A 144,179-nucleotide genomic window follows, 5' to 3' on the forward strand; every position below is an offset into this window, starting at 1 on the left:
ATGTATTTATTTATTTATTTATTTAAGGCTTTTATATACCGACTTTCTTGATACAGATCAAATCAACTCGGTTTACATCGAACTAAGCAGAACTATAACCAACCATTCAACAAGTGACAATTTGAAGGAGCATAAAAGTTACATTATAACAAGGTTGCCTTAACTGGGAGGAGGAAAAAAAGAGGGGGAGGACGAAGATAATTACTATATACAATAAATTACTATATACAAAGGAATATGGGAGGGAGGCAGAGGGCCGAACCTCATGATGACTAGTGAGCAAGATTAGCGTTTGTTTATTTACATAAGCGAAATGATAATTCTAGATCAGGCTGTTGGGTTAGTTGCGGGGAAGGCTCGGCAGAATAGCCATGTCTTTAATATATCATTGCTTCCCCCTATTAACTTTAGTTGGAAACAAATGCATGGAGAAAATAAATTATTTTTTGTTTGAAATTAACCAAACAAATTTTGATGAGCTACAAAATGGACAAATGAGCCAAAATGAACATTTGGCCTCTCCACATTCCTTTAAACCTTTGATTCTTTAACAGACACAGTACAGCTCTTTCCTAATGCCTTTAGGACCAAAGTGACAGGGATGTCTTTGCTTGGATTAAAAAAAAGAACTGTCAGATTAGGATGTCTTTTGTCTACTGCAGACACTCTTGGATGGAGAAGAGATGGCTGAGGGGGGATATGATAGAGGTCTTTAAGATCATGAGAGGTCTTGAACGAGTAGATGTGACTCGGTTATTTACACTTTCGAATAATAGAAGGACTAGGGGGCATTCCATGAAGTCAGCAAGTAACACATTTAAGACTAATCGGAGAAAATTCATTTTCACTCAACGCACAATAAAGCTCTGGAATTTGTTGCCAGAGGAGGTGGTTAGTGCAGTTAGTGTAGCTGGGTTCAAAAAAGGTTTGGATAAGTTCTTGGAGGAGAAGTCCATTAATGGCTATTAATCAATTTTACTTAGGGAATAGCCACTGCTATTAATTGCATCAGTAGCATGGGTTCTTCTTAAGTGTTTGGGTAATTGCCAGGTTCTTGTAGCCTGGTTTTGGCCTCTGTTTGGAAACAGGATGCTGGGCTTGATGGACCCTTGGTCTGACCCAGCATGGCAATTTCTTATGTTCTTATGTTCTTATGGGAGTCATCTATGGATACATATCAGTTTCATTGGTGTTTATAGTGCAGATGTCAGCATCAGGACATCAACTCCCAGATCAGAAGTGTGTTACTCCATATCTGCTGTGAGCTTGATGGGTTTAGTCCTCTCTGTGTGTGGCAGTTTAGGAGATCTCTGTAAATCCATTGGATCTAGAAAATGATTTATAGAAAAGTAAATAATCTTGTTGGAGTGCATGCATCCCTTTAGTTTGAATCAGAAAAATGTGGCTCATATTCAGCAAGGCTACTACCCTCCAACTCCCCAGCCCTTGCCCACAGAGCTCCCATTTGGACATATATATATGTTATGCTCTCAAACTAGTCTAAAGCTCCTCCACCCACTCTTTTTATAATGTTCTACAACTTCTATAGACAAGTTGTCATCTATAAGATAGCCCCATGAAAAATGTTAGTGGAGTGGACTCTTGCTGTTTGTTCCTAATTCAAAGGGTTTTTCATGTTAGTAACTGACTAACTTGGCCCTGCTATGCTGTGAATTGGTAAGGCCAACAAAGACACATGGATCCAGTGTTTGGGCAAACTGTTGATCCAGCCATGTGAGACAAGCTAGGTAGTCATGATCACTTGATGTCTTCCTGTGAAAAACATTGATTTCTGTATACTTTTCAAAGGTAAATATTTTGATGTCTTGTTATCAGCTTTATACTTTTGATGCTCCATGTATAAATCCAAGTTTGTTGACTTCAGTGGTGATTTATTGCCAAATTATCTCTTTGGCTGCCTGGACATTTTTGGTACAGTTATTGGGGGTGCTATTAAACACTGAATACCAACAATCAACAAGAGACAAATCTTTATTTTTGTTGTCAGATATCTTAGGAGCAGTGCAGTTTACCAAGCAATATAGTGTAAATGTTCAGCTCAGAGTTCCTGAGCCATTACAGTCAAATAAATAAGTCACATCCCCCAAACCTACACACCTATGAGTTAGTTTGTTTGTTTGGTGTTATTATGTTTTCTCATATATGCTTATGGAACAGCATTCTTGCAAGTTATATGATTTCTAGTAGGTTGAGCCCAGAAGGCAGAAGTAAAACTTAATGCTGACCTTTCACATACTTTTGCATTCTAGTTAACTTTTAGCATACTTTTTGCATTTCAGCAGCCTTGGCTAGTTCTAAAAGTATGATTGATTCAATCTTATTATGTTGCTATTATCTTTATGCTTCTTTGCAATTACAAACTGGCCTGTCTCCATAGAAAACCCCCTGAAGCACCCATATATTTCACACATTTATTATATTTAGTATGACAATATTAAGTTTGAAGATCCAATACCATTGGTTTCCATGCCATATCTTAGGTTAGTCTGATGCAGATCCAGCCCATGGAGCAATGGGCTAGGCTAGAAATCTTACCCATTATAGGGGTGGAGGCTCTGGGCTAGTCTCATGTTAGCAGAGGCTGATCTATAACATCTGGAATTCTTTTATCTTCAGGGAGGATATAAAAAAAAGGATGACAGTCTCTTCTTTGAATGGAGATCAGAAAGTTCAGTATCAACAGGAAGTGGAATTTATACCATTGCAGAAACTATTAATAGATAGCAGACTAATAGCAGTGAAGGAGTAGCTTAGTGGTTAGAGCAGTAGGCTACAACTCAGGGAAACCAGCATTCAAATCCTGCTGTCACTCCTTGTAACCTTGGGCAAGTCAATTTACCTTCTATTGCCTCAGGTACAAAATTAGATTATAAGCATTGTGGGGATAGGGAAATACCTATAGTACCTGAATGTAATCCACTTTGAAGTGACTAAAAACAGAATATAAAAATGTAAATAAATAAATGTATCACACATCAATAGCTAGGGATAGGGATGTGCAGCAGGGACGGATTCATCCCATTCGGTATTCGTATTCGTCGGGACCCAAATCCGTTGCATCCATTCTTGGGGGACCCCGATCCGTTCATTAGTTACATATGTATTTGTTTCCCAAAAAAAACCCATCCCAACCCTTTAAATTTAATTTACTACAACCCCCCATCCTCCTTACCCCCCAAGACTTCCCAAAAGTCCCTGGTGGTCCAGCAAGGGTCCAGGAGCGATCTCCTGCACTCGGGCCATCGGCTACCAGTAATCAAAATGGCACCGATAGCCTTTGCCCCTACTATGTCACAGGGGCTAATGGTGCCATTGTTTGGCCCCTGTCACATGGTAGGAGCACAAGATGGCGCCGGCCATCCATTGCTCATACTATGTGACAGGGGCCGACCAATGTCACTCCTTCAGAGTCTCTTCAGAGCCACCTCCTGGCTATGATGCTTCCTGTGGGTCCCCACAGCATAACATCTACCGTCTCAGCCGGCCCAAGGTTCCACAACCCTAATAGTTTGCAAGGCCATGGACCCGGCGGATCTTGCAGGCTTGAAAGTCATCCTAGGTATTGCCCAGAGTTTGCAACAGCAGCAAACCTGCCTCGACTCCCTGATGGCGACAGTGCAGGGATTAGACGACCATATCGGTGGAGCCACTGTTTCCAGTTCCTCGGTCCCTGAAGCTGGGACCAATTCCGGATCAACAGCACCCATACAGATGCCAGTACCCTCGCGGTTTTCTGGAGACACAAAGCTTTGCCGGGGGTTCCTGAACCAGAGCTATATTCGATTCAACCTCCTTCCACTTCAGTTTCTGATGGACCTGGTCAAGACAAGCTTTATTATCTTCCTGCTGGATGGGAGACCCCTGGTGTGGGCCTCCAACCTCTTGGGGGCGTCAGGACTCCCGCCTGGACAACCTGGTACAGTTTGTCACCGCCTTTTGGCGGGTCTTCAATGAGGCCTCCCACAGACCTACTGCCACATCAGAACTGCTCCAGCTGCGTCAGGGTAACCGGCCTTTGGCGGAACACGCCGTGGACTTCCAGACTCTTGCCGCTGAATTGAACTGGGGAAGTGATAGCTTGCACGGTATCTTCTTGGAAAGTCTCTCCCCAAGACTTCAGGATGAATTGGCGGCCAGAGATCTCCCGGACGACTTGAACGATCTCATTGATCTAGGGGGCCACGTGGACCCTAGCATCCAACGCCAGTTCCGGGAGAGGAGGTTGGCTCATAGGCCTGGGACCTCTGGAGCCATTCCTTCCCGAAGCGGGCACTCCCCATCTACCTCTCCAGGGTTTCAAGATACTGAACCCATGCAGGTAGGACAGGGGCCTATCTCTCAACAGGAGAGGAGGAGATGTCGGTCCCTGGGCCTGTGCCTGTACTGCGCTGGCAAGGGCCACTTCCTTGCCCACTGTAGCGAGCGTCCGGGAAATGAAGGAGAGTTCGACACGCTTGCCCTGATCGACTCTGGAGCCGGGGGAAACTTCATCCTCAAAGACTTGGTTCAGCAAATCCAGATTGCGGTTCAACCCAAAAGACCCCCACTCTGGATATCCTCCATTTAGGGGAGACTTCTTCCAGGAACCATCGATACCCGTACCAGGCCCCTCACGTTACGCACTGGTATTTTGCATGTGGAGGAGATTTCATTCCTCGTCCTAGAGAGATCGATGCACCCGGTCATCCTGGGACTCCCTTGGCTATGGAAGCATGTTCCTGTAATCTCGTGGGATACCCTCCAGGTGGCGTCCTGGGGGCCATCATGCTTCAACTCCTGTTTAGCTGCCGTCCCAGACCTCTCCTAACGACTTCCTTGGCCCTGCCTTCGCATTACCAAGACTACTTCGATGTCTTTTCCAAAGAGAAGGCCGAAATCCTCCCGGAGCATCACTCTTCCAACTGTGCGATCAATTTGCTCCCAGGTACCATGCCGTCCTGGGGACGGGTATACCCATTGTCCCTTCCAGAGATGCAAGCCATGTCTGCCAATATCCGGGAGAACCTGTACCGAGGATTCATTTGACCCTCCAAGTCCCCTGCCCCTGGTTCTTCTTCGAGGCAAAGAAGGATGGATCCCTCTGATCCTGCATAGATTACCGGGGCCTGAACAGCATCACTCGGTGGGATCGGTATCTGTTACCCTTTATTCCTGAACTCCTTGACCGTCTGCAGGGAGCCAAGGTATTTACCAAGCTGGACCTCCGTGGGGCGTACAACCTAGTGCGCATCCGTCCTGGAGATGAATGGAAAACCGCTTTTAACACAAGGGATGGCCACTACGAATAGCTGGTCATGCCCTTCGGCCTCTGCAATGCCCTGACAGTATTTCAGAACCTCATGAATGAGGTCCTGAGGGAGATGTTACATACCTCGGTAATCGTTTACCTAGACGATGTGCTCATTTACTCCAAGGACATGGAGACACATCACTATGATGTCCGCCGTGTACTACAGAAACTCTGAGATACCCAACTCTACGCAAAGTTTGAGAAGTGTCTCTTCGAGCAAGAGGCGCTACCCTTCCTTGGGTACATTGTATCCTCCACAGGTTTCCTTATGGACCCGAAGAAGGTCACGGCGATCAAGGATTGGCCGCAACCACATGGAGTGAAGGCACTCCAACGGTTCCTGGGATTCGCTAACTTTTACCGGCAATTTATTCCCCACTATTCCCAGATGGTGGCCTCGTTGACGGCCCTTACCAGAAAGGGCGCTGATGCTAAGAACTGGCCGCCGGCGGCCCTACGAGCCTTTCAGGACTTGAAGAATGCGTTCCTCCAGGACTTCTGCCTCCGCCACCCTGACCCTCAACGCCAGTTCATCGTGGAGGTTGACGCCTCTGACATTGCTGTCGGGGCTGTTCTAAGCCAGTTGTCCAATGGAGGCAAACCCCTGCCGTGTTCTTACTACTCAGGCAAGTTCTCCCTCGCTGAGAGGAACTACGGCATAGGAGATAAGGAGCTACTGGCCATCAAACTTGCATTTGAGGAATGGCATTGATGATTGGAGAGGGCCCAATACCCAGTAATCGTTTACACAGACCATAAGAACTTGGAGTATTTGTGTCACGCGCAGTGCCTTAACCCATGGCAGGCGCACTGGTCACTCTTCTTCAGCCATTTTAAGTTCTCTCTCCGTTACCGACCGGCATCCAAAAACATTCGAGCGGATGCCCTCTCCCGCACAACGGAGACAGAGGATATTATCAACCGCCTCAGTACATCCTGGACCCGGCCCAAGTTCTTCTGGCAGCATCCGAGGTAGCCCCTGTGGAAAGACAATGGTGCCCTCTCATTCCCACAGGAAAGTGTTAGCCTGGGCCCATGACTCCTTGATCGCTGGACATCCAGGAACAGCCAGGACCCTGGAACTTCTGTCGGAGTTCTACTGGTGGCCGCAGCTCAAGAAGGATGTCCGACTCTATGTTCAGTTGTGTTCTACCTGTGCCCGGCAGAAGCCCTTGCACGGACGTCCCTGGGGGCTCCTTCAGCTGCTGCCCATTCCTACTGAGCCCTGGACCCATATTTCCACTGACTTTATTGTTGATTTGCCTGTTTCAGATGGGAAGACCGTGATCTGGGTCACGGTCGACCTTTTTTCGAAAATGGCTCACTTCGTGCCTCTTTTTAAACTGCCTTTGGTGCCAGAATTAGCTATCCTCTTTACGCAACACATCTTCCGTCTACATGGCCTCCCTTTGCACATAGCCTCTGACCGCGGCCCGCAGTTTACTGCAAAGTATTAGAAGGCTCTTTGCAGGAAGTTTGGTGTGCAATTCGACTTGATTACAGCCATCCATCCCCAGGGCAATGGGCAAGCTGAGCGCACTAATAGGACCCTAAAGGCGTTCCTCCGGTCCTTTGTGGGGGACCTCCAAGATGATTGGGTTACCGTACTACTATGGGCAGAGTTCTCCTATAACCGGCAAAAGCACTCTGGAACCAACCAGTCCCTGTTCCAGTTGGTCTACAGGAAGACCCGAGGCCTCCTCTGCCACTACCTTTGACGGTGCCTTCCCCAGAAGTTCAACTTATGGCACGACAGCTGCATAACCTCTGGAGAACCACCCAGGAGAAACTTCGTCTGACGGCAGCCAAGGCTAAAAGATATGCGGACAGATAATGGCGGCTTGCTCCAGCCTTCCTTCCAGGACAGAAAGTATGGTTGAGTACCAGGAACATCCATTTACGGACTCCCTCTATGCGTCTGGCCCCCAGGTACACTGGTCCATTCACGGTAATGGAGCGAGTTGGGGCAGTCTCCTACAGGTTACGGTTGCCATCTACCCTGAGGATCCATAACGTATTCCACTCGTCTCTACTCAAGCCGGTGGTTCTCTCAGCGTTTCATGCCAGGCCTCCTGAGCCCACCACCACCACTGCCAACCCAGATGTCACCTACACCATAAAAGATGCCCTGGACCTTCAGTTCCACCTTCGCCGGTGGGAGTACCTCCTCTCGTGAGAGGGTTACGGTCCAGAGGGAAATTCCTGGGAACCATCGTCCCATATCCTGGTCAAAGGTCTCCTCCACCAGTTTCATCTGGACCACCCGGCTAAACCCAGACCCCCAAGAAGGGGGCGTAAGGGGGGGGGTACTGTTGCGGTCCTGGGCCATGACCCGGTCCCTCCACCTACCTTGGGGATGGCCCAGGCCATTTTGAGGCCTCCTAGGGCCTGCAGGACTTCCAGCGTGTCTCTCTCTCCTCAGGAGAGACGTCAACGATCCGCCATGGCTAGCCCCTCCCCCTAGATGCGCACGCACGAGGAGGTGTCCCTCTTAAAGGAGCCAGTGCAGGAAACCTTAGCCCTGCCTTGGATGACATCAGATGCCATCAGGGTATTTAAATCCTGCATCTAGACTCCTTCAGGGCCTTGCAACGAGGTTTGCTCAGTTCCCCTGAGTCTCTAGTTGCTGCTTTGATCTCTGGATCGTCTCTGCTGTCTTCTGGATTCCGACCCGGCTTCGTCTTCTGACTACATCTTCTGCTTCCGCTCTTGGTTTTGGATTTGACTTCTGATCTCTGGCGTCCGACCCAGCTCCGTTCCACGACTCTGTCTTCAGCTTTCACCCCTGGCTTCGGTTTTGGACCTCTGACTCCTGGCATCTGACTCGGTTTCGTTCCTGGACTCCAACTTCGGCTCTTCCTCCACCTCAGGTATCTGGTACTCACTGTCCCAGAGGATTCTCCTAAGTCCCAGCGGCTCGGGCTCTCACGGATTCCTCCCGGGGGAGCCATGGGCTTCTGAGGGTGAAGTCTCTACAGCTTCCTGGGTCCACCCTTCCTCATCTTCCACCTCTTCGGCCGCTGCCCGGATCCTTGGTTGCATAGGGTTCCACCTAAGTCCAAGAGGCCCGGGTTCCTACAGGCTCCTCTTGGGGGGAACTCGGTCTTCCAATGGTGAAGCCTCCTTCAGAGTCTCTTCTGTGCCGCCTCCTGGCTATGATGCTTCCTGTGGGTCCCCACAGCATAACATTCACCGTCTCAGCTGGCCCAAGGGTCCACAAACCTAACAACTATCAATGACCGAATATTTGTATTGGGCTAAACCTGAAGCTGTAGGTTATGAGCTATTCGCCGGAGATATTCAAGTGATGCACGATTTCCATAATTCCAGATGATTTCTTGGATTGAGATAGCAGTTTCTTTGTACACCTTTTTGTTTCTTTGTGGTGATTGTCCTGCTACTAATTGTTCCAGTTTAAGTTTGTTTATGCTCTGCTCTTTCTTTCGCCAAATAGTCGGATGATGTGATCCTAGAAGTTGAGAGAATCCTCTATGCCACCCCTCCACTGCATTGTTTGTTTTTGGTAAGCATCCAAGGGTCTGCTCATATACATTCCATTGTTTCAGCAGAATTAGTGGTTCACTTCTACCACCACAACATGATGCACAGCCTGTCCTCATGTCTTCAAAGTAATTAACCAATTCTTGAAGATCTGTTGCGTTGTTCATGAAGAAATTGGTATTAATCAACTCCTCGAAGAAATGGATGACGTTGTTTTCTGGTACAAATATGAGTGCCACAAGTTGTCGTATGGAAAGAGCATAATCCAGGTCTGAAACGTAATGTGTAAGAACATCTGGAACCTGTTGAATACGATGCCATATGCCCTGACTGAAGTGAAATAATCACCCTTGATGTTCTTCATTTGGAAATGTGACATGGAATGCCAGTAAAATAGAGTTAAAGTCTGTCATTATTGTCTGTGGATTCAGGCTGAGATGAAGATTCTTCAGCTCAGAAGGAACTTGGACATAACTGCTCCTGCTTTGGTCAGTCATAAGAATGTAGACCAATGGAATGACTGTGTTGTACTTATCACATGTATGATATAGATTTGTTGAAACAATGGTGGAGCTGTTTTGAAGGTTCCATCACCAAACCAGTTTTCACACTCACTCAATAATTCCAGGTTCTTGAAAGTCAAGAAAATTAGAAGCTGATTCTGTCAAGGTCTACTGTCATGAATAAGGAATTGTTGTCCATTAAGAGTGGTAGAAAACTGAGGTGGAATTCTTAGCTCACTAACTAAGTAGGATTTGGCAAAGGTATTTGAGCATTACATCTATATACAACAAAAGGAGCACTGAACCTCGGTCCCATCTATCAAATGAACATCAACCAAGGGAACCAGCAACAAACAATCTTCACACTCTTCCATCAAAACAAAGGTATTTTTAAGGGTTATTTTAAATCAAAATTGCAATAAAAACAATGAATTTGAAAGATGCTGCATCAGCAAGCCTGACAACGTGTTCTAAAGTATGCACTAGAACCGTTCGGACTGATAATCATTTGCGGCTAGATGACAAATCGCAGCTAGATGACAATTTTTAAACAGCTTCTCGCTTAATGAATTTTATAAGTATTTATAAGCTGTGTCCCGTAAGATTAGTAGAGTCTAAACTTGCCCGACAATGGCCGGTGTTTTGCTACATTGCCGAGTAGCTTCTTCAGGGGTGAATTAAATAAATCAAGTCTCTGTAAATATTAAAGAAACCAAATGTCAAAGGTGGGACAATTGTCAAACAAAATTATTACTTAGCTTTTGTGTTGATGGAGAGCAGGACCTTCATAAAGTGGACGCCAAGTCTCAAACAAATGGGACAGAGACCGCTTGCAACCAGATGTCAAAATTAAGTAGCCCGAATCTGGATGACGTGATAATGTCATGTCGAATTGGGTGCCATAGCAAAAGCAGATAAACAACTGTAATTATGCTTTAAAGGAAAACATGTAGATCAAGAGATGTATTAAGTCCAGATGGATGTAACGTGTCCAATCTGTGAATCCACCACTGTTCTGCTTGCAACAGTTTGGTATTGAAATATCCGTTATGCCAGGAAGGAAATAATTGCTCAAGAATACATGCTTTCAAAGGGTCGAAAGAGTGGGATTTTTCAACACAATGCGCTACCAAGGGTGCAGAGAGACGGATCTTATTTAGGCAGGAATGATATTCCACAAGACGTGTTTTGAAAGAACGCAATGTTTTTCCTATATACCAAAGATTACAGGGGCATTGGATTAAATAAATAATACCAGTAGTTGAACAGTTAGTCTGATGTCTCAATACCCAAGTAAAATTAAGTCTTGTGGAAAAAATTGCAGATGTGTGAATCATTCTGTGACATACTGAGCATGATCCACATGCTTGATGAGAACCTAAAGTTTCAGTTGTGATACTTTTCTGTTGTGATGAATCCGAGTGAACCAACTGCTCCTGTAAGTTGGTAGCTCGGGTATATGTAAATCTGGGAGTGTCCTGAAATACTTGGTATAATTGTAAAATGTGCCAATTGTTGCAGATAATATTTCTAGTTTTTTGACTCATAGATGAAAATGGTAATACACAAGTCAACTTTTCAATGGTGGCAGCAGGACGTGGGAGGAATAAACATTCTTGATGAGAAAATTTGGCTCGAGTGTAAGCATGTTTGATACAATGTAATGGGTAATGGGTAATGGGTAACCTCGGACTTGAAATCGAAGCAGATTTACAAGACCTTCTAGTTAAACCTATCTTTGCTAACACCAGCACACCTTCAGACAATGACCAATGGTCCACCCTGAATAAATTGCTTCGATGATCCATACGCACCACACTGCATGCGGATACATTACTGGAATGTTGTAGACAGCAAAGAATTCCATGAGGACTTCGGATTTTAAAAGAGCCTCACCTCTACAAGGAAGACTCTGACTTTATACAGGACTGGAACGCAGTACTGAACAAATGCAGTTTAGATCTGATGATCCTTATAATCAAAACTGCCCAGAAGAAAGATGTAGAGATGTGCTTCGTTTATCACGACTTCGTCGGGGGTCGGGGGCCCCGAACCCCAAAACTGTTTTTCTCGTAGTTCGGGGAAAATCTTTTTCATCATAAACGAATGCACATCTCTAGTATTGGAGCCATTATCAGATGTGTCTATTTGTTGTTCCTGTGTAAAGAAACCATACAGAAGAGACAATTAAAAACAAAAAGAGCAGCCAGAGACAATGCTCAGACTCTGACACAGCTTGGTGTGACTATTTGACGTTTCTTTCCTAAAGTCATGGGGGAGGGGAGAAAAAGACCTGCAGTGTGGCAAGAAACCCTCCACCCACCACGAGGTTATGCATGAGCTGATGCATATTTATAAGTGGAGACGTATAAGACAGGGGGGCCAGGAGGCTGAAGGGAGGTCGAGTTCCAGGAAGAAAAGAGGCTTGGTTCCAGAAAAGAGGCCTGAAAGAAGAACCTCCTGGTGGAGTGACCAAGAAGTCTAAGAGGGAGCAGGCACGGAACCCCGGAGGAGCCCAAATCCTGAACGCAAACCGGGGAGAAAACCCTGAGAGAGAGAACCTGTGTTGAAGTGTCCCTGGAAGTGAAAGGAGGGTCTGAAGCTGGCCAGATCTCCCTGCCATCATGAAGAGTGAGAATTAGCTCTGTCAGAAGCACTGCCATTCAGTCCAGGAAGCGAGCCTCTCCCCTGCCCACGCTCTCCAGCACTCCCGCTAGAACCTGCTTCAGAGGTGAACAGAGAATCACCTGAACATTGGAATCAGGGGTAAGTAAGTTAGCCACAAGTATTAATATTCCTAAGCAGGCTAAGGTTTATGGCATCTTTTGTTACCACCCATGATACAGAATTTTCTTTAGGGAAAACTGGTGCTTAGTAGCCAGGATGTTAAAGACAGGAATTATTGTTATGCTATGTCCTGCCAAATCTGATAAATAAAAGTCTATTTCAGAGGAACATACACCTTGTCTTTTCCCTGCATTAGGATCACAAGGAAAGTGGGAGGGCAGCTGGCAGAGTCTGGGAGCAGACAGATCCCTGCACCCCCCAATATGCCTATATCCTCTTGCTCCTTCTTTGCTTCACTCATATTGCATTAGAGAACTCCTGCCAATCCTGTAATCCTGGTACCCCTTGGCGGATTTTATGCTACTTTTTATGCCACTTTTGATGCCATTTTGCCACACTCTAAATACCTTACAATTCTTTCCCCTTTCTGATGATTTCTTCACATAAGTTTCATTAGAATTGATTAAAAAAATCTCTATTCTGGAACCCATAAAAGACTATAATACTTCCATCTTAGGTTTTAATGGAAAACAAATGAAACTAATGACACAAATAAATGAAAAAAAAATCTGTATTGAAACTAATGAAATGAATATGGGTCCCAAAGAACCAATTTTTCTTTTTTGTTCTGCATCTCCCTATTGATAGCAAGGACATAAGACCACACGAAATTTAATGAGTCTGCAATAATAATAATAACATTTATGTGCATCAGTTTCTTTCCTAAACCTTGAAATTGGTTCGGGCATCAATACCAAGGAAGTCTCTATCCTATTTTTTTATCGAAAGCTGCAGCTTGTTGAAGGAGTAGAAACATTTGGAAAATCAATATACCAACTTTGCTTCAAATAGCAAATATTAAAAAACTCCATTGGGACTGAGACAGTGAGAGCAATTCCAAGCCTTGGGCCATCAGAATTAAAGTAATAGTCCTACTTCAGGTGGGACTAATAAGGAAGGTATCTTATTACCCTTGGCCCATCAGCATTTGAAACAGATTTGCAACAGAAAATATTGACATTAAAAATCATTTGTAGTTCTGAATGCCAGTAACCCTTCTCAGATGGTAGGGGCAAAGGGTGAGCAGCACCATTTTGACTAATGGCAGCCACTGGTCTGGGAGCAGTTGGTCATTCCTGGGCCCCCTGCAAGAGCACCAGGGATTATTGGTGAGTGCTGAGGTAATTGGGAGGATGGACTTGGGTAGGCTCGATATTTTCATAAATGGGAAGGGTATGGGTGTTTTTTTTTTTTCTTAAACCTGCTTTATTTGGCTCCTCCCTCCCAAAAAAGATTGGAAAAGCAACACAAAATTTTGTGTTTTTCCTATTATTTTTGGTGTTCCCAAAATGCAACAAAATAGGAATATTGAATTCCCACCCCTTGTATTTGATACTAGGGGTGAACAAAGATTATTGGCTAAAATATATTTATTTTTTACATATATTTTTGAACTAAGTAGTATATATTTATACTCAAGTTTTATTTTTATTACGTGAACAAGGCAATGAAATGATGCTAATTTATTGAACCACTTGCTTGAACAAATATATGGGTATAGTGTGAAGCATCTCTGTTGGATCTCACTTCTTCTAGTTCTCCTAAGTTTTATTGTAAGAATTATTTGTCTTTGACAATTCAATTTCAAATTCTATCAAGTTCCCCTGAGGTAGGCCTTGACTTCCAAAATATGTTAATGGCCATGTCGGGACTTGTTATTTAATATTGTTTGTGAACCGGTTCACACTTTCTGGTTATATCATATGTAGATTATATATTAATATTAATTAAGTTTTATACTGATATATTATATACATGGGCTTTTTTTTCATTTGTTCTATATTTACACTTTGCATTTTGGTGTCTTTTGGTTTAGAAAGTGATAAACGTTAGCAGACGTTTCTCTCTCCGATTCTTCACCACTCTCTCTCCCCTTCTTTACAGATGTTCTAGTACCTGGACTTGCTATTCAATAAGGGGTACATTTTAAAACATAGCGCGCGCACGTACTTTTGTTCGTGCACCAGGCGCGAACAAAAATCTGGGGTCGGCGCGTGCAAGAGGGTGCACATTTGTGCAACTTGTGCGTGCTGAGCCCTGCGCACGCTGCCCGTTCCCTCCGAGGCCGCTCCGAAATCGGAGCGGCCTCGGAGGGAACTTTCCTTCCGCCTCCATCCACCTTCCCCTCCCTTCCCCTACCTAACCCACCACCTGGCCTTATCTAACCCCCCCTACCTTTGTCGCAGAAGTTATGCCTGCTCGAAGCAGGCGTAACTTTGCGTGCGCCGGGCCGGCTGCCGCGCGCCATGTTCCAGTCTGGGGGCTGGTCCGGAGGCCGTGGCCATGCCACTGTAACGCCCCTGGGCCAAAACCATGCCCGCGGCACCGCCCCCGGATGACGCACCAACCGCGTCACGCCCCCAACACGCCCCCCGATGACGCGCCGACCGTGTCACGCCCCACCTGACATGCCCACCCCAAGAAAGCCCCGGGACTTACACGCATCCCGGGGCTTTGCGTGCACCAGAAGCCTATGCAATATAGGTTCGGCGCGCGCAGGGCCATTTTAGAAGGGTTACGCGTGTAACTTATGCGCATAACCCTTTTAAAATCCGGCCCTAAGAGTTAGACTGTACTAAGTACTGACTAGTTGGCAGGAGATAAAACTGTCTTTCTGTCCTATAAAGTCTGTGGAGCTATGTTGAGCTCCCTGAAAGGGTCAGTAATCAAGGACCCATTTTTTGAAGACTAGTTATAATTGAAAAAGAAGTACAGTATACTTGGTGCTAGCACATTGAAAGATGTGTTCATTTCTTACAACCCTAGCCATAGGACAGCCTAATATAGTAACATTTCTATAAAGATCACATAACATTATATGGATTACTTTTATGATTAGAATAAATCAAAATAAACCTAACATTTGTTGTAAAAGAAATATTACAGATTAATGATGTGTTTGTCGCATTAGAAACTGCTAATATCATCCATCTTCACATGACTCTTGTTTAGATAGAAATGACTTTTCAGCCTACAAGTAATAGATATATATTTTAGATAAGCAGTAATACAAATCACTTACCTTGTGATATTATGATTAATGACATACTGTATAAACCAATTAAGGAACTACTGTATATTTATTCTTAGCAATAAAAATGCCACCAATGGAAAATTATATACTTCTTTTCTGAATATTCTATAATATTATAAATAATAATATTCATGTATAAATCTAAACAAGTTTCCATTAATTAAGGGTTGCTCAACATGGTCCTTGGGGGCCTCCCTTCTATATAGCTGGGTTTTCAGGATATCCCTAATGAATATGCATGAGAAATATTTGCAAATATAGGAGGTAGTGCGGGCAAATACATCTCCTGTATATTCATTAGATATATCCTAAAAACCCAGTAGCAGGAGGGTGGGGGGAGCAAGGATTGATTTGAGCACCTCTGTGTTAAAGTATAATTGTAAAATTCAAACACATTAATATAGCACAAAGAAAATGTTATGATGAAAAATTGAATGTGCAAATGTTTTATATATATATCTATATAAATAAAAATGTTAAATAGTTTGTACAAAATTGCTAATCTCTGAAACCACTGCACCGATTGCTTTCAAATTTGGACACAACCTTCCTTTTGCATACAGGAAGGTTCTTCTGAACTTACATTACAAATATGTCACACCTGTGACAGGTAAAAAAGGTTCAACCATTTTTTTCCTGAAAACAGCGACATCTGCTGGATGTAAGCACCATATGTTACACCTTACACAAACACACGCTACACTAATCCTTTCGCCATTCCAGGTCCACGTTTCCCTTCCTTTTTCACACATTTGCCCACTTTTTTCACCACAACAGTGGGGGGAAAATGTATGGCCGTCTTATACAGCGAAGATAACAATTTCCTTTACAGCTAAGAAACTCCCACCACCCTCCTCACACCACCCACACACATGCCAAATTATTTTACTTCCCACACTCTCCAAACACACACAAAATCTGACAAAAGTCCTGGCTGCTCCAGCGGGGGGCCAGGAGCGGTCCGGGACACATCACCTGGACTATGGCCGTCGGCTGCCAGCAATCAAAATGGTGCCGACGGCCCTTTCCCTTACTAAGCCACTCGGGGACACCACTGGCAGCGGTAGCCCATGTGACATAGTAAGGGCGAAGGCCCGTCAGCGCCATTTTCAGGACTGGCAGCCAGCGGCCCTTTGCCCTTACTATGTCACAGGACCTACCGCTGCCATTGCTGGACCGTCGGAGCCATTTTCATTGCTGGCAGCTGACGGCACAATGCCAATACATCGCTCCTGGCCCGCTCCTGAATGCCCGCTCCACCGACAGAGATTTGTATCAGGTCTCGGGGGGTCTGGAGGGTGGGGGGTTGTACTGATTTAATTGCAAACATCTTGGGGAGGGGTCACGATGGGGGGGATGTTTCATTCATTCGGCAACTGTTGGGGATGGCAGGAGGGTGGGTAACTTTATTTCGCTGGGCTAGGGGGGGGGGCAGGAGGGTGTGGGGTGGTTATTTACAGAGAACGATTATTATGGGGGTTTTTTGGGGGGAGGGGGGGTTCACACACAAACAGAAAGACAAAAGTTGCATGATCTTGGGAAGGCTCTGAAATAGCCCTCCCCAGACCGTAAAACAACATGGAGAGTAAAAAATTGGTTAGCCACTCCCCTATTTTACTACATAACACGCACAGACGCCCAGACCAGATTTAGCACCAACTATTTTCATTTTTTTTCTTTTCACACTCTGCATCCTAGGTGCGTCTTATGGTCTGGGGCATCTTAACTAGGAAAAATTACATTACTTTCATTTGCATTTCACTCTTTCTTGGGACATTGCGGTCCCATTCACCTGGGTCATTTAACAGACCTTTCAGCCATCTGCTTTACTTCAGCCAAATAATGCCTCTCCGAAGATCAAACTTTATGAAGCAGTTAATTATCCCACAGAATTTTTGAATTCACTCGACCTCCCAGGCATGCCACCTCACATACTACAATTGAAAATTGGCGTACCAATTATCATGTTACAAAATATCAACCAGCCACCACTTTGCAACAGCACATGACTTGCTGTCAAAAATTTGATGAGCGACGTCATAGAAGCAGCAATCTTGACAGGAGCTTTCAAAGGTGAAGATGTCCTCATTCCTCGCATCCCTATCATTCCAACAGATCTGCCATTTCAATTTAAGAGATTGCAATTCCCAATTTGATTGGCGTTTGCAATAACCATCAACAAAGCTCAAGGACAATCTTTACAACTCTGCGGTTTAGATCTAGAAACTGATTGCTTCTCACATGGACAATTATATGTTGCGTGTTCAAGAGTCGGCAAACCTGACAATCTCTATATCTGCACAAACAATGGAACAACTAAAAATATTGTATACCCACAAGCATTGCGAAATTAAACATATTACAGCCATGCATTGTCTCTTTTCTTTCTTTTCCACTTAACCAGGCTCTGCCACAACAACGCGTTGCCGGGTACAGCTAGTATATAGGCACTTATGTGCATAAAACTGGATTTTTGAAAATAGTCCAGGTGAATATGTGCATAAAAGTATGCATGGAATATGTCCTGTGTACTTTTATGCATATACTAATTACTAATAAGAATTCTGGGAGCGGAGTTGGGATCTGATGCAGATATAGGTGTATACTTTCAAAAGTATGCATGTAAAAATCCACAGGAAGAAAGATATAGAATTCCTGCTCTTTATCAGGTATAATTTTGTGTGTGTACGCTATGCTTGGTTCTGTGTTAATCTGTGAATTTTCAAACTAGCTTTATGCGGTTAAATCTGCTTTGCAAATTCTGGCTAAGGTCCAAGGGTAAAAAGTACCCACAGACTTTAGCCTATGAGGACTGTTTCAAAATTAACCTCATAGTGTAAAATTAATATAGAAATTGAAATATACATTTAAATCAAGCCAATTTTCTACTAATTACTAGAGATGTGCTTCGTTTTTTTCTACCGGGTCGTTTTTCGGTTCGAATACTTCGTGGTATAATTCGGGTCTTCTCGTTTCGTTTTCGGTTCGTTTGCCTGAAAACGAAACGAGAAACCCGAAACCGGACCGAAAAACGAATCGGTAACGAAGCGAAAAAAAAAACCACCCCAAGCATTTAAAAACATTTTTAAGCATTTTCGTACATATATAACAACCCCCCCCCCATCCCAATCCCTCCCCAAGACTTACAAAGCTCCTGACCCCCCCAAGGCTTGCCAATAATCCCTGGGGGTCCAGCAAGGGTCCAAAAGCGATTTCGTTTTCGGCTGCCAGTAACCAAAATGGCGCCGATAGCCTTTGCCCATACTATGTCACAGAGGCTTTCGGCGCCATTGGTCAGCTCCTGTCACATGATAGGAGCACAAGATGGCGCCGATGGCCATGTGACAGGGGCTGACCAATAGCGCCGAAAGCCCCTGTGACATGGTCGTTCGGGCTATTCGGCACCATTTTGGCGCGCGGCTTGCACTGGCACGAACTAGGGCATGGAGGGCATGGCAAATGGAAGCCGGGACTCCGCTGGACCACCATGGATCTTCGTAAGTCTTGGGGAGGGATCGGGGGGGTGGTGTATTATAATTAATTTAAATTTGGGGTGGTTTGGGGTGGTTTTTAATAAAAAAAAAATAATTTTTGCCCCTCTCCCCAGGCAAACCCGAAAATGAATTTTCCCCCGAATTGCAAGGAAAATTTCGTTTCCGGTTTCGGGGGCTCCGAAATAACGGCGTTTATGTCGTGTTTCGGATACTCCGAAACAGAAACGAATTAGGAAATTTCGTTAAATTTCCTAAATAGGGCAAAAAACGAACCACATCTCTACTAATTACACATGTAGAATATAAGCTTGTAATGAATGAGAACATACTGTATGTGTCCAATTAATGAATTAACATAAACTATAAGGCAGAATCACTAAAGCTCACACTATCATATTTTTAGTGTGGAAGTGCTAAAATTTGTAATGTTCATTATAAAATCACATTTCACATGCTAATCACAAAGATAATGATGTGCATTTAAAGCTCACAATTCTTATAGCAATTCCAAAATTAGTTAAAATGCATTCTAAAAGTTTACTGCTAGCAGGAAATTAATGATTGAGAATTATGAGGGCAGATCTTGTACCAGTTTTCAACGTGAACTTTTGTGCACATATTCCTTTCAAAAATTATTTCACCAAAACTGCCTGCACACATTTATATCTTTTTGAGCATGAAGTCGCTCCAAGTCATCCACTGGCAACCTGAGGTCTGTACAAATCTCATGGACATCTTGCCCCATCCTTTGGATGGTGGCTTCCATAGTTGCAAGGGACTGGCCTCTAGGCAAGGTACAGTCGCTCCAGCCACAGAGTTAGCCTCTTTAGGCAGGGAGTGCTGGCCAGATTCAAGGGCAAGCAGTCTAGTGAGAGTTTTGCATTCCTCTCTCAGCAATGTCTGGTGACCATCGGAATTTGCATCCTGAGATCCCAGGGGAAAACAAGAAGGAGGCCCTGTAGGGGAGAGGTCAGGAAGGGGAGCCTGATGAGGTTGAGGCCTGGTACTGCCAGTTGGGAATAGGTCAAGTTGGCATGCCACTGCAGGTGGTAATGGCAGTGGTGGTGGTGACTAATAGCCAACTGCAGCTGGCACAGCAGCTGCATCAGCAGGAGAGGCCGGGTTTGGAGAGTCTTCTTCTTCTTCCTGCTTCTCGTCCTTGGAGCTGGTGGTTTCTGTGAATAGAGAAAGAAGTGCTCTGTGACAACTAATTCTTGACCCACTCTAACTGTGGCTCTTCACTTTACCTTGTGATGCCAATCTGTGATGTAATATTTCCACTGCTTTCACCAAGAAGCTTAGCATAGGAAATTACATTTTAATGTTAAGAGCTATAGCTTTGGCTGCTCTTTGCCCAGCACCACCAGCCCTAGAATTTTGTGGGTGCCTTAAGGGCATTGGTGCTATCCTCTGAAGCTCCTTATAGTGCTGTGCTGCTCCAACAGCTGTGGCTATGGTATTGCACACTGCTCCATTGTGTCTATGTGTGAGAAAACATGTCAACATATGCAGCCTTTTCCCTGGATTCTGTTCAAAATTGCATGCAGAGTTCAAGAACCTGCACCTAGTTCATGCAATTTTGCACATACACCCCAATTGTCCTTGCTTGGTCTTTTTATACCTAGTTCTATCAAGGTATTTACCTCTTGTGGGTAGGAGGCTCTACAATTAAACTGTCAGTGAAGGCTATGCCATGCCTGACTCATGGTCTGGGCAATGCGGTAGATTCCCCTAGTTGAAAACAGAAGCTGCTCATTGTGATCACCAGGGAGGCCAGTCTTGCCACATCCTGATGATGAAGTTTGGCTTCCCTGCTGGACAGGGTATTTTGTAATGCTTGCACACATGGAATTTTCATGTTGCTTTCAATTCTCTATAGTTTGGGGGTTCTCTTTACTTTGTAATAATTGTGATTATACGGACTCTATACCTTGGGAGTTGTTGCCTTTGTGCTGTTTGTAATCACATGTACTCTCTGCTATAGGAGGTTGGTCCCATTCTGTTATTTGCAATTACATGCACACTATACCTTGAGGATTTTGATGCTTTTGCGCTGCTTCAATTATATATCCTCTATGCCTTGGGAGCATTTCTTAATCCTTGATATAAGCATATGCTACTGGTAGAATCAACCATGTTTCCATGGTTCCACTGGGACAGGCACCACCCTACTTCTGCAAGTTGCCATGGACCAGATTATTTATTTATTTGTTTAAACATTTTCTGTTGTGCAACTTCCTAGTATCTGTTCAGTGTGATAGAGGATCCCCCTGTGGAAGGGAAGGATGTAGCACAGCAGAAAAAGAAAAGGGGGCCACCCCAGCCTACTCTGAGTTAGGGAGCAATGTGCCCCAATGCTATGAAGAGAGAGTAATCACAAAAGCTTGAGGAACATATACATATCAGGCACCAACTTTCTATTTATCCCAGATGCCAGGATGCCAGGAAAAGGGTTCAGTACCAGGTTCAATACTCAGATCCTTTGATAAGCTACTGAGCAAATCTGACTTGCTGTGCCAAAGATAGTTCCTAGTGGGGGCTCCCCACAAAATGCCATGAAATCCTCTGGAGGGTACCTGAAGGGGAAGCTGTTAAAGGCAAATTAGAGTGCTACCTTGTTTGCTCAAGCTGTAGTTGAGGTTCTTTTCAAATCCCCTTCTCTTACACTACTTGCTGATTTTTGGTCTTACCCTGGCCATTTGTTATTTTGAATGCTTCCTTTACCACTCTGCAGGCCCTTCATGCCATTCCTGGAACTGAACTTGCCTATGTGTTATTTTACTTATTTTATGTTGCGTCCGTCGATAGCAGATGGCTGCGACCGCTCTGCCTCACCTCTTTTTCTCCCCTCTCTCTCTCTTTGGGCAAGATGGCTATCTCCGGTGCTGGGTGCCGCAGGTCTCGGCATTCTCAGACCAGCATGGGCATCCCCATCCGCCATGCTTACTCCCTTGGCCTCCTAGGGCACAAGTGCGCACATCTCTGACGCTCAAATACACATCATGGCAGGAACCTCAGGGTCGGTCCCACTGCATGACGTCAGTACCTCCAGGTATAACTAGCCTCCGCTACCGCTACCAAATTGCGTTAGCAAAGACTTTGCTTCGCTACTCTGCCCACTCTAAGCTACCAGCTTAGACGCTTCCTTTCACTAAGGGCCTTGCTCTAGCAGAAGCTCTAGACACCCGCTCCTCGGGGCTCTCTCACTTCCAACTTCCCTTCTGGGTCCTCACTAACCTAGACAACCGCTCCTCGGGGGTCTTTTCTTTTATTCTTTCCAGGATATTGGAACATTGGGTACTTGCTCCTCGAGCGCCTATCACTTCATATCCTGCACCACGGACATTCGGGCCCACCATTCTACCATCAGGAAGACACCTTCACTCTGTGAGTACCTCTACGAACCGGCGCTCCAACTCCACCCACCAGCTGCAGCATTTACCCGCACTGCGAGTTCCTGCCTATTGTGAACATCTGGGTGAGACTGTACTTCTGAGCCTGTTGAGCGTTTTGGCACCTCGTGGATCAGTGCCTTACCTTCCTGCATTACCATCTAATTACAGCAGTACAATAAAGACTCTATCCATTCTGTGTCTGTTAACTGTGTCTGCTAACTTTGTCAGCCTATCGCAGTGGTTCCCCATGGACGGAGTCATCTCCATTGCAACCAAGGGTCCACAATGCCTCAAACACAACATTTTATTTCTATTTTTGGATTATTTTAATGTACATCGCCTCGGTTTTAATGTAAGAAAAGCAAGTCATCAAATAATTTAAACTAACTGACTAACTCCTCTTTTGATGTCATTCTTCTTCCTACCTCAGCCCTCGAGATATACCTTGGGGGGTTTTCAGCTACTCTTCTTGTTGAATGACTCTGCTTCTACTGTTTCAATTTTTTTTTTTTTTTAGTTTAAATTCTTTATTGAGTTTTTGTTTGGAAAATAGTGAACAGGCAAATAATATACAGATAATGCAGAATCCATGGAGACATATCAAAATAAACCGATACCTAATTTACAACACTGCAATATACAGAGACATATCTACGGTAGTTCGCAGTAGTAGTAGTATGAGTCTCCAATGGTGAAAGGTACTGGAACTCTATAAAGAAAAAAGAATTAGAAAAGGGCATCGGATAACTCCAAACTCTAAAAGAAGAAAGAAGAAGGGGGGAAAAGGAGTGCAAGATAAGAGAAAAAAAAAACAAAAAACCCAAGGCTGTCTAGCTCTATATGTTCATTAGAAGGGGACATCCACCATATTAGCAACCACATATTCATCTAGGGGTTTCCACACTTGAGCCCAGGAGGCTAACCTGTTGAATTTAATTGCCATTGCTCTTTCATATTTATAAAAAAGACATACAGAATTCCACCACCAAGGGTAGGAAAGCAAATCACTACGCTTCCAGTTTGAAAATATTGTGTGCAGGGCGATTGTGAACAGGAAATCCATCAGTTTCCTATGTGGGAGAGATAATTGTAATGAGGAATTGGCACCTCTAAGGAAAACCATGGAATATGTAAGGGGTTGGTTCAGAGAAAGAATTATGGATATAGTATGCCATATTTGGTTCCAAAAATTCCTGACATATGAGCAATAGAAAAGCATATGCTCCAATGTGGCCTTGGGCTCAGAGCAGGACCAACATTTATGGGAATCGAGTAGGCCAGCACGGTGAAGTCGCCATGGGGTCCACAAGGCTCTATGCATTAAAAAAAAAGAAGATTGCATCAAACTGGAAGATAAAGAAATGCGGTTAGTTATAGACCAAAGATGTTTCCATTCATTATTTGCAATAGTAACATTTGTCTCTCTCGACCAGATAGGATACAAACAAGAATGAAGCTTACCAGCTGAAGCAGAATTGATAATTTTATATAATTTGGAGGCTAGATGACTTCTGGGGCCATGTTCCTGGAAAACTTGTAGTAAGTAAGGAGAAGTGTTGAAGGAGGCGGACTTGTAGACAGAAGAAGAGAGAACACTCCTCAATTGGAGCCAGGCATAAAATTGAGAGGCCGGTAACCCAAACTCCTGTTGGAGTCTAGAGTAAGGCAAAAGTTTTGCATCCTCTAAAATGGAGGATAGAAACCAGATGCCTTTCGAGTGCCATTTCGGCCAGTTGAGGGGATGACCATTTATAGTCAGTAGTGTATTATTCCAAATAGGGGCCATGTTAGAATAATTCCAAGAAGGCATCTGTTCTGACCTAATGGAATCGAAAAACAAAAACGTTTTGTGCAAAGAATGCAATATAGGATTAGAAGCAATTGATGCTGTAATCCGAGTGCCAGGAAGATAGGAAAGTGGAAAGGGGCATAGAAGAGTGCGCTCTAAAGGTAACCATCTAGGTAGGTCCCACGGGTCAACGGTGTCAGTATAATGATGATAAGCTTGCTGCAAAATAAATGCTTGATGATAACCATAAAAATTAGGGAAATTAACTCCTCCTTCCATTTTGGTAAGTTTTAATTTGGACAAGGCAATTTTCGGTGACTTATTCTTCCATAAAAAAGAGGATAGAATCCGATCCACCTTCTTATAGAAATTGCTAGAAAAAAAAATGGGTAGCATAGATAGAGAATAAGTGATTTTGGGAGCTATAACCATTTTAATGGTATCTAGTCGACCCCACCAAGATAGGTGTAGGGGAGACCAAGTAATGGTCAAATCCTCTAGTGTTTGGAGTATGCGGGATTCAGCATTGGACAGTGTTAAGGAAGGGTCCGAATGAAAATATATGCCCAAATATTTAAGACTTTGGGACACCTTTTGTATAGCAGATTTTGTAAGATCAGTCATGGATCCCAGAGTGTTAAGAGGCAGGATTTCGGTCTTGTGCCAGTTAATTTTATAGCCCGATAAGGCCGAGTATGTCGTAATTTGCTGAAGAAGGTGGGTAAGTGAAGACTCAGGCTGAGACAAAAATAATAATACATCGTCTGCGTAAGCTGATAATTTATATTCCTCAGAACCAATGAGCACACCTTTAATCAAAGGATTCTGCCTTATAGCAATAAGAAGAGGTTCCAAAGCCAGGTTGAAAAGCAACGGTGAGAGGGGGCAACCTTGCCGCGTTCCTCTATATAAAGAAAAAAAAGGGGATCTACGATTATTAATATAGAGGAAAGCATTGGGAGAATGATATAAAAGCCGAATCCAGGATAAAAAGTTAGGGCCAAATCCGAATTTGTGGAGAGTAGAGAAAAGAAATGGCCATTCAACGCGATCAAAAGCTTTTTCCGCGTCTAAGGAAACTGCAATAACTGGTGAGGGGGCAGAAAAAACAGCTTCATGAATGTGGAGGAAAAGCCTGGTGTTATTAGCGATTAGCCTATGTTGTATAAATCCGGACTGATCTGGGTGAATAAGATGAGACATAAGTTTAGACAATCTAGTGGCCAGTATTTTAGTGAATATTTTATAATCTGTATTTAGTAAGGAGATGGGCCGGTAGTTGCCCACCTCAGTTGCATCTCTCCCTGGCTTCGGAAGAACCACAATACAAGCTGTTGAAAAGGACGCATATGATTGCGGTTGAACCGGGGCTGAAGAATAGTATTGCTGAAGATGGGGAATAAGTTCCGTACTAAAGGCTTTATAAAAATCCGTAGTGAAGCCATCAGGGCCAGGGGCTTTTCCAGTAGAGAGAGCTTTGATGGCGAGATCAATTTCCTGAGAAGTGATTGGGGAGTCCAGATCCCGTTGCTGTTGTTCAGATAGTGAGGGATGTGAGAGAGAGGAGAAGAAAGAATGGAAATCTTCCTCTGAAGCATGGGTTTCCGTTTGATATAGCTTGGCATAAAAGTCTCGGAAGGCTTGTAAAATGTCAACATCTTGAGTAATAAATTGATGAGAAGCAGTCTTAATTTTAACGATGCGCTTTTTGTCCTCTCTTTTCTTTAAATAAGACGCTAGCAAATGTCCACATTTGTTGTTTTCTGCGTAGTATGTAGCTTTATTATGAAAGGCATGAAGACGGACTGATGCACTGAGCAGTTGATTATATTGAAATTTTGCTTTCAATACATTTGTTAAAGAAGCACTAGTCGGATGTCGTATATGTTCCGCTTCTAAGGAAGCCACAGATCCTTGAAGGCGAGTTAGGTTAGCTTGATCAGCTTTTCGTTGATGCGCAGAGTAGCTGATAATGTCGCCTCTAATAGTGGCCTTGTAAGCGTCCCATAGTGTGGAGAGTGAGATCTCAGGAGTAGAGTTGAGGTGGAAATATTCAGTAGTTTTTTCACGTAGATGAATCAAGAAGTTCGGATCTGATAGGAGTTGAGAATTGAATCTCCATAGCTTGTCAGTGACAATGGGGTGTTGGAGTTCACATTGAAGGATGATTGCCGCATGGTCGGAAACTAAAATAGGAGCAATCGATGCATCGAGAATCTTCGGGATTAAGCTGTTGGAAGCTAGAAAGAAATCAATACGGGAGTAAGAGGAGTGGGGAGCTGAAAAAAAAGGTGTAGTCCTTCTCTGTAGGGTGTAAAAGGCGCCAAGCATCTGCAAGTCCGAGAGAAGACATTAAATGTTTGAGAGTCTTGCTAGACTTAGAAGTAGTGAGTCGTGCATTAGACTTCCTATCCATAAAGGGATCTAGGGTTTGATTAAAGTCGCCTCCGACAATAGTCGAGTTAGAATCGTTAGTCAGAAGTTGGGTGAAAGCATCATGGAAGAAAGAGGGGTCATCGATATTTGGAGCGTATAGGTTGAGAAAGGTATGTGGCTCCTTGTGGATTGAGGCTTGAATGAGATTCCATCTGCCGTCCAGATCAGCTGATTGATAGGTGATCACAGCATCTAGTCTTTTGTGGACAAGAATGGCCGTGCCTTGTTTTTTGTGGGCTGCAGGACTGAAGAAAACTTGGCCGACCCATAACTGTTTCAGTTTAAGAGACTCAGCAGATGTTAATCTAGTCTCTTGCAGGAGAGCAATGTCAGTGCGCAGAGATTGTAAATAGGTGAGGATCTTTTTCCTTTTGATGGGGTGCGACAGGCCTTGAACATTTAGGGAAACTACAGTGAAAGAAGCAGTTGTGGTAACCATATTGTAAAAATTCCAAGAAGGAGAAAAAAAAAAAGAAAAAATCCAAAAATATGTCTATGTAACAAGTAACCTTGCACTCCAGATGCTGCTGTAGGGATGGGAGAGGGTAGAGAGTGAGAAAAGGAAGAGAGAGTAGCAGAAAAGAAAAAACTAGACGGAGAGAAAGAAAGAAAAGATAGAGAGGAGAAGGGTAGGTAAAAGATGTATCTGAAAAGTTCCAAATAACAGAAGCACCACGTGTGCTAAACTTGCAAGTCCCCAAAGGGACAACAGAAATGGGCCTCTAGGCGGACCTCTGGCCAGTCCAAGCGAGCTGTGCCGCTCATTAGTATAATAAAATAAAACTGATTCCAACCGGAAAAAAGTAAACTGGTATAGTCAGCGTATGTCGCTTCCCCAAATTGCAAACGTAAAAAGGAAAATAGAGAAAAATAATGGCATGGCAGGAGCACTAACGACCTTCTTTTTCAGGTCACCATTTCGCTAGAGTTGCCAACTGATTGAAGAAAGACCTCTAATTCGCAAGGTTGTTGAAAGAGTTTTGTTTGGTTCAGATGCGTGACCCGCATCTGGGCCGGGTAAAGCAGTCCATATTTAGCCCCAATTTGTTGAAGTTTCGGGCGCAAGGCGAGGAAAGCTTTACGTCGATCCGCAGAGGCTTTAGCCAAATCGGGGACGAAGAGCACAGTGCGACCTTTGTATTGTACTGGCGCTTGTGTTCTGGCGGCCATCAGGATTTGTAAAACCTGTGGGTATCGCAGTAATTTAAATATAATTGGCCTCGGATACTTAGAGTTGCGGAGCGGCTTGGAAGGAATCCTGTGTGCCCGCTCGATCTCTAAAGGATATTGAAAATCGAGGCGGAGGCTGGTGGTAATTAGTGTAACAAGGAAACTATTAATATCGTTACCTTCGTCGCCTTCCGTGATACCGAGCACCCGGATATTATTCCGGCGATTCCTGTTTGATAAATCTTCCATGTTAGCCTGCAAATGTTTCAAGCCTGTAGCGATTTGAGGAACTGAAGCGGTAGTAATCAATAGGGAAGAGACCTGAGATTCTACATCATCTAGACGAGCACGATACGTTTCAAGTTTGTTTGAAATAGTTTGAATTTCCCCTCTAAGCGCATTAGTGGCATCAATGTTAACATTGATCAGATCCTTTAATTGCCGCAATTCGGTAAGTACGATATCCGCTGAGGCTATAACTTTTGATGGCGGGGCCTTGTCCGGCGACGGAGGGTCGGCCTTAGTTCTTTTGGTGCCCGCCGACGCTGCGAAGGCCGCTTCTATTTTCCCGACTTTGCTCGACGCCATCGGGAGCTACAGTGAGTGAAAAGCAAATTTGATAAAAAAAGAGCTATCTGGGGAAGCTGAAAATCCGGAATTTCCGTACTTGTTAATTAGACCAGAGCGGAGCTACAAGCTTAGGCGGCCATTTTGATCGCTGCGCGAGAGCGCCCTACTGTTTCAATTTTTAATTGCCAGTGCAATTGTTATTGCTGCTGCTCCAAGCCAGTCTTGGTACATTAAGGTTCTTTCTCCTCTGCTCTAGCTGTCTTTTAGGTTATTTTCAAATCTCCTTACCTCACAGTACTTGTTTGCTCTTGATCTTGCCCTGGCAATCTTTTGCTTTCCACAGGCCTCGCTCAGTTATCTCTAATAGTTTCATGCCTTCTTAGACTGTCTTCAGACTGCCTCCTTTTAGAGTTCTTATGACTACTGTTTTCCACAGCAAATGGAAGAGAACCTCACTCTTTCATTATTACTGCTTCTCAGATGCTGGAGATAGTATTTACAAAAACTGATTCAAAAGAATAATCATGCCCTGGATCTCCTGAATCATAGGATATTAAACAGCTACTGACTAAAAAGCATTTAGTGCCTCTAGTCAGTAATAACTTAGCCTTCATTAAAGACCAGATCCAAGCCTGAACAACCAGCTCCTTCAACTAATGACGCCATATAGAAATGACATCAGGCTACTTCCAGGGGTTTCCTCTGGCTTCTCCTGCCTAGAACTTTCTACTCATTTAGTTGGTGCACTTTGCCCTTCATTTGCAGCTTTGTGGTGTTCTTACCACTTTGGGTGTCTGTTTTACCCCGCTCATGGTGCTTTGGGGTCTTTATGACACTCTTGCAGTTGATTTCACCGTCTATAACTGTCTTGTGGGGTTTTCTTTTGGTGTTTTCTTCCCCCATCTTGGTGCCTTGAACATTTCATGCCACACCTTGTGCCCCTTTGCCCCTCTTGTACAGCCTGGGGGATCATACAACCATTATTGGTAACCTTTGCCCCACACATGCAAGAATGAATACCTGCGTACTAATCACCATGAGAACGTGCCAAATATTTTGTGTACTCAAAAGTATGTATGCATTTTAAAAGCTGCATATACTTCACACACGTTCTAAAATATTTATTAAATCAGCACAGCCCCATATACATGCATATATGGCGTTAGGCTGATATATTTGAAAGTTAGGCTGACAGTGAGTATTCATAGTGCTCTTTTTCTCTGAGTTCCTCTTCATCTGGCCAAAAACATTTAAAATAGTGGTTAAATAGTCTAGCCATCAATGCAGTAAATATAGATGGCAATTGGACTTAGGCCTGAAGGTTTATAATCAAGTGACAGATGAGGAGATTTTGCAAGAGTGTTGTTGTACAGTGTCTTGCAATTCTTGTTTCCTCTACTGATTACCTTTCTATCATTTGTACTTTGTGAGGGTATATGTATGTCTGTTGATATCTGTCTACCTCAAGTATTATCAGTTTCTGTGTTAGTGTTTTGCAAGGAGAGACTGTGAATGACAGTTTACAGAGCAGGGCATAGCAAGGGATGCACAACTGTATGAAATGCTAGGAGTTCACCTGTTGAATACATGGTTAGGCTGCTGAATGATGAAGTATTGGAGATGGGAGATAGCTAGGAAATTTGACAGGAGTTATCCAAGACCATCAGAGGGGCAGAGCAGCAACAAGAGTGTCCAGAACACACAAAAGCTCCAAAAGTGTGAACTGGAATGAGAGAACCAAGAGAGCAGGACAATGACTGGACTAGAAAAAACCAAGACAAGACTTACACTGAACAGAAAACACAAATGCCTGAAGGCAGCAAGGCAAGGAGGCAGGACACAAAGCCCGAAAACAGCAAGGCAGGGAGCCAGGACACAAAGCCCGAAGGCAGCAAGGCAAGGAGGCAGGTGTTGCGTTCGTGTCTCTTCTCGCCCCTTGCTCCACCCTCTCTATCTAGGATGCGACTCCCTTCAGCTCTGATGGACAGTGCAGCTGCGGCTTCTTGGTGACCTCTTGGTCCCGGTTCCCCCGGGCTGTCCTGATGCTACGGATCTGCCATGTTCCCAATGACATGCGCACACGCGCTCCAGACTTTGTACCAGCAAGGGCGCGAACCTTGGGGGCATCCACCCGTAGTGATGTCATCCATTTGCACTTTAAAAGGTCTTTGTTTGTTAACCTCTAACGAGTTAGCAAGGAATTCCAATGGGACTTGCTTTGGCAGTCCACGATACTTGCAACAATGATACGAGTCAGCTGGGGAACCTGTCCCCACTGCTCGGCCTTTTCAATCTTACCAGGAGTACCCGCTCCATGGGGGCTATGCTCTCTCTTCTTGATTTCAAATTGCTAGAACACTCGGAAGACTCCTCATTTCCTGGAAGCGATCGCTGACATGAACACAATGAGTTCTATTACATAGGAATCAGTATTCGCTCCACAAGGGCCTACATTCCTATTGCTCTGAAGACTCCCTTCCGTCCAAGACATTATCACAGGTTCAGAGATCAAGAATTACATTGGCAAGATTACAGATAGGAACTGGTACTCGCTCCATGAGGGCCCATGTTCCTAGAATCTTATACAGACTCTCTTCTACTCTAGAAGCCATTTCATATACAGCAATTGTGAGTTCTTATTACAAACTGTTTGTAGGAACCAGTGCTCGCCTATGGCTCCTGTTCCTGATTTGGTTTGATTAGGTACCAATATTTGATAATCAAGAGAGCAGTGAGTCACTCTGGCTGACTAACTGAAGTTAGACTGTTTGGATTTCCCAACCCTCCCACCTCTCGCCCACCCACCCCTAGCTCATACTTTAATTTATAGGCAGTTGCCACTTTCACAAAAAAAAACAAAAAACTTTATTGAGAGTTTGATCAGTCCCCTGTAGGCCACTACCAGACATATAGTGAATTCACTAATACATTTAAAGGACATTAATTAGACACATTCCTACTCCCATAGCAACCTAAAACTTAACTAGAAACTGAACAAAATTGAGATGAAGGCAGCAGCCCAGCAGCAAGAGGGGGACTTCCCAGTCTTTTGCATCGAGTGCCACGTGGATGATTTTTTTTACCCGCCGGTGAGAAGTTGTACATGTGCATGCGATGCAAAGACCTCCTGGCTCTCAGAGAACGAGTCTGATCTCTGGAGGCTAGAGTGGCAGACCTGGAGGAGCTGAGGCAGACAGAGAGGTATATAGATGAGACCTTCAGGGACATAGTAGCCAAGTCCCAACTTCAGACTGGCAGCCCTGGTGCTGCCTTGGAGGAAGAAGGTCTCATGATTGGAGGGCATCAACCAGGTGAAGCAGGAAAGTATCCTGTAGCAAGGACCTGCTCTCCAGGTGATGCATTGTCCTTTCGCACCGAGGAAATCTCCCCAAAGCCTACTGCCCAGGAGGGAAGGGTTAGGTCGGCCATCATAGTTGGTGATTCAATTATTAGGGATGTAGATAGCTGGGTGGCTGGTGGGCGTGAGGATCGCCTGGCAACATGCCTATCTGGTGCGAAGGTGGCAGACCTCACGCATCACCTAGATAGGATTTTAGACAGTGCTGGGGAGGAGCCGGCTGTTGTGGTATATGTGGGCACCAATGACATAGGAAAATGTGGGAGGGAGGTTCTGGAAGCCAAATTTAGGCTCTTAGGTAGAAAGCTTAAATCCAGAACCTCTAGGGTAGGCCAGCCATCATAGTTGGTGATTCAGTTATTATAAATGTAGATAGCAGGGTGGCTTGTGAATGTGAGGACCACCTGATAACTTGCCTGCCTTGTGCGAAGGTGGCAGACCTCACGTGTCACCTAGGTAGGATTATAGACAGTGCTGGGGAGGAGCCGGCTGTCATGGTACATGTGGGCACCAACAATATAGGAAAATGTGGGAGAGAGGTTCTGAAAGCCAAATTTAGGATTTTAGGTAGGAAGCTGAAATCCAGAACCTCCAGGGTGGCATTCTCTGAAATGCTTCCTGTTCCATGTGCAGGTCCCGAGAGGCACCTCGGGACCTGCACGTAGATGAGATGATGTTTCAGGGAAGAGGGATTCAACTTTGTAAGCAACTGGAGAAATGTTTGGGGAAAGAGGAGAGTTTTCCGAAAGGATGGGCTCCACCTTAACCAGAGTGGAACCAAGCTGCTGGCACTAACTTTCAAAAAGGCAACTTTTAAACTAGAACAAGGGGGAAAGCCGACAGTCACTCAGCAGTGCATGGTTCGGAGAAATGTATCCTTGAAGGATACTAAAGAAACAGGAGAGTTAGGACATCCCAACAAAGAGGTTCCATGAAAAGTAAACATAGTCCATATGCCTATATGTAAAAAATCACTGAAGCTAATGATTTCCGAATTATCCCTAACAACTGAAAAGCAGGTTGTTAATACAAACAAAAAACACACTTTGAAATGTCTGTATGCCAATGCCAGAAGTCTAAGAAGAAAGATGGGAGAGTTAGAGTGTATAGCAGCAAATGATGAGATTGACATAATTGGCATCACAGAGACTTGGTGGAAGGAGGATAACCAATGGGACAGTGCTATATCAGGGTACAAATTATTAGAGATGTGAATCGGAACCAGAATCAGTTTGGATTCCGGTTCCGATTCACATGAGGGTTTTTTTGTAACCGGCCCGATCACGGTTTTGTTTATCGGCTGCGCCCGAGCCGATAAACAAAACACCCACCCCGACCCTTTAAAACTAACCCCTTAGCTTCTTCCACCCTCCCGACCCCCCCCCCCAAAAAAAAAAACTTTTTACAGGTACCTGGTGGTCCAGTGGGGGTCCCGGGAGCGATCTCCCGCTCCGGGCCATCCTCCCGCTCCCGGCAGCCGAAGGTCCGAGTGCAGGAGGTCGCTCCCGGACCCCTGCTGGACTTTTGGCAAGTCTTGTGGGAGTCAGGAGGGTCCCCCAAGATGTGCCAAAAGCCCCTGGTGGTCCAGTGGGGGTCCAGGAGTGAGCTCCTGCACTCGGGCCATCGGCTGCCAGTAATCAAAATGCCGCCGATAGCCTTTGCCCTTACTATGTCACAGGGGCTACTGGTGCCATTGGTCAGCCCCTGTCACATGGTAGGAGCACAAGATGGCGCCAGCCATCCAGTGCTCCTACCATGTGACAGGGTCCGGCCAATGGCACTGATACCCTGTCACATGGTAAGAGCAAAGGGCCATCGGCGCCATTTTGATTAGTGGCTGCCGATGGCCCGGGAGCCGGAGGACAGCCCGGAGTGGTTGATCGCTCCCGGGACCCCCACTGGACCACCAGGTACCTGTAAAATGTTTGGGGGGGGGGGTCGGGAGGGTGGGGGAAGGTAAGGGGAAAGTTTTCAAGATTCGGGGTGGGTTTAGGGGTTATTTTTGTGTGCCATTTTTTCCGCCCTCCCCCAAAACAATAAGGGAACCCTCACAATATCGTGGGGTTTTCCTATCGTTTTGTGGGAGCCCCCGATTTCTGATGATTTTGAAAATATTGATGATATTTTCAATCGTCCGAAGCCCGATTCACATCCCTACAAATTATATCGCAATGATAGGGAGGATTAACTTGGTGGGGGTGTGGCACTTTATGTCCGGGAGTGTATAGAGTCCAACAGGATGAAGATCATACAAGAGACCAAATGCTCAGTAGAATCTATATGGGTAGAAATCCCATGTATGTTGGGTAAGAGTATAGTGATAGGAGTATACTACCGTCCACCTGGACAAAATGGTCAGACAGATGATGAAATGCTAAGAGAAATCAGGGAAGCTTACCGATTTGGCAGTGCAATAATAATGGGATATTTCAATTACCAGAAATTGGTGACATGGTATCATACACTATTAGTTTAGTAATGCTATAATAATTTTTACTCAATGTAGGAATGTCAAGTCTTGGGGGACCCTCCTGACCCCCACAAGACTTGCCAAAAGTCCAGCGGGGGTCCAGGAGTGACCTCCTGCACTCGGACCATCGGCTGCCAGTAATCAAAATGGCGCCGATAGCCCTTGCCCATACTATGTCACAGGGGCAACTGGTGCCATTGGTCATCCCCTGTCACATGGTAAGAGCACAAGATGGCACCGATGCCATGTGACAGAGGCTGACCAATGGCACCGGTAGCCCCTGTGACATAGTAGGTCAAAGGCTATTGGCGCCATTTTGATCGAGGCAGGCCAGACAGCCTGACAGCATGGTAGGAGAAATCCCTCGCGGGACCCCGCTGGACCACCAGGGATGTTAGTAAGTCTTGGGGAGGGATCAGGGTGGTGGTGGTGGTGGGGGGGGGGGGGTTGTATTTAATGTGTTATAGTAACTTTTAATGATTGGGGTGGGGTTTTTTGAGCTTTGTTTTCCCACGTCGTTTTTTGAGCCATTTTCGTTTTTCCAAAAAACTAACCAAGGAAAAATGAACTTTACCCTGAAGTGTCCGACTCAAAAAACGACCCGGTAGAAAAAAACGAAGCTCATCTCTGATAATGTTTCTAGGACAAAAAAGCGGTAACATAAAATTTCCTTGCTTCTTGTGCCTTTGGGATTGCCGAGCAAAGGCAGATCATTATACAAGGAAAGAATGGTCTGCTAGAAAGAAATTTAAGATCGGTGAAAAGAATATTAAGAATGAACCACTTGTTAATCCTCAGAAAGTGTTGCTCCCCCAATTGCATATAAAATTGGGACTCATGAAACAGTTCATTAGGGCTTTGGATCAAGATGGTGAGTGCTTCAAATACTTGTGTACCAAATTTCCTGCTCTTTCACATGAGAAGTTGAAAGCTGGCATATTTGAAGGCCCGCTAACATGAAAACCAGAGAAAAGGATGCTTGGTCTGCTTTTTCTGACGTGATTATAGACTTTCTTGGCATTTTCAGGGCTTCAAAATTATAACCTTTTAGTTCAAAATGTGTTGATTGCTTTTCAAAGACTGGGAGCAAACATGAGTGTCAAATTGCATTTCCTTGATAGCCACCTGAACTACTTCCCCTCAAATCTTGGAGCTATGAGTGAATAACAAGGAGAACGCCTCCACCAAACATCAAGACTATGGAACATAGATATCAAGGCAGATGGAACACAAACATGATGTCAGACTACTGCTGGTGTTTACAGCGTGACAACCCTGATCATAACTATTCCAGAGCATCCAAAAGGACAACATTTCTCCCTTACAATTAACATTTATACAACTATTTCTCTCTTCGTTAGATACCAGTGCATTGGATAGCACTGGTATCCCCTATCATATGGTAGGGGCTAATGGTATCTACTGGCCTGGGAGCAGGAGGTTGCTCCCAGACCTCCCTCCTTGCTTGACCTCCAGGGATTCTTGGTGAGTCCTGGGAGGTTTGGGAGGATGGGCTAGGGTGGGTGGTGGTTCACATGTGGGGTCTCCATATTTTAATTAATATGAAAGGTTAGTGAGGGTTCTGGGGTTAAAAAAAATACAGGGAAAATGAATTTAAATAAATGGTCTGTGGTTGGAACCAAAATGGCCCACCCTGGACAGAATACAAAAGCCGACAATATTTTTGTAGGGTACCACCCCTAGCAGTTACTACCCTTAACAGAATGCATGGGGATAACCTTCACAGGGTGTCAGATACTGCCTTACAAAATATTTACATTTTTATTTTTTAAAACACCTTTCTGGACAGATTGGATAGACCACTTTGAGTCTTTTTCTGATGGCATTTACTATATTACTATGTTTAACATTTAAAGTATACTGTGCATTTTCCTTTTAACATTTGTCAGTTTATCTTAGAGAAATTTCAGTTTTTATTGAAAACATTCAGTATTTCAAATGGTAAGAGTTGAAAACAGGTATAGTGTGTATTGTAGATATATGATAAAAGTAACATGAAAATGTGGTTTTGTTAGAATTAACAATTTAAAATCATATAGAAATAATTATGTATTCTTTATGCTTATCTTATTAATTTTTCATATCCACCAAGCCTGTCCTTTTTTCTTATTTTTATGACACATAAAAAATAAAAGAAAATAGCAATTTGTTTTCTATATTAATAGATAACACCTTTAATGGTTGAATATTTCCATCTTTTGACAACCTCCAAAGTGTTAAAAGATAATGTTGTTTGCTTATGGAACTAAATTACTGTGATCTTCTTAGTCAGAGCATCAATACTTTCTCTGGGGATTATCTGCAATTATGTGCTCTCAGATAATCTGTTGATCAAAAATTAAAGGCATGCTAATACATGTATGCAGGCAAACTATTAAAAATAATACATGTAAAGCTTTTGATTTGTTTTGTTTTTGTGAAATGCTGCTCATTGCCAAAAATAGATATCATGATCAGGAAAAGTCATAGATCTGTCAAAAGATTCTTGTCCTACTTTTTATTCTCAAGTAAATCAAGATTTACTGTCATTCCCTGTTCTTTTCTTCAGAAAAGGGAACAAAACTTCCTTACAGTATACAACCTCAAGAAGCTTTAGTTTTTCAGTATCTGCCTCATTCAATAAAGAGCAATTAGTCAGTGAAGCTAAGGTTTTCTTTAATTGTTCACAGTAGGTAACAGTATCATTGGAGAAGCAAACAGGATGCTAGTTGGCTTTCAGATGGAAAAAGATGCAAGTCTATAGTATTAAGAGATATCAGTAATGAGGGAGAGAGAGAGAGAGAGATGCCTATAGCTTGAAAGTACAGTATGTGACTTGCATATAAACAGTTTATAAAATTAATGAATCACATTTCTAGTGAAAATAATGAGATGTACAATAAAATAAACATATAAATACAATATAAAATTGGACATAAATGTAATAATAAATACAATATATTAAAATTGGAAACATAATATAATGTAACATACAAACAATATAAAAATAAAATTTATAAAGAAAGTATATGAAAAATAAAAAGAAAAAATATAGATTTAAAAAATATAAGCTTAAAAACAGAGCATATGCAATAGAGCAGTGTTGATAAAAATGAATGTGAATTTAAAATAAAATGCAATTTAAAATAGATCATTTAAAAAAAAAATCAAAACCTTAGAACGTAGCCAAGTTTTTAGTTTCCTGAATTTCAGGTACTCCATTTCAAGACATGTTTAGAGTTCCATACTGAAGAGGCAAGAAAAGAGAAAAATATGTCACGTGTTTGCTCAAAAATAATAACTTTAAGGGAGGGTAATTTCAGGAGTTCTTGCTGAGATGAGTGAAGACTTCAAGATGGCCAATATTGATTTATTGTTTGGCAAAGATAAGAAGGTGTTTGGTGATGTAGTGCTTTAAAAGTAAACAGAGAATTTTGAATTGGTATGAAAGATTATTGGGAGCCAATAAAGCTCCTGCAATAATGGCATCACATAATTGTATTTTTGTTTACCAAAAATAAGCTTGGCTACAGTATTTTGGATTATCTGTAGATGATAAATTGAATGAGAAGTGAGTCCATGAAAGAGGGCATTACAGTAGTATAGCCTACTGAGGAATATTGCATGAGTCAATGTTTTTAGATCAGTTGAATAAAAAGCGGTCAAAGTCTATGAGCAAAATGTAAATAGTAAAATGAACATTGTTTTAAAGAAGAAATATGAAAAGGTCAAAGAAGGATAAACTTGACACCCAGGATTATGACTAGAGTTACCATCTGGCTCCAGATTTCCAGGACAGGGGGATCCAATTCTGGTTTTACCCTATTGCATGCTGGGACTTATTCTGATTTACCTATTGCATTCCCTCAGAAAATCAAGACTAAGGGCCTCATTTTCCAAGCACTTTACCGCGTGCAATAAATTCGCATTAACAGCTGTTAACGCGATTTGTGAATGCAAATTAGTAATTTGGTATTCAGGGGCAGAGTTGGGGTGGAGCATATGTAAAGCAGGAACCTGTTTATCATGTGTGGCAAAACAGCTGCTAATAACTACAACCCTCAAATGTGCGTGAGAGAGAGAGAGAGAGAGAGAGAGAGAGAGAGAGAGAGAGAGAGAGAGAGAGAGAGAGAGAGAGAGAGAGAGAGAGAGAGAGAGAGAACCTTACAATAGTGCCTATGCCCTAGGCAGGTATTTTAATCCCTATGGGAGGGCCACCTACTAACTCGGTGTGGGGATTAGGTATCAGCGTCGGGGGTTGGGGGCCACTTTCGCATTCCACATGAGACCTACGGAAAGAACAGTGGTCTCTAGTGAAGATTTGCTGGCCGTCGAAGTGAGGAAACTCACTCCAAGAGGAGATTTGGGCAACGTTCTCTCCACCTAGCTTGATGGACACTCTACCTGGGCAACAACAAGCTAGGTGGAGAGAACGTTGCCCAAATCTCCTCTTGGAGTGAGTTTCCTCACTCCGACGGCCAGCAAATCTTCACTAGAGACCACTGTTCTTTCCGTAGGTCAAGGGTGGAATGCGAAAGTGGCCCCCAACCCCCGACGCTGATACCTAATCCCCACACCGAGTTAGTAGGTGGCCCTCCCATAGGGATTAAAATACCTGCCTAGGGCATAGGCACTATTGTAAGGTTCTCTCTCTCTCTCTCTCTCTCTCTCTCTCTCTCTCTCTCTCTCTCTCTCTCTCTCTCTCTCTCTCTCTCTCTCTCTCTCTCTCTCAGCAATTTGATGAATCTAGGGATTAGTTCTGTGTTTCTTTTGCCAATCCGCTAAATTTTTAAGCAAGAGTTGATGATCTACAGTCTCAAACTCAGATGACATATCAAAATATAAAACTAAAATATCTTTACCTTTCCCAAAGTTTAAGCTAAGTTTATTTAATAAGGCTGTAAGCACTATTTCTAGACTAAAACCTTTCCTGAGTCCAGACAGTTTAGGATCTAGAGCAAATATTTTGTTAAGATAGTCAGGGAACTGAGTCAAATCAACCTTCTCAATGCTTTTTGAGAGTGTGGGCAAATTTGAAATAGGTCTGTAATTCCCTGCAATGTCAGTACTTGAAAAAAATGCTGCATAGTTGAAATGAAAATTCAAGAACACTATCTTTAATTATTTTCTTAAGTGAATTTTATGATCTTTTGTGGAATCATTTAAATCACGAACACTTTCAGCACGTGAACATAGGGAAATTGTTATGTAGACAGATGCTTGAGGACTGATTGACTCCTGGAAATCTGAGCCTCCATTTGTGAATAGCGGCCATAAAGCAGGATTTTATGAATAACTCTATCTTAAATAAAATCATATATTAACACTATTAGGTATGTTTTGAAACTTCCAAAAAATAAATTTGAAGCAACCTAAAAAAATGATATTCAAATGCCTTGCAGTGAACTAACTGGGTAGTTAACGTAAAACAGAATATCATCTGCAAAGAAGGTGCTTTTAGAGATGTGCAGAGGAAAATGTTTCTTGTATTTTTTTTGTTTTTGTTTTTCATTTTTGTGGGCTTTTTTTTTCATCCAGTTTCATTTTTGGCAAATAGTGTGCACTGTTTTCAATTTCTGCCCACTACTTGCAAATTGTGAGAACTATTTGAAAATACTGTGCACTATTTGAAATTGCATGTGCTAGTTGCAAATAGTGTGTATTTGCATATAGTTTGCACTAATTGCAAATAACATAAACTATTTGGTGAAAAAGAATACAGTCAAAATATTGTATTTTTTTTAGGGGGGGGGGGGAGTTGGGCTTAAATGTGGTTTGCTTGAAATTAGCTAAAAATAGGCTTATTCCTCCTGTTTTTCATATTCATTTCAAACAAATGCACATCCCTTGCAATATTTATCTTCAACCCCATTTACATCCATTATCCTTTTAATGGTATCATCAGCCCTAAGATTGGCAAATAACAAAAGAGGTTTCCACAGCCGGGCCCACCCTTTGGAACTCATTACCGCCGGATCTTCGACTAGAAACTTTCCATCTAACTTTCAAGAAAAACCTAAAAACGTGGCTCTTCCAGCAAGCCTTTCCGGAATCGCAGGAACACTCCGACACCGGTCAAAGAGCAAAATAGCTCAATATAAAGTCCACAACCGTCCATATACCCTCAGGGCCCGAACACGCCTTATCTGGACAGTCCACTTGTTATGAAAGACCCCTTTGTTGATGCATTAGCTCACTAGCTCATGCTCTTCCCATGTTTATGCCCTTCAACAGTGCTCACTGTCACCTGTATACCCCAACCAGTACATTCCAACCTTACCTACCAATTATTTGTAGCTAATCTTATCATTTATTCATGTTATTTGACGAATTATTGTTGTCTATTTTATATTTAATATTTAATGATTTACGTTCTTTTGTTCAAAACTCTGTTTAATGTAACGCCTTACCCGCGACAGTTTTGTTCTATGGAAACCGACCTGATTTGATATTTATATCGAGAATGTCGGTATATAAAAACCCTAAATAAATAAATAAATAAAATAAAAAGCAGCCCTGTCTCATTCCTCTACTCAAAGTGAAGTGTTAAGAGGAGCACCCATTCACTCAAGCCTGGGCCCTAGGCTCTTAAATACTAGGGATGTGCACAGATTTGTTTTTATGTCATTTTTGTTTTGGTTCGTTCACTGTCAAATTTCAATTTTATAATGGTTCAGGAGGTATTTATTTAATGTTTCCGTCATCTTAGAGTTAGTGCACAATAAAGGGGCTTAGGCCTGCAAAATGTGATAGAAAAAGGGGTGTGTTTTATGGTAATAGGCCAGTTTATTGCAATTTGCACTAATACCTATGCAAAGCACTAAGTTACTGCAAATTGTGATAACTACGATGGTATTTCCTACATACAACCACTGGGGGAACCATGTTTACTGAGCGAGAGAGAGAGCATCTAGCCATAATGCCCTAACACTAGATAGGTATACTATTTATATCTCTATGGAAGGCCCACCTAATAACTCGAGGTGAGGTTTAGGTATTAGTGTAGGGGTTAGGGGCCGCTTTGACATTCACAGTGAGACATACAAACAGAACAGTGCTCTCTTGTGAAGATTTGATGACCTTCGGAGTGAGGAAACTCACTCAAAGATGAGATTTGTGCGATGTTCTCTCAATCTAGCTTGATGGACTCTCTACCTGGGTAACATCAAGCTAAGTTGAGAGAACATCGCACAAATCTCATCTCTGAGTGAGTTTCCTCACTCCGAAGGTCATCAAATCTTCACAAGAGAGCACTGTTCTCAGGGCCGGTTCAAGGGTATTAGGCGCCCTAGGCGAAACGTCAGCTATGCCGCCCCCACCCCCCGCCTCCACACACAATTAACTTACATTGTGCATTAATGAAAATAACGAAGTCTGTATTTATAACAGAACACTTATTTGACATTTTTATGCCATGTAAACCATTGAGATGATTTGTCTTATCGACGGTATAGAAACTCTTTTATAAATAAATAAATAAAAATAAATAAAATAAACATAAACCAAAGCTATACTTGTTGCTCAAACAAAAAAAGCAGACACATCACATAATATTAAATAATTAAAATGGCAGTCAATCAAGAAAAATAACTTAAAAGCCATCTTTACTTACCCCCTCCAGCAGCTCTCTTACTCCTCTTCCATGCAGGCTGTAGTACACACCAGAAGCAGCAGTAGTGGCTAAGCTCTATACTCATGGTCCTCTTCCTTAGGGCCCATGTCTCTCACACACACACCATATCAGTCATGCCCCCATGACCAGTTTCTGTCTCTCACACACCAATCACCTCCCAAACAGTCTTTGACAAACACACCAGTCACCTTCCTGAACAGTTTCTCTCATGCCATACATACACAGGCTTCCCACGCCCATGTTCCACTTACATATATGGGCTTCTCACTCTCATAATCACTTTCTCTTTCTCACACACACTCACCAGTCTCTCACTCCCATGCTTGTTCTCTCCACATGCACAGGCTTCTCATTCCCATAATCACTTTCTCTTTCTCACACACATACCCAGAGTTCTCACTTCCATGCTTTTTCTCTCTTTCACACATACACACACACACACACACACACACATCAGTCACATCCCTGACTGTCTCACACTCTCACACATCAGTCATCTCTCTGAGCAGTCACTTTCATTGTCTCTCACATATACACATACATCAGCTCTGACCAGTTTCTCTCAATCACACACACATGCTCTCGATCAAATACATTCTCTCACTTACACACAGGCTCTCAATCACACACAGGCTAGCTGGCTGCTTCTCTCTCTTTCTCTCACTCACTTCCCCCCCCCCCCCCCCCCCCCCCCCGAGAACAAATGGTAGCTGCCGCAACCTCCTCCAGCCCCCACAGGCCAAGAAGGAAGAATCCCATCGGCCGCAGGAGGCTCGTGCTGCTGACTCCTTTCCCGATTACGGTGGGCACAAGGTTAGCATGGGTGGACTGTAGGCATGCAGGTCTACTAGTTGTTTTTTTACTGATAAATAATGCCAAATTATGCAGCATAGCATTCACATCTACGCCTAAGTATGAGGTTTACTTAATGATACAAACATAATTCACGGTGATTTGTGGTACTTTAGCCTTCTTATTATTACGATTTTATACACGGCTCCTACCTGTCCATAAATTTTGAGAGAGTGGTTGTGTTGCTTATATTTAAATTGCTAACATCTCAAAATATAGATATATATTTTTACCTTTGTTGTCTGATCTTTGTATTTTGCTAATCAGTTGGTCCTGGTCTCTTTTTCCCATTTTTTCCCTTATAGCTCATTTCCTAATTCCTTTTCAGTGTCTTTCTTCTATTACTGTCTTCTTCCCTTCCACACACACACACACACACACACACATACACGCTTTCTCTCACAGACTCCCTCTCACACACTCAAGCTGTCACTCTCATATGCTCTCCCCCCCCCCCCCCACAAGCTCACATTCAAGTTCTCACTTTCTCACCCCTCCCCAGGCTTATATTCTTATGCACACACAGACGCACATCCAGGCACCCATTCTCACCCACACACATAAACCCAGACTCCCATTCTCACCCACAAACCCATGCTCCCAGTCTCACCCACACATATTCAAGCTCCCATTCTCATCCATACATATACACATTTAAGGTACTATTCTCACCCACACATACACACATTCAAGCACCCATTCTTATCCACATATTCAAGCTTCCATTCTCACCCACCCACACAAACCCAGGCTCTCATTCTCACCCATATATACACACATTCAAGCTCCCATTCTCACCCACCCACAAACCCAGGCTCCCATTCTCAACCACACATACACACATTCGAGCTCCCATTCACCCACATATTCAAGCTTCCATTCTCACCCACATACACACACACACTCCCATTCTCATCCACACATACACATTCAAGCACATGCACAGCTTCCGCTTTCTCCCCCAGAGCAGGAAGATCAGCTGCCTCTCCTGCTGCCATCGGACTCCTGCTATCTTCGGGCGTTGGGCCGTACTGCCCGCCGAACTTCCGGTCGGGGGGGGGGGGAGCGGAAGCACAGCGCACAACGTCCGCTTCCTCCCTCCCCCCCCCCCCAAGCAGGAAGATCGGCGGGCAGTACGGCCCGACGCCCGAAGATAGCAGGAGGCCGGTGGCAGCAGGAGAGGCAGCTGATCTTCCTGCTTTGGGGGAGAAAGCGGAAGCTGTGCGCGGCGCTTCTGCTCCCCCAAACAGGAAGTTCGGCGGACGTTTGGCCCGAAGATAGCAGGAGAACGGGTGGCAGCAGGAGAGGCAGCTGATCTTCCTGCATTGGGGGGAGGAAGCGGAAGCTGCGCGCGGCGCTTCCGCTCCCCCCCCCCTCAACAGGAAGACCGGTTGGCCATATGGCCGCAGCAGCGCTTCCCCATGTGTGCCGTGATGGCGTGCGAGGCGTGGGTTCTCTTGTTCGCTGTCGCGGGGATGGGATCCCGCGACAGCCTTGCAGTTCCGGTGCCAGTTGGGTGGGCCTGGGTCTAAGTTGGGTGGGCACCTGCCCACCCAGGCCCACCCGTGGCTACGCCACTGCTTCCCGCGCATCACTTCCTGTTCCGGGTCGGGGGGGGGGGCGGGAAGAAGAAAAGGGCAGCCGCGGATGCAACAGCTTTTTTTTTTTTTTTGCATCGCGGGGCAGGGGCGGGCTGCCGGCAGCGGCTCTTTTATTTTTATCTTGGGGGCGGTGGCTTAATGCAGCTCTTTTATTTTTACCGGGGCAGGCTACGGCTCTCTTAATTTTACGGGGGCAGTGCCGCCCCCGGGAAGCTGGCGCCCTAGGCGACCGCCTAGTTCGCCTAGTGCTTCCGCCGGCCCTGACTGTTCTGTTCGTATGTCTCTTTGAATGTAAAAGTGGCCCCTTACACCTACACTAATACCTAAACGTCACCTCACCTATGCTAATACCTAAACCTCACCTCCCATAGAGATATAAATACCTATCTAGTGTGCAGGTATTATGGCTTGGGGCTCTCTCTCTCTCCTTCTGCCCCTAACAAAGAACACCCCTGCCTGCCTTCTCTGGGCACATATATATTGAAGTACACATGTTTTTTGGGGTCATTTTAAATTTGCATAGCTCCCACATGATCCACTTATTTATTTATGTATTTATTTATTTATTTATTTATTTATTCATTTAAGGCTTTTATATACCGACTTTCTTGATACAGATCAAATCAACTCGGTTTACATCGAACTAAGCAGAACTATAACCAACCATTCACACATATGTGGCCATTTTTGCATACACAAGGTTTTTAAAATCTCTGTTTTAATGCCTGTATAGAGCATCATTCTTATTGTGACCTTTCATACGCAAGGTGAAGGGTTCTGCCTTTCAAATCGGGATGGGTAAATGTTTGAAAGAGACTGAGAAAAAGAGAGGGACTGAGTGAGAGAACGTGAATACAAATTCAGTTTGTTCATTTTTCTTCATTATGAATTCTTATTACAATGCAAACAAGTCATGCTTTACCTTGGAAAGAGAGGTTTTGCATATATTTAAAATATTTTCAGTGTGCTAACTCCATCACAGAATGTGAAACTGCAAACATTAGGCAGTTATAAAGCAATGATGCAAAACCTCTAAAAATAGAAATATAAACATGTAACTGTAATAGGAGGCAAAATACTTAGAAAATAAAATTGATGTTTTTCCAATACATTTTACCTAGCTCCCAAGACCACTTGACAATATGTGGCACCTGACAAGTAAAATCTCTTACTCTAAGATTTGGCAGTTGATCTTATTTCCAGTGTTATGATTATTTAGTATCAGCATCTCAGCTTCTACGTTAAGCTGAAGTATAAGGTTTAAGAAGGCAATTTTTTTACCTGTCCCACTGGGACAAATTCCACAGGTAATTTTAACCTACTGAATTTGTACCAGATTTCCCAGGGAAAATACATAAACATTTTCAGCTGCTTTTTCTGTGGGTGCTTTTTGGTGGATACTTGATAATAATAAGTCATTTATATTCCCCCCCCAACCTAAACCAGAAATGCTTGCTCTAAATGTGTCTAAAAGTCTGTCTGTTTTTCTGCAGTTGTATTTATTTATTTGATTCATATTCTGTCTTTCAGGAACTTCAGAGCAGATTACAATATGTTCAATTTTATCAATATTAAGATTGGGCAATTTGCAGACAGCCAATTAACATGGGCTGAATATAGTTCTGTCTTGGCCTTGTGGCTGGGTATATGAAATTATATAATAAATTGGGGGTGGGGAGGAAATTACACCCTGCAATCCAACTGTACTGGGGGCATGATTATACTATGATCATCACCAAAGCAGGAGTATTAAACTGTTTAAACAAAAAAAAAAAGCTATGTAATGGTGATAGGGTCTCCCAATTGCAAGGAATGATAGAAATGTCAAAATGGTGTTTAATTAGGAGATGAGAGTAGGTACTGTACATCATCTGATAGGTGCCGTGTCCCAATCTGCATAATGTCCTAATGTGAACAACTTAATTGGACTTTCTCATATTCGCAGCAGAAAGAATTAAAAGACCAACGAAAAAATACCTACAACTCCACACATATATTTAAAAAATGGTTATGGAAAGTAATGGCTGGAACTGATATTGAGGAAATAATTGCTCATATAAGCTAAGATTAATTGTTTATTGCAGCTATGATGAAAAAAAGAAACATTTCTGTCATACACTTGAATAGCTGCACTAGGAATTTTAGTGTTCAAATGTAATTAGAAAACAGATGTGAGGGAAAATCAATTGTTCCTGGTCGTCAATGGCTAATTTCCACAATCAGAATAGAGAATATATTATGACAGGTTTTTAATGAGCAGCTAATTGTTTCTCATTTGTTGGTTTAAATTTTTTCCTTTTATCTGTGATATGTCATTTGCTTCAAGACTACTTGCAATACTTACTCTAATGACATTCAAATTAGAGTTTCTTGGGTAATGTGATAGCTCCAACAAACTGTGATACAGAATTAAGCCATCTTGATCTAGTTTAAAATCCGATTTTTTTTTCAGATTAACTCCATATTATTGGATGACATTATTCAGTCTTGTCTTGCTTTAAAAAAAATATCCCTGTATATGTATGAGAGATAGATTGAGAAAAATAATTACATTCATTTCCATTGCACTCAAATATCACTATTTTATTTTCTCTGTAGGGGATTTTTTTTTCAAACATGTTATATTTTTTTATTCATTTTTATTGAAGTTCAATCAGATATTGAAATGTGTATTGTAATTAGTGTATGTATTATATATATATATATATATATATATATATATATATATATATATATATATATAATTATATTTATTGGCCACAAAATAAAATCCAAAGCAGTGAAAAAGAAACATCTCAGGAGAAAGTTGATTTTATCTGAGTCCTTCTCTACTGCCAACTTCTACTTCTTACTTTTCATCTTGTTGACCATAGGCCTGGAACAGACTTCATGAATCAGTGTGTCTTACTCCCTCTCTGTCATATTAAAATCTAGGCTAGAAACTCAGCTAAATTTATCCAGATAACTTGTGATAGATATTGAGCAAGATAACTCTACCGCTGGGTAAGTTTACCATATACCTTTAAACCTAACCAGCAATATTCAAATATAACTGGAAAGGTATGACGTTCACTTTAAACTTAACTCACTATATTCAAAATACAGCCTAAGTACAAAATTAGAAAACTTCTGGGCCAAGAGACCTGATGTCCCATTCCTAACTACAAATAATAATGGGTCATGGTGCCTGATAGCCTCTCCCAAACCCCTATAAAAAATTAAAATAATTTGTGGACCATAAAGATCCGAGGAGCCTCCCTGCCCCACCCCTGATATTGAAATTGCCACATGGGCTCAGGCCACTTTCTAACCCCATCCAGATTTCTCGCCCTTAGGAAACCCTGCCCCAAACTTCCCACCCCTCCCTGAACCATTCAAAATCCCCAATGCCTCTGGGAGCATAGTACGTTTATGCCCCTGCCAACAACATTCAACATTGCTCTAACAGCAGTGCTGGTAAAATATACTACCAGTGTTATTGTCAGATAATGCTGGTGCAGAGCAATGCTGGGAGTGATATGACTATGAATGGAGAGGGGTAGGAGCTTTTGGTGCTCTGTCCATGATATCAATTTTAATAATTTTATGGGGTAAGAAGAGTGGAGGGGAGTTAGGGGATTGGGTCTGATTGCTCAGAAGTCTTCTTTTAAATTAACTGGCTATATTTTGAACATTGCCAGTAAAGGTTAAATATATCAGGTACAGGTATGAGGATAACCTTAAGACTGTTGTGAGGCAGTTCTAAACATAGCTGCGTAACTTAGCCAAATAATGCTGAATATTGGTATTATCCAACCAACTTATCCGAATAACTTTGACCTGCCCCAGAACACCTATGGACCTTCCCTGACTTATCTGGTTGTTGGCTAATGATTTAGCTAGATAACTCGGGTGCAGTCAAAGAGACAGGAAATTTAAAACCCTGGGATTTGTCTAGCTAAGACTGAACTTTGCTGGTCAACACCTTTAAATATGGACCTTGATATTTTTAGACAAAGAAGTTACTGAAAACATTTGATATCAATCCAGAATCTTAGGGACACAAATAATTCATTTTGTTGTATTGAACAGACATCTTTCCATAATAAAAAATCAATTGGAAAAATGTGTTGGTAGAAGGACCTCCTACAGTAAACATGTGTTAATGCTCTGGCATTATGAAAAGTATGTACAGTATGGAAAGGAGCGGCAAGAAATGGGGAGGACAAGATTCATAGGCAATTTACCACATGTAAATATTGATTTAACCAGGTAAAAGATTTGTCTAAAAACTGATCACCTTTTACCAGGTTAAAAAGTACAGGTATTGTGGTGGAGGAGCCAAGATGGTGGCTTGAACTCACCACAAATTCTGCTTTCCCTGTTGGTCTCTGTGTTATTTCTTGTTTGAAATATTTAGATGTACAGTGGACCCTCAAGTTACAACCAGCTTGATCTACGAACAACTTGGGTTACAACCAAAATTTTAGTTTTGAGTTACAACCAAAGTCTTGAGTTACAACCTGAATGCCGGCCAAGGCTCATGTGTGCGGTTGCTTCTAATTGGGCGTTTTTTCCTGTCAATCATGTTTTTTTGGGCTTGGTGGGTGGGACTTCTGCTCTGCTGTTGCAGTGATTAGCTGCTGCTGCTCCCAATGAGGCCTGTCCATCTCAGGCATACCCAGAGCAGCAAATGTTCACAGGAACACATAGGCAGACCTGGCATGGCACTGCAGCAAGCAACAGCATCTTTGGTGACCAAGGAAGCTTCTATGCAGCAGCAGGAAGGGAGTGTAGCACTCAGCTCGCTACAGCAAGGTATCAGGAGGGGAGGAATGAGTATGCTGGGAGTGGAAATGAGTGTTTGGAGGCCAGAGATGTGGTCTGAGGGGGTGGGGAGAGGGGAATCCTCCCCCTCCTCCCTTCCTGCAAGCCAAAGATGTCAACTTGAAAGGTGAGTACAGTATGAAATTGTTGTTTCTGGTGGCCTAGGCACATTTTATAACTTTTTGGTGAGTACACTAGGAACGTTATAGGTGTTTCTGGTAATTATGCACATTATATAACCCTTTTTGAAATGTTAGGTAAGGGGTGCTTTGGGAGGTTCGGAATGCATTATGGGTATTTCCATTATTTCTTATGGAAAAAATAGTTTTGACTTACAACCAACTCCAGTTACAATCAGCCTTCTGGAACGAATTGAGTTCATAAGTCAAGGGTCCATGGTATCTGAAAAGGCAAGGATGATGAGAGTCTTTCCTTTTAAAGCCTTCCCTCTCACTGGGCAATGCTCAATCATTGATTTCATGGTTCCTGTATCAAAAAGAGGGGCACTAGAGGTCCCCATGGGTGATCCTAATGGAGGAGTGCTGCTTTCACCTGGGGAAGATGTGTCAGTCAGCCCCTCAGACAGTGGTTTGCTACTGGCACTACAGAGTTCCCTCATTGCACCAACTGCGGTGCCTGATGGGGGAGGTCATCTGTATTGAAGGAGTTGCCACTTGGGATGGCTCCGCTATGGTTACATGGTTTGCTGGAGAAGACCTTGAGATAGCATTTTCAAGACATTCTTACTTGATATCAGGATACTTAGGGGAAGATTTAAACCCTGGAAGCTGATGTTAAGCAATTTCAGTCTGTTAATGCTGCTTTAATGAAGGAAGTAAAACGTTTATAGAGAAGGGTGGAATAAACAGAAAATAATTTAATACATTTAAATTTAAGGTTCTTAAATTTTCCTTATTTGGTGGATGAGCAATCCCGAGTGACTCTGAGGAAATATTTGACAGAAACTTTACATATTCCTCCAGATAAAGTTCCTGCACTTAATAAAGGGGCAGATTTTCAAAGGGGTATGTGTGTAAGATACGCACGTACCCCCGAAAACCTGCCCCAAGTTCCCCCTATGTGCGCGCAGGCCCCGGGATGTGCGTAAGTCCTGGGGCTTTCCTGGGGGGTGTGTGGGGGGCATGTCATGGTGGTGCATCATTCGGGGGTGGATCCACGGGCATGGTTCCAGCCCAGGTATGTTTCGGGGGGTGGCCGAGGCCTCCAAAACAGCTCCCGTGCCAGGGAATTGCGTGCCGGCCGGCTGGCCGGTGCGTGCGAGTTACGCCCTCCTCTGGCAGGCGTAACTTTTAAAACAAAGGTAGAGGGGTTTAGATAGGGCTGGGGGGGAGGGTTAGGTAGGGGAAGGGAGGGGAAGGTGCGGGGGGTGGAGGGAATGGAGTCAGGCTGCGCGGCTCGGCGCGCGCAGGCTGCCAATTTTGGGCAGCCTTGCGCGTGCCGACCCAGGATTTTAAAGGATACGCACGGCTACGGGCGTATCTATTAAAATCCGGCATACTTTTATAAAATCTACCCCAAAGTGTTTTTGGTTTTTTTTTGTTTCGCTGCTAGCTAGGATGCAGCTGTTCACTCCTCATAGATTTTGAAACTTTGCCCACTATGTTGGAATCTTCTTCTCAAGAAATTATTGAAAGATAGACATTATTGGTTTCCTTTATTAGTGAACCCAATATTAGCTATATAACGATGTTATTTCAATAACTTGAATGTTCCCTTTTTCAGTCAAGTAGTTAGGGATTTTCCCAATCTGGAAAGGATAACACAAGAAAGAAGAAAACACTTTCTGGCTCATCACCAGGAAGTCAGAGCTCTTGCAGCTTCATTCACACTGAGGTACCCCTGCAAATGGCTGTGAAATATAGAGCAGATTACTATATTTTCTTTGTACCAGAACAACTTTGTGCTTTTTTAGATTCCAGGTAGTCTATTGGACTCTCATTGAATTAGATATAGTGTTATTTTTTGACTGTGTATTGTAATGCTGCAGGATTATTCACATCCTGGTCAATTTTAAAAGCCCTATGCAAGCCAAAGCCAGGAGATATGCGCAGGACTTGGTGCAGCGTGCACCACACCGATTTTAAAACACACGCAGGTACATGCATATCTCCCTGTAAAAGTACAAAAATAATTTTCTCCAAAAGAGGTAGGGGCATGTGTGGGACATAAGCAGGCCAGACCTGCATATTGAAATCTGTATGTAAAACATTAGGCACACAAGTGCGCACCAGGCTCTCCTATTGCGTAACTTTACTTCTGCTATGGAAAAGGTGTAAGTAAAAAACAAAAAAAAAATTAGTCTACTCAGCAGGGTTTTAAGGGTCGGGGCAGGTAGAGTAAAAGAAAGGCTAGTTAGCTGGGAGGATAAGCAAGTCTTATCCTTTAACTGGGTGAACTGGGGAAATGGGTATTGGCGTCAGCATACATACCTTACAAAATCTCCCCACACTTACGCGATAAACGTGTCACTTGTGTGCACCCATATAAAATGGTGCACAATGTACACGTGTCCTGCAGATTTTACAACGTGCACATATATGTGCCTATTCCATAAAATGGATGCATCCATATGCGCACGCTGGCAAACGCACATATGTGCACCCGTACTCCAGTATTAAAGTTACTGTCATTGAATGCTCTTTCTATTAAATATATTTCTTTGATCTCTTCATATTCAGTTCCTTCCCATATTTTCCTTGGTCTGTAATTGAGATCTGAGATGTTTTGGTTAAATATCTATATTAAATTTCTTTTGGCTTAGGTGTTTCACATTTCTTATACTGTGATCTCATTGGTTGCTGTGCAAAGGTGATTCTTTGTATTAGTTATAAATCTAATAAACATAAAGTTTATTACAGGCATTGTTTCATAGCATACAAGCTTTCAGCTGCATTAGTTGGAGACTTTCCCGAGTGCATGTTTAAATTGGGGAGATGGATGCCATATTGGGATTCGAAATTTTAAGTGAGAGCCATCAAATCTTGGAGGCTTCCAGGAACTTTGGGCCTATGGGCCTGCAAGGAATCATACAAAAGGAAACTCCTCATGAAACCTCCCTTTGAAAACCGCGGCAGTGTTCCCAGTGAGGAACCTTTATCATGCTTGCTCTGCAGGCGCAAAGCGTGCGGGTTAAAGTGGCAGAAAGCAGGTTTCGGGGATTTCGAAATAAAAGCCAAGTGTTTGTGTTCTCTGGCACATCCTTGACCCTCCCCCAACTCCAATCCATTTCTCCTACGAAGGGCCTGCAACAGTTTTCAAAAGAGCCTTCTCCATGGCTAAGCACCTATTGATCAAAGAATAAGCCCTTTGAAAATTGCCCCTATAGTTGCTGTTTTCCCTTGTAGGTAGTTTCCTTATGAAATCTATCCCCCCCCACACACACACCTGTATCCATCCTGGTGGCATCAAGTAATGATTGATAGAGATGTGAATCGTGTCCTCGATCGTCTTAACGATCGATTTCGGCTGGGAGGGGGAGGGAATCGTATTGTTGCCGTTTGGGGGGGTAAAATATCGTGAAAAATCGTGAAAAATCGAAAAAACGTAAAATCGCAAAACCGGCACATTAAAACCCCCTAAAACCCACCCCCGACCCTTTAAATTAAATCCCCCACCCCCAAATGACTTAAATAACCTGCGGGTCCAGTGGCGGTCCGGAACGGCAGCGGTCCGGAACGGGCTCCTGCTACTGAATCTTGTTGTCTTCAGCCGGCGCCATTTTCCAAAATGGCGCCGAAAAATGGCGGCGGCCATAGACGAACATGATTGGACGGCAGGAGGTCCTTCCGGACCCCCGCTGGACTTTTGGCAAGTCTTGTGGGGGTCAGGAGGCCCCCCCCAAGCTGGCCAAAAGTTCCTGGAGGTCCAGCGGGGGTCAGGGAGCAATTTCCCGCCGCGAATCGTTTTCGTACGGAAAATGGCGCCGGCAGGAGATCGACTGCAGGAGGTCGTTCAGTGAGGGTTCCGGCGCCTCGCTGAATGACCTCCTGCAGTCGATCTCCTGCCGGCGCCATTTTCCGTACAAAAACGATTCGCGGCGGGAAATCGCTCCCTGACCCCCGCTGGACCTCCAGGAACTTTTGGCCAGCTTGGGGGGGGCCTCCTGACCCCCACAAGACTTGCCAAAAGTCCAGCGGGGGTCCGGAAGGACCTCCTGCCGTCCAATCGTGTTCGTCTATGGCCGCCGCCATTTTTCGGCGCCATTTTGGAAAATGGCGCCGGCTGAAGACAACAAGATTCAGTAGAAGGAGCCCGTTCCGGACCGCTGCCGTTCCGGACCGCCGCTGGACCCGCAGGTTATTTAAGTCATTTGGGGGGGGGGTTCGGGAGGGTGGGGGATTTAATTTAAAGGGTCGGGGGTGGGTTTTAGGGGGTTTTAGTGTGCCGGCTCACGATTCTAACGATTTATAACGATAAATCGTTAGAATCTCTATTGTATTGTGTTCCATAACGGTTTAAGACGATATTAAAATTATCGGACGATAATTTTAATCGTCCTAAAACGATTCACATCCCTAATGATTGATTGAATGTGCATATTAATTGTAGTAGTAGTAGTTTGGTATCAGAAGTGTCCCCTTGCTGGAGTTTGCGTGGTCTTTACTGTCTGAGTTAAAGGTTACAATATATAGCCCCTTAAAAATATTGACTGTTTCCCAGAGACAGGCACTATGAATATGCAGGGTAAAGTGACAGAAAACAGGTGCAAACATTTCATGACATCCTGGTACTTACATCTCTGACCCAACCCTGTCCATCTCAGGATTGTCCCTTTTCCTCACACAGGGCCTGAGGCAATTTTCAAGTGGCTGCTCCCCATGAATCCCTTTGAAAATTCTTCCCCACAAGTGCTGTTTTATCTTGTGGGCGTTTTTCCTTCCAAATCTCTGGCCTGCCTCTGCCCACACCCATCCTGGTGGCAGCAAGTGATAAGTGCACGTGTTTTTTTAATCTGGAAAGTGATTAGGAAATGCCTAGATAAATAAATAATACATGTTTTCCTCACTGGAGTTTGAGCAGTCTTACTCTTTACTTGAGCAATGGCCAAGCTGTAAATTTTGATATAATATTGAATATTCCCCAAGGTATGCACTAAAATATTTCTGTGATGTCTCCAGAGCCTTTAATTGTGGAAGCATACATGGAAAAGTTAATGTATCACAGTTCAAAAAGGTTCCTGATCAGTGACCCGGCATGACTTGACAGAAAAACACCATTTCCCAGGACTAGCACTAAACCTTGTTATTTTTCCTTTACCACTCTCTGTTGCAACCAACTTCTCATTTACAATTTTTTCTCCCACTCTGACTGGCTTCCTTGCCTATCAGGTAGCTGCATGGAATAGTGTCAAAGGCTTTACTAAAATCCAAATAGGCCACATATACTGGCAAGAATTTCTTGTGAAACCATGTTATCCAGTATTCTGTATAACCCATGGTATTTCACTATTCTGTCCTTCAGTTGTTTTCCTATTTCTTTTTCCAATACTGACGTTAGACTAACAGGTAGTTTTTCCCTTTCCTTCAACTTCCTTTTTATTTCAGTTTTTTTTTTAGGATTGCTTTTAGTTCATCTCATCCACAATATCTGATTTACACTATCCAAGGACTTGATCACCTGTACTTTTCACATAATCTTAGCTTTACTATAAAGACCAGATTGTTGCGCCCCTGCCCGCAGAACCCGCGGACAGGGCCTTAACTTGCCACCCGGGTTATGACTGGGCCTGCCCTGTTCCTGACGCCGTGGTCCTGCGGCCTGGAGGCCTCCACTTGTCTTCGCGGCTCGGGCCCTGCCGCTATGCTTTGATGTGGCAGAAGCTGCCGACACTACTCCTCTGCATTCCGGAAGCCACCCGCATTTCTTCTCTGCACAGCGGGCCTTACCGCCGTGCTTCCATGCTGCCTAATGGCTGCCGACACCTTCCCTGCTTGGCAGGGCCGCTGTAGTTCTTCGCAGCATGGAGCCGCTCTTGCCGGGCCCCTTTCGCAGCCAGGAGCCGCCACCAACATCCTCTTTTCCATGCCGCCTGGAGGCCGCCCCCAACTTCCTCTTCTTGCGGCTGGGAGGCCACCCGGAGCTCTTCTTCATGCGGCAGGAAGCCGCCATCATCTTCTGTTCTTCAGCGGCAGGAGCTGCCTCTGCTTTGGGCCTGCTCCTCAGCATGGCCGCTCTCCAAGGTCCTGCAGCCTGCCTCTGGCCTTTCCTTAGGCATGCAGCTGCACCTTCTTCCATTTAAATGGCCAGCGGCAAGAAGTGGCCGCTGTTCCACCAGATGCTAGTCACTGCCTACTTCCTGCCTCAGCCATACAAAAGGGCCTCGCTCCAGTCCTCCAGCATCTTCGCATCAGCTTGGACGCTTGTTCCTGAGTTCCAGCACCTGGTCCTGTGTTCTTCCAGCTTGGATGCCTTGTTCCTGAGCTCCCTGCATCAGGAGTAATTTCCTGAGATGTTCATCCATGTTCCTGGTCTCCATGTTTTGTTGTCATCTTCCTGTTCTCCATTGGAGCTCCTTTGTCATCTTCCTGGTTCCTGTTTTCCCTCGTCTTGATGTTCCATGTCCAAAAAGTCCATTCCCTCTTGATGTTTCCAAGGATCTGATGTCCAAAACATTCCATGCTCTGTTGTCCATATCCTCCTGATGTCCCGATGTCCTGGACGTCCTGTTGCCTTCCTGGAGCTTCTTCAGCGTTCCCCTGGATTTCGGATGCTCCATGTTCCTTTTGTTCCTGGTCCCCATGTCTTCATACTTGTTCCCTGCACAGAGGTCTAGAAGCCCCGATGTCCCAGATGCCTCCATCGTTTCCAAGTCCTGAGGTTCTCACTTGCAGCAGCCCACGCCTCCGGAGGACCCTTGTTTTTAGAGTTCCAAGTTTTAATCCTGAACTCTGTTTCTTGTCCCGGCACCGGAGGGTCTTGGGGCTGCTTCTCCCCTACTTGGGTTCTGAGGTCTGTTGTCAGGTCCCGATCCTGAGCAGTTTGCTCACCCCGGATCTCGTCTTCAGCTGACCTATCCTAGGAGTAAATCCACCCTATCTGGTGTCCGCTTTCTGGTGGCTGGAGTCCTCTTCCGGCAGGATTGTCTTCGAGCACTGCCCGGACTCTCCAAATTCCAAATCCTCATCTGACTCCTTCCAAGTTCCTCTGAGTTTCCACGCTCCATGTCCCTCTGAGGCTCCATGTTCCAAGTCCTCATGTTCCTGCTCCTGCATTCCTGTCTCTGTCCCAGTGTTCCATCTTGGCCTGTTTCAGTCCTCAACCTCCGTCTGACCTCCCACACTCACCGTTCCCAAGAGGTGGGTCCGGAAGAGCTATTGAGTGGCCGGGGGGCTACTCTTGAGACCAACATTGCGTTGCTGGCCTCGCTGTTGCATGGAGGTCCAGTGGAGGGGTGTTCTTGACTTGCTCCCGTCCCATCGTTCCTTGCCTCTGTTCCGTCCAGCTCTGTTCCTGTTTTGCCTGTTCCTGCACACACACCTCACCGTGGGCTGCGGCTCGCGGCCTGCCTCAAGCTGTCCCGTGGCCCAAGGGCTCCCACTCCCACCCAAGAGCTAGCGACCGCGCCTCCCATGCATCCAGCATCAGCTTCCTTAGGCTGTGCTCGCAACACAGATCAATCAAGATTCTAAATTTTATTAAATTGATAAAATGATGTTTTCAAATGAAATGTTCCTTAGTATTCTTGTAAACTGTACTGGAACTTTCTTAATGCAATAATATAATTGTTCATTAAATAAAAGTTATGGACTGTAAAAATGATTTTGTGTGAACTGCCTATGAAAAAATAAATATGGATTCTGCATAAAGTTGTTTAAGAAGTTCTGTGTTCTGTAATCTTTCAATCACCTCCATTTTCTACTTACAGTTACAAGCATAATAAACTTTGTCCTATTAGATGTAATACTTGATTTATGGGTTCTGTGATCCCATATACTAATATATCAAATATTAGGGATGTGAATTGGCGCCATTTTGTATTGCAAAATGGCGCCGGCCGTATGGCCATATTGCCGTATTGCAAAATGGCGCTGGCCGTATGGCCGGCGCCATTTTGCAATACGGCAAATATGATTCGAGTGCAGGAGGTCGCTTCCGGACCCCCGCTGGACTTTTGGCAAGTCTTGTGGGGGTCAGGAGGCCCCCCCAAGCTGGCCAAAAGTCCCTGGGGGTCCAGTGGGGGTCCGGGAGCGATCTCCTGCGCTCGTGACGTCGGGGGATAGCGCCGGCACTACCTTTGCCCTGTCATATGACAGGGCAAAGGTAGCGCCGGCGCCATTTCTATTAATGTACCTGTGGCCCGAGAGTGGAAGATCACACTGGGACCCCCCCACTGGACCCCAGGTAATTTAAGACATTTTGGGGGGTTCAGGAGGGTGTGGGATTTATTTTAAATGGTCGGGGTGGGTTTTAGGGTTGTTTTAGTGTGCCGGTTTTCCCGCCCTCCCCCGATTTACGATTTACACGATTTAAAAAACAAAACAAAACCGCGACGATCCGATTCCCTCCCCCCCCAGTCAAAATCGATCATTAAGACGATCGATCACACGATTCACATCTCTATCAAATATATAGAAACACTGATACATTGTAATAAACCTTTTCTTTTGAGAATTACTGACTTGTAAGTGATCTTATGTTGTAAACTGAGATGCACCAAATCAAGTTACAGTAGAATTTACACAAAGAGAAACACTTATGAATGAAAAACATGTTCTTGATTCAAAAAGAGATTTGGATATTTGAATATTTGCCTCAGATTTATTCAGTCAACTGATATAATTCATATCTGATTCAGAATGGGGACTTTGAAAGACAGGATTTTTTTTTTTTTTTTGCTGTGGAAGTCAATTTTTGTATTTAGCATGCTGGTACAAATCACCCAAAAAAAAAAAAAAAAGCTGGTGGCCTAGTGCTGCTGCCGGGAAACAACAAGGCTCTGTATGACGCATGGTACAAAGAGTGAAAACCTTTATTCAGCACTTGATCAAGCTGTCAGCAGGATGCATGTAAGCTGCTTTCCTGCCTGCCAAGCTTTTCATGAGGGAGGAGTCTTCAGTTGGGGCATCGGTGCCATCTTGTGCTCCTACCATGTAACAAGGGCTGACCAATGGCACCGGTAGCCCCTGTGACATAGTATGGGCAAAGGCTACCGGCGCCATTTTGAGTTCTGGCATCGAACGGCTGGCATGCAGGAGGTCGCTACGGGACCCCCGTTGGACCCCCCAGGGACTTTTGGCCAGCTTGGGGGGGCCTCCTGACCCCCACAAGACTTACCATAAGTCCAGCGGGGGTCCGGGAGCGACCTCGTGCACGTTGGCCGTCCAATGCCAATACTCAAAATGGCGCCGATCACCTTTGCTTTCACTATGTCACAGGTACCGACGGTCGGTCCCTGTGACATAGTGAGGGCAAAGGCGATCTGCTGCCAGTATTCAAAATGGCGCCGAGGGTCCGCAGGACTTTAGCGCGTCCTTTGCCTGGTAGGTTGTTTTGAGAATACTACACAAGTACACAAATATTATTCAATTAATTGTAATGGAATTTGTGTTTAATAATGTTTGTGTCAGATCTGATTCCTTTTTTTTAAATTTTAACTGTTGTTCTCTGAAATTTGATCTGTGTCTTCGTACAGAACCACACACCAGCAGGGACGAGGCGGGGCTTCCTGGGCCCAGTAGCTGTCAGCAGAGGAGGACGGAGGGAACCGTCACTGGTGGGCCAGGTAATATTATTAGATAATTGAGCCCTGACCAACATGCTGCAAATGTGAATGGGGGAGGAATGTGAGACTGAGGGAAGGGGGTATCAGTCAGTGAGAGGGGAGAGAGGCAGTGGGAGAAAGAGGATGAGTGAGGAAGAAGAACTGTAGCAGAGTGCCATGTTAAAAAATGAACTGAAAAACATTTTTTTTTAATGTAGCACGCTTTTACGGGCTTAATGGCTTGTATTTTGGGCCACAGGGCCAGTACATATGTACTAGTAGTAGTAGTTTGTCTAGTATCTGTCTGAGGCTGAAAAACAAAATTATTGTTTGTGATCAGTCGGTTATATAGGGTGGGATAGATGTATGTTATGTTATATGTTTATATCATATTATCTAATTATCTAGAATGATATCCCTCCACTCTCCCTCTCTGATGTTGTAGAATATAAACTCATTTTTCTAAAACCCTGTAATTTAGTAAACTAAGGGGTTGAATGTATTTTAATATTATAAACTTGCTGGTACGTACAATATTTGCTTATTTATTTCACATACTAGCCTTTAAGCCCGTAATAACAGGCTTTATTTAAAAAACTTTTTTGGTCCATTTCCTTCCCACTCATTCTCTCTCCCACCTCCCTCCCCATTCTTCCTCCTACTCCCTCTTTCCTCCTCCTCTATTCTCCCTCCCACTCGCTCTCACCTCCATCCCCCCTCCCCTCACTCTCTCCTCCTCCTCCCCTCAGTCACTTCTCTCCCCCTCCCCCCACTCTCTCCTCCCTCCCCCTCCCCTCAGTCACTCCCCTCCCCTCTCTCTCTCCTCCCTCCCCTCAGTCTCTCCCCTCCCCCTCCCCTCAGTCACTCCACTCCCCCTCCCCCCTCCCCCCTCTCACTTTCTCCTCACTCCCTCTCTCCTCCCTCCCCCCAGTCACTCCCCCTCTCTCAACCCCTTCCCTCGGATGGCGCAGACGGAAGATCTCCGGGGGGGTCCCCTCCCTCGCGCGCGCCTCCACCGCTGCCGCTCCTTGCCGCCGCCACTCCTCCCATTTTTTTTTCGGGTACGCTCTGCTGACCGACGTGCTCACCCGCACATGCGCAGTAGAGCTGCTCTCTACTGCGCATTTGCAGCATGTCGGTCAAGCTTCATTTATTAAGTTGATATGTATTGTTCTATATCAGGGGTGGGCAATTCCAGTCCTCGAGGGCTACAAACCTGTCGAGGTTTTAGGATATCCTAATGAATATTCATGACAAAGATTTGCATACAACTGAGGCAGAGTGCATGCAAATATTTCTCATGCATATTCATTAGGGATATCCTGAAAACCAGACTGGTTTGTGGCCCTCGAGGACCGGAACTGCCCACCCCTGTTCTATATCTTTAAGATATATCTTATGTTTAATTTTTTTACATTTCTTTACAGGGCAAGAAGAGGCAGCCACAACCACCAGTGCCACCAGTGGTGAAGAAAGAATGGAGGCAGCCACAGCCGGGCCCAGCAGCAGCACCAGCAGCACCACTGCTGCTTTACTCCCTGCAGGATCTCCTCCAAGCTGCGTATGCACTGCACATGCGCAGTTTGGCATGCTGAAGGAGATCCTGCAGGGAGTAAACAGCCTCAGGGCTGATTTTGTTACACATTCCAAGGATGTGGAGAGGAAGCTGTCAGCCATGGAGGAGGCCATTCAGGAGCAGAGGGCACAGGTATCTCCTCCTCACGAGATGCCTCGTGAGGAGGAGATGCCAGTGCCCTCTGCTCCAGAGCAGGATCCTCCTCCCGGGTTGCCATCCTCCTCTCCACATCCTTGAGTAATATCAAAATTAGCCCTGAGTGGGGTGCTAAACAACACAATTTTTTATTTTATTTTATTATTTTGTCATTTTAAAGTTATATTTTTATGACAGTATTATTTATTTTCGCTATATTTTTGTAGTTAATAAAATGTTTTTAATTTGAGAAATATTAGTGGACTCAATTATTAAAATTATTATAAATTGGGATTTATGTGTGCTTGTCAAGAGATTTTCTAACATGCACACAGCAATAAAATTACCAGTGTTATCAATTAGTCTTTCAGTTTCCAGTCCATCTGCAACTCATCAAGATCAGCCTCAGCTTCCCCCATTTCTCCCAGACCCCGATCTAGTCAGTATTTCACTGTTAAGACTTATACGATCACTTACTCCAGATAAAGAGCGAGAGTAAATATTAAGTAAGCTGCCAAATCTACACATACAGTAAATCTCTTATAAAATAGCGACTGACTGACATACATAAATGTTGTCCTCCATTTGGGAACACCTGGACCATCCCTTTTTTTCACACGTGTAGATTTACTCATGTTGTACTATATAAACAAGTATATGCTATTTAAACACGTAAATGCTGTTTTTTATTAATGCAACTTGAAAATTCAGCTTAACATGTATCTGCTCAGCAGGGAGAAATATTTAAATCTCGGCCAGAGAAAGCTTTTGAATACTGACTACAGGGAGGTTAAGTAACTCATGACACATAGTGGAGATGGTTTTGATTTAGGCACTAACTTAGGTGGTCAGGCTTTATTTCTAGAGAGTGAGACAAATTGGTCCCTATAAACCAGGGTTTCCCAAATAACCACTCAGCCGGATTTTATGCATGATGTAAATTTGCATATACTGAGTTCCCATGATATGCAAATGTATCTCATGCATATTCTTTGTGGATATTCTGAAAATCCAACTGGCTGTGGAATCCCCAGGACCGGTTTGGTAAGCTGAGCTATAAACTGTCTCAGCCTGAAAAATAAACCATGCCCCTATCACAGTATGATATATTTTATTTATTTATTTATTTATTTAACTTTTTTATATTCCAACATTCAAGACGGTGGTCCCATCATGCTGGTTCACAAGAAACAGGGGTGCAATTATAATAAACTTTACCATTTAAACAATAGTGCAGAAAAGCAGTTACATTTAACAAGGAAAACTATACATTAACTGCTTAGAGACTATGGTCAAAACTCAAAAGTAATTTAACTGCCTGTTTTCTAACAGCTGCTAAAATAGTAGCACACAGTTGATAGACACAAACTTAGGTTTCTTTCTTGCATATACAAAGTCCTTATTCATCAAGCTGACAAGATAGATGATAACAGGCAACAGCAGACACCTGAGGTGAAGAGGCAGGGGCAGTTCTATCATGAGGCAGTGCTCCTGCTGAATGCTCCATCCTGCTGCGTCCCCAAACGACCTTGCATCCCCATCCTAGACAAGAGACTCACTCCTCCTCCCAGTCACAGCAAATTTTCACATTCTCAAGCAGCGGAAGGTTCATTTTGATGAAAACCAATTCCTCTACTAAGTCTGGATTCAAACGTGCACGGTGTGGACTCACAATGTTCCCTGTCAATGAAAATACTCTTTCACTTTGCACACTGGTGGGTGGGCAGGAAAGAAAGTGTTGTGCTACCATGGTAAGATTAGGCCACATTGAAGCTTTTTCTGCCCAATATCTCAGGGGATCTAACTCCATGCTCTTAACTGGCTCAGAGAGAAAATTCTTCACATGAATTTCTGCAACCTTCTCTTGCAGGTATTGCTGCTATTTAGCAGCACCACCAGTCTCAATTCTGCCAAGTCTTGCTCTTGCTTTTGAAATAGCACCAATTTGATGAAATTTGGGAGGAGAATGGGGTGTCATCATGAGAGGGGAGCAGCTGGTGGAACTGGAAGAAGTTGAGCAGGATGGAATGGGAGGAGTTGAAATCTTTTCAACCATTTTAATCAACTTATGTTTCCAGTATGCAAGAGTATTGCACTTGAGAGCAAAATTGCCTTTCACACGTGGGTCACACATAGCAGCTAACATATAGTTATCCCTTTCCATTAGAGGTTTCAACCTTTTCTGTACTTGCTCTTTTAAGCATATCACAAGCTGCAACACTTCCTTCGACAAATCTGTCTGATGCAGAAATTCCTCTAATACCTGCTCCAGATCATATATTACAGGGATGATATCACCTAACATGGCCGTAGCTGCACTCAGTTCATCAGTATATTCTTTGAAAGGCTTGAGGACATACACCATCTGTGCAATGTTTGTCCAGTCCTGACATCCAAGTGGATTTTCCAATCCAATTTCAGATTCCATTGCCAAATCATGCAGAGGTGTCTGTAGTTCAGACAATCTCTCCAACATAAGATAAGTGGAATTCCATCTGGTAGGCACATCTTGAACAAGGTTATACAATGGTGCCCAAACTGCTATTTGTTTTTCTCTGAGTTCCTTCCCACTTTTCACACTATGATTGAAATGCCCAGCTATTTTGTGACACTTTTCAATCGACCGCTTCAAGGCTTGACTAGTACCAGCACCTTGCACTTCCTTGCCACTTAGCCCCAAAGCATCCCTCACTACCAGGTGCAGTGTATGTGCAAAGCATCGGATGCCTTTGAATCCACCATCATCTAGAGCCTTAATCATATTGGCACCATTGTCAGTAATGAAATATCCATTTATACATTCCATATCACTACTTCTAAGTAGCCCTTTCCATCCTTCCATCATCCCCTGAATTGTCTGTAAGATATTTTCAGAAGTATGTCTGTTGTCTACCACTTGAGCATGCAGTAAAGCCCACCGGTATCCTGGAGAAAGCTTTTTGGAGCTGCTGGTGCTACTGCAGCCACTGCTTCTTGTGCTGTCAGTTAATGCCTCATCCAGCTGCCACCAATGTGCTGTTAGAGACAAATATGTGTGCATTGCATTCATACTAGTCCAAAGATCAGTGGTGAGATGTATGCTCCTTCCCTTTGCCCTTGCCATCACAATCTGCATTTCAGCACGACATTGTGAGTACAGGGAAGGAATCACCTGACGGGTAACTGTAGTTCTTGAAGGAATTTTGTAGTCAGGGGCTACAAGATGCATCAGCTTCTTAAATCCACCATTCTCTACAATCTGCAGTGGCTTATCATCCTCAGCAATCATTACAGCAATTTGTCGCGTCAACACTTTGGATATTACTTGCTTCCTAGTCTGTAAAATTGAAGAAGAACACCACCCCATCTGCTCAATAGTAGCTTTCCGCTGCTTCCGGGGAAGAGGAGAAGGAGAAGGAGACTGCGTCTGCTTTACAAACACACAATCGTCTGAACTAATTTCCTTCTGTGGCTTCCCTGCATCTTCTTCTGCAAGCAACAGTGCTCTATGTTCTCTTTCAAGGTGATATTTCATTTTGGTGGTAGTAAGATGTCCAATACTTCTTCCACGGCTCACCATCCTTTTACAATGGATACATTCAGCACATCTCCAATCAGCCATAACATTAAAATGATTCCAAACCTTAGATGTTTTTCTACTGTCCCTTACTCTAGGCTGGACATTTCTTGTCATTGTCATAGTAGTAGTAGTACTTGTAGTAGAAGTAGCAGAAGAAGTTGTTGTTGTATTAACCTGCCAATTTTCAACTGGTTTAGGAATGGAGAGGATACTGGCACTGACAGTGGTGGTTTTTTTCAATTGGACTACCATCATCTGATTCATTACTACCATCTGATGATAGTACATTGTCATTGGTGGTGTTCTTATCCTCATCCTCAGAATTTTTAGTATGTCGAAAACCCTGATCATTATCAACATTGTCATCCTCCTCCTCAGAGTCCTCTGATTCTTTATTCAACACTTTCTCTAGCACTCCATCTAAACAATAAACTGTGCTGCAGCTGCACAGATTTGACTTTCACCTTTCCTTTACATTTTCCTGATTTTGTTCCTTCCTTGTCCTGCAAGTTACCTTGCACTTTTACATTAGCTGCATTAGAAGGAGTATCATTATCAAATCGCAGTTTTTTTTCTAGTGACTGGAATTCTCTTTCCAGTAGCACTCTTCTTCTTACCAGCAAACATTTTAAAACTTTATGGCTGCAAGTCCAGTCCAGTACCAACAAGTAAGCTGGCACAGCAGTGTACTGATCGCAGCACCTAATAGATAAGATATAAAGAAGGATATAGTTAGTTAGTGAGTGACTTCATCAGTCAGTGACACGTCACTGAGTGACTATTAATCTGACTAGTGGCTCACCGGCATGGCTAGTAGCCAGCCACTACCCCTGATACTGAGAGATTTATAAATTGTAACCGTCTGCCAGCCAGGCAGACTCAAGTCCAGCGCCAACAAAGTAAGCGCTGGACATGAGTCTGCCTGGACAGAGCATAGGAAGGATATAGTCAAGTGACAGGTCACTGTGTGACTAGTAATCTGACTAGTGGCTCACTGGCATGGCCAGTAGCCAGCCACTAGCCAGCCACTACCCCTGATACTGAGAGATTTATAAATTGTAACCGTCCGCCAGCCAGGCAGACTCAAGTCCAGCGCCAACAAAGTAAGCGCTGGACCTGAGTCTGCCTGGACAGAGCATAGGAAGGATATAGTCAAGTGACAGGTCACTGTGTGACTAGTAATCTGACTAGTGGCTCACTGGCATGGCTAGTAGCCAGCCACTAGCCAATGACACTAGGCTACCCCATAATAAATATTATAGTTAATATACTAGCGCTACTAACAAACAATTGATTTATAAATTTAAGGCTCACGTGCAAGTCCAGCGCCAACACACTGGCACAGCAGTAAGACGACATACTAGTTTAGTAGTTAGACTGATATTTTAGTATTAATCAATCACCAGCTGCAGCTAATAGTACACTGATTGATTGATAATATTATATAATGCAATGCACAGGAAGCACTGATGTGACTGCTGGAGTGGTGCGCTGCCTGCCTACCTAGGCTTGAATATAATGCTGCAGTACTAATAAATTATAATTCTGCTAAAATGCCACTAGCCTAGCCAGTGACACTAGGCTAGTAGCCTAGTGTATCAGACATTCACCACCACCTAGTAATTAATTATTAATTCACTGATATAATAAATCATTTAAAAAAATTGAGTAGGTTAATATAATAGATGTAGTAGATTGAATAAAGATCTGATGTTTCTCCTCTCCTCACACCAAACAAAAGCAACACACAAGCAGAGAAGCCCTTCTTATAAAACTTAGCTAGTGAGTAAAAGTAGGAGGGAAAGTAAACATACTGGCCAGTGTGGTCACTTCAAAAAATACACTTACCAACAATTACCATATACATATATTTGAAGTGTGTATAATAGTTCCAGGACCACCTTTCTAAAATGCACAGGGATTGGCAAATTCAACATGCACTAGCATTTCACGTGCCAGTGCCTGGTAACAAAAATAATAAACATACAAGTTCTAGTCACATGAGTGATGATCATCACATTACTTTTTTTGTCAAGCTACCAACCGATTCCATTTCCCATCCCCCCAACCATCACTTCAGTGGGAACCTTGGTAACATCAATAAACAAGAGGGCAGCCAGCCAATAGGAATACATATTCATTCCTAACTGACCTGGAAAGTGTCAATTTGTATCATTTTCTGTTAGTGCGCACTAACCCGATTAACGATTTTTTTACGATAAATCGTTAGAATTCCTATTGTATCGCATTCTTTAATGATTTATGACGATTTTAAAATTATCTGACGATAATTTTAATCGTTGAAAAACGATTCACATCCCTAGTAGCTAGTAGCAAATGGGGGCGAAGAAAAGTGCGCGCCGCTGGGCGCACCAAATTAAACAGATAATAAGTTAAATACATGGGGAGTAGCGATGCGTTTTGCCTCCCCACGTATTTAATGGATAGGACAAAATACGTTGCGGATCGCCAATACGTCGAAAACGGATGCACATCCCTAGAAAAAATAATGGAATCATGTAAGGTTTATTATACAAGTTGACCACATTCATTGCTTACCCTGTGAAGTTAACCCAATATAAGATTTATATTACCTGAAATTAGTCTTTTGGCTAATTGGAAAAAAGTCTTTAGCATGGTGTGCCTCTTTGCTACTGGGACCCTTTCTGATACCAGCACTTCCTGGTCTTCTTCTTCTTTCTCTTCCTTCTTGCTTGGGCTGTCATGCTGCTGGATTTACATGCAGTCATAGAAACATAGAAACATAGAAATGACGGCAGAAGAAGACCAAATGGCCCATCCAGTCTGCCCAGCAAGCTTCACACATTTTTTTCTCTCATACTTATCTGTTTCTCTTAGCTCTTGGTTCTATTTCCCTTCCACCCCACCATTAATGTAGAGAGCAGTGATGGAGCTGCATCCAAGTGAAATATCTAGCTTGATTAGTTAGGGGTAGTAGGGGTAGTAACCGCCGAAATAAGCAAGCTACACCCATGCTTATTTGTTTTACCCAGACTATGTTGTACAGCCCTTGTTGGTTGTTTTTTCTTCTCCCCTGCCATTGAAGCAGGGAGCTATGCTGGATATGCGTGAAGTATCAGTTTTTTTCTCCCCTGCCGTTGAAGCAGAGAGCTATGCTGGATATGCGTGAAGTATCAGTTTTTCTTCTCTCCTGCCGTTGAAGCAGAGAGCCATGCTGGATATGCATGGAAAGTGAAGTATCAGGCACATTTGGTTTGGGGTAGTAACCGCCGTAACAAGCCAGCTACTCCCCGCTTTGTGAGTGTGAACCCTTTTTTCTTCTCCCCTGCCGTTGAAGCAGAGAGCTATGCTGTATATGCATTGAAAGTGAAGTATCAGGCATATTTGGTTTGGGGTAGTAACCGCCGTAACAAGCCAGCTACTCCCCTCTTTGTAAGTGCAAATCCTTTTTTCACATTTCCTCTTGCTGTTGAAGCTTAGAGCGATGTTTGAGTCACAGTAAGCATGTGTATGTTTATTGAATAAGGGTATTGTGTCCAGGCAGTAGCCATCATTCTGGCGAGTCACCCACTCTTCATTGGCAGAGCTGAGATTGTCATTGGTATATAGTTCATAATTGGCTACCTTTTGGTTGCTAAGTAGCTCTAGACAGTTCTTATGGCCACCCCATCTAGATGACTCGTCTGATGCCTGAGGATTCCTGGTTATGTCAGATGCATTGTCAAGCTCTGAATGGACAAGTCATTGCTAGACCTTGCATGGTATCATGACCTTTCCAGCAACTGTACTTTCTAGACATTAAGCTGAATTCTTTTCAACAATGGTTCTTTTTCAGACGTCACTGCTATGGTTCTGTTGACAATTTGGTATGATTTATAAAATAGCTGAACTTAGATTTACCTAATATGTTCATGTTCATGTTCATCCCCCATCCCCTTTGTTACGCTGTTGTACACATGTGCCTCTCTTTATCAGAAGCAAAGGCAGGAAATGTTTGTGGTTGTAGTTACATAGACTGCAGAAAAATTAATTTTTCTAATTTGGCTTTTAAAATTTCCTTCTGTGACTATGTAAAAATAATTTAAAGTGACCCCTACTGAGCATTTACAAATGCCATCGATAGCCGCTAGAACAGACGTGAAATATGCTATTTAGTAGAAAACAGTCATTTTCGCTGTTGTTGCTGTCTGCTCTGAGAATATTCTATATATTGATGTGTCTTCCTGAGAAATGCAGTTAGAAACTGATCTATACATATGGAGGTGGCTGATTGGCTTATTCCTGCCCTGACCCCAAGCAGTGTCTGAAAGTGCTGGTAGCAAAAATGGTCAGGGCCATAGTGACCTTGAAGTGTACTGGCAAGTCATGACCTCTCTGAGTAGAAGGGCACAGGTTCAGCTTTAACTACTTGCATAGGTATAGTACAGTTTTTTCTTGTTGAATTTAAACCTGTGCAAGTCTTGCTTCTCAGACAGATCCAGAAACTGGGCGCTGCTTCTGTATACTTTTTCTAAGGGTTAACTCCTCCTCCTTTGTTCTCTCTCCATCCTTAAATGCAGTACCATGAGAATCCATAAGTTTGTAATACTCATTTTGAAAGTCACTTTACCACCATTTACATATAGTTAGTTATTCCCAATCAGACCCAGTGATACTTGCATGCACCTAGGGTTGCCAAATGGCTCCAGATTTTCATGACAGGTTGGTCCAGTCCTGGTTTTACCCCGTTGCATGCTGGGACCTATTCTGATTTCCCTATTTCATTCCCTAAGAAAAGCAATACTATAAGTACCTGCATGCAGTGGAATAAAACAAGGACTGGATCAACCTGTCCTGAAAATCTGGAGCCAGTAGTAAACCCTACATGCACCCCCAGTTAGCCCTACTGACACACATACACACACACACACACACACACACACAATTAACCCCTGTCAGTCCCAGTGATAACTTCCCCATCTCCCCTCCTCCCTGCTCAACTGCAGATATGCAGTTTTGTCCCAAAAAATGGAAGCAATCTTGGATGAGACAGAAATACAGACTCAGAAAAAAAAGTTTTAAAGAGAAGTGAAACAAACTCAGCTGTGACAGATGAAACTCACTTCCTCCTCCGCCCCATTTATTAACCACTCCCTACCCATTCCCCTTCCAACTGTTATCCCAACTGTATCTCTGCAAGAACTCCATCATACCACTATTCAAGAAAGAAGATCCTTTATAGGATATATCTGGCCGTAGCATAGGTCTGTTGTGTATATAATAAATTAATCACAGACTGAATGTAGAAACAATCCTGCTATCGAACTTCTCAAATACCAAATAGGGTGACCACACCCTCACCTGCTGAACTGAAATATGTATGGCGGGCCATCACAGCCTCGTTATTCTGTAATTCAATCTTTAATTACTGTGCAAGGGATCTCTACAGAGCGACAACATCCTGGTCCGTAAAAGAGCATAAACTACCTTATAAATACACAACATACTTCTTTTGGGTGGTGAGCAGGCCAATCATGGCTGTCAAAGCCAAAATCTTGATAGGTAACTCATATCAGCTGTCACCCACCCATGCAATGTGGGGAGAGCAAAACCAGTTACTCTGAATTTCTTGTCTGTCCAGCTTATAAACAGAATACTTGTGGTGAGTCTATGGATGCAGTCAACCCTGCCAAACCATGTCACAACTGTTAGGCACTCATCCATCCCATAACACGGCATCCAGCCAACTGCAAGTTTTCCACATGCAGGTGCTACAGCTGGGAAAATCACCAAAGAGGCTAGTGGGTGGGCTGGCCCACCCTTATATTGTGATTGCCGAATTGCCCCCTCCCAGTTTCCAATCCCTGTGCTACTTCCTTGAGCTCAGGAGGTGGTGCACCTCTTCAACTGTGGCCTTCCTATCCCTTAAAGGGGGATGGGTCATGGAAAAGGACAACTGTTGGTTTTCCCCAATGATCTAATTTCTACCCACACCCTCTGCATTTACTCCTGTCAAGCCGCCCTTTTCACTGACTAGGAGAAGCCAACACTACAAACATCAGGTTTAAAAATACAATGAAAGTTTGAATTTGGTGCGATAAATAGTAGGTAAAAAAGTGCTTGTGCATTCTTGATGACATTTGCACCTACATTTTTTATAATATATCAAAGTATATGCACCTACTACTTCTGGGTTGTCACTTTCCTGCTACGGTGACTGATGATATTGCAGCATGGGGATTCAGATGTTACTTCGGGAATCACTATAACCACAAAAGAGGGGCTAAGAGAAAACAAATTGACCTCCTTCCAGTTGAATAGGAACCAAGGGGACTAGAACCCACCCAACTAGTCTCCCAAGGGTAGAGAGGGAAGGAAGTGTCTTTAAAAGGATAAAACTCAGATGAATTCAAGACTATATGAAAAACACAGTTTTCTCAAACTTTATTCACAAGAAACAGTATTATGAATAAATAATTAAAATGTTTGCAACCTTTTGAATATCACATATAAAACAGATAATATGCTTCACAACATAGAGAATTATGGTTGTTAAAATTTTTCTTTTATCTCCTTACCCTTTCTATCTCCTATCTGGTTCCAGAGTTTACTATATGAAAGCTCTCATTAATAAGTATATATGTCTGCATATGTCTTTGAACACTTAAATTTATCTCCACTGGAATGATGTGTGTGAAAAATAAGTTTTTAGTAAAGAATATGATTCTTTCCTGATGTTCTTTATTGCAAGTGTTCCAGCCAATCTTTTTTTAATAGGGATGTGCAGAGGGACACCATACATTGCATTCGGGATTCATATTCTTCGGGGGGCAGATACGTTGCATTCGGCAAGGGGGGCCCCCGATACGTTTATATGTTAATTATTATTCGTCCCGGCTAAAATGAAATTAACTACAACCCCCCCCCCCCTACCCTCCTGAACCCCCAAGACTTACCAAAACTCCCTGATGGTCCAGCGGGGGGTCCGGGAACCATCTCCTACACTCACACCCTCGGCTGCTGATTTCAAAATGGCACCGATAGCCTTTGACCTACTATGTCACAGGGGCTACCGGTACCATTGGTCAGCCCCTGTCACATGGTAGGAGCAATGGATGGCCAGTGCCATCTTGTGCTCCTACCATGTGACAAGGGCTGACCAATGGCACCGGTAGCCCCTGTGACATAGTAAGGGCAAAGGCTATCGGCACCATGTTGATTACCGGCAGCCGATGGCCCGAGGGCAGGAGATCGCTCCCGGACCCCTGCTGGACCACCAGGGGCTTTTGACAAGTCTTGGGGACCCTCCTGACCCCCACAAGACTTGCCAAAAGTCCAGCGGGGGTCCAGGAGCGACCTCCTGCACTCAGGCCGTCAGCTGCCAGTAATCAAAATGGCGCCAATAACCTTTGCCCTTACTATGTCACAGGGACTACCAGTGCCATTGGTCAGCCCCTGTCACATGGCAGGAGCATAAGATGGCGCCAGCCATCCATTGCTCCTACCATGTGACAGGGGCTGACCAATGGCACTGGTAGCCCCTGTGACATAGTAGGTCAAAGGCTATTGGTGCCATTTTGAAACCAGCAGCCAAGGGTGTGAGTGCAGGAGATGGCTCCCAGACCCACCGCTGGACCACCAGGGAGTTTTGTTAAGTCTTGGGGGCGGGGGGGGGGGGGGTCAGGAAGGTGGGGGTGGCTTGTTTTAATTGGCTCCTTTAGACGGCCGAATAATTCGGCGAAGATTCATTGTATTCATGGGGAATTGTTCTGTTTAAATGTTTCTATCTTTTCTTTGTTCTTTCTCCAGTTGGTCAAAGTGCTTTAACACTGTTACTCTGCACTCTCAATTTAATTTACTTCGGCTGAACATAAGTGTCTTCTTCTTTAATCTATTATGTTAGTCTAGATAGAAAATAGGTGTTTTGGTTGGAGTATACACTTAGATGGTCTATAGTGGTCCAGTGCTTTCTCTCCTTTTCAGGCTACAAAGCCTTGATGAAGTCTTCTCTGACTCTGGATTCTGGGTGTGCACAGTCTGCATTTCTTCTCTCTCTGTCATCTGGTGATGATAACTTGAAGCATATCTATCTGTAAATAACATAAAACATATGTTCCTTATCTGCACTATTGTGTCCCTCTTTTCTGCTGATGTATTAAATATGTTGCTATGCTTGGTGTCTGTGCCATCTAATTGTACTATATTTGCTTGGTGAGTAAATAAAAGAATAACATCCACCCCTAACTAGCTCACAGAGGAAATATGGGATGTCTCTTTTTTTCTATGAACTTTCTCACACTCGCACAAAACTACTCTCTTCTTCAATCACACACAATCACTATATAATTTCTGTGGAATCCAGCATATGTATTTTTGGTAAAATAAAAATCCCCTGAACTTTCACACTGACACTTTCTTTGTGGTTTGTACTCTTTAGACTCCGAGCTGACTCAGGATTTCCCTTTTTTAGATGATAATGTTCCCATTATCAATAGAATTGTCCTGTAGGATAAATGTCTCTGATGCCACTTTCACAGACTGTCATCTGTAAAATGCTGCCTTTATATTTAAAGGTGTCTCACAATCTATACAGCTTGTAAAATAATTATTTAGGAAATTTTCACTGTCACTGTTCTTTTCTACAGACTTTTATTTAAATAGAGACTCCTTAGTCACTCAGGTATGATAAATAATGATCTCAGTAACCTGGTAAAAATCTCTTCTCTCTCATACTTTTGGTGAATTATCTCTCTGTCTCCCTTCAATGTTCAAGCAGGCTTAAACAATAGCACTGCAGCACTGTAGGAACACAAAGATCTTATATGCAATGTCCTTAGAAAGTAACAAATTGTACCAAAATATCATTTTTACTTATTTCTCCTGCATTCAATGATTCCTTTTAACAATTCTAACTCGATTAAGCAAAATAAATCCCATGGTTTGGCTGTACTTAACTGTATCTATCTATTCTATTCAAAATCCTTACCTGTGAGACTAGAATGAAAACAATTTAAATCTTTCACTGACATACTTCATGCATCCATCCTCATTCAAATGTGAGTGCTTTTATATGAATTCCCTCTGGTTTTATTACTGTTGAATCCAAAAACAGGCCCTATGACAGAGCTCTGTAATAACAGATATGTTCTCTTCTTTGCTTCGGTGTTTACTGAAGAGGATGTTGGGGAGGTACCCATAATGGAGAAGGTTTTCATGGGTAATGATTCAGATGGACTGAATCAAATCACGGTGAACCTAGAAGATGTGGTAGGCCTGATTGGCAAACTGAAGAGTAGTAAATCACTCGGACCGGATGGTATACACCCCAGAGTTCTGAAGGAACTAAAAAAATGAAATTTCAGACCTATTAGTAAAAGTTTGTAACCTATCATTAAAATCAACCATTGTACCTGAAGACTGGAGGATAGCAAATGTAACCCCAATATTTAAAAAGGGCTCCAGGGGCGATCCGGGAAACTACAGAGCGGTTAGCCTGACTTCAGTGCCAGGAAAAATAGTGGAAAGTGTTCTAAACATCAAAATCACAGAACATATAGAAAGACATGGTTTAATGGAACAAAGTCAGCATGGCTTTACCCAGGGCAAGTCTTGCTTCACAAATCTGCTTCACTTTTTTGAAGGAGTTAATAAACATGTGGATAAAGGTGAACCGGTAGATGTAGTATATTTGGTTTTTCAGAAGGTTCCTCATCAGAGGCTTCTAGGAAAAGTAAAAAGTCATGGGATAGGTGGCGATGTCCTTTCGTGGATTGCAAACTGGCTAAAAGACAGGAAACAGAGAGTAGGATTAAATGGATAATTTTCTCAGTGGAAGGGAGTGGACAGTGGATTGCCTCAGGGATCTGTATTGGGACCCTTACTTTTCAATATATTTATAAATGATCTGGAAAGAAATAAAACGAGTGAGATAATCAAATTTGCAGATGACACAAAAATGTTCAGAGTAGTTAAATCACAAGCAGATTGTGATAAATTGCAGGAAGACCTTGTGAGACTGGAAAATTGGGCATCCAAATGGCAGATGAAATTTAATGTGGATAAGTGCAAGGTGATGCATATAGGGAAAAATAACCCATGCTATAATTACACAATGTTGGGTTCCATATTAGGTGCTACAACCCAAGAAAGAGATCTAGGTGTTATAGTGGATAACACATTGAAATCGTCGGTTCAGTGTGCTGCGGCAGTCAAAAAAGCAAACAGAATGTTGGGAATTATTAGAAAGGGAATGGTGAATAAAACGGAAAATGTCATAATGTCTCTGTATCGCTCCATGGTGAGACCGCACCTTGAATACTGTGTACAATTCTTGTCGCCGCATCTCAAAAAAGATATAAATGCGATGGAGAAGGTACAGAGAAGGGCTACCAAAATGATAAGGGGAATGGAACAACTCCCCTTTGAGGAAGACTAAAGAGGTTAGGACTTTTCAGCTTGGAGAAGAGATGACTGAGGGGGGATATGATAGAGGTGTTTAAAATCATGAGAGGCCTAGAATGGGTAGATGTGAATCGGTTATTTACTCTTTCGGATAGTAGAAAGACTAGGGGGCACTCCATGAAGTTAGCATGAGGCACATTTAAAACTAATCGGAGAAAGTTCTTTTTTACTCAACGCACAATTAAACTCTGGAATTTGTTGCCAGAGGATGTGGTTAGTGCAGTTAGTATAGCAGTGTTTAAAAAAGGATTGGATAAGTTCTTGGAGGAGAAGTCCATTACCTGCTATTAAGTTCACTTAGAGAATAGCCACTGCTATTAGCAATGGTAACATGGAATAGACTTAGTTTTTGGGTACTTGCCAGGTTCTTATGGCCTGGATTGGCCACTGTTGGAAACAGGATGCTGGGCTTGATAGACCCTTGGTCTGACCCAGTATAGCATTTTCTTATGTTCTTATGTTCTGTGTTCACTGACTCTCTGTACATGCTGAACTCTAAAAAAAATAGTGGCAGCTTCTAATCTGCATACAGTTCCACATGGAATCAGGAAGTGACATGTGCGTGGCCAATTTTCAAACAGGGGCCTGAAAAGGGGGCAGTCCGGGGGCAGAGAAGGGCAGTCTGGGGGAGGGGTGGGGATGGAGGCGACAGTACAGCGGTTGTTTGCCACTGTGCCGGTGAAGCGTGCATCGGCAGTCGGCCGGCTTGCACAAGTTGCTTCTGCTCCAGAGGAGCAGCAACTTAAAAAAAAAAAAAAAAAGGTAAGGCATATTAGGGTAGATTTTCAAAGGGTTGCGCGAGTAAGATACGCATGCAACCACCGAAAACCTATCCCTTCCTCCCCTGCCTCCCCCTGCGCGCGCCGAGCCTATCTTGCATATGCTCGGCGGCGCGCACAAGCCCCGGGACGCGAGTAAGTCCCGGGGCTTGAAAAAATGGGCGTTCCAGGGGCGGGGCCGTGGGCGGGGTGCCGGGATCGGGGGTGTTCTGGGGGCGGGACCAAGGCCTCCAGAACAGCCACCGGGCTGGGGGATGGAGAGCCGGCGCGCGCAAGTTACACCTGCCCAGAGGCAGGCGAAACTTCTTCAATAAAGGTCAGGGGGGGTTAGTTAGGGCTGGGGGGCGGGTTAGATAGGGGAAGGGAGGGGAAGGTGCGGGGGGGGGGGGTGCAGAAGGAAAGTTCCCTCCGAGGCTGCTCCGATTTCGGATCAGCCTCGGAGGGAACGGAGGCAGGCTGCTCGGCTCGGCGCGTACTGGTTGCACAATTGTGCACCCCACTGTGAGCGCCGACCCTGGATTTTATAACATGAGCGTGGCAGCGCGCACATGTTATAAAATCGGGCGTAGATTTGTTCGTGTCGGGTTGCGCTCCCCCCTTGCACGCACTGCATGCACATGCATGCACAGATTACAAAAGCCGGTGCACATGTGCACGCGACCCGCTAATTTTATAACATGTGTGCGCCGGCGTGCATGTTATAAAATCATGCATCTAAGTGCGCGCACCAGGGAGCACGTGCACATGAAGGCACGTGTGCATTGTTTTAAAATCTACCCTTAAGGAGCTAATTTTCAAAGGAGTTATGGACATAAATGTTACATACTATCATAGCAATTTTCAAAAGTACACCAATGCACTTGGGGGTAGATTTTAAAAAAAACAACACGCACTTGTCCATGTACGTGCGCTTCCCAGTGTACGCGCATGGACCCCGCTATTTAATAACATGTGCATGTTGGTGCGCATGTTATAAAATATGATATTCGCGCACACATGTGCGGCGCATTTTTAACATCCATGCACATGTGCAAGCGGATGATATCCTCTGCATGCTGGGAGTACTTTTTAAAAGACAACGTGCAGCTACATGACTAGGTTTTCCACAGATCCCTCCCCCCCAGTCCGCTCCAATTAAGGAGCGAACTGGGAGGGAACTTCCCTATACCCCTACCTTTTTTTTTTTTTTTTTGGTTATTTTGGAACTTACTCCATCTGAATAGATGAAGTAAGTTCCTCGCGCCGGCCGGCTGCCGGCATTCTTCCCCAGGACAGGGCCTAATGGGCCTGGCCGCTGTCCTGGCCGGCCTCTGTCCTGCCCCACTCTGCTCAGACCCCGCCCCCTGGCCCATCCCTTTGATTGAGCCCGGCACTTCTGCACTTATTGGGAAATATGTACGTGGCTGGGCTGTTTTTAAAATGGGCTCAGTAGTGCACACAAAGTCCGGTCACCCGCCTATCCCCCAATTTATATGTGCAATGGGCCTTTAAAATTTGAGCTTTAATGTGCACATGTGTATAAAACTATTGACAATTCAATAGCATATATTGTAACAATTTTAAAAGCTCACTTACATATGTAAAATCCAGTTTAAGCATATAAATCCTTTTGAAAATTACCCCCTATGTTTTTTTTTTTCCAATTCTGTGTTTATGGGTAAAAGATTAATAAACTAGGCCCTTCTAAGTAAATCAACTGATATTCTCGATGTTCTCATGTTAGTTCTAGTTTATGTAAATATTTGAAGATTTAAAGTAACTTAAAAATATACAGAACTTCAAATATTTCCAGTCTGTGTTTTGTCAGGTCCCTAAAATTACTATAGCAACTTAATATATTAGTAAGTTTGTATCATAAGGAAACATTTGTTGTAGTCAAATATAAACTTGTTTTTTCATAAAACTATATAATGTATCATTCTATATCAGCTATAGGAGGGACGACTGATAATTTACACAGTACTGGAAATTTAAAAAAAAAAAAGATGTTTTATTTTTCCATTCAGTATAAACACTGCAAAATGGCATCGTCCAAGGAAGAAAAAGCAGATAGTTGTGAAATATTTGAAGCATGAGTCTTTGTCTTCTTGAACACTGATTTAAAGGTTGCCTAGCAACAGTGCGAGAAACAGCTGGGACACCCTTGATCTTGTTGTGCAAACTATTAAAAATAGGTGATAGGAAGTGGCACCATGGAAACAATTACAGTTCTGAAGCAGGTGTCTATAATGCATCCTTTCAGATGAAAGTTCATGTAAATAATGAAATGCTTTCCCTTTCATTATATACTGTAGATCTTTAGGAAGAGGGCTATTTCATCTTTTTTTTTTTTTATAGTGCATAACAATGAAAGTAAACATGTCATCAACAGTGACATATGCTACTAATTTTGTCTATTTTTTTTTTTTCAATAATAATCTTGCTAACTTGGATCTTTCCACATCTATTAAGTATTGAACATGCAACATTTCAGAGAGGAAAACTCATAAGCTCATTCACAGATGAGAATGGTTTCCATTATTTAATTTTATTATTATTTTTTTTGCTATTCCTTTAATCATGTGTGGTTAACATGATACTGCATTTAGAATCACGAAAGGTTTTCTTCCAATCTGTGTTTCTGAGAAAAAGAAAAGTTTGTAAATCATGCCTTTAATTTGGTTATGTTTCTGTATTTTAATTCCTGTTTACGTTTTCTCCATTCTGGTAACAACATTATTTGCAGAAAATATGAGAAATTGTGTCCTAGAAGGGGCTAGAGCTAATTATGTTCTAGTTTACGTTTTAACTAGTAAGATATCCTCCTTTGAGCCAAGAAACAGCACCTTTGGCATATTTTTAACTGGTATTCTCTTATCTGACCATTAGAAAAGTCTTGATGATTTATAAGGCATCAGTACAGAAGTGCTACAGAACCCAATTTTCAAAACTATTCTGCAGTACAGCATTTGCATACATAACTGGATGCCTAGAGTTTAATGTTAGTATTTTTGTTCTAAAATTATATGCATAAGTCTCAGTAAAGGTGTATATTTCCAATGCATGAACATGCAAACTTTCTCTACACATTTTATAAACATAAGCATGTAGATTTTATATGCAAAATAATTATGACATTCCACAATAAAATACTCAGAATTAAATATAGAGGTGAATATTTTACAAAGTATACGCTAGTATTTGGAATCACCAGTTGGATGACACCTCCACCCAGTCCTTTTCCAGTTCACCTAGGTCCTCTAGCACTTCATTTGAATCCCCTCCAGAACTCTCAGACCTCCCACTCAAAAACTGCAGACAATAGACAAGTCTGCAATTTCACTTGCATAAGTCACATGGTATGAACAAGCTTGGTTGTGTACATATGTGTAAATTTTGCAAAATTCTAAGAACAGCAAATACTTCTGATAGCCTCCCTAGAAAGTCTCTAGACTACCCCTTTTTTTTCTCCATGGTAAAATGTACATGTAAAACCAAAAATATGAACATATTCTTGAAGTTTATATTTTAGATAGCATATATGTATAAGGGGTGAATTTTAAAATGCATAAAGCTAGCATATACACATGTAAGTAGCATCTACTCAAACACATGCTATTTTATAAACATCATGGGGCGGATTTTCAGAGCCCTGCTCGCCTAAATCCGCCCAAAACCGGGCGGATTTAGGCGAGCAGGGCCCTGCGCGCCGGGAAGCCTATTTTACATAGGCCTACCGGCGCGCGCAGAGCCCCGGGACTCGCGTAAGTCCCGGGGTTCTCCGAGAAGGGCGTGTCGGGTGCGTGTCGGGGGGCGGTCCCGGTCATCGCGGCGTTTTCGGGGCGTGTCGGCAGCATTTTGGGGGCGGGTACGGGGGCGTGGCTACGGCCCGGGGCGGTCCGGGGGCGTGGCCGCGCCCTCCGTACCCACCCTCAGGTCGCGTCCCGGCGCGCAGGAGGCCCGCTGGCGCGCGGGGATTTACGCCTCCCTCTGGGAGGCGTAAATCCCCCAACAAAGGTAAGGGGGGGGTGTAGACAGGGCCGGGCGGGTGGGTGAGGTAGAGGAAGGGAGGGGAAGGTGAGGGGAGGGTGTTAGAGGATTCCCTCCGAGGCCGCTCCGATTTCGGAGCGGCCTTGGAGGGAACGGGGGTAGGCTGCGCGGCTCGGCGCGCGCCGGCTATACAAAATCCATAGCCTTGCGCGCGCCGATCCAGGTTTTTAGCAGATACGCACGTATCTACTAAAATCCAGCGTACTTTTGTTTGCGCCTGGAGCGCAAACAAAAGTAGGCTATTTGCGCTCCTTTTAAAATCCGCCCCCATATATACATCCGAAGTTTTGCTTTCATGTACACATATATGCATATAGAAAAGGGGCTATGTAGGGGTGGGCCAAGATTTACACCCATAAGTTGTGATTACATGCATAGATTTGCAAATTATCTTGCGTACGTGATGATAAAGCATGTTAATTTTGTACTATTGACCAGGTGGGAGATCTGGGTGAACTGTGGGGAGTTCAGGCTGAAGAATCAGGAGGTTCTCGATCACCTGAAGAAGGACTAGGGGAACTGGTGGAATAATTATTAAACCGGGTCATTTCAACAACGCGTGCATCTTTTAAAATATACCCATTTATGTGAGTGCGTCCTACTTTATTTTTACACTTAAAATATACACACAAATATTTGTTTAAATATGGTAGGTGGGAAAAGCATACACATTCAATGCATTTAAATACTTGCTTTCAATGTATTTGCACGTAAGTATACACATTCACATGTATGCTGTGGGGTAAAGATGCGTGTGTTTTATAATATGCACATATATGATGTACCTAGGTTATAAAGTAGGGATGTGCAGCAGGGATGGATATGTTCGATTCGGTATTCATATTCGTCGGGACCCAAATCCATTACATCCATTTTCGGGGGACCCCAATTCGTCCATTAGTTACATATGGGATTTGTTTCCCATTAAAGTTAAAAAAAAAAAACATCCCAATGTTTAAACTTAATTAACTACAACTCCCTACCCTCCTGACCCCCCCAAGACTTGCCAAAATTCCCTGGTGGTCCAGTGGGGGTCCTAGAGTGATCTCCTGCACTCGGGCCGTAGGCTGCCAGTATTCAAAATGGCTCAGATAGCCTTTGCCCTTACTGTGTCACAGGGGCTACCGGTGCCATTGGTTGGTGCCAATTATTGGTTGGCTCCTGTCACATGGTAGGAGCACAAGATGGCGCCAGCCATCCATTGCTCCTACCATGTGACAGGGGCTGACCAATGGCACCGGTAGCCCCTGTGACAAAGTAAGGGCAAAGGCTATTGGCGCCATTTTGAATACCAGCAGCCGACGGCCCGAGTGCAGGAGATCGCTTCAGGACCCCCACTGGACCTCCAGGGACTTTTGGCAACTTTTGGCAACTCAGGAGGGTGGGGGTTTTATTCGTTAATGATACATTGCATTCGTGGGGGTTCACCATACATTTCGGAACCCCACGAATGCAACAAATAAGGACCTATACATTGCGGATTGCGCATTCATTCAAAACGAATTCACGTCCCTATTATAAAGTACTATCAAAAATCCGTGTGCTTCCATAAACATGCATATATGCCACCACATGCAGTTGTTTGAAAGTTATCCTCTATGTTTGCTATTTTTACATGTGGACCTCCTTTGAAAACTTACACCACATGTGCTGAGAAATGCTTTGGAGAAAAAAATATTTCTTCCACATGTTTTGCCTTAGAAGGTAATAATTTTCTTTTTTTTACTAAACAGGTAGCAAAAAGGGATAATTTTTATTTTGACTATAGTTGCAAACCTCTCTTTAAACAGACAAAACAATTTTGTGCAGGAAATCTGGCATTAAAATTTGTAGAGAATGGCTTACTGCATATTTATACATTTCAGAATACTTGTGAAACTATTTGAGAATTGAAATTTGTACCCTTCACACGTCCTTAGATGTGAGCTCTGTTCTGAGGAAGATGATTAGAATGGACAATGTCAAACTCTGTTCTATCAGCATAGTATTCAAGGAAACCACCTCATAGAACTGGATATTAGCATAGATAATTAAACAGATTTTGTTATTTTTTTTCCTAATCCTTTTCTATCCATTATGCCAGTTTGCACAAAGTCATTTAATTGGAGCAACATGTTGAGGGCAATTTTCAATGGAATTTATAGTACTTGAGTAAATAAAAATATAACCCTGGAGACTATGAGTGCATTGACATCAGCTCTTGACCCCTCTAAGCTGGTTAAGGAAAAAGAATTGGGTTTATCCCCATATCTTATTTAAATTATTATTGATATCCTTGATCAAGTCATTGTTCCTCCCACGATAAAAAAAGGCACTAATTAGATTAATTCTAAAGGATGATAAACTTAATCATAGTTCTTTACATAACTATAGAGCAATCTCCAATTTATATTTTCTTTCTAAGATCATATAAAAGTTGTTCAAAACCAGTTATTTATCTGTCTGAACAAGGTGATTGCTTTCCACACTAGACAATTCAGCTTTAGACTTGGCTTTCACACTGAAATGGCTTCGATGGCCCTAATGGATGTAATTAGGGACAAAGCAGACTCAGGTATGGATGCTTTTTTGATCCTATTGGATTCCAACATTGCGTATGATTCTATTAACATATATTATTATTGCAGCTTTTACAAGAAGTAGAGAAGGTAGATCTGTTTTAAAATGGTTCTCTTCTTATCTGACAGGTTGTACATTTAGAACTGCATGGGTTCAAGATATTTCAGCATTGCACCCATTGAGATAGAGTTCTGCAAGACTCAGTTTTAGTACCATTATTGCTTAATCCTTATCGTTCTCAATTGGCACTTTTAATGCAAAACTTTGGATTTAGTGTATTTTTCTATGTGGATGATATCCAGGTGGTGGCTTATTTTGACTCTGCATTTTATCTGTATATGTTTGCAGCTGACTCGGATGAGGTACCACCCACTGAAAAACTAGTTTCTGAGGTGTGTACCATTTTTTTATTGGAGATTACAGTGTCCGATTTTTGCAATTGTGTAGCCACACTTTCTTCTTCTTTTTTTTTATGTGTGAGTGGCACTCGGATGGCTTCCTTAGTTAATATAATGTCTCTTAATGTTCAGGGTATTTCTACCCTGTTAAAGAGGAAGCATATTCTTCAGGTAGCTTGTAAAAAAAAAGATGCAAATCCTGTTACTCCAAGAAATCCCCTTACTGGTCAGAGGCATGAAAAGATGAAGATTGGGTGGGTAGCTCAAATTTATAATGCTAAGTAGAGGAGTTTGTGTATTAATAGATAAAATCTGCCTTTGCAGGTTGGTAGGACTTTAGTGGATGGTGTTAGGTGCTTTGTGATCCTTGAGTGCTCCTTGTATGATATAACTTTCTCACTTGTTAATGTTTATGGCCCTAACACTGACCATGCCCTGTTTTATCAGACAGTATGAAAACCATAAATACTTTTGGAAATCAGCATCTTTGTATGGGAGGGGGATTGGAATATGAGCCTCGATCTAGCTGTTGATAAAACTTCCCCACCTAAATTAGGACTGGTGGTTTCAACATGTATTCAGCAAATTATGGAGGAATTTAATTTGGTGGATGTATGGAGATTTCAGCTCTTGGGAGAAACAGACTATGGGCCAGCAACGCACATAAAGCCCCGGGACGTGTGTAAGTCCAGGAGCTTTACTAAAGGGGCGGTCCGGAGGCAGGGCCAGAGGCCTCTGATACAGCGGCCATTGCCGCTATGTCGAAGGATCGCGTGCCGGCAGGCTGCTTGGAGGAAGGTGCAAAAGGTAAAATAATTTTTGGGGGGTTAGAATAGGGCTCGGGGGGGAAAGGTTCGAGGAAGGGGTGGGAAGATTAGGTTAAGGGGAAGGGAAATTCCCTTCCAGGCTGCTCTGATTTCGTTCCCTCCCAGGCCAATTTTGAAGCGGCCTGGGAGGGAACGGGGGAAGGCAGTGTGGCTTGGCATGCGCAAGGTGCACAATTGTGCACCGCCTTGCATGTGCCGACCCTTGATTTTATAATTTGCGCGCGCCTGCACACACAAGTTATAAAATCGGGCGTACATGTGTGTGCGCTGGGTAACGTGAGCTCCTTTAAAAATCTACCCCGATATGTATAGTAGGCTGGATTATTTCCTATGCTCTCCATCAATGACCCCTTATTTCTCTGAAAGTACTACATTAACGGGTGAATTTTCACATCATTTCCCTGTGAGGGTGTCCTTGTCCTTAGTGTGAGTAAGCCCAAGATTCTTTCATGGAGGCTGAACTTAAGAACATAAGAACATGCCATACTGGGTCAGACCAAGGGTCCATCAAGCCCAGCATCCTGTTTCCAACAGTGGCCAATCCAGGCCATAAGAACCTGGCAAGTACCCAAAAACTAAGTCTATTCCATGTTACCGTTGCTAGTAATAGCAGTGGCTATTTTCTAAGTTAACTTAATTAATAGCAGGTAATGGACTTCTCCTCCAAGAACTTATCCAATCCTTTTTTAAGCACAGCTATACTAACTGCACTAACCACATCCTCTGGCAACAAATTCCAAAGTTTAATTGTGCGTTGAGTAAAAAAGAACTTTCTCCGATTAGTTTTAAATGTGCCACATGCTAACTTCATAGAGTGCCCCCTAGTCTTTCTATTATCCGAAAGAGTAAATAACCGATTCACATCTACCCGTTCTAGACCTCTCATGATTTTAAACACCTCTATCATATCCCCCCTCAGCCGTCTCTTCTCCAAGCTGAAAAGTGCTAACCTCTTTAGTCTTTCATCATAGGGGAGCTGTTCCATTCCCCTTATCATTTTGGTAGCCCTTCTCTGTACCTTCTCCATCGCAGTTATATCTTTTTTGAGATGGGGCGACCAGAATTGTACACACTTTATCACTAGACTTTATCACTGCTAGGTGATAAAGTCTTCCTTAATTTACTTAAACAATCAATTGAGGAATATAATTTGCATAATCCTCCCCTGAGGACTATGATTCAATTCTTCATTGGGAGGCTTTAAAGGTGATTTTTTTGAGGTAGGGTTCTTAGCTTCACTAGTTACCTGCAAAAGGAAAGAAGAAAGCAAGTTGATGTCTTAATAATTCAGATTAAGGGACTTAATACTTTGCCTAAGCACACTTATTCAGCTAAGACTCTGCATTTGCTGGAGGCTAAGAGGGACAAGCTGACAACTCTGGAAATTGGGATAATTTGTAAGACTTTAAAGTACACTAGATTAAAGTTTTATGAGTATGGAAATAGACCTAGTAGTTTGTCGCTCGTTTGGTAAAGAAACAATTTGGTAAATATTTTATACTGAAGCTTTAAGAAGTGTAACGGCAGTATTACTAATAAACATGCTGAGATAGAAACCTTATTTGTTATGTTTTATTCTCATTGTATATGAAAATGACCATGGCGGACGTGAATAGAATTATAGATTTCTTGGCCCACCTGCTCCTGCCTCCAGATGTCAGAGGTGCAGGGGGCACCACTTGTAGCACCTATGTCTCTGCTTGAGATGCAAGATTTGGTAAAGCTGTTTCCTGCTGGCAAATATTCGAGGCTGGATGGGTTCCCCATTAAGTTTTTTTTTAAAAGTATTCTCAGGAAACAGCTTCTTTTCTCCCACCTGTATTTCTGGCTTCAGGAGAGGGGGGCTCAAGGGCTAGGCTGTCTGGTAGATGCAAATATTAGGGATGTGCAGACAAAAAGTTTATGTTCATAAGTCCATAAGTCGAAAGGGGGGGTCAATTTCGTTCAATATGGACATATGTAGAATTCCATAAGTTGAGTCTATGTCCATACGTGCACCGATTCCCTAAATAAAAATTTAAACCCCTCACCCTCCTTAATCCCCCCCCCAAGACTTACCAAAACTCCCTGGTGGTCCAGCGGGGAGTCAGGTCGCCATTTCTGTATTCCTTTGCGAGGAGCACGTGACGTCGGCGTCACGTGCTCCTTTATGTCACGTGCTCCTCGCAAAGGAATACAGAAATGGCGACCTGACTCCCCGCTGGACCACCAGGGAGTTTTGGTAAGTCTTGGGGGGGGGATTAAGGAGGGTGAGGGGTTTAAATTTTTATTTAGGACCAACAATCGCAATTTCCAACGTATTCAACATAGCTATGTTGAATAAGTTGGAAATCCGATCGTTTTCGCCTCATCACTTTTTTAAGTTAAAAAAAAAAAGTTGTGTTTTACATATGCAGTCAAAACGAATGCACACCCCTAGCAAATATTTCCCTCAGTCACAAACCTGGGAAGGCTGCTATGGATTGTAGCTCATATAGACCTCTTTCATTATTAAATACAGATATCAAGCTATTTGCAAAAATCCTATAAATGAGATCTGAGAAAGTACTGCCTTGCCTTTTTCAAAGTGACCAGATGGGATTTGTTAAGGGTAGGTTGTCTACCTCTGACATTAGGTGCCTCTTTAATGTTTTACATCTGGCCAAATTTAGGGAAGTCAATGGCTTGATATCTTCATTAGATGTGGAAAAGGCTTTTGATAGGCTTCCTTGTCCTTTTTTGTTTGAAGGACTTAAGAATGCAGGTGGTAGAAAGGTTCATTGTTGCATTAAAGCAATGTATACAAAACCTAGAGCTCGTGTTGTTATCAATGGGTGTCCTTTATCTCCATTGCTTTTTGAATTCAATATTGAACTTTTGGTGGCAGCTATAAGACTACATTCTGGTATTCATGGCTTTCAGTTTGGAGGCAGAGAACATAAAACGTTGTTATATGCTGATGATGTGTTGATATATTTAAATAACCTGCAGTCTTCAGGGCCTGCACTGTTAGAGGTGTTGGCTTCTTAAGGGGATCTCTTGGGTTGCAAGGTTAACCTGGATAAGTCTGAATTACTTTGAGTTTGCTCTAAAGTTACTATCCCCAATTGGTTTTTGGCTTTTTGGGAGTGGTTGATGGTTTTAACTACTTGAGGGTTTTTTTTATTTCCAAAACTTTCAAAGACCATTACTCTAAAAATTATAGTAAGAACATAAGAAGTTGCCATACTGGGTTAGACCATGGGTCCATCAAGCCCAGTATCCTGTTTCCAACAGTGGCCAATCAAGTTTACAAGTACCTGGCAAGTACACAAACATTAAGTAGATACCATACAACCAATACCAGAAATAGCAGTGGCTATTCCTCAAGTTAACTTGATTAATAGCAGTTAATAGATTTCTCCTCCAAGAACTTATCCAAATGTTTTTAAACCCACTGTCCTAACCACATCCGCTAGCAACAAATTCTAGAGCTTAATTGTACATTGAGTGAAAAATAATTTTCTATGATTTGTTTTAAATGTGCTACTTGCTAACTTCATAGAGTGCCTTAGTCCTTCTATTATCTGAAAGAGTAAATAACCAATTCACATTTACCCATTCTAGACTTCTAATGATTTTATAGACTTCTATCATATCCCCCAAAGGCATCTCTTCTCCAAGCTGAACAGCCTTAACATCTTTATCCTTTCCTCACCAGGGAGCCATTCCACCCCTTTATCATTTTGGTTGCCCTTCTCTGTACCTTCTCCATTACAACGATATCTTTTTTGAGATGGAGCAACCAGAAATGTACACAGTATTCAAGGTGCAGACTTACCAAGGAGCGATATAGAGGCATTATGACATTTTCCATTTTATTCACCATTCCCTTCATAAAAATTTCTAAAATTCTATTTGGTTTTTTTACTACTACAGCACATTGAGCTGACAATTTCAATGTATTATCCACTATGATGCCTAAATATTTTTCCTGGGTGGTAGCTCCTAATGGAACCCAACATCATATAACTACAGCAAGGGTTATTTTTCCCTATATGCATCACCTTGCACTTATCCACATTAAATTGCATCTGCCAAATCTTCCAGTCTCACAAGGTCTTCTTGCAGTTTCATCACAATCCACTTGTGATTTAACTAATATGAATAGTTTTGTATCATCTGCAAATTTGTTTACCTCACTCATCCTATTCCTTTCCAGATCATTTATAAATATTTTGAAAAACACCAGTCCAAGTACAGATCCCTGAAGCACTCCATGGTTCACCCTTTTCCACTGAGAAAATTACCCTTTTAATCCTACTCTCTGTTTCCTGTCATTTAACCAAATTGTAATCCACAAAAAAGACATCGCCTCCCATCCCATGACTTTTTAATTTTCTTAGAAGCCTCTCATGAGGTTCTTTGTGAAACACCTTCTGAAAATCCAAATACACTACATCTAGCAGTTCACCCCTATCCATATGTTTATTAATGTCTTCAAAAAAGAATCCGATTTGTGAGGCAACACTTTCCTTGGGTAAATCCAGGCCGACTGTGTGCTCAGTAAAATGAAACAAGATATATGGACTGTGAGTCTTTTCAGTTTTCTGGGATGGGTTAATCTCTTGAAAATGTTCCTAAACTGCTTTACTTCTTTCAACACATACCCTGTAATATACCAGTTAGTATTTTGGTAGATCTCCATTAGGCAATTTCTAAATTTAGTTGGCAACACAAGCAACCATGGATTTGACTTAGTAGTTTGCCAAAAACTCTGTGTAGTTTGGCCTTGCATAATCTTAAATTATAGTTTTGGGCAGCCAGGTTGGCTTGTTTGAAGGTGTGGTTTCATAATATAGATAAACAAGCCGTAAAGCCCGTTAAAACGGGCTACATCCCTCTGTCTCTCACCTCCCCCTCATTCTCTCTCCCCTCACTCTTCACCACCCCCCTCCCCCACCCACTCCTCTCCACCCTCCCTCTCCTCTCACTCAGTCCCCCCTCTCCCTCACTCCCTCCCACTCAGTCCCCCCCTCTCCCTCCCTCCCACTCACTCAGTCCCCCTCTCCCTCCCCCCCCTCCCACTCACTCAGTCCCCCTCTCCCTCCCACTCACTCAGTCCCCCTCTCCCTCCCTCCCTCCCTTCACCCACCTCCATTTCCTCCCGGCGCCGTAAGCGCGACTTCCCGCAACCCTCACCCGGCTCCATTAACTCCTCCCGCTCCTGCCGGCAGATCTCGGTGGGGGGGGCGCGGGAGTGACACCCCCCCCCCCGAGATCTGCCGGCAGATCTGGGGAGGAGAAGCAGCGGCACCGCGCGCGCGCGCGGCGCCGCTGCTTCTCCTCCCGCTCCTGCGGCCCCACCGCCATTTTTTTTTTCTGATCGACATCCTTGCCCGCACATGCGCAGTAGAGCTGCGCTCTACTGCGCATTTGCGGGCCGTCGGTCACAGGCCATTTATAAGGTAGATCATGGGTTCCACTGGAGCAGGAACAGATTGATGTATTGAGTCTGGTCATACTTTCTTTTCTGCCTCCCTCTTCACCACATATATGTCATATTTCTACACACATTAGGGGTGTGGAGGCAGGTTCTCAGATGTTTGGGTGGGGAAAAAGAGATGATCCCTCTTATAGCTCCTGTATATGATAACCCTGTACTGTCTAGTTGTACTTTCTCTCTTGATTTTACAGCTTGGTGGGACAATGGGTTATGTTTCATTAGTCAGTGCTGTGATGATGACAATTTTATGTGCTTTCAACAATTGAGTTGCCCCCAATGCTGAGAGCATTGGGGGCATATTTTGATCTAATTAAGACAATATGTGATCTTAATAGTTTGGAGATTATTTGGTTGAATTGGGGGATCTTAGTAAAAGTGTTACTATAATTTAGGGTAACGTAAAGCTGCAAAGTTTAGCAACATAACTTCTCAATCTATTATAGATGCCTGGAATGCTGATTTGAATTTGGAGTTGGATTTCAAAGCATTGAAAATAATGTAGGAATCTTCTTTTTGGCTTTCTATAAATGTGGGAAGGACCGAATTAATGGTCAAGCTTCTTCATCAAATATATTGCATGCCAGTCTACTATTGTTAAGTTGTTCCCAGATGCTAATCCTGTTTGTTGGTGGGGATGTGGCGAGACTGGCATGTACATACGTATGTGATGGGAATGAAGGGTAGTGAAACAGTTCTGGGCCGCTATTATACAGGAAGTTGTTGACATTTTTGGCTATCCTGTTCAAATCTGACCTTTGTTGGGTCTTCTTCGTAGTTGGGCAGGTTTGCAAATTCAAAACTGCTTCATTTAGAATTTTTGATAAATTAGAAGCAGACTTCATCAAATTTGTTCCACTTTTCTTAAGATGACTGGTGGATTTTTTCGATAAAGTTTGGATTTTACCAAGAGCTGTTCTGTAATGTTTAAATTTGCATAACAGATCTGGAGGAAGTCTAAATTTTCTTTCTAACTAGAATAAAATCTGCTTGGTTGAGTCTGACTTTAATTATTCACAAATCTCTATTAAGATTTTCAAAGCAAAAGTAGGCAAAAGATGAAAAATATTTTTAATGTGACATCTGGTCTTTTTCTGTCCTCAAATGCCTGTCCTTACTTGGTCATAACAATTACAAATAAGTGGAAAAACATAAATTAGTCATGGCATTCAGTAGTGTAACTTAAAAATGTAAGGACCCTGGGTTTCTGCAATAACTCAGAGTTTAATTATTTCAATTCTTCTATATATTTGCATAAATGTATAATTATTTAATATATAACAAATATTTTTCTTTAAAACATCTCCAGTTTTCTAGTGAATGTTTGAACAATTTCTTCAGTTATTTTGTATTTACTTTATTTTCTCTTCCTTTTCTACATTGCATTCTTTAATCCCTACTTTCATGTCTCCTTTCACATCTCTCAAATTGCACTCTCTCTCTCACTACAGCCCAACTTTCTCTTTTAAAGATGTATCTTCTCTCTCCTGCTTCCAAATCCAGCTTGTTTTTTCCTTTCTTCTTCCTAAAATGTATCCTTCCCTTCATTTTACTTGTTTGATTCATTCTGTCATCTTTCTGTTCAGCCTCTCATAGAAACATAGAAACAAAACATTCAGGAGATGGCAGATAAGGATTTTAAGGCCCATCTAGTCTGCCCAGTTTCATTTCTGGTGTAATGTTATAAACCCCAGTTGGTCGGATTTTATGTCTTCACAAATAGGGATTCTCTGGAATGATATTCCAAGTATGTATTACCCTTTCCTTTAAGAAATATTTTCTGATCTCTACCCCCTTGGAGCCTCATAATATGACCTCTTGCTCTAGAACAGGGGTGCCTAAACTTTTCAAGAGAAGGGCCATACAGGGCATTTCAAATCATTGAGAAGATTTGGTCATCACACGTTGTCACAGTCTTTGTCACTCTTTCATCTATGTGTGTTATAATGATTTCAAATATTCTTATTTATTTGTTTTTATTTTATATGATTTAATTATGTATGTATGGTGTATATGTTTTTTATATGTGATTATTAAGGATGTGAACTGTGTGCCCGATCGTCTTAACGATCAGGTTCGGCTAGAGGGGGAAAAAAATCTGATCGGTGGTGATGTGAATCGGAATCGGTTCCGATTCACATCGTTATTATTATTTTTTTTTTAGTGAGGCCCGACCCTTTAAAATTGACCCCTTACCTTCTCCCACCCTCCCGAACCCCCCCAAAAGTTTTTACGATTACCTGGTGGTCCAGTGGGGACGCGGGGACCGATCTCCCGCTCTTGGGCCATCGGCACCATTTTGGCTGCCACTCAAAAATGGCGCCGATGGCCCGATAAAAAAAAAACCCACCTGACCCTTTAAAAACAACCCCTTAGCTTCCCCCACCCTCCCGAGCCCCCCAAAAAATTTTAAAATTACCTGGTGGTCTAGTGGTGGTCCCGGGAGCGATCTCCCATTCTCGGGCTGTCGGCTGCCACTCATAAAGATGGCGCCGATGGCCCTTTGCCCTTACCATGTGACAGGGTATCCATGCCATTGGCTGGCTCCTGTCACATGGTAGGAGCACTGGATGGCGGTGGCCATCTTTACGATGGCGCCGGCCATCTTTAAAGATGGCAGGCGCCGTCTGGACCACCAGGTACTCGTAAAAAGATGGCAGGCCCCACTGGACCACCAGGTACTCATAAAATGTTTTGGGGGGGGTTTGGGAGGGTGGGGGAAGGTAAGGGATTAGTTTTATAGGGTCGGGGTGGGTTTAGGGGTTGTTTTGGTGTGCCAGTTTTCCCCGCCCTCCCCCCTCCCCCGATTTATGATTTTTCATGATAAATCGGGGGAATTTCTATTGTATCGCGACTCTTAATGATTTTTGACGATTTAAAAGATATCTGACGATTTTTTTAAATCGTCAAAAAACGATTCACATCCCTAGTGATTATATCTGTTTTGCTGTATTAGCCCCGAAGCAGCTCAATTGAGCGAAACTCGGCCTGAGTCGGGCTTTTTATGATGGTTTGTGCAGAATAAAGATTTCCTGGTGTTCACCGGTCCTTCTCATCTATTGGTCACTACTTGCAGTATTGGATCGGTTTCTGGTTTGTTTCTTTAAATTATTGAGAAGGCCAGGGGGAGATCCTTCTCAGAGTTTACTGAGCCAGGAGCAGGGAGAGAGGGAGAGAAAGACTCTAGGATTTGTTCGCTAGGGGGAAACCATGTCTGGCCCTTTCAGTGATTTTCAATGCTGGGAAATTGGGAAGGCAGGGGTCAGGATTCCCAATTAAAGGGTGCGGCATATAGTGTCAGTAATAATATTTCTATATTTCTCCAAAATTGGCAACCCTGCCACATCTTCCTCCTCTCTTTCCCCAGTATCTGCCTATATAGGGAAGTTAGGTGCAGGGTGTCATGACTTGCTCTGACAACGCCAAGAGGAGATATCACTCCTTAACAAAAGGTGTGCCTCAGAAAGGTCTCGTACTACCAAGGCTAGAGCAGGTGATCTTTGGAATGTGGCAGACACAATTCTCTCTGGGCGCAGGCAGCTGCCTGGGCTTACCAGGTAATGGCCAGGACCCAGGTATGGGTTGGGATCTGGATGCGGAACAGAAACAAGACACAGAGTAGGAAGCAGGAATCAGCACAAAGCAGAAACGAGGTAGGAAACAGGAAGCAGGAACCAGGCAGGAAACAATAATGCAATACATAGCAGGAAGCAGGCCAGGCAAACAGTGATTTATCAGCATGAACGCCATGAAGACTTTTGGACTAGCAGACTCCTTAGAGTCAGCCCTCAATTTAACATACACCCAGTGCTGACCCAAAAGAAAGTTTTCTTTCTCTAATTTCTCTTCATTGTTAGCAAGATTCCCTATGGCTCCCTGCCAAGTCTTCTAGCCCCCTTCTTACCTGATATGGGAGGTCAGATGAATGGCAGGATGGAAAGTTTGGGAAGTGAGAGAGAGAGTGCACTGCTCAAAAATGTTCACACATGATGTACTTTTGCTTTCTCTCTACTTTCTTTCCCCTTCTCCCTTTTCCCTTCTCCCTTTTCCCATTTCACTATCTTGCAACATGCCATATTCATGATATGAACAAAACAAATCCCTCTGGAGACCGTATTACAGGGAGAGATACTCAGACTTGGAATCTGGGTTATAATAATGAGGATTTCTGCATTCTGCATCTCCAAATCCTGCATCCTTAGAGATCAATATCCATGCCTACTCCCACAAAGATTTAAAGAGAAAGAAACATGGTTAGGAGCTCTAGTAACCATCCTCCTTACCTGGCTTTTCCTGTCAACCCTGCAGAATTGTAAGAATTTCTGGTGTGGATAACCTTACAGTAGATTATCAGATTTAACCAATAGCTTTATGATATAAATTCATTAGTTTTAGGGCATGCATGCAGACACTTTTGTGAGGTAATCAATTAATTTATTAGCTGCATATGGTAAAACAAGGTTTAAAATGGTACAGATATTTCTTTTCTTTTTGGTTTAGTTTGTTACAGTTTTACAGCACAAGAACTGTCATGGAAGATAAGCAGAATTTAAGCATTATCTAAGCTCAACTTTGCATTTAGAAATTATGCAATGCCAAACTAATTATCTCTCTGGAGCAAATGTCCACACACTGTGCCGTGTTTGACAATATTCACTTATAAGGATATGTGATCTGTAACCAAATATAAAGTGAACTGCTCACCACAACTTTTTTGTAATCATTGGGTTTGTCAACAACATGGATTTTTTTGAAGGAGATTCGACCTTATTCGACCTCAACATCACGTGATCTATTATTGTGTAGAATTTGTTATATTGATACTACGGTTCATATCCAGTTTGTTTGTTACAGACACAAACTAATTATCTCAGAAGGAAACTAATTAAGCCAGTGGTTTCACCCTCCAGTATACTGCGCAAATACGAGGATCTGTCTCATCATCATGGGGTAATCCAGCAAAGCCCTTTATAGTGGATGATAGATAAAATCCAAAACGTCTCACAGAAGTTTTCATGAGATATGATGGCAGATAAAGGGTAACTTTACTAGCTTTCCAAAGTCTTTCAAGGGATGTTGGCAAGAACAGCTGCTTCTTGATTTCAGAGTAAACTGTACTGAGTTTAGCTTACAGTCACAGTTGCAGTGACCTACACAGTCAGTTCTGGCAGCAAAGCTCTCAAAACCAAGCTTTTGGGTAGTCCATGATGAAAGCCACAGGAAAAAGCCCTTAGGAAAGGCTCTTTCAGGTATGTCCAGTTGTCCAGTCAGATAATGTCCATCAGATTTATTTATTTATTTATTTATTTATTTATAACTTTTATATACCGGCATTCGTAAAAAAAAAACATCATGTCGGTTTACAGACAACTGAGAAAGGAAATTACAATGATAGATAGAGGAAGGATAGGAAGTTAAAAGGTGACAACTTTATTGTAGAGCCAACGGGCGCCACAGTTATTAAATGAGATTACATGTGGTTAACCAGGTTGGACATAAATTAATTATATACAAGAGGCGACAGAGTGGGGGGTAGCGCGGGGTGGGAGATGAAGCGCATAGGGGAGGCGGGGTGGGGTAGGAACTGTACAAGGGGGCAGGTGGTGGCGATGGGAAGGAGAGGTGGTGACTGAATATCAGGAAGCCATAAAATGGATGGGGTGGTGAGGGAGGGAGGGTGTGTAGGGGGGCGGGGGGACACTGTACTAGGGAGAGGGAAATAATGAGTGTTGAGGAGAAGTCAAATGCTAGGGTTGAGAGGCGTTGGGATAGGCCTGTTTAAATAACCAGGTCTTGATTCCTTTTTTGAATTGATTAAGTGAAGGTTCTAGTCGGAGCTCGGTGGGGAGGGAGTTCCAAAGGGTGGGGCCGGCGATGGAGAAGGCTCTCGCTCTGGTGTTTGTGAGGTGAGCAATTTTGAGTGAAGGGGTGTGGAGGGTGCCCGCAAGGGAGTTTCTGGTAGGACGGTTGGCCTGGTGGAAGTGTGGCATATCTTCGATCCAGGGGGAGTTATTTTTATATAGCGTGTTATGTATGATAGTAAGTGTTTTGTATTGAGAGCGATAGGTGATTGGTAGCCAGTGGAGGTTTTGTAATATGGGAGTAATATGATCAGTCTTTCTTGAGTTTGTAAGGATGCGAGCCATGGCATTTTGTAAGATTTGGAGGGGTTTGATTGTGGAAGCTGGAAGGCCTATTAGCAGTGAGTTGCAATAGTCAAGTTGTGATAGTATAGTGGTTTGCATAACGGTACGGAAGTCATGTGCGTGGAGGAGAGGCTTAAGTTTTTTGAGGGTTTGGAGTTTATAGAAGCCCCCTTTTAGGAGTGATTTGATGTGGGATTTGAAGCTAAGTTGTGTATCTAAGAGAACTCCTAGATCTCTGACAGTGGACGGAGGTGTGAGATTTTGTGAAGTGTTCTGTTGCAGTTGGTGAATGGATAAGCTGGGTTGATTAGTAATAATTAGGATTTCAGTTTTTGAAGTATTGAGTGCAAGGTGTAGGTTGGAAAGGAGGTCGTTGATAGATGTGAGGCATGTCTCCCAGAAGTGCAGGGTTTCGTTGAGGGAGTTTTGGATGGGGATAAGTATTTGTACGTCGTCAGCGTACAAGAAGAATTTTAGTCCCAGTTTGGATAATAAGTGGCAAAGAGGGAGAAGGTAGATGTTAAAGAGGGTGGAGGAAAGGGAGGAGCCCTGGGGTACGCCTTGTGAAAGAGGAATGTGTGTGGATTCGGATTTATCAAGTTTGACTAAGTACTTTCTGTGGTCAAGGTAGGAGGAGAACCATGATAGGGCTGTGTTAGAGATGCCTATCTCTGCTAAGCGTGATATTAAGATTTTGTGGTTCACCGTATCAAAAGCTGCTGAGATATCTAAGAGGGCTAGAATGTATGATTGGCCGTGGTCCATGCCTTTTAGGATGGTGTCTGTTATTGCAAGTAGGAGCTTTTCCGTGCTTCGGTTTTTGCGAAAGCCGTACTGGGCGGGGTGGAGGATATTGTTATCTTCTAGGAAGTCGGTAAGTTGTGTGTTGACCACTTTCTCCAGAATTTTAGAAATAAAAGGTAGGTTGGAGATGGGCCTGTAGTTTGCTGGATCATTTTGGTCGAGGGTGGGCTTTTTTAGTAGGGGCTTTACGATGGCGAGTTTAAGCGGGTCGGGAACCGTCCCGAAGGTAAGGGAGCAGTTTATGATATCCGCTAACGGTCTTGCTATGACGGAAGGGATAGTGAGGAGGAGTTTAGATGGGATGTTGTCGGCGATGTGGGTGGCTGGCCGCATCTTTTTTAGGATGGCGTTGACTTCCATCGTAGTGGTGAGATCAAGGGATGTGAGGTTAATGTTGTTGGTGTCTCTTTTTGTGAGTCAAACCTTATTGAATATTCAGTTCCATAAGGTCCAACATTGATTTTGAGTGGATGTCACCACCGCCTATAGGCATAGGATTGATGGGATGCAAATGATGTCTTCTGAGTCCCGATATATAGGAGTATTCTCATATGGTTAATGATGTTCAGAGAGTTCATTAGCAAAACAGGTGCTAGATCAATACCCATGTCATAGCTGAATACAAATATTTACATAGGCCAAGTATCACAGTTCTTGTCCAAGGTTCTCCTCTTATTTGGAAGGTGATGACAACCCTCTGATATGAAGAAACAAACACAGTCTTTTCTGTGTGAAAAACAGTCTCATATAAAGATGATGAAGGGCATGGAATGGCTCCCCAATGAGGAAAGGCTAAAGAGGTTAGGGATTTTCAGCTTGGAGAATTGATGGCTGAGTGGGGATAATAATGAGGTCTACAAAATCATGAAAGGACTTGAATGGGTAAATGTGAATTGGTTATTTACTCTTTCAGATAATAGAAAAACTATGGGACCCTCATGAAGTTAGCAATTACAACATTTAAAACAAATTGGAGAAAATGCTTTTCACTCAATCCAAAATTAAGCCCTGGAATTCATTACCAGATGATGTGGTTAAGGCAGTTGATGTAGCTGGGTTTATAAAAGGTTTGGATAAGTTCCTGGAGAAATCTATAAACTGCTATTAATCAATAAGGAATAGCTACTGCTTGTTATCAGGATTAGTAACTTTGGATCTGTTTAATGTTTGGGTATTTGCTAGGTACTTGTGACTTTGGCCACTGTTGGACACAGGATACTGGGCTTGATGGACCCTTGGTCTGACCCAGTATGGCATATCTTATATTCTTATGAAGGTAACTTTCAAACTTCAAACTTCTGCGTGGGTGTCCATGTGCGGGCAGTTGCCGGGACTCGCACATGGACATGATAATTTTATCTCCACGTGAAAAGAGTAGGACTTAAATTGTACACGAAAAGTATTGGGACTCCACCAGATGAAAACTACATAAACCCAGTGCTTTTCACCTTAACAAATAATTTAGACGCTGCACAGCTCATTATATTCAAGAGTGACCATCATACTAGGCTTCCTCGTCGGGGCTTTCGCCTATTCAACTCGGCCTTATAAATAATCATAGGTCATGGTGACGACAATATTTTTTGAAAAAAAATTTTTTATGCACTTAAAACTCGCCAAATTCGGGGGTATGTTGGACCCGCAATGATATCATGCTTTATATCAATCTCAAAGTAAACATTAAACTTATCTTCAAGCGCTTCAATATGTGACTGTCAGTCTTCAGCCATTACAAAAATCGCAGTGCTGGTGACCCGACACGGGACCGTGTTTCGGACTGCTTACTCCATCTATCAGTCCTTCTTCAAGGGTGGTAATTTAGGTTGTCGAACGTTTTCAAAATGGCGCTTCAGCGTTTTTTTGACATTTTTTGAAATGTCAAAAAAACGCTGAAGCGCCATTTTGAAAACGTTCGACAACCTAAATTACCACCCTTGAAGAAGGACTGATAGATGGAGTAAGCAGTCCGAAACACGGTCCCGTGTCGGGTCACCAGCACTGCGATTTTTGTAATGGCTGAAGACTGACAGTCACATATTGAAGCGCTTGAAGATAAGTTTAATGTTTACTTTGAGATTGATATAAAGCATGATATCATTGCGGGTCCAACATACCCCCGAATTTGGCGAGTTTTAAGTGCATAAAAAATTTTTTTTCAAAAAATATTGTCGTCACCATGACCTATGATTATTTATAAGGCCGAGTTGAATAGGCGAAAGCCCCGACGAGGAAGCCTAGTATGATGGTCACTCTTGAATATAATGAGCTGTGCAGCGTCTAAATTATTTGTTAAGGTGAAAAGCACATGATAATTTTATAACATGCGCACATCGACATGCACATGTTATAAAATCCACTACCTGTGCGCAGATGCACAGTTTTATATCGGCGCGGGCATGTGCAAGCGAGTGCCGTCTCTCGCTTGTAAGTGGGGAGTTATTTAGTAGATGCATGCGGCGACTCAATAGGCCTTCCCACCCGTGGACTGGGAGGGAACTTCCTAAACCCCCTTCCTAAGCTGCTGCCCTTTTACCCTGTTGCCCCAACCCCTAAAACCCCACTGATTACTTTTGGGTTTTTTTTGTTTTTGTATTTACCTGCACTCTGGAGCAGCAGCAACTTGTGCAATAAGGTCAGCTCCTGGCATGCGCTTTAACAGGACAGTGCCTAATGGCTCTGTTCCAGCCCACCCACACCCCACCCAGACCCCTCCCCTTACCCACCCCTATTTCTTTCAGCCCTTCCAATGCGCATACCAGGAGATACGCGCATGACTGCAGCCCTCCCAAAATCCGCATGGCGCGCGATCAGCCCAGCCACACGCATATCTTCCTGATTTACACAGGGCTTTTAAAATTCCGCCTTTATGTTCTAAGCTGGATCAAGCTCTTTCTGCCAATGCTGCTGTGGGCCAGATGAAATTCAGGAAAGGGCTGGATCCAGCCCCTGGGTCATAGTTTTAGGAATTCTTTTCTGGAGCATTAATTTCTTTGGAAAAGATATTTTCCTTGTGCATTATTTATACCTTTGAGGTATTTGAATGTCTGATTCTTGTTTCTCTTCTTTAGCCTTTTCACCATTCCTCCCTCAAGTTTCACATCCTTTCTCCTCAGCCTCATTCCCTCAATTTCCATTTTTCCTTCCTTTACCCTCCAGATTCACAAGACTCTTTTCTCTTTCTTTGTAGCCTCACCCCTTTTTTCTCTCTCTTTTATAGTCTCTTGTTCTCTCATCCCATCCCAGTGGGGAATAAGGAACAAAGCAAAAGCCACCATAGTAAGGCCGGACTCAGTGACCATATTGAATGAGGCAAGAACCACCGCTGCAGTACCAAATTTAGTGGTAGCACTGGAAGCAGTAGGAGCTGTCTTAGGAGGACTGGCTTCAGTGGTAGCATTGGAAGGTGGAGGTTCTGCTACCACATGGATGGCCACAGCGATGACACTAAAAAGAACAGGGGTCACCGTGGGGTGGCCTTAGAAGAGCCATTGGAAGTAGCAAAAATATGTGGAACTTGCTGCATCCATGGATTTGCAGAAAACTGGGGAGAATCTGACATTATCTGTGGAGAAAGAACTTCATTTCATGTGCACGTCATAAAATAAAAAAATATACTACTGATGTTTCTTTCTGCTGAAAGCATATGGAGGTAGCATAGTATCAGTGTTTTCTTCAAACAGCTTTTATCATCCTTCTTTTTGATTTGAGTGGGGACTAAATAAGAAAATCTTTCTCATTTTCTAAGAAAAAAGAACCTTAATTCTATTGCTTCTGTGTTGCTTTTTTATCCTGAATAATGTTAACATTGTACTATGCCTCCAGCTAAAAAGTACTTTAAAAGTAGTAATCAAGCAAACATTGCACTTGTACGTGAATGAATTGCTAACAATTTATGCAAGCACAGTAGACACATGCCAAAGCATTATTGTTAACAGTTATGTTGTAATATAATATTGTCAGTTCACACAATGAGCTTAATTTAAAGGCTCTCAGAAGGCAGATAGGCTACTGACTGTGAAATGTCAGTGGTCTAATCAGTATCATAGATGTTGATGACTGCAGTATATACAAAACCTAGGAAATTACAATGCAATCCTGTGGTTTTGGGGGAAAATGCCATCAATTTCTTTGGGCTTTTCAATAGTAAAACGACATTTTCAAAATAATCAGATACAACTAAAATTGCCTTGTTTTTTCTTACAGTAAATGAATTCTACAATTGACAATGAGACAGATTAAGACATTTTGCTCACCATTGTTTTGATTCAGCTAAATTCACTCAAATTTATGACCTCCTTTAACAAATAAAAATAAATACATCATGTGTTTATTAAATATCGTCCAGAGGTCCTGAATTTCATATAAATTCCGGTTACTTCCTCATTTTGTGACATGCATGACCTGTGATTGCTCCTTGTGCTTTATTTAGACTTTTGGTGTTACTGATATAAGTCTCCTTTCTCTCTCTTCTCCCTGCTAAGGTATACAAATTTAGATCCTTTAGTCTCTTTTCCAAAGGTTTTTGATATAGATCATACATTTACCATTTTGGTAGCCTTTCTAAGCATCACCTCTACTCTGTTTATATTTTTTAGAGGCATGGCTTCCAAAATTAAACATATTTCTCCAGACAAATTCTCACTAAGGACTAGATCAGAGGCATTATTTACTATCTCTTTTTTAATAAGCTATGCCCCTTTATATATTCTCCAGTATTCCTCTGTCATCAGCCATTGCCTTACTTTATATTTCACTACCTTGAAGTTATCAGATATCATCATCTCAAGTCTTCTTTCCTAATTGATGTACATCAGCATCTCACTACCCAACACATACTGCTTCATTGTACTTCTGCACTATAGATATACCACTCTGCATTTTTTTTATATTGATTATTAACTATCAAGGGTATGAGCACTCATTGAACTTTCTTAGAACTCTCCTTATTTTGCCTCCAGTTTCCACTTTTGTAGATCTTAGTGCAATTTTCAAAAACACAAACCTTTCCAGACTACCCATCTAAAATGTCTCTCATTAAAATATTGAACAGAAATGACCTTGAGTACCAAACATTGAGACAATTTACTGATTACCCCTGTTTACTGGATGTGAACTCCATTTATCACCACCCTTTGGTGTCTATCACTCAACCTGTTTCTAATCAAACCAATGTGTGGCCAACTCCTAGATTGTGCAATTTATTTCTCATTATAATTATTTTTTGTTCCCATTCTCATCATGGTATTTTTCATGGTGGTATTATACCACAAGGGAAAATATTGAATTCTCAAAGTTGCAGTGCCAATTACTGTGGCTTTGTAAGTCCCGCAATATTTTCCTCTCTAGGAAAAATAATGAAGCTAAATAAATGAGCTTCTTTGTTTGCCTTTGAGGCAATGGAGGGTGAAGTGACTTGCTCAAAGAAAGAGTGGCTGTGGGATTTCAAGCCTGGCTTCCCTTATTCTCAGCCACTAGACTACTCCTCCACTCTAATAAGGACCTTGTGAGACTGGAAGATTGGGCATCCAAATAGAAGAAGAAATTTAATGTGGACATGTGCAAGGTGATGCATATAGGGAAAAATAACCCTTGCTGTGGTTACACAATGTTAGTTTCCACATTAGGAGTTAACACCCAGGAAAGTGATCTAGGAGTCATAATGAATAACACATTGAAATTGCTGGCTCAGTGTGCTGTGGCAGTCAAAAAAACAAACAGAATGTTACAAATTATTAAGAAAGGAATGGCGAATAAAATGGTGAATGTCATAATGTCTCTGTATCGCTCCATGGTGAGACCGCACCTTGAATAATGTGTGCATTTCTGGTCGTCAGATCTCAAATAAGATATATTTGCATTGTAGAAAGTACAGAGAAGGGCGACTAAAATAATAAGAGGATGGAATGGATCTCCTATGAGGAAAGGCTGAAGAGGTTAGGGCTGTTCATCTTGCAGAAGAGACGGCTGAGGGGGGATAGAGGTCTTATAAAATCATGAAAGGACTTGAATGAGTAAATGTGAATTGGTTATTTACTCTTTCGGATAATACAAGGACCAGAAGGCACTCCATGATGTTAGCAAGTAGCTCATTTAAAACAAATTGGAGAAAATTATTTTTCACTCAACGTATAATTAAGCTCTAGAATTCATTGACAGAGGATGTGTTTACAGCAGTTAGCGTAGTTGCATTTAAAAAAGGTTTGGCATGCGCAAGTTATAAAATCTGATGGCCGCACACCAGTGCAAGTGGTCCGTGACTTGCGTGTGCAGTGGAGGAGGATTTTATAACCTACGCATGGCGACGCAATTGGGCCTCCTCCAGTTCTTTCTCTGTCCACTTCAATTAAGGAATGGACTAGTAGGGAACTTTCCTATCCCTAACCCTACCCTTCCTACCTCTTCCCCTCTCCTCCATGACTGTTAACCTAACCCTACCTATCCCTAATTGTTTTTGTTTTGTTACTTACTGCTCTACAAGAGCAGAAGTAATCACATACCGGCTGTCTGCCAGCATGCACTTCCCCTGGACAGCAGCTAATGGCACTTTCCTGGCCCACCCCTCGCCCCTTGCCCCTCCCCGACCAGACCCTGCCTCCCGGGCCACCCCTTTCTTTAGACCCAGCACTTCTGCGCATATCTGTGGTTATGCGCATGGCTAGGCCCTTTAGAAAATGCGCACAGCGCGCACAGGGCCCGGTTACACGCGTAACCACTGGTATTTGCACGCGTGGACCTCTTAAAATTTGGCCGTTAATGTTTGGGTACTTGCCAGGTACTTGTGACTTGGTTGGCCACTCTTGGACACAGGATACTGGGCTTGATGGGACCTTGGTCTGACCCAGTATGGCATATCATATTTAAGTGGTGGCTTTGATTCCACTCAGGCAGATAAGGCTAAAAACCTGCTACTCATCTGACTAAATAAGACAATCAGATAAGTATTAAAATTTTACTTATCCAGTTATGCTTATCATTACATGTTGTGTATCTTAGATATGTGAATATGTTGGGAAGAATTACGCATAGTGTTTTAAAGTTATTTTCTTTACTTTTAAATAAATGACATCTATAACAGATTTATGGTATTGTTTATCCACTTTTGACATTACATTGTTCAGTGAATGTCAGATTATGCACTGAGTGATTAAATCAAAAAGGAACAGAGGATAAGTCAGCAGATAAAGGCTGGCAAGGCTAATCTTGACTGTCCATGTTTTGAGAACCACAGCAAGACTGTAGAACCAACTTGACCTGTGCTTTCCCCCTTTTAATTAGCTAATAAATTAATTCTTACACTGGCTGTAAAAGCAGTCACTCTTGAGACTGTGAGAGCAAGGGACAGCCTTTATTTTGTCTGCCTATTCATGGTGTGTGATAGCTATTTCTACTGTAGTCATTGCTATAGAAGAGGATATAAACTAGACTAGGTGACCCTCAGTCTTAAAGTGATCACATCAGAACATGCTAAAGTTAAGGCCATGATGAGCAGTAGACTAAGATAATTGAAATTAAACATGTCTAAGATGTTCAGAAGCATTAATAGCCTCACTAATTTGGACTTTCATTCTTAACACAGTGCATTAGTGAAAACAAACATTTTGCAACTATGTAGTGAGTTTTGACTTATAGTAATATTATTCTCTAACCTTCTATTGATAAATTTGATCAATGGCCTTTACTACAATTCTATTTAAAGAGTCAAGCTCTACATTCCTATTATAGTAGGTGTTAGAATATAAAATTTATTTATTTATTTATTTATTTATTTATTTATTTAATTTTATATACCGACAGCCGTTTGCACATCGTGCCGGTTTACAGATAACTTACAAACCAAAAAATATATAGGCAAAGCCTTTACAAGGAACAGTGTGTAACAAACAATAGTAACAGAGTAAATAAGTTGATAACTAAGGGAGGGAGGGGTGGGGGTGATTGCGACAAAGGAGGGGGTAGGGGGGGGTGAGAACAGATACATGAGGAAAAAATATGTACAGGGAATCAATGGGGAAATGATATGTACATAGGCTATATACAAAATTTGTCTAAGCGCATGGCCAACAGTGAAAGAAGTGAGAAGATGTGTGCGGTTCTGCTAGGTGGCAATTTATTATGTGCAGGAGGTTAAGTGTGGGGTTTGTAGTTCCTTCGAGAGGGTGGGTGGGGGTCCTGTAGTGGGGGTGTTGATATGAGATACATTGTGAAGATTACTTCCGAAGGAAGTGGTGAAGACCAGAACTGTGAAGGACTTCAAAGGGGCGTGGGATAAACACTGTGGATCCATAAAATCAAGAGGCCGTCAATAAAGAGTGGGTATCTCGCCAGAATGATGGCTACTGCCTGGAGATAATACCCTTATTCAATAAACGTACACATGGTTACTGTGACTCCAACATCGCTCTAAGCTACAACAGCAAGAGGAAATGTAGAAAAAAGGATTCACACTCACAAAGTGGGGAGTAGCTGGCTTGTTACGGCGGTTACTACCCCAAACCAAATAAGCCTGATACTTCACTTTCAATGCATATCCTGCTTCAACGGCAGGGGAGAAGAAAAAAGGATTCACACTCACAAAGCGGGGAGTAGCTGGCTTGTTACGGCGGTTACTACCCCAAACCAAATAAGCCTGATACTTCACTTTCAATGGATATCCTGCTTCAACGGCAGGGGAGAAGAAAAACTGATACTTCACGCATATCCAGCATAGCTCTCTGCTTCAACGGCAGGGGAGAAGAAAAACTGATACTACACGCATATCCAGCATAGCTCTCTGCTTCAACAGCAGGGGAGAAGAAAAACAACCAATAAGGGCTGAATAACACAGTCTGGGTAAAACAAATAAGCATGGGTGTAGCTTGCTTATTGCAGCGGTTACTTCCCCTACTACCCATAACTAATCAAGCTTGATATTTCACTTGGTTGCAGCTCCATCACTCCTCTCTACATTAATGGTGGGGGTGGAAGGGAAATAGAACCAAAGAGCTAAGAGAAACAGATAAGTATGAGAGAAAATGTGTGAAGCTTGCTGGGCAGACTGGATGGGCCGTTTGGTCTTCTTCTGCCGTCATTTCTATGTTTCTATGTTTCTATGTTTCTATGTTTCTATGTTAGCTTCTCACAAAAAGAAAAATATAAGCACCGTCTTTCTGTTCCATCATTATTTTTTTTGTTATTTGATTTGTTAAATTAATTGATGAAACATATCCAGTTTTCCTGATGTCTGACACATTTGGTTTTCATTAAAATTTCTTAAAGAAAAACATAAATAACAAAAATATTCAACAGTTCATATTTAAAATCCTGCTGAGTGGGTAAGCTATTGGACAACTTTAACTGTATCCAAGATTTCAGCAGAGCTTATCTGGATAACTATAGTCCTGCCATTTTTAGTGGTGTTTCTTGTCTGTACAAATTTAGCTGGATCACACTCAACATGGTGCTTTCACAATGCCTAGGGTCCCAATCCTTTTTGTCCAAGCAAATTTGCCACCACATTTCGTGCAGAGAAAACTACCTGGACATAGGATGGATATATTTAAAGAGCCAGATTTATGTGGACAAAACTTTATTTTATCCACATAAAACAAATCATATCTACCATTCATTTTTTAAGTTAGCAATTTGTAGCATCCTGCTGCCTCTATGCAAATCTGAAGAATGATCATCTGTCAGCTGTTTTAAACTTAAAACTTTATTTTTAATCATATTGATTCACACAAATTGAAAGTGAATATAGAGAAAAACTCAAACAAGCACATAACAAAATAAGAAGCCACATTATGGGTACATAAGAACATAAGAAATTGCCATGCTGGGTCAGACCAAGGGTCCATCAAGCCCAGCATCCTGTTTCCAACAGAGGCCAAACCAGGCCACAAGAACCTGGCAATTACCCAAACACTAAGAAGATCACGTGCTACTGATGCAATTAATAGAAGTGGCTATTAGGGATGTGCAGCAGGGACGGATTCGTCCCATTCGGGATTCGTATTCGTAGGGGTCCAAATCCGTTGCATCCATTCTCGGAGGCCCCCGATCCATTCATATGTCAAAAATACATTTGTTCCCCCCAAAAAACCCCATCCCGACCCTTTAAAATTATTTATCCAGCGGGGTTCCTGGAGCGATCTCCTGCACTTGGGCTGTCAGCTGCCGGTATTCAAAATGGCGCCGATGGCCCCTATGACATAGTAAGGGCAAAGGCTATCGGTGCCATTTTGAATACTGGCAGCCAATGACCCGAGTGCAGGAGATAGCTCTAGGAGCCCCGCTGGACCACCAGGGACTTTTGGCAAATATTGTGGGGGGGGGGGGGAGACTCCCGGGATCCCCGCGGGTAGTCCAGCGGGGGTCCCGGGAGTGATCTCCCACTCTCGGGCCATCGGCTGCCAGTAAACAAAATGGTGCTGATGGCCCTTTGCCCTTACCATGTGACAGGGGCTATCGGTGCCATTGGCTGGTCCCTGTCACATGGTAGGAGCAATGGATGGCCCGTGCCATTTTTAAAGATGTTAGGAATTATTATGAAGGGAAGAACCTTGCCAAAAGTGAAAGCAAGTTTGTGTCCAAATTTGAAAGCAATTGGTGCAGTAGCTGAGCCTGGTTAAGTTGAAAAAACAGAATAGAGCAGTAAAGGTTACAGTTTGTGGGTTTTTTTTTTTTTTTTACCCCAAATGAACAGCACCAGCAAAGAATAGTTTAAATATGCAAGCACACCTTCCTGGCCCCCCCCCCCAACCCGGCAAAATGGAGCAACCCACGCTACAGCCCCCCTCTCGGGAGATGTGGAGAATGAGTGCCCCCCTCCCCAGTGAAAAACGCGCGGCGGAAAATAAGAACGGTCCCCCACCGTGCTAGGGTTTGTTCCGCCGGCTGCCATGTCGCAAAACTTCACCGGTGAAAGTGGTGCGTCATGATTCCTCACCTAGTAAGGGCAAATGTCCGCTGAGGATATGGTGCCGACAGGCTGTTGCCCTTACTATGTCACATGGTGTACCGACGTCATTGTTGTCTCCGTATAGCATAGTAAGGGCAAAGTCCCCCTGCGCCATTTTGGTTGCTGGCATCCGACGGCCCTACTGAATGCGATGTGTCCCGGACCGTTCCTGTGGTGCCGGTGGAGAAGCACGGACTTGTATCAGGTGTAGTGTGTGATCGGAGTGCAGTGCGTGGATGGGTGGAAGAGGGTACTTTAATTTAAATTCGGAGGGTGTGTGAAATGCGTGGCTTCCCAATGTAGCAGCCAGGAATTCGTGTTTTGGTATGTTTTGGGAGAGTGGGTGAAGTAAGTGACATTGGCAGGCGTGTGGGTGGGGGTGTGTGGTGTGATGAGTGTGGATTTCTGTGTGTTATGAGGGAGTGTGAATGAAAGACAATAGCCCTGTGTAGGGGTGGGATGTGGTGTGTGAGTGTGTGTGAAAGGTGTAAGAGGTTGTGCTTGCGCCAACGGCCACCAGATGTCGCTGTTTTGTGGAAGCAATTTTTAAATTTGTATTACCTGTCACAGGTGTGACCTATATGTAATGTAAGTGTATAAGATCCTTCCCATATGGGAAGTGAATTTTGTGTGCAAATTTGAATGCATTCGGTTAAGCGGTTGGCGAGATTAGCGACGACGTACAAACTATTTAACATTTTTATTTATATAGATGAACACAGACTTTCAAAAAGCAGCTTAAAACATACCTATTCAAACAAGCTTTTGCATGTGGCAGGTAGGGTGGGATTTGCATTTTCCATTATTAGCAAGTAGCTTACTTTTTTCTAAGGTAAAAGCCTTCTAGTGCTGAAAGCCTTCAAATGCTGTGAGTTTTAGACTAAAAGCTATGAAAGGGAGTAGTTCATTTGTCACTGTTCTTGGTTTTGTCTTTGCTATGATTTATTTTTTTTATTTATTTTTTTTATGTCTGTTGTGTTGTATCTCACCATGAACCATTATTAGTGCAGGTTATACATTTTTAAAATAAGTAAGACACATCATTTTTTTTTCTTTTTAATTTTTTTTTTTTGGGGGGAGAGCAAAACACCCCAGTATAACTAAGAGAGAAGCAGGGAAGGAGGTATAGTTTGAACATTAACAGACAGTAGCAGAATAACATAGCAAGGCACTATCTAAACCAGGAGAGAGGCAAGGCAGCAGCAGTGGCAAGAGAGGCTAATGATAACACAGCAAAGTGATGAGGGCAAAAACCAGGGGCACTGGTTCAATGTACATGTGCTTTTACTCCTTCTACCACTCACATGGAAATTGTGGGAAATCTAGAAAAAGGAGATTGATTATTATAAAGACCAACTTTTCCAAGAACTTTGGCTCCAGCCAAGAGCAATGAGGGCTCATGATATCCTTTGCTACTGAAAATATATGTTTACTAGTTACGTTCATTGGTGGGAAGGAAAGATAATGATGAGCCATCTTGGATTTACGCGCGCAGGGCATTTAAAATTCGCCCCTATGATTCTTAAAATCCAATAAACTTTAGATTGAAAAAAATCATGAGTGGGGTGGAACAGTAAATAAAGGATGGTTATTTACCCTTTCAAATAATACTAAAATAAGGGGATACTCCATGAAACTAACAACCAGCAGATTGAAAACAGATCGTAGAAAGTACTTTTTCAATCAGCACATTATCAAGCTGTGGAATCTATTGCTAGCAAGGTTTAAAAGAAGTTTGGACAAGTTCTTGTAGGAAAAATCCATAATACATTATTAGCCAGGTTGACTAATGAAAGCTAATGCTTTCCCTAGGAGTGAATAACAGGAATTAGATCTACTTTATGGGATCTTCCAGGTACTAGCAATTTGGATTGGCCACTGTTGGAGACAGGTTGCTGGGCTTGATGGACCTTGGTCAGACCCAGCATGGCAATTCTTATGTTCCTTAAGTTCTATCTTTACTGAGGAGGATGTTGGGGTCATAATCACACCAGTAAGATTTTTGGATAGTGATGACTGAATGACTAAATGGAATCACTGTGATATTGGAGGACATAATAATTCAGATTCACAGAGTAAGGAATAACAATTCACTGGGACTGGACGGTATTCATTCCAGAGTTCTGAAGGAACTATAAAATGAAATTGCAAACCTATTTCTGGTGATTTACAATATATTATTTAAATCAGCCATGATACCAGAAGACTGGAGGATGACCAGTCTGATGCCGATTGTTAAATAGAGCTCCAGATACAATTTGGGAGACTTTAAACCAGTGAGTCTGATGTCAATGCTGGGCAAAATGGTTGAATCTGTTCTTATAAACAAAATTACTGACCACATGAATAGACATGGTTTAATGGGGGTGAGTCAACATGGATTTTACAAAGGGAAACCTTGTCTTACCAATTTACTAGAATTTTTTGAAGGTGCAAATAAGCATGTAAAGGTGAACCTGTTGATATATGGGTAGAGTTTAAAACATGCATCCACACAAGGATGCACCAATTTTATAACATACGCATACCAGTGTGCCGTATACACATGTGTGCCAGATTTTATAATGTGCCGGCAGCGTGTGCGGGGGGGGGGGGGGATAATTTTGTAAGAGTACGCGCAGTGATGCAATCGGGCGTCCCTGAGTTCCCTACCCCCTATCTAATCTTCCTTCCCTATCCCCTCTCCACCCTGACCCCTAACCCCTACCTAGCTACCCCTAATTTTTAATTTTTTTTTACTTGCTGCTCCTTTCAAGCAGAAGCAATTTACGTGGGCTGGCCAGCTGCTGGCATGCGCTTCCCCAGGACAGAGTACAATGCCGCTGCCCCAGCCTGCCCCCGCCCCGCCCTTCCCCACCCAGACCCAGCCCACCAGTCAGCCTCTTCGAAGAGGCCCTGCACTTGTTCGTGTATCAGGCTTTAAGCGTGAGGCCGGGCCTCTTTGAAAATTTGCGCGGCACACTCAAGGCCCGCCACACGCATAAACCCCGGGATTTACGCATGCAGGCCTTTGAAAATCTGCCCAATATGTACTTGAATTTTCAGAAGGCATTTGACAAAGTCTTTTATGAGAGTCTCCTCATGAAACTGGGAGATCATGGGATCAGAGGCAGTATCTTATGGATAATTGGTAACTGGATAAAAGATAGGAAATAAAAGGTAGGACTAAATGGTCAGTTCCGGAATAGAGAAGAGTTCTTAATGGAATGTCCCAGGGGTCTGTAAAGGGCCTCTGCTATTTAGCATGTTCATAAATAATCTGAAGACAGGAATGATGAGTGAGATGACCAAATATGCAGATGACACAAAATTGATTTGAGTTGTTAAAATGGCATTGGATTGTGAAGAACTGCAGAAGGACCTTGTGAGACAAGGAGACTGGGCTTCTAAATGGTAGATGCAATTTAGTGTGGACAAGTGAAAGTTAATGCACGATAGGGATGTGCTTTCATTTTTAATGACATATTATTTCTAAACTGACACAATAAATATATTCACCAAATGTTTGAAACATATTTTTGTTTTGTGCGCACTATTTCGATTTAGGGCACACTATTTTAATTTATGCACACTATTACAACTCAAGCAGTGCGCACTAACTCAAATACAGTCTCTTTAAAAGCGGCAAGAAAGGCTGAAAAAAAATGGTACCCTTGGGATCTCTGTGTGATTCTTTTTTTTTTTTGCATTCCAGCTGAATGGATATTAGAGAATAAAAAGGCAACATATATTATAAGCCAATTCTCATGGGAAGAACAAGAAAATATATTGAACACATTTTCTCTCATAGAAGATCATGGAAGCTGCCTGGGAAAAAAAAGGGACCTAGGTCTTACTCCAGCCCAGTGCAGGAGTAAGTAAATATAGAACTGAGGTCTCTGGAACTTGAATAAAGCAATGCAAATGTATGGGTGAATAACCCCACAATGGTCTGGCCTGAGAAGCAGCATGGAAGTCATTGAGGGAGCATCCACAGTGACTTCACTTTCTTCGAGCCAGGAATATACATTTTCAAGTTGGGTCAGACAGGTATTTGCCCAAAGTTTCTCCAAATCAGAGTCTATCAAGGCAGTTGATAGTCAGGAAAACCTATCTGCCATTTATTGTTAAGGAGACTTAAAATGGCAGGGGTGAACCAACACCCCTTTGTCATTTTCTTTGTGTTTTGCCAATGTAAAGTCCAATGTGGAGAAAAAGAAGAAGAAATTGTTTAATTTTCATAGACAAATTGAAGTCATAAGATAAGGCTTCTAGCTGGTGGTCATGCTTATCATTCGTATTCTCAATATAGCAATATAATAATAAACTCTAATATATTAATTTCATCATAACTGTAATTTAAAAATATCATAATGTTAGCATTAAATTAATAGCTGTAATTAAAATCTCCTTGGATATCTCAGAGCTTTCAAAGTACAACGTTAGATTTTCAATAGGACTTCTATAATCATACTATAATTAAGGCCCAAAACACAAAAGGTCTGCGAGCTGAAATAGTTATGAAAACACAGTTTTCAAAATAACAACTGTAATAGACTCTGCAATCTGAAATATAATTTTAATTATGAATATGCTTGATCCTTTTTGATCTCTGGGATGTAAATAGAGCCTAAATCTGGAATAAGAACTATCATATAAGCAAATGCTTGGAAAATATTTTGCAAAAAGAGAAAAACAGCACAACTACCCCAAAATGTATTAAAACAGATTAAAGAAGTTGCCTTCATAGATGCTGCATTGAAATAATCTAGTCTGCATACAAAACTCCATTTAACTAATCACATACCCATCTTTTATTAGCCTCCAGCAATTTCAGCAAGTGAATTTATTTCTGATATTGACTGTTTTAACTTTGGCAAAGGTATATTCACTGGTATAAAGGTATATCTCCCTTTAAAATCTATGACTAAATATGTAGGGGACAATACTGAATAGCTCACTGTAACTGGATGCTACTCCCACCCTGCCCAGGATTGCTGCCAGATAGTCCAAAACTGTCACAACTGCAGGCAGGTCAACTGAAACAGTGGCTTTATTTCTCAGCCTATTAGTCCACATGTTAATCACTATTCAGCTTCTGCAAAGCAGTAGCATCCTGTGCAGGTAGACCTCCTGTTTCACATATTATATTATATATACATATATATTCACAAATAAATAAATATTAGATCAGGGCTTTGCCTCCTCAGGCAATAGTCTGCCAATCTGAGGCCAGCCTTGAGCTGCGGATAATATGCAGTGCTGCAAGCAAGCTTGTATAGTTAGGGATCAGGGACACAGTAACTGAAAGACATTTGTTGCCAATAGTCTGTACTAGAAAGACAGAGTCGGGCTGCCAGAGAAAACCCAAATAGCAGCTGAAATGCAGGGACCTCACCCAAAAGGCTAGTGCCCTGACTCTTTTGCAAAGTGCTCATAATCTCAAGCAGCAGAAAGCCCCTGTTCTGCTTAATGCTCCAGCCCCTCGCCAGCCAGGAAGCATGCAAGGAACATGAGATAAAGAGCAAGGCTGAAATAGAACACAGAGCAGAGCTAAGAAGAGCTATTCCGCTTCCTAATCTAAACACCTGCCATTTCCCCTCTCTTTAGGTAGGAAACAGGAAGAGAAGGGAAAGCCTGGAACAGAGAGCACAGAAAAGAGAAGAGCTATTCCTCCTTCTAATCTAACCCTTGGTGATAATGGAGTGAATGTTAAGAGAGATGGGAAAGTGATGAAAGCATGGCTGAGTTGCATGCAAGGGGATGAATGCTGGGAAGGTGAGAAAGGGGTTGAAAATTTGGGGTGGGGGGGTGGGGGGTCATGAGGAGAGGGTGAATGCTTTCCCTTCTCCTTGAATCATCAGAGCACACTTGAGCTGTTTGGCAGGGTAAGGGTAAGGGTTAAAGAGAGAGAAACAGACACAAGCACATACACAAACCTGTGTGAGCCAGAAGGAGTGATGGGGGGAGGGGGGGTATGAGAGAAAGCCAGGGATCGTATTGCAGAGAAGGTGAGAGCATGAGAGGTGAATATTGGGGTTGAGAGTGAATCAAAGAGGATGATGGGGGAAGATGAGAAGGGATAATTGGGGGTGAGAGAATCAGAGTGCAGGGGATGGAAGAACATGAAATTAGATGAGTAAAATTAAAAGACTGAGAGAGATGAGAGTAAGAGGGAATGATCGAGGGACAATAAGTATGGGGATGATGGGGAATGGTAATACTGCCATAGAAAGGATAGTTGTTGTGGGAGAAGGGAATCAAATAGCAGGAGATCGATGGGGTTAGCAAACCAGTGAAGGGGAGAGGGAGGACTGAGAGTGGAGAAAGAGTAGGGAATTGGGGAGGTGAAGTATTGGGGCATTGATAACTAAAGAGGAAAAAAAGAGGTGAAATTTAGCTGTGAATGGACAGAGAGATAGAGAAGATAGATATCAAGAGAAAAGAAATAAAGAGGGAAAAATCAATATCAGAGACAGATTTAGGGAAAGTGAAAAAGACAGGAGGACAGAGAAGAAATGGAAATGGGAAGGACCCACCACATCGTCTTCCAGGCCGCAGGGGCTGTAAAGAAGAAAAGGCTATGCTGGTGTTGGCTTCAGACCTGTGGCGCTCTAGGCAGCTGCCCCGTGCTCCCATTGCTCACTGTCCGGAGGCCTCCCCCTTCTTCTAGCACGAGTGGGATGGGCTCTGCTCATGGCCGCCGACTTCCCAGCTGTCACCCAGGGCGGCCTGCACCCCACTTAGTATGCCACTGATCTCACACATACACACTCACTCACATGGACATAGAGAGGTAGATACCCCATACCCAGATAGACACAAAGAGCGACAAATACCTCATGCCCAGATACCTCACACCTAGACCAACAGAGAGTGAGGCACCTAGAGAAACATAGACAGACTCACAGATCTCATATGCAGACAAACATAGGAAGACAAAACACCCCAAACCTAACCCCAGACACAGAAACCCAACACTCAGAAAGACACAGAGGCACAGGCACACTGCTCCCAAACAGAAGACAGACATTTAGAGATACTACAGACAGACTCAGAAAGAGGCATAAACACAACATTCCCAGAGAGACACGCCACACTCAGACACAGAGAGACAGACTACACCACACACACAGACATAGACCAAAGCATGGCAGAAAACAGAGACGAGACGACACACACCACACCAAACCCAGGCACAGGCCATACAACACAATGATAAGGTTTATGCATTTTTTCAAAAGCTTAGGTGCCAGCCATGGCACCCGCAAGAGGGGGCGCCATGCAATACGCAAATTAGGAAGTCGCGCTAGCAAGGAGGCGCTAGGGTCGCTAGCGCAACCTTAGCGCCTCCTTGCTAATGCGACCCCGCGGATACCGGCAGGCTGCCGGTTATGAACACCGAAGTCGAGTTTATCAGCATCGGTTTTCATTACTGCAGCTGACCGGTTATGAAAGCCGATGATGAGCATATCGGAGTCGGTCTTCAAAACGGCCGACAGAGATTTTTTTTTCTTTTGTTTTTTTACTTTTAAAAAAGTACAGAAAAGCAGTTTGTTCTGCTTTTCTGTACTTTTTTTCAGTGCGTTCAGCTATTAATGCCTGCTCCAGGCAGGCATTAATAGCTGAGCGATAAATGTGCATCTGAGACGCACATTTCTTTTTTTGCATTTGGAGTGAATAATAGCCTCATTCACTCCAAATGCAGGATAAATGAGTTCATTTTTTGTTTTGTTTCAAAGAAACCAAAAACATTTATCTGCCTAATAATATCACTCTCTGTAATGGAAAATAGGGTGGACCACACAGCCCATAGCCTGTCCAATATTTTATCCAAGCCATCCTTCCCAGAAGAGCTGACTTCAATGTACTGACTTCAGTCCAGCATCACATGGTTCTTTGCCTGCTCACATTGCACACCCATGCTTGTATCATTAGACCATCCTGAACATGCAGACAGCCATGTGGTGTCTCTCCGGCAATCAGTACATCAGGAACGATAGGCAAGACTGCGTGGGCTCTGAGATATTTGGCTGGAGAGGGTTTCAAGGCCATAGAGTGGCTGGGGATGGGAGTCTAAGACTGGAGACTGATTGTGGAAGGGGGGATTCTGAGACTAGAAACTGGCTCGGGAGGGGAGGGAAGGAGAAGGAGAGGGGTTCCAAGACTGACTTGGAAGGGGGTCCAAGGCTGGAGACTGGCTGGGGAGGGTCTAAGACTGGCTGGGGAGGGGGATCTGAGACTGGCTGGATTGATGGGGTCCGGGACTGGCTGGAGAACGGGGAGGGGGTTTCTGAGCCTGAAAAGTGGCTGGGGATGGGAGAGGAGGGGATGTAATGCTGAAGATTGGCTGGGCCTGGCCCTATGTTATGGCAAGTCACCAGGCTCAACCTGGGCCTTGGCTGTGGCACTGGGCCCAGACCAGGACTATGCCTGTTGCATTGGGAATGGTCTGTGGCTAGTCTGTAGTGCCTGGCAGTTGAAAAGCTGTTAATTTTTAATGCAATGAATATGAAAATGCTGAACATTTTTTTGTTATTTCTTTTGGATGCTTCTTTTGTTCATTGCATTTGGAACAAATAAAAAATAATCTCATTTATTGCATTTTTTTTTTCATTTTTTAAAAACAAATGCATCCCTTGTGATGGCTGAACCTGAATAGTGATTCCAGAGGCCATATCTCAACTCGCAATTTTAAGTGGTACTTCCAGTATGTTTAAAGATGTCATTGCAGAATTCCCTGAAAGGGGAATGATCACCTTCAAGGCCCTTAGCATTGCAACCTTAAATCTCAGTTTAGACTACTTGCATACCTCAGTGTTGATAACAGCACAAATGAACATTAAAGTCATTAAACGGTGAAAGACATGGCACGCATTGATGGTTTCCAACAATTCTTTTACTGATAAAACATGAAATGTTGAAAAGAATCTTTACAGCTGTTTGTGTCCCTTTTAGATGGTACAAGTGCTGTTAAATAAACGTGTGAGTTCTCAAAGTCTTAAGGAAGGCTCAGATGGTAAATTCTATTATTTCAGAGTTTTAACTTATAATCCTCCCTTCCCATTGGTATAGGGAAATTTGATTGCTTCTCTCCTAATGTGGGTGAAATATCAAAAGTGGAATCCATTTTAACTCAATTATTTCTCTCTTACTTCCTCCATGATTTCTTCTTCTCTTGTATTTAACGTCCTCCTCCCAGCAAATGGATGGCACCAGATAGTCTCATTTTCTCCTAGTTGATATCCAGGTGATACTCCTATTTCTCCTTCTCTCCAGTAGATGATCCTGGACTGTGTTGGGGTACATTCAAACTCATTTTCTCCCCTCTCTCCTTCTCCTTCTATGGATAGTTAAAAGTCATCCTCCCTGGAACATGATGATCTGAAATTCCTCTATCATGAAGGAAACCTCTCATAAATGATGGTAGAGCAAAAAGAAAATTAATTTAAATTGAGCCCCTAGTTAATGGGTACTCAAATATAACAATTTAAAATGCAAAATGGACTTTGAGGATGGAAAGAAACTAAAAAAAAACCAACAAAAAACCACAACAAAACTCCAACAACTCAAACAATAGCAAAATTATAGAACAGCATAGGAATGCTCCCTCCACAAAAGAAAATAAGGAATCCACTCTGTAAAATGGTGGTCTGACATTACACACTAGAGGAACCCACCTCCAAATGGGGAAATCAAATACCCACACTATTAATCTGTTTCCTCCCCACACAAATGGCAACTTCTGACTAAATTTTAGTAGAGAGCTAACAGGATCCCTACACAAATACACACCCCTAATTTTCAAAGTAACATCTTCTATAGCAGGCCTTCAGCAGACCAGCATTAGAGTATAAACTACAGGAAACAGTTAGTGCCTGGGATTCCCTGTTTCAGAAGCTATTGAATAACTAGTAACTGAAGAAAATTTGGGAAATCTAGTCAGTAGCATCTTAGCCACCAGTGAGGTGACAGGGGAGAGAAATGATGATACTAATGGTATCAAGAGCAACCCTTAGGAAAAGCAGGCAGTGCAGTTAGAGAGCATGAGTGATGCCTCTAGACATTTTCCTCACAATGCACTATAGAGATGTGAATTGGAACCGGAATCGGTTCAGTTCCGGTTCCGATTCAAATCTTATAATTTTTATCGTCCGGCCCAATTGGTTTTTTATCGGTGGCGCCCGATCCGATAAACAAAAAACCCACCCTGACCCTTTAAAACTGACCCCTTAGCCTCCCCCACCCTCCCGACCCCCCAAAAAACATTTTAAAATTACCTGGTGGTCCAGTGGGGGCACGGGGAACAATCTCCCGCTCTCGGGCCAGCCATGACCTGCGCCATTTTTAAAGATGGCGCCGGCCATCCAGTGCTCCTACTATGTGACAGGATACCCTGTCACATGGTAAGGGCAAAGGGCCATCGGCGCCATCTTTATGAGTGGCAGCCGAAGGCCCTAGAACGGGAAATCGCTCCCAGGACCACCACTGGACCACCAGGTAATTTTAGAATGTTTTGGGGGGATCGGGAGGGTGGGGGAAGCTAAGGGGTCATTTTTAAAGGGCTGGGTGGGTTTTGTTTTTTTTAATTGGGCCATCGGCACCATTTTTGAGTGGCAGCCAAAAAGGCGCCAATGGCCCGAGAGCGGGAGATCTGTCCCCGCGCCCCCACTGGACCACCAGGTACTCGTAAAAAGTTTTCGGGGGTTCAGGAGGGTGGGGGAAGGTAAGGGATTAGTTTTATAGGGTCGGGTGGGTTTAGGGGTTGTTTTGGTATGCCGGTTTTCCCGCCCTCCCCCCAAATAACTTTCGTTAGTGGACACTAACGGGAGTAACGGTTTTTCACGATTAATTGGGAAAATTTCTATTGTATCGCGTACTCTTAACGATTTTTGACGATTTAAAAAATATCGGACAATTTTTTAAATCGTCAAAAAACGATTCACATCCCTACCTCCCATTAGAATTTTTTTAATAGCCTTTGTTTGGGTCCTTAAGCAAGACTGACACACAGGGTACAAGTAGCTCAGAATACAGCAACTAGAATGGTGTCAAGGATTTCTCATAGAATTTCAGTTTCTCATGTACCATTTTCATTACATTAGTTACCAATAAATTTGTGAATACAATTTAAGTTTCTTGTTCTGATTTTTGTGCCTTATTTAGGATGGGATCTGAGTATTTACAGCTGATTTTAAATGGCTGGCATGCATAAAAAACGGGGGTTACGTGCGTGGCTGGGCCTTGCGCGCACCGTGTGCATTTTAGAAGGGACCCGGCCACATGCGTAACTCCGGTTACGCACAGAAGTGCTAGACCAAAGAAAAGGGGAGTTTCGGGGGGGGGGGGGGGGGCGGAGAAGGGCACTGCTGGAGGCGGCTGGTACAAAGGTACAAGTTGCTACTGCTCCGTTGGAGTGGTAAGCAACAAAATAAGGCCAAAAAAAGGTAAGGGAAAGGGTTTAGGGGGAGGATAGGAGAGGAGAGGGCATGGGTAAGGGAGGTTAGGGTAGGGGAAAAAGGAAGTTCCCTCCCAGTCCGCTCCTTAATTGGAGTGGACTGGGAGGGAACTGGTGGAAGGCCACAATGCGTCGCCTAGCAAAAGTTACAGAAAACTACCCCTTCTTGCGTGCATGGATTACAAAATCAGGCGCGCATGTACGTGCAGTGCGCCCATGGATGCATGTGCGCATCTATTATAATCTACCCCTTAGCTAGTAAGCTAAATTGGTATATTCCTAGATGTTTTTTACAATCAAAGGTTCAGTGGTGACCAAGAACTTTTTCAGTGGTGGCATCTTCACTCTGGAAATTGTTGCCAGCTCATATTAGGATGGAGTGCAATTATCTTGCTTTCCAAAGAAAGGTCACAATATGACTGTTTTCTGGAAAAAAATTGTTAAGAGATGTATCTAATTCCTTCTTTTGTGAAAAGCATGGAGGATGATAGTTTCTTATTACTAGGATAAAGAGATGTCTTTGAGGTTTTTAAGTTTTTTGTTGTATTAAATGTATAATTTTGCGTGTTTTTTGTGTTTTGTTAATTATGCATGTTTATTGATGTAAACAACTTTTTTCTGACTGAGTTAGGAAAGCAGTCAACATGAAATAAAAATAAAAATACAATCAAGAACAATATAATTAGCTTTGGCATGGTCCAAATATATATTCATTGTCAGTGACTCACAGTCACTTATAGTTTCATAAAACAGCTAGGATAACTTCCTTTGCTGAGCTAATCAAATATCTAATCCAAGGCTGCAATCATCTGTACATTCACATTTGAAGAACAATCTATGAAGAACACATATGGTTTCTGACATCAGTGGTATAACCATGATTTTTCAGATATTTTTGGCAGTTTTATTACTGAGTATATTAAATTGACAAGTGTGACATTTTGTTGTACCATGTTTTGTGCTTGCCATATGTTATTGTCAAACTTTTCTTATCACTGTAAAATGCTACTCACACATACGACATGTAGATGCTACAGTAGGATCTAACACTTAGCTATCAGAATGCATCTCAACTTCATGCTAATTCTGCTTATCCTATTGAGCAGTCACAAAACATGCTAACAATTCACTTAATGGTCTTGGTGATCCTAGAAATATTTTCCTTGTCTCCAATAATTGCTTACATTTGCTATCAAATTTTGATTTACCAATGTTTAATGAAAGGAGAAGAACCGGTGCAACAGAGTGTTCAAACTTTGCATTAGAATAGGGTGACAACTTCTGGTGCTGGTAGCAACACAGCAGGAATCCTCTCTGTTTCTCATAAGGTATGGCTGCTGTTTATCTCCTGCCTCCACAGTTGTTTGGTTTTACTCTGCCCAGGAGAACCAATCAGACAGGGGAGTTGAGATATAGCGGCCATGTGCTAAATTTACTGTTGCCAGAACACAGGAGGGTGGTTGAGATATACAAACAGGAACAAAATAGAGAGATCTAATGGTTTCTAACTCTGAAGAAATATATTCTTCTCCTAGTCTCAAGGGTTTTAGCTGACAGCTCGACTATTTTTATTGCCAATAAAAATGTCTAATAGTCTGGGGTTCCCCTTCTAAGATTTTTCAAAGTGGGAAGGGTAGGGGATACTCCTGTGCTTTCTTCTCATCTTCCTGTGCCACAATCTGCCCACTCTCACCACTCCTTTCCCTTTTAATTGGTACATAATCTTCTCTGATTCATTTTCCTCTGGAATCCCAAAGGAACATGTATACATTAAAAAAAGTGTATTAATTAAAGCAAAACACACGAACATTAATATATCGGCATGTGATGTGTGTTAACATTACATATTAGAGTTATTAATGTTGATTTTTTTTGCCTATCATGCTATGCATTTCACAATTTCAAATATTCTATGTTATTTTCATGGTCATTTTTCAAATTGCATTGAGGCTCTAAAGGCATTACTTGCGCGACAAATATCCCAATGCAATCAGCAAGTCAAAGTGTCCCCCTGTACTCCTGATTCGTACTGAAAAATCCACTTTGCCCTACCGATGCAGCCTTTCTTGGCAAAACACGGTGTCCGTGTCGGGGGACACTTTGACTTGCTGATTGAGAATTCTTTTGAACGACAGGAATTCTTTTGAGATAAGAAATTTATATTATTTTGAATGAGAAAATAAATATAACCTTTTGAAAAGTCAGAGGAGTTACAGTGTTCTGCACTTTTCAATTGTCTACATTATATACGAAGTGTGGAGTGAACTCTCTGGATACTAATTTGGCTCATAGGTAAGACAGATGCTTCGTTCTCCATTCCTTCTCCAGCTATGTCTTACCAGCAAACTGCATGGACACGGGGGAGCTGGTGGGGGATGTGACAGCATCGGGTACATTACAAGTGGCTTGTACAGTTAGGTCTACAAGCAGGTGCGCCAGGGCCCGGCTTCTCTCTCCATGCTGGAGAGGCCTGCTAAGGTTGGGCGCCCAAACAATGCACTTGCACAAAGCTTTGTGGGTAAGTAACCACTACACACTTTCTATGGGTTCAATTTAAACAACTGGCTTTTCAAATCCTCCCATTTAGAGCAGTTGAAATCTCAGATGTTAATCACAACCTTTTTTTTTTTTTTATTTATAGTTTATTATAATTTCTTAAGTACATTCAAGTAAAATAAGAAGAGAAAATATGGATTTACAGCAAAAATCAAAATTTTTAACTACAACCTCAAGAAAACATTATTCTGTAAATTCACATACAGACCCCATAATCAATGGGGGAGCCTATTATATCTAAGAAAACAGGGTAATTATGAAACATAAATCAAGAGAGACTTTTTCTTTTTTTACCAAACTCTTTCTCCAACTGGGGTAGTAACCCTTTTAACCACCTTTATCCTGAAGAAAAACTTCTAAGTGTCCTGGGTCAGTGAAAACAAACTTATTTTTTTGAAAAGAAATCATACATTTGCATGGATATTTAAGATAAAAGGTTGCCCCTAAGGCCAATACCCTCTGTTTCATTAACAAAAATTGTTTCCTTCTGTGCTGAGTAGCTCTCAACACGTCTGGAAACATTTGCACAGTTTGTCCACAAAACGCAAAACTTTTATTCAAAAAATATTTCTGGAGAACCAGATTTTTCTGACTCTCCAGAGCAAACACCACTACCAATGTTGATCTTATCTGGATATTATCCACTGACGCCTCTAAGAAAGATGTTCAATTAGGGCTTTCAGGCTGGAGAATATCCATATCTCCATCATTTTTTGCCAAGGTTTTTTTTATATTAGATACATAATACAAGTTAGAAATTATTATATCTTCAGAAATACCCTCATGATGGCAAAGGTAGCGCCGGCGCCATTTTGAATATTGGCAATACGGCCCGAGTGCAGGAGGTCGCTCCCGGACCCCCGCTGGACTTTTGGCAAGTTTTGTGGGGGTCAGGAGGCCCCCCCAAGCTGGCCAAAGGTCCCTGGGGGTCCAGCGGGAGTCCGGGAGCGATCTCCTGCACTCGTGCCGTCGGGTGCCAGGAACCAAAATGGTGCCGATAGCCTTGCCCTTACTATGTCACAGGGGCTACCAGTGCCATCAGTCAGCCCCTGTCACATGGCAGGAGCACAAGACGGTGTCGGCCATCCAGTGCTTCTACCATGTGACAGGATCTGGCCAATGGCACGGATACCCTGTCACAAGGTAAGGGCAAAGGACGGCCCGGTAGCCGGAGGACGGCCCGGCGCAGGAGATCGTGGGATATTGCTCCCGGGACCCCCAGGACCACCAGGTACCTGTAAAATGGTTTTGGGTGGTTCGGGAGGGTGGGGGAAGCTAAGGGGTTACTTTTAAAGGGTTGGGGTGGGTTTAGGGGTTATTTTTGTGTGCCGTTTTTCTCGCCCTCCCCCAAAACGATAAGGGAAGCCCCACGATCAATATCGTGGGGTTTTCCTATCGTTTTGGGAGAGCCCCCGATTTCTGACGATTTTGAAAATATCGACGATATTTTCAATCGTCCGAAGTCCGATTCACATCCCTATTAGCAAGCGCTGTTGTCACAGAAAAAAGCAGCATGGACTTTGGTTTGGGAAATACTAGCTTTTTAATGCTCATGAAATGGGGAAGTACCTGGAGGAAGAACTAAAAGGCTGGGAAAAAGAGAGAGATGTGGATCAACAGTGGACCAATCTAAAAGGAGCAATTACCAAGGCAACTAATCTATATGTTAGAAAAGTAAAGAAAAGCAAAAGAAAAATGAAACCTATCTGGTTCTCAAAGGAGGTGGTTGACAAAATAAAGGCTAAAAGAACAGCGCTCAAGAAATATAAAAGATCCCAAAAGGAGGAGCACAAAGAAGAATATCTGGTAGAACTGAGGGAGACAAAGAAATTCATCAAGATGGCAAAAAGTCAAGCGGAAGAGAGGATTGCCAAGGAGGTAAAGAGTGGTAACAAAACATTTTTCAGATACATCAATGAAAAGAAAAAAGTTCAAAGTGGTATAGTGAAATTGAAAGGTGGAAAGGATCAATGTGTGGAGAGAGACGAAGAAATGGCAGAAATATTAAATGAATACTTCAGTTCTGTGTTCACTAAAGAGGACCCTGGAGAAGGACCGTCACTAGTTAACAAGAAACTGGAGGGGAGTGGAGTAGATGTAACTACATTTACAGTAGAAAATGTATGGGAAGAGCTGGTGAAACTGAAAGTGGACAAAGCCATGGGGCCTGATGAAGTTCATCCCAGAATACTGAGGGAGCTCAGAGATGTGCTGGTGGATCCACTGTGTGACCTGTTCAATAGATCCCTAGAAACAGGAGTGGTGCCGAGTGATTGGAGGAGAGCGGTGGTGATCCTGCTTCACAAGAGTGGGAACAGAGAAGAGGCTGGTAACTACAGACCGGTTAGCCTCACTTCGGTGGTGGGAAAAGTAACAGAGTCACTGTTGAAAGAGAGAATAGTGAACTATCTACAGTCGTGAGAATTGCTGGACCAGAGGCAGCATGGATTCACCATTGGAAGATCCTGTCAGACAAATCTGATTGACTTTTTTGACTGGGAAACCAAGGAATTGGATCGAGGACGAGCACTCGATGTCATCTACTTGGATTTCAGCAAAGCTTTTGACACTGTCCTGCACAGGAGACTGGTGAATAAAATGAGAAGCTTAGGAGTGAGTGCCGAGGTGGTGGCCTGGATTGCAAACTGGTTGACGGACAGAAGACTATGTGTGATGGTAAATGGAACTCTCTCTGAAGAGAGAGCGGTTTTAAGCGGTGTACCGCAGGGATCGGTGTTGGGACCGGTCCTTTTCAATATCTTTGTGAGCGACATTGCGGAAGGGATAGAAGGTAAGGTATGTCTTTTTGCGGATGACACTAAGATCTGCAACAGAGTGGACACGCCGGAAGGAGTGGAGAGAATGAGATGGGATTTAAGGAAGCTGGAAGAGTGGTCGAAGATATGGCAGCTGAGATTCAATGCCAAGAAGTGCAGAGTCATGCATATGGGGAGTGGAAATCCGAATGAACTGTATTCGATGGGGGGAGAAAGGCTGTTATGCATGGAGCAGGAAAGAGACCTTGCGGTGATGGTGTCTAATGATCTGAAGTCGGCGAAACAATGTGACAAGGCGATAGCTAAAGCCAGAAGAATGCTGGGCTGCATAGAGAGAGGAATATAATGTGTTCAGTTCTGGAGACCATATCTCCAAAGAGACAGAGACAAGATGGAGGCGGTCCAGAGAAGGGTGACCAAAAAGGTGGAAGGTCTTCATCAAATGACTTATGAGGAGAGATTGAAGAATCTAAATATGTACACCCTGGAGGAAAGGAGGAGCAGAGGTGATATGATACAGACTTTCAGATACTTCAGATACTTGAAAGGTTTTAATGATCCAAAGACAACGACAAACCTTTTCCGTAGGAAAAAAGTCAGCAGAACCAGGGGTCATGATTTGAAGCTCCAGGGAGGAAGATTCAGAACCAATGTCAGGAAGTATTTCTTCATGGAGAGGGTGGTAGATGCCTGGAATGCCCTTCCGGAGGAAGTAGTGAAGACCAGAACTGTGAAGGACTTCAAAGGGGCGTGGGATAAACACTGTGGATCCATAAAGTCAAGAGACCATCAGTGAAGAGTGGGTGGCTCGCCAGAATGATGGCTACTGCCTGGAGATAATACCCTTATTGAATAAACATACCCAAGGTTACTGTGACTCCAACATCACTCTAAGCTTCAACAGCAAGAGGAAATGTGGAAAAAAGAATTTGCACTCACAAAGCGAGGAGTAGCTGGCTTGTTACGGCGGTTACTACCCCAAACCAAATAAGCCTGATACTTCACTTTCAATGCATATCCAGCATAGCTCTCTGCTTCAACGGCAGGGGAGAAGAAAAACTGATACTTCACGCATAACCAGCATAGCTCTCTGCTTCAACGGCAGGGGAGAAGAAAAACTGATACTTCACGCATAACCAGCATAGCTCTCTGCTTCAACGGCAGGGGAGAAGAAAAACTGATACTTCACGCATATCCAGTATAGCTCTCTGCTTCAACGGCAGGGGAGAAGAAAAACTGATACTTCACGCATATCCAGCATAGCTCTCTGCTTCAACGGCAGGGAAGAAGAAAAACTGATACTTCACGCATATCCAGCATAGCTTTCTGCTTCAACGGCAGGGGAGAAGAAAAACTGATACTTCACGCATAACCTGCATAGCTCTCTGCTTCAACGGCAGGGGAGAAGAAAAACTGATACCACGCATATCCAGCATAGCTCTCTGCTTCAACGGCAGGGGAGAAGAAAAACTACTTCATGCATATCCAGCATAGCTCTCTGCTTCAACGGCAGGGGAGAAGAAAAACAACCAATAAGGGCTGAATAACATGGTCTGGGTAAAACAAATAAGCATGGGTGTAGCTTGCTTATTGCGGCGGTTACTACCCCTACTACCCCTAACTAATCAAGTTTGATATTTCACTTGGATGCAGCTCCATCACTGCTCTCTACATTAATGGTGGGGGTGGATGGGAAATAGAACCAAAGAGCTAAGAGAAAAAGATAAGTATGAGAAAAAAATGTGTGAAGCTTGCTGGGCAGACTGGATGGGCCGTTTGGTCTTCTTCTGCCGTCATGTCTATGTTGCTATGTAACACTAAAGCATAGTTTTTACTGTCTTATAGCATGCTGTGGGTTGGCAGTGATATGACAAAGTCATGGTGGTATGAATGAAGCAGCCATTCTCTTTGCTGCAGGAGATTCAGAAAATGGTTTCATGACCTGGCTTCTCACACTCGTTGCTATTCCCAACATGTCGGTGGAGATGAGGTACATCAAGGCCTTATGTTCTACCACTGTATCTTAGAATGCACCTTTAGAGTTCTCAAAAGTAGATTTCATTGTTAGGACAAAATGGGGAAAACTTTAATGTATGCCCCACCCAGAGTAGTGCTGCTCTGCTGTGTATTCCATAATCTCACTATATGCCATATTATCCAAATAGACATTTTTCCAGATCTACCTAGGGATCCCCCATGTCCACCTGAAGAAGCCAAGGATACCACACTGACTGACAGCTTCGGAAAAATGTCATACAATGCTAATTTGCCTGTTAGGCCACAACTACCCCTTCCCCTTCCATGGAAGAGAGCCCAGCAGAGTGTTTCTGGCTGCTCTCTTCTCTGCCTTTCTTTTACTCACTGGTCTTCTGTCTTGGTCAGTGTGTAACAGAAAATACTTATGCCTAGTTAGGCTACATCTTGACAATGGAGAAAATCACTGTAGTAGAAAAAGTATACTAAAAGTAAAGATTACACCAAAGTCATGTGGCTAGCCTAATGTTTTTTGAGTGATAGAGAATCTAAAAGAGCCATGTCTTGCAATAGTGTTAGGGTAGGACTGCGAACACTGTATATAGCTTGCTCTAGCTTGGCCGACTTGCTTGGTGGGCCTACGTCTTGGACCCTGTCTTAGCCCTAACATATGGGTGAGATAGTGGCATTCATATGTTAGAACTCCAGCAGGGCCTTGTCTGGAAGTTGCAGAATATAAGATTCTAAAATAAATAAACATGGAGGCCAACTACTCAATAAATTATGGCAGCAGAGTTCAAATGAAGGCCCAGACAGTCCATGTTGAAAGAGTGCACTCATGGGAGACAGCCTAAGGACAAGGCAGCAGAGTTCAAATAGAAGGCAGCAAGACCAGGACCAAACAGGGCTGAATGAAGGCTGAAGAGCAAGAGAAGACACTATAGCATGGCAGTAGGTACCCCAGAAGGAGACACAACAGCATGGAAACAGCAGCACAATGAGATGAGATGAGATGAGATACCAATAGCAGTAGCAGGAGATGAGACATGATGGCAAGAAACTGCACAAGTCTGTGAATGGAGACTGATTCAAGGAGGCTGGAGTATAGGCAGAGCATTGAGGAGGGCATTATTAGAAGGCAATAGGACAACACAGGAAGATAGTAGATCATCCCCTTCAGCAAGCCGGCACAGAAAAACTGTAGTCAGAACCCAGGAGGCTTCTTCCATCTAGCTGACATAAAAGCTTTGTAATCAGGATGGGCCCAGCAGGCTTTTTCCATCTAGCTGGCACAGGAACTCTATAGTCATAATGGGCCCAGCAGCCTTCTTTCTTCTAGCTGGCACAGGAACTCTGTATAGAGGCCTGGCCATTCTTGTTTCCACAAGTCTTGTAATATGGTGATATATGCCACCACTACTGCAACTTCATGGCCCTTTTCGGTGGTGTGACTTGCCACTTGGGGAAAACATCTCTTTGCAGGGTCTACTTATGGATTGTCTTTTTGAGCATAGACTGTTAAGGTGCATAGAGTCCTGGGGTGCTGGGGAAGGCAAAGGAGGAGGCTCCAGCATGCATTGTAGAATTTGTGTTAACACACTGATCATGTTGATGATGGATGTTGACACAGTTGTAAGAGCCTGCGTGTGTACTGTTGACATTCCTCCTGAGGTGCACTAACTCTGTCTGTATGAGGTGAAGATATACCCCATGCCTCCTTTCCAGGTGGTTCAGCTGCTCATGCATAGAGATCTTTATTGGTGCTTGTGCTATGTTGGTGTGGTACGAGCTGTAGTTTGTGCCTCAAAAAGTGGCATGAGAGGGTCAGTGAGCTTTTCCTGCTCAGTGTCTGCTGCTTCCTGCTGGTGATGTGGCATGCTGGAGATTGGTTGTGCTGGCTTGACTGCCTCCCACTGCAAGTTGGGGTCTTCTATGAAGCCTGATATTTTCAGACTTACATTGAGAAGGCTGGCTGAGCCAAGGGTGCCAGCGTCTGCAGCTGCTCAGGAGACTGATGCTGCTGCTCTCTCTCCTCCTCCTCGCTGACCTGTGTCTGGGCATCAAACTGTAAGGGGGATGGAAAATTGCTGCTGTGCTGCTGGTACCTGGGGCTTGACATCTGGGATAATGGAGTACTGGGTGAGAGCTGTGGAAACAAAGAAGAAGACATAAATACCAATGCAAAGAAGTACACATGTACCGTTTGACATCAAATGCACACTTTGCATCAATCAATGTGAGCATCTTATGCCAAATGTTATGGATATCTGTAGCAACCTTGACATTTATAGTTAAAGTGAACTTACCGGTTCCGGCTCATGTGGTGTCCAGCCACTTATCCATCCCCTCAAATACATCTGGTCCCAGCTGTTCAATGAGGTACTTTTCCATCAGTGTCATGACAACGGGAGAAGGGACTCCTCCTCTGTTTTGCCGTAGATATTTGTTATGGCTAGCCACCTTGTTTTTCAGTTGGGCCTTGAAATCCTGGCAATTGTGGGTCACCCGCGCCACACTCCTTTTCATTCTTCTGTGCCTAGATATGGCCTGGATGATCATGCACCAGATCTGGCCCATGGATGCCCTTGATGTCTTGGCCCATGGTTGCTGAAAGGCATTGCATAGTTCTTGAGGACCTTTGCTATTATCATGTTGTTGTCCTTGACATTGAACTTCAAAGCCTTCAGATGACAGTGCCCTGCTGCCTGGCTGCCAGAATGGGGTGCAATTTCCACTTCCAGAGAGGTGTCATCACTATTCTCACTCTTGCTCTCACTCCCTTCTCTCCTCCCTTCCTCCCCCTTTGCATCTGCCTTACCAACTCCCCTCCCTTCTGCCCTCAATGTCTATCCCTAGCCTGACATCCTCCTCCCTCCGTACTCACCTGCCTATCCTCTTCCCCCCTCCTGTCTCCTACTATCTCTTTCCTCCTGTCTATCTCTACTCCTGTCCCTGTCCCTGTCCCTACTCCTCCTCCTCCTCCTAGCACTCCTGCCCTTGTCCTCCCTCATCCTCTCATCCTCTCCTCATCTCCTTACACCTACCAGCTCCTCATTCTCCATTTCTCTAATGCTCCATCCTCTCCTCTCCTCTTCTCACTCCTCCACACTATCACTACTCAACAGCACCATTCCTCAACAGCATCATGCCTCACTACTCCTCCTCCCCACCACCACAGTCCTTCACATCACCTCACCTCATGGCTCCCCCTCCTCCTCCTCACCACCATGCCTCACCACACGTTCTCAACACCACCACCACTCCTCACCATCACCACCATGCCTCACTATCACTACTCAACACATCCATGCCTGACCACTCCTCCTCCTCCTGACACAAACACAGATAGCAAACAAAACAAACAAACAAACAAAAACGTTCACTCCAACAAAGAACACAAAAGACCAAGGTAAAGGAAACATATAAAAAAAAACTCTAAGCAGGAGATATAGCACTCAGAAGTCACTATAACTCCACTGACCACCAAACAACTACTAACTCACCTCACCTCCACTCCTTACTCCAATGCCTGACACACCCTTAAAGAAGCATCTGTAGGAAGTCGGTATATATAAACAAAAAAAATGTGCAACACGTTAAATGACATGCGATGCACTAAGGCATCATGCTATTTACCTACACGATGCAGTATATCTCAAATTAGACTAACCACACCTTTTTTCTTAATGCAGCCACTAACGTTCCATATTGCTGCTTTATTTATAGCCCTTTAAGGAACCTAGCTGATAGTTTATTTATTTAGATTTATATTCCACTTTTCACAGTACTTCAAAGTGGATTATATTCAGGTACTGTAGGTATTTATCCCGAGAGCTTACAATCTAAGGGCCTTATTTTCTAAGGCTATTGCATGCTCGCGCTACCAGCATCGGCGTGGAGTCAGCCCCGGAAGAGGAGGAGTTGGGGCATCACTGGGGCCGACTCCGCGAAGACAGTGAAAAAGGTAAGGAGTCTTTTTGCTGCAAATAACTACACCTTTTATGATATAGTTATTCAGCATGACACCAGCAGCAATCACTGCTGGCTAGTACCAGGATTCACTAATCCTTGTAGCATTAGTGAATCTAGGCCTAAGTTTGTACGTGAGACAATGGAGGGTAAAGTGACTTGCCCAAGGTCACAAGGAGCAACAGCAGGACTCAAAGCCTGGTCTCTTGGGTTGTAGTCCACTGCTCTAACCACTAGGCTACTCCTCTACAGTCACCTATACAAACCCCTAAGAAGTGTAGAAAAGTAAAACATTTCCAATTAAATCATTTCTAAAACAATATAAAATAAATAAAACAGTTTAAAATAATAACACATCAAATAAACTAAGATGGAATAAAATGGACAACAAATGCAAATCCTATATGTAGCAGCAAACAGTCATAGTTCTTATAAATTAAAAGCTATCATAAATAGATGCAATTTATCTTAATGCAATTCAGAAGCCATAGAGCAACTGACAAGTAAATCCATACTGTTGGTCCAGTGACTAAAAAGGCTTGTTCATGGATTCTTATTAGCCTCAAACATCATATTGATGGAGCATTGAGCAATCCTCTTCAAGTGAACTTCAAGATTCAATCAGGATTATAAATATGCAGCATCAAATTTGCCCATGCCCCCAAGCATTTTGTGAATAAGCAGGATAACTTTGTACTGGACATGTCAAGCAATTGGAAGTTAGTGGAGATCCATCAGCCCTGAGAGATATATGAGCTCTTCTGTTCTGGCCTGAAATCAATCATGCCACTAAATTTTACAAAAATTGCAATTAGTGAATGGTAGTGGTGGGTAAACCAACATGCAATGAGTTTCAGTAATCAATGCTAGGGATAGCCATAGCCTGTACTACAGAGCTAAACCAAGAGTGACACCACAATACTTTATGCAGGTGATTCCTGTTTGCTTCCTTATGGGATGAAATGGGATGCTTTCAAAGCTACGTTTAGGGGTGTTGTTATCAGCTATATGGCCAAATGTAATAAACAGCGTAATGCAGATCTGGTAGTTTGGAAGCTCAGATACAGGACCTGGAAAGTCGTTGCAAGCCATGATTGTCTCCTTTGCTGCTAGAACTATGTAAGTTGAAATATTGATACAATACATTATTTAATCATAGGCATTGGAATTCCGTTTTCATGAGGAAGTATCAAAGCAGGTCAATTTCTGGTTATGTATCTGAGAGGGAAGAGGAATAAAAGAGGATAAGTGGATTGCATGGCAAGCATGACTAACGTTTTTCAGAGATAAGGAGATCCTATATTGTTTCCCAGATTTTTATTCCTCACTTTATACTTTGAATCCCACCACATAGATGGTGTATGTTCAGCTTGCTTGTCCACCCTATTCTATCAGATTTACAGAAAGATAACTCTATGCTTAACCTACTATATTCAAAATTAGTCAATTAGGTATAAAAGTTATTTGAGAAACATTTCCTGGATGCCTTTATTCATGTATATTAAGCAGGCTGTTTATCCTGCTGCATATCCCTGATAACGTATCCAGCTAACTTTGGCTGGATAAGTTATCTTTTCTCAGCTGTTCTGAAAATTGGCCTCAAACGATCTAGCAATATTTTAAACCTTATATTTCATAGCTGATAAATCTAATGAAGTAAATATTGTTTCAGCAGGATAGCCAAAGCATACTGTTAAATACAGACAACAACACAGAAATCTGACACATCTAGCAGTAGGCCTACTCAGTCTAAATTATTTATCCGAGGTGACTTAAACTATATTTCCTATTGACTGAATCTAAATTCTTGTCTATAGAAAGAGAGTTAACATAAAATAGAAAAATAAATACACTAAAAATGTTTTTCGGAGGAGGAAACAGCTCTCTCAAGAGCTAGCCACTCTGCAGCTTCCTCACCGTGTACATCAGCAGGAGCCAGCTAATGAGGCAAGTCACCCGTTATCCTTGCAGTGTTTAGCCTGAATTAGTTATTTGAATCAAAATGACAGATTCAGGAGGAAAGCTCCTGAGAGCTTGACTGAAAATGTTATGTTGATGTAACTATACAGTGATCAGTCTAGTGGAGTGCCTCTTGGTCTCCATGCCAACGACGACAAGAAAGAGATAAAAAAAAAAAAAAAAAAGACAGAGGTTAAAGGCTATGCATCAGGAAAATTGATATTAGCCAAGATATGCTCCCTTGAAGCAGGTTTAGTTAAGCACAGAAATAAGCTTCATACTCAGCACCATTCATATCCATATCCCATTTCAACTTGTCATAATTTTCCTCTCTGCCCTTAGGATTACTTAAAAGATTAGTCATTTCCAGCTGAATACCAAAGTACTCTCACAATTTAACAATTTCTGCATATTTATGTCACTGAATATTATAATAATAGTTTGAAGATGTAAGACAACATTTTATTTTTTAATATTGATTCTTTTTTCCCTTTTCTCCATCCCTAAAACTACACTTGAGGTCCTCTGGTTGGTCAAGGAATGGAGGAGTAAGTCTCCATTGAAATGGAATTACCTCAGTGGCATTCTTATGCAAGCAGGGGTCACTCCAATAGAGATAGCCACCTGCATTCCATCTCGGAGCCAACACATATCATCTCCATAATCTGCCCAAGTCAATTTAGCAATACAACTATTTTTACATGAACAATAAAACATAATTAAGAGAGATAGGCATATGAATTGGCCCATCTACTGACCATAGAATAAATTCAAGTTTACTAATTGATAAAGAGATCTGACTATACAAATTCACAAAATAAAGTAAGATATTGGTATTTTTCATTGGTAGAAAGAATTTGACAACTCAAAACCCAACCACAAATTCTCATGATTAAAAGAAATGTAAACAAAGCATAGGTCATTTTTCACAGAGCAAAGTAAATTATGTATATATCTATATAAATCTATAAAAATGTATTGTATAATAAAAGAAAATACATCTTTTAAAATGAGAATTATACTATAGTGATTTTACAGAAGATTATATCCATGATAGACATTATTATTTAGGGGTGTGCAAGCCAAAAATTATCTTGTCATTTCTTTTTCTTTCATTTGTGATTGGAAATCTCTGCTTTTCAGGGGGAGTTTTGAGTGTTTTTCATTTTTATTTCAGGTTTCAGAAAATAGTGTGTACTAGTTCTGCAGAGCATGCACTAGTTCTGAATAGATAATTATCCCCTAGATTCATCATTCTGCTACATTTATAACAGAATGATGAGTCAAGAAAAAAAAGGGGCAGGGAGTGATAGTGGCCGGCCGGCCGCACTGCAAACTATCGCCCCCATAGCGCCAGGGGAAAAGGTGGTGTTATTTCCCACAGTGCTGTTGGCGATAACCCCACCCAAATCCCAACCACACTCCTCCCCTTCCCCTAATTAGCATGACATTGCCATGATGCAGCCATTATCACGTGCGTTAGGGCCCACACAGAATAAAGAATAACCCTGTTGTTTTGTTGTAAGTCACCTTGGATGTAATTATAATGGACCTTATGGTCTCATTACCATTAATGGCCCTTGCTTAACTTTCTTATCTAGCGCAGTTTAGGTCAGTGAATGAGGGGAGGAACCATTAACAAGCAGCCCCTCCGTTTGAGAGTGTTGGAATGGCCATCCCCTTGGATAGGATTTATAATCAGCTCTCTATGGAGAGACTCTGGGCAGTGCTTTTTAGAGATGTGCATTCGTTGTGGTTCGGGGGGACCTGAACCATGAAACGGATTTTCCCCGAGCTTCAGGGAAAATTTGTTTTTCAGGTTAGGGTGGGGGGTGGGGCACATTTATTAAAAATAAAAAAAAAAACCAACCCACCCCAACCCTTCACATTTACTTTCTTATAACCCCTCCACCATCCCAATCCCTCCCCAAGACTTACTAAAAGTCCCTGGTGGTCCAGCGGGGTCCCACGAGCGATCTCTCCCTCCATGCTGTTGGTCTGTCGGGCATGCTATGACTCAAAATGGCATCGATAGCCTTGCCCTTACGATGTCACAGGGGCTACCGGTGCCATTGGTCAACCCCTGTCACATGCTCCTACCCTGTCACATGCTCCTACCATGTGACAGGGACTGACCAATGGCACCAGTAGCCTCTGTGACATCATAAGGGCAAGGCTATCGGCACCATTTTGAGTCATAGCAGGCCCGACAGCCCGACGGCATGGAGGGAGAGATCGCTCGCGGGACCCCGCTGGATCACCATGGACTTTTAGTAAGTCTTGGGGAGGGATGGGGATGGTGGGGGGGGGGCACTAAGAAAGTACATGTGAAGGGTTGGTGTGGGGTTTTTTTCCGATTTGTGGGTTTTTTTAAATTCGTTTTTCCGGTTTCGGGTTCGGGTTCCAGTTTCATTTTTGGCAAAAAACGATCCGTGGGAAAATGAGTTTTCCCACGAAATTCCAGAACTGAAACCTGACCCAAGCCAGAAAAATGAAGCTCATCGCTAGTGCTTTTAGTTATTTAGAGTTAGGTGGCTGTTGAGGTCCCAGTCGCAAGGTTCACGACCGGGTCCTTACCTCTCTTCCCCTCGGGCATTCCCCGGCAAACTCCGGTGTCCTCCGGGCCTAGGCAGACCACTCAGCGGCAGCGTCTCCATGAGGGAGACACCGCCGAGCTCCGTTCTGTAGCTCCGCCCCTCCTAGGCGCACGCACGTGCAAGGGGGGAGCTTTTAAAGGGCCAGTGGCGCGAAACCACGGCCTGCCCTTGGAGGTGACGTCAGACGCCGGCGGGGATTTAAACCCGACATCTGACTAGCCTCATTGCCTTGCAATGAGGTTCTCCTGTTTAGATTTCTAGTTGCTTACCTGCTTCATTCCTGTTCCAGTCTCCGCTCCTGTTCCAGTCTCCGCTCCTGCTCCAGACTCCGCTCCTGCTCCAGTCTCCGCTCCAGCTCCAGGTCTGTCCCTTCTTCGGATTGTCTTCTTGGTTCCTGACTCTGGTTCATCTCTTCGCACTTCCTGTTTGCCGTCTGCCCTGCCTTTGGACCGTCCCGACGCCGATCTCCGTCTCTCAAGAGTATCCGCCTAAGTCCCAGCAGTCCAGGTCCTCATGGGCTCCCCCCGGGGGGACCTCGGGCTTCCAGGGTGAAGATCCTACCTCTGTGCCAGTCTTGGTACCACCTCCCGGCCTGTGCCTTCTCCGCAGAGTTCTCCTACACATCCAACACCCTCCGCCAGGCCGGCCCAAGGGTCTACCTTTCCATCCGCAACAGTTTGCAAGGCCATGAACCCGGCAGACATCTCCGGATTGCAAGCCATTCCTGGAATGGCCCAACATTTGCAACAGCAGCAAAACTGCCTCGACGTCCTGGCCGCCACCGTCGAACGCCTGGCAAATCGTCTGGATGCCACACCACCAGAGCCACCACTGGTGCCGCCTTCAGCTCCTACTGTGAGCATAACTGCTCCCACTCAGCTGCCTGCCCCCTCACGCTACTCAGGTGGGAACTTTATTCTGTACGATTTGGTATACCAACTCCAATTACCCACTCGTCCTCGGATTTCCCCTCTAAGGATTACCTCTATCCGGGATACAGTGCTGCCGGAAAGTATTTCTGACTCCACGGCTCCTCTTACTCTCCGGACCGGAGCGCTGCATTCAGAGGAGATATCTTTTCTGATTCTGGAGAAGGCTTTTCACCCGGTAGTACTGGGGTTACCGTGGCTACAAGACATTCTCCAATAATCCATTGGGACTCGTTACAAATACCTCAATGGAGCTCCTTTTGTTTCTCCAACTGTCTCAAGGTTCCGTGCCCACCTGTCATGCCCATGCTGAGTACTTCCGTCATGCCACCTATAACTTACACTGAATTTGCGGAGGTGTTCTCCAAAAGGAAAGTGGAGATTTTGCCACAGCATCGCCCCTTTGAATGCGCAATTGACTTCTTGCCAGGAACCACGTTGCCATGTGGGACACTTTATCCCTGCCAGAAACACGTGCTATGTCAGAGTATATTTCTGAAAATCTCACAAAAGGATTCATCAGACCCTCTCGATCACCAGCCGGAGCAGGATTTTTCTTCGTGGGGAAGAAGGACAGCACTTTCAGGCCATGCATTGATTATAGGGGTCTCAACGCCATTACCAAACGAAATCGGTATCCTCTTCCATTAATCCCTGAACCTCTGGACAGATTACAAGGGGCCAAGATCTTTACCAAACTCGACCTTCGAGGGGCCTACAATCTATTCTGGATCCACCCTGGAGACAAATGGAAGACTGCCTTCAATACGAGGGAAGGGCATTATGAGTATTTGGTAATGCCGTTTGGCCTATGTAATGCTCCGGCAGTCTTCCAAAATCTCATGAATGAGGTGTTGCGTGAGATGCTACACTCTTACGTCATAGTGTATTTAGACGATGTTTTGATTTATTCTCAAGAACTGAAGTCCCATCATCAACACGTTAAGCAAGTACTGCAAGTCCTAAAATACAACCAGCTTTATGCGAGACTGGAGAAATGCATGTTCGAACGAGAGTTGCTTCCTTTCTTGGAATACATTGTCTCGTATACCGGGTTTCACATGGACCTGTAAAAGATGTCTGCTATTAGGGACTGGCCCCGTCCAGTAGGGGTGAAAGCGTTACAACGTTTCCTCGGATTCGCAGATTTCTACAGACAGTTCATTCCTCATTACTCCCTTAAAGTGGTACCTCTTACCGCTTTGACTAGAAAGGGGGCTGCTGCTAAAATTTGGCCTAAAGCAGCCTGTCAAGCTTTTGAGGATCTAAAACAGGCTTTCTTGCTAGACACTTGTTTATACCACCCGGATCCGCGACGCCCCTTCATTGTGGAGTTGGATGCCTCCAGCATCGCCGTGGGGGCAATACTAAGTCAACACTCTAGCACGGGTAAACTGCTCCCATGCTCTTACTTCTCCAAGAAGTTCTCAGCAGCCGAGTGCAACTACAGTATAGGAGACAAGGAACTCTTGGCAATTAAGTTAGCATTCGAAGAGTGGAGGCAATGGCTAGAGGGGGCAGCTCATCCTATCACAGTTTACACAGATCATAAAAATCTGGAGTTCTTGTGTCAGGCACAGCGGCTGAATCCTAGGCAAGCCCGGTGGTCCCTCTTCTTCAATTGCTTTGATTTTACACTTCACTATCGTCCAGTGTCCAAGAATACCCGTGCAGATGCCTTGTCATGAACTACGGAGCTAGAAGAGGAGGGGGAGCGTCCCCAGTACATCTTGGATCCAGCAAAAATCAACGGAGCTGCTGTGGCTGTAAGTTCTATGGGAAGGACAGTAGTCCCAAACCGTCTCTGAAGGAGAGTCTTAATGTGGGCCCATGACTCCCTTTCTGGCAGCCATGCAGGCCGTGAGAGGATGCTAGACTTGCTGAACCACTACTATTTGTGGCCAAACATGAGACAAGATGTTCGCAGCTATGTGAGTTCCTGTCCCACCTGCGCCAGGCAAAAACCTCAAATTGGCCAACCTTGGTCTTTGTTGCAACAATTGCCTGTACCCACAGAACCATGGACTCATATAGTCACGAACTTTGTAGTGGATTTACCTTCATCAGATGAGAAGACGGTCATTTGGGTAACGGTGGATCGTTTTTCCAAGATGGCCCATTTCGTCCCACTTCCCAAGTTGCCATCTGCACCGGAACTAGCACAACTATTCACACAGCACATCTTTCGAACTCATGGACTTCTGCAAAACATTGTTTCAGATCAGGGACCCCAGTTCACAGCCCGATACTGGAGGGCTCTGTGCAAAAAATTTGGAGTTCAACTTAGTTTGTCCACAGCCTTCCTTCCCCAGAGTAATGGCCAGACTGAACGCATGAACCGCTCTTTAAAGACGTTCCTCTGCACATTTGCTAATGAGAGGCAGAACAACTGGGTATCATTACACCGTGGGCCAAATTTTCTTATAATAACCATATTCACTCAGTCACTGGGAAATCACCCTGGTAAGCAACTCAAGCCACCATTCAATTTGCCAATAATTATTCCCTCACTGGCAGCTCAAATGTCCGTTCAACAACTGCAAGATCTCTGGAACTCCATTCAGGTTAAACTCTCCAAGGCGGTAAGCAGAGCTAAGTCTTGTACGGATCGCCACCGACAACCTGCACCTGTATTTCTACCAGGCGACAAAGTTTGGTTAAGTACTAAGAACATTCCTTCTCGGAAGTTAGCGCCTAAGTACTGTGGACCTTTTTGAGTTGCTGAACGAGTGGGTCTCGTGTCATACCGGCTTCGCCTCCCCACTACTCTACGCATTCATAATGTGTTTCATGTCTCTCTACTTAAACCAGTAATTCTTTCCAGGTATCATCGTAAATTGCCTGAGTCCACCAACCTGCCTGCTCAAAATGATCCGACTTATCTAGTTCGGGAGGTTCTGGATGTCCGCTTTCATCATCGGCAATGGGAGTATCTGCTGGCCTGGGAAGGATGTGGTTCTGAGGAAAACACCTGGGAGCCTGCCCGTAACATCCTGGACAAGTCGTTCCTGCATCAATTTCATGCTGATCATCCTGGTAAACCTGGTCCTCTGAGGAGGGGGTGTAAGGGCGGGGGGGGTACTGTTGCAGTCCCGGTCGCGAGGTTCGCAACCAGGTCCTTACCTCTCTCCCCCTCGGGCATTCCCCGGCAAGCTTCGGCGTCCTCTGGGCCTAGGCAGGCTGCTCTGCGGCGGCGTCTCCACGAGGGAGATACTGCCGAGCTCCACCCCTCCTAGGCATGCGCACGCACGAGGGGGAGCTTTTAAAGGGCCAGTAGCGTGAAACCATGGCCCACCCTTGGAGGTGACGTCAGACGCCAGCGAGGATTTAAACCCGGCGTCTGACTAGCCTCATTGCCTTGCAACGAGATTCTCCTGTTTGGATTTCTAGTTGCTGTACCTGCTTCATTCCTGTTTCAGTCTCCGCTCCTGTTCCTGTCTCCACTCCTGCTCCAGTCTCTGCTCCTGCTCCAGACTCCGCTCCTGCTCCAGACTCTGCTCCTGCTCCAGTCTCCGCTCCAGCTCCAGGTCTGTCCCTTCTTCGGATTGTCTTCTTGGTTCCTGACTCCGGTTCATCTCTTCGCACTTCTTGTTTGCCGCTGGCCCTGCCTTTGGACCGTACCGACGCCGATCTCCATCTCTCAAGAGTATACACCTATGTCTCAGCGGTCCGGGTCTTCATGGGCTCCTCCCAGGTGGACCTCGGGCTTCCAGGGTGAAGATCCTACTTCTGCGCCAGTCTTGGTACCGCCTCCCGGTCTGTGCCATCTCTGCGGAGTTCTCCTACCCATCTGTCACCCTCCGCCAGGCCGGACCAAGGGTCCACCTTTCCATCCGCAACAGTGGCAGTGAAGAGTAGTTATTTAATTGGATTTTCATACCTGCTAGGGGAATTCTAAGCAAGGTCGGAGGTGGTTCTTACCAGTCCACTAATACCTGGCTGGTTTTTTGGGGAGGAATTTTTTTATTTTCATGGTAGGAGCCTTGTGAAACCCTGGGTACCACCTGGATTCAGGGCATGGGGAACCCTGTGTGTGGGGCTGCCCAAATTAGGGAAAACCTGCCCCTCTGCACCCTCAATGAGGAAAGATGTATAGTGATGACCTGAGGCAAGGTGCAACTCAGGTACTAATTTCATTTTGGGGGAAAAGGAACTTTTTGGTTGTAAGATGCAGGAGAAAGATTTCTGCTGCTCCTACCTGCCTGAGAAGGTCCCAGAGGTCTGCAGGTTCATGAGAGGATGCCTCCATCTGGATTTGATTAAGAGAGAAAACAATAGAGAATCATCACCTAACTGTGAGTAAGACAGCATTTGACATCTTTGAAGACACCTATCTGGAGTCTTCACCCCTGGTTTTGATTTTGAACTGTCAGTGCATTAAACTGTTTTACCCTTTTCGCCAGTTTTAGAAGGGGGTTCCTGCCTAACTAACCCCCTCATTTATCAAAATGTGCTAAGGCGTTTTCACATCCATTAAGGGCTTATCGCATGTGATAGCACCATATCGTATGGTGCAATGCAAATCCAAAACAGAGGAGGAACAGGATTATTGTTTTGTAAAGCCCTATTGCATGGCTTTAGCTACAACTTTGTCAGGAGCATGAAGCTGTGTGATAGCTTGCATCACCTGTTGTGATTTTTTTGTGGATGCCAGTCTGAAGCTCCCAGAGTGTTCACCTAGCTATCAGAGACCTCAGGGAGGGTGGGAGAGAGAAAGAGAGAGAGAGAGAGAGAGATGGAGAGGAGAGAGAGTGAGTCTAGCCATAATACCATCACCCTAGATACGTATTTATATCTCTATGGGAGGCCCACCTAGTAACTCGAGGTGAGGTTTAGGTACTAGTGTAGGGGGTTAGGGGCCACTTTGACATTCAGGGGTAGATTTTAATAAAGTACACCCACGTGAACAAAAGTATGCTGGATTTTAATAGATACGCGTGTAGCCACGCGTATCCTTTAAAATCCTGTCGGCGCACGCAAGGCTGTGCAAAATTGACAGCCTGCACTCGCCAAGCCATGCAGCCTGCCTCTGTTCCCTCCAAGGTCACTCCGAAATTGGAGCGGCCTCGGAGGGAACTTTCGTTCCACCCCCCGCACCTTCCCCTCCCTTCCCCTCCCTAACTCACCCCCCATCCCTATCTAAACCCCCCCTACCTTTGTTTGAAGAGTTACGCCTGCCCAAGGCCCAAGGCAGGTGTAACTCGCGCGCACCGGCTGCATGATTCCCCGGCCCGGGAGCAGTTTTGGAGGCCTCGACCATGCCCCCGAAATGCCCCTGGGCTGAAACCACGCCCACAGTCCCATCCCCGGATGACATGCCACCGCGACACGCCCCCCGACATGCCCCCGACACACACCCCCAGGATAGCCCCGGGACTTATGCGCATCCCGTGGCTTGTGCGTGCCGCCGAGCCTATTCAACATAGGCTCAGCGTGCGCAGGGGGAACTTGGGGCAGGTTTTCGGGGGGTACACGCGTATCTTACGCACATACCACTTTGAAAATCTGCCCCTCAGTGTGAGACGTACGAACAGAACAGTGCTCTCTTGTGAACGTTTGATGACCCTCGGAGCGAGGAACCTCACCCAAAGATGAGATTTGTGCAATGATCTCTCAACCTAGCTTGATTTTACCCAGGTAGAGAGTCCATCTAGCTAGGTTGAGAGAACATTGCACAAACCTCAGCTTTGGGTGGTGTCCTCACTCCGAGGGTCATCAAATCTTCACTAGAAAGCACTGTTCTGTTCGTACGCTCACATTGAATGTCAAAGTGGCCCCTAACCCCCTACACTAATACCTAAACCTCACCTCGCGTTACTAGGTGGGCCTCCCATAGAGATATAAATACCTATCTAGGGTTAGGGCATTATGGCTAGTCTCTATCTCTCTCTCTCTCCCCCTCTCTCTCTCTCTCTCTGCAATTTACAGTAACTTAGCTCTTCGCATAGGTATTAGTGCAAATTGCAATAAACTCTCTATTACCATAAAACATGCCCCTTTTCCCATTGTATGCAATATTATTTACCACATTTGATAAATCCAGGCCTATGGATGCTCTGCCCACTTGGGAACATTGCTTAGCCAAAACCTGGAGGATGAGAGATTCCCCTATACTGGTGCTGAATAAGCTCCTGTGGTGCTGAGGACTGATTTACTTGTGCCATATTTCACCTGCTTTATCTCCAGTAAAGTAATTTATTTTTGGACAGTCAACCATTGACTTCAGTGTACTATTTAGTACTTGCAGCACACACAGTGGAAGAACATTAATTTCTCCTCTCCCAGTGAAAGGAACATTATTAAAAGTCATCCCCATTACTTAGGGCCCTGAAAGTTAAGTCTTTCCAACCACTGACAAAGAATCCCAATCCTGGGGGGAAGAGGGACTATGACAGGTGTAGTTCCAGCTCTGAAGAGACTATCATTTTCTTTTATGGCCCCATCGGTGTGCAGTCCATACCCAAGGATGGCGTTATATAATCTTTTTAAGGCAGTTGGTAAATAATTATGATTATAATGATGATGATGATGAGAAATAGTGCACACTATCTGAAATTACTGCACACTATATAGAAATGATGTGCACTATTTGCAAATAATGCACACTGTTTGCATAGTGCATGCGTTTGCAAATTGCACCCACTAATTCTGAATAGTAGGGATGTGAATCGTTTTAGGACGATTAAAATTATCGTCCGATAATTTTAATATCGTCTTAAACCGTTATGGAACACAATACAATAGAGATTCTAACGATTTATCGTTATAAATCGTTAGAATCGTGAGCCGGCACACTAAAACCCCCTAAAACCCACCCCCGACCCTTTAAATTAAATCCCCCACCCTCCCGAACCCCCCCCCCCAATGACTTAAATAACCTGCGGGTCCAGCGGCGTTCCGGAACGGCAGCGGTCCGGAACGGGCTCCTGCTCCTGAATCTTGTTGTCTTCAGCCGGCGCCATTTTCCAAAATGGCGCCGAAAAATGGCGGCGGCCATAGACGAACACGATTGGATGGCAGGAGGTCCTTCCGGACCCCCGCTGGACTTTTGGCAAGTCTCGTGGGGGTCAGGAGGCCCCCCACAAGCTGGCCAAAAGTTCCTGGAGGTCCAGCGGGGGTCAGGGAGCGATTTCCCGCCGCGAATCGTTTTCGTACGGAAAATGGCGCCGGCAGGAGATCAACTGCAGGAGGTCATTCAGCGAGGGTTCCGGCGCCTCGCTGAACAACCTCCTGCAGTCGATCTCCTGCCGGCGCCATTTTCCGTACGAAAACGATTCGTGGCGGGAAATCGCTCCCTGATCCCCGCTGGACCTCCAGGAACTTTTGGCCAGCTTGTGGGGGGCCTCCTGACCCCCACGAGACTTGCCAAAAGTCCAGCGGGGGTCCGGAAGGACCTCCTGCCGTCCAATCGTGTTCGTCTATGGCCGCCGCCATTTTTCGGCGCCATTTTGGAAAATGGCGCCGGCTGAAGACAACAAGATTCAGGAGCAGGAGCCCGTTCCGGACCGCTGCCGTTCCGGACCGCCGCTAGACCCGCAGGTTATTTAAGTCATTTGGGGGGGGGTTCAGGAGGGTGGGGGATTTAATTTAAAGGGTCGGGGGTGGGTTTTAGGGGGTTTTAATGTGCCGGTTTTGCGATTTTTCGATTTTTCATGATTTTTCACGATATTTTACCCCCCCAAACGGCAACAATACGATTCCCTCCCCCTCCCAGCCGAAATCGATCGTTAAGACGATCGAGGACACGATTCATATCCCTACTGAATAGTGTACACTATTTTCAAATAGTTTGTGTTATTCAGAAATAGTGCATACTAAAAATGATAGAAAATAAAAAACATTTTGGCGGTTTTTTTCTTTCGCTTTATTTTAAAAATGACACGAAATGATATAGACAATGTCAATGTCATTGTCTATATTGTTTCATCAAAAGAACATTCCTATTATTATTTAAATGTATTTGTGTGTAGCACATTTTTTATTAGCTATGAAATATTGCACTCTAAAATACATCACAAATAATCCATGCATATGACTATAGATGAGCTGTAAACCAGGGTTTCCCAACCCTCTCCAGGAGGCACACCTAACCAGTTGGGATTTCAGGATATCCATAATGACTATTCATGAAATAGATTTGCATGCATTGCAGACCCAGGTTGTGCAAATCTCTCTCATGCATACTCACTACAGCAATCTGAAAAGTCTGATTGGTTAGGTGTGCCTCCAGGAGAGGGTTGGGAAACACTGCTCGAAACTCACATATCTTTTCTCCTGGTCACTTGAGATGGTTTTGTAGCATTTATTATACATTGGCATGGTGTACAGACCTCTGTTACAGATAGAAGAATTAGACATATATCTGGCAAAAGTCAAACAAAATTTGAGAAATAGGAGGAGGTGTTGTGGCTGGGGGTTTTAACCTAATAGATGTGGATTAGACTATCCTATCTGTGGAATCAGTCAAAAGTAGATAGAATCTTGACTATCATCATGGGGCTTTCCTGAAGCAAGGGTAATGAATCCCAAAAGGGAAGGAGCTATTATTACGGAAGGAACCATCGGAAGCCTTACTAAGGATAATATCCCTGATTCCCTATAAAGGGATATGCTACGCAATGTAGGCCAGAGGAATGTATCATCTGAACATGTTGCATTATCAGGTGCTCAGGCCCTCCTGGGGATTCAATTTCTGTTGCATGGTAATTCACTCCTGCTCAGCAAGTACCTGTCAATGCCAAGCTCAAGCATGCCCTGGCCATGGTCGGGCTGAAGTCAGAGCAGTTCAGTCTCACTCTTTCTGAATCAGGGCGGCCTCCAGCACAGCAGCAGTATCTGGCTTGCCAGGAACTGCCTTCCAGCATTTCGGCAGTTAGCGCTCCCTGGTGTACCTATTTTAAATCAGGCATGCAGATGGATTCCCATGTCCCGATGTAGACTTTAACAGGGACATATGGATCATAATAGTGGTAGTTCCCCTTACCCCCTGCAACAATGTTGTTAACACCTTATGTCTTTCAGGTGCTCGCCGGTGGCATTGAGTGATATGGGCACTCTTGTATTTTGGCAGAGCATAGTGTAAAGAGGAATTACTTCAGCTGACAGCTGGTGTTATGCCAAGAGATGGCATAATGCAATGGCTGGGTTGGAAGGCCATTTCTTGGATCAGCTGGTCCCCCTGATAAGACAGCAATCGACTAGATTCGCCCATCCAGAGGTATTAGCAAGACACCTTGGTGACAATGATTTGGGAACCACACCTGGACGCTTGCTCCTGAACAATATGAGGAATGATATCATTGTCATCTTGTCCTGGATGCCTTGCACCATGCTCATCTGGTCAGAGATCATCTCACGACACTGTTCCTCAAAGTGCCACTCTGGGCATGTTGGATGAAGAAATGAAACAAAGAAGTCAGTACTTTCATTGAGTGCTGGGATGGCATGCACATGAAACATCATAATGTGGATTGCTCGGAGCTGTTATAGTTAGGGATGTGAATCATTTTTTGACGATTTAAAACAATCGTCAGATAAATTTTAAATCATCAAAAATCGTTAAGAGTCGCGATACAATAGAAATTCCCCCGATTTATCGTGAAAAATCATAAATCGGGGGAGAGGGAGGGCGGGGAAAACCGGCACACAAAAAAAACCCCCTAAACCCACCCCGACCATATAAAATGAATCCCTTACCTTCCCCCACCATCCCGAACACCCCCAAAGCTTTTTTCGAGTACCTGGTAGTCCAGTGGGGGCACGGGGACCGATCTCCCGCTCTCGGTCCGTCGGCGCCATTTTGGCTGCCACTCAAAAATGGCGCCGATGGCCCAATAAAAAAAAAACCCACCCGACCCTT

The sequence above is a fragment of the Rhinatrema bivittatum genome, chromosome 3 (genome assembly GCF_901001135.1).
Source record: "Rhinatrema bivittatum chromosome 3, aRhiBiv1.1, whole genome shotgun sequence".
NCBI lineage: Eukaryota > Metazoa > Chordata > Amphibia > Gymnophiona > Rhinatrematidae > Rhinatrema > Rhinatrema bivittatum.